This window comes from Notothenia rossii (assembly GCF_949606895.1).
Source record: "Notothenia rossii genome assembly, chromosome: 10".
In the NCBI taxonomy this organism is placed as follows: domain Eukaryota; kingdom Metazoa; phylum Chordata; class Actinopteri; order Perciformes; family Nototheniidae; genus Notothenia; species Notothenia rossii.
This window is the reverse complement of record NC_136908.1, coordinates 10,015,341-10,159,519: the sequence shown is the minus strand read 5'-3', so window position 1 is coordinate 10,159,519 and position 144,179 is coordinate 10,015,341. Positions and strand designations below refer to the sequence as shown.

Sequence of the window (144,179 nt, the reverse complement as noted above, 5' to 3'; positions counted from 1 at the left end):
TTGGGAGAAGGTGACGTGGTCAGATGAGACCAAAATGTGGATCTTTGGCATCAACTCGACACGCCGTGTTTGGAGGAAGAGAGATGCTGACTATAACCTCAGAACACAATCTCCCCGTCAGGCATGGAGGTGGAAACATTAGGCTTAGGGGGGGGTTCTCTGCTAAGGGGACAGGACGACTTACTGCATTGAGGAGAGGATGGACGGGGCCATGTACCGTAAGATTTTGGCCGATAGCCTCCTTCCCTCAGCCAGGACACTGAAAATGGGTCCTGGATGGGTCTTCCAGCCCGACAATGACCCTGAACATACGGCCAAGGCAACACAGGAGAGGCTAAAGAAGAAGAGCAGTTAGGTGATGGAGGGCCTAGCCAGTCTCCAGACCTTAATCCCATAGAAAATCTGTGGAGGGAGCTGAAGCTTCGAGAGGCCCAGCATCAGCCTCAAAAGCTTCATGATTTGGAGAGGACCTTCAGAGAGGAGTGGACCAACATCCTTCCTGAGATGTTCACAGACCTGGAGACCAACTACAAGAAGAGTCTGACCTCTGCTGTCCAACAAGGGTTTCTCCACCAAGTACTAAGACGTGTGTTGCAAAGGGATCAAATACTTATTTCTCACAGTTAAATGCAAATACATTTTTATATGTTATATAATGTCAATTTATGGATTTTCTTTTAGATTTTCTTACTCTCACTGTTAAAATAAACTTACCATTACAATTATAGACTGTTAATTTATTTGTAAGTGGGCAAACCTGCAAGGGATCAAATATGTGTTTCCTTCACTGTAGATACTTACTTACTTTCTGTATCGACTGTACATATAGATGAAGCATAATAAGCAAACACTTTTCCATTCTTACATCTGCTGTATTAAATATGAGTTATCCACTCATTTCAGTATGTATGGAAACACATGCTTCTCTTTCTGCCTTTAACATTTCATTTGCATCAAACAAAGATCTTCCAGTGCACTCGGGTTTCGCTGCGCCCACACACTGTAGATGTTTAATGTTTCTATGTTGTTGTTGTTGACGACCAGTTTGTTACATCTGACAGAGAGTGTTTGTTGTTTTTCAAGGTGACGTGCAGGGAGATTTTTGCAATGCAAAAGATGCCTGCAAAGAGATGGGTCAATCTAAATAGAAGAGGAGACAGCGAAAACATGAGCGTTGTCAGGGAATAATTTTCCCTAGTGTCCTCCTTCGCCCTCTGACACAGATGCTCCAACCTTGAGAAGACGTTATCTCCCTTAAGGAGGGGCTGCCTTAGCATTTTGTTGTTGTTACCAGTTTATGACCGGGCAACTCTCGGTCAGAGATAGTCATTGTTGTGGGACACCTGGAACACATCTTTCTCGGGGTGTAGATGACCCCGAGACATAACCGACAACTAAAGTTGATTCAGCTTCCTCCGCTGTTTAGTCTAACTAAGGAAAGAATGTTGATTACCCTTAGCGAAACTAGTTAAAACACCATACGAGAGGAAGGTTTCTTCAGAATTGAGTTGGCATCTCTACCCTGTCGTCAACTCGTGGCCCGTGACATATCTTGTGAATTCTCCGGCCGAAGCTCCAAATAAACCGTCAGTGTTTGCCATCAAAGCTCCAGCTCTCCTCGTGTCTCTCTGAGTCCTGTTTTCAATTGCTTCAGAGGTTTCCCCCACAAGCGTCAACTAGGGCCCTCTCTCCGAAGCTTTCGTGATAAAATCTGGTAAAATAGATTAAGATCAGATGCGGAACAGAGGCATCAACTGAGGCCCACTGAGCTGAAAAACGTGTTGTGTAATACACCAATGTCGATTACAAGACATCAGAAATACTGTTGCAGTGGTCAAACATCATTCATTAAAATAACAAACTTTATTTTTTGCTTGGCCCTTTAAAACAAATAATGTGCCCTCTCTTCGAAGATTTGCAGATAGAATCAGGAACAAAAAGATTTCCTAAAGCCAAACTTTTTCATAGTGATCCAGCCGAAAGAATTTAACATAAACGGAGTTCATTTAAATTAAATGTGGCTCATAAGCCCTCATAAAAACATGTGAAAAAGTGAACGTCATTCTAAATTTCACGAGTTCACACAACAAACTTGGACTTTTTGATAATACTTACAGAGCTGACTGTGCACAAGCTCTACTGTTAAACCAAAGATAGAAAAGTCTGAATATATCTCCAAACATTTTTGTCTCATCATTTTTATTTATGTTTTTATCTTGATTTACCTCTGGTTTCCATGTTCACCATTCTGTAACACAGTCAGCTTAACCAGCAGATATGTTTACGACTTCCTCCTGAATATACCTTTAATGAGCAAATACTAAATTAAAATGAGAAAGTATGGTTTTGCTATAACCAAAACAAAACGTGACTAAACTTTGACTATAGTATTAATGATCAGGATTGAAGTTTCCTAATTCTTATTTGCAATGTGATAATGATAAGTGTGCTTATAACTTTTAGTCACTAACCTGTCAAAATTTGTGATAACAATAAAGTCATGTTTCATATAAAGTGGAAAAGTGTCAATTTTTGCTAAAACAGTATCTCATTTGTGTAAAACCCTTTAAAGCACATGTGTCTAACTCAAACTTATTTTTGCCTGACCCCAAACATTGATGAACTTGCACCCTAGATGAGATGCCAAGTATCTGGCTTGAACTAGCATCACAGAGCAGCACACTGAGTTTACATGGATGTTTCCTTCTGCACTTTTTTTCTTGAGACAACAGGGCATGTTTGGTTTTTTCTTTGAGGGAAATAGTTTTTTATAAGCTGTTGTTGGCCTGTGGAAAAATGTAATCATAAGAAATTACTCCAGAAAAGCTGCTTATAGAGCCATAAGAAATGAATACAATTGATTATTTAATATTTAATGTTGTTTTTATAGGCAATAATTTAAGCTTTGTTAGTTCCAGGTTTAATATGTGCAATAACTTCATTCAATACGTTTTGCAATAAACATTTGACCAGTTCGGCCCTCGACTAGTACCCATTTTTTAATTTTGGCCCACCGTGTATTTGAGTTTGACACCCCTGCTTTAAAGTATAATCCCATAAACATATTGGATCTAATGACTATGTGTACTATATGTACTGCTCATGAATCTACAGAGAAATATCGATAACTTTGAGTTATTCTCCTCAGCAGAAAAAAGCCTCACAAGAGTTTTGAATGAGATTTTAAAGATTGGTTTTACTAGGATGCAATTGATGTGTTTCTCTGGATTCAAACACAATAACTTCAGATATACCTTTTAAGGTAATAAGATTGTCTATGCTAAATCGGAGGACTGTCCTTTAATAGTTGATCAAACTGCATACTTGCACTAAGCATGTTTCCGTCGTTTTACCCCAAAATGAAACAGATAATGTTGTCAAAGTATATTTTGAACCTTTAGTGGAGAAACATGTTTCAGGATGACAATTGATGATCTCTACTTTTTCGGTAATCATAGGAAAAACTCAAAGTAAACCCAATGAACTGTTTTGAGAATCAAATCATTGCTTTCTTCTGTCCCACATTAAAAATGTTCCTTCAATTATTTGGAAACTGTCCAGGCATGCAACCAGTGAAAAGGGGAAGTTAAGGGCTAGCAACATTTTCATAGTTTGAGACTGGCAAGCTGAACACATTTGAAAAATTATGGATAAGCTTCACCTGAGAATCTCAAGTCTTGAGATATCTTCAAATATGTTGTCAATGACTTTAAGAGCCAATGCATGGTCAGTTAATGGGTTTAAAAAACAAACAAAAAAAGGTCTGTTTACAACTTTATGTCTAGTATTATTTTGATTTTCACCATAGATAACAATAAGGATGAGATGATATTGGAGTACTAATTATAGCAAAGAATCACTTGAAGTGGCAGGAGAAAAAAACAAAGCAATGTATGAAACTAAGTTTACGTTATTAGAATGTATTGTTAACAACATGATCAATACATCATTGCCTGCATGCTTCATTCAGACAGTTGACAAACATTTGCATTTATATATTCACTGTTACACATAACAAGTAGCAAAGATAAAGCATGACATATTGATTGAGGAACAGGAATTTCATAAGAGGATTAAAATTAGATAGTTTGTTTGAAGGTTAAGTATTTGTGAATAATATCACAAGATATCTGTCATTTCACTAAATATTAAAAGACCATGCTAATTAGACTTATCAATATTTAATGTCCAATATTTCCCCCTTCATTTTCGCTGAGGGGATGTAGAAGTGAAAATCACATGGGAATTGATATTCTTTCAGCAAATTCCTGAGATCATCCCTGACACTTTTCTCCGCCTTATCCCTGTTTTCAGTTGTGAACTTCTCAGATGTTGGTCGTGCTTGCTTCCGAACTCCTTCATTCTTTTTAAACATTTTGCTCACACTTTCAACCTCAGCACAGTTGCCATGGGGATACACATTCTCATTATCTCCTCCCAAACCAAACAACGCGCTACATGATTTGCAAGGAAGTACTAATGCTCCTCCCTCGTGGAGGCTATATGCCTGGCACGTTACATGCTCAGGCAGTTTGATGGTTCCATCAAAATATGACTTCTTGCCCTTGTTTGGATTGAATGTCATCACTGCACCAGCAACATAACTGTCCCAGCTACCAGGAAGACAAGACGCAGCAACCATGATTCGCCCAGGATCCCTGCCAGAAGTGCACATGGAGACCCCGTAGTACTTTTCTGAGTTTGAGTTCTTCTGAGAGACACAGATGGTGGAGGAGACCAGAGGACCCCCCTTATCAAGGCCGAGTTCACTGATGATCTTTTGAAGCTTCTTTTTTATTTCCTTTTCGTTCTCTTGTCCTTCCAGCAAAACAATCTGAAAATAATTTAGAAATGTTATCAAGCTGCTGTAATCCCTACAAGTAATTAACTATCATCATGGGCGTAATTTCCACTGGGGACAGGGGGGACATGTCCCCCCCACTTTTCAAAATCCCATTTGTGTCCCCCCCCCACTTTTTAAATGTGTTTATTATTTATTTTTTACGCAAGCGGTCATCTTCACGGAGGAGCGTCTGTGTGTGTGTGGAACAAGCTTATCTTGTGAGAGAGAGATAGAAAGAGAAAGAGACAGAGAGAGAGAGACCAGGGCCCTGTCTCATTTCATCAAATCCCCCTCCTCGACTCCTCGGTCCTCCGGTAGTGACCCGGAAATGAATTTCAGCGCGCCATGTTGAAGGACATCTCATTTCTCTAAATGCACTTCGAGGACCGAGGATCGAGCGTCGAGGAGGCTCTCTGGAGGAGCTATAACCGAGGATACACTGATGGGTCCTCCACGGCTCCTTTGTGGATGCATTTCCGGGAACAGAGATGTTTCAAAGAGTCGTGACGCACGGCCGGACTTATCTCAGCCAATGACAGCTCTGCATGCATCCCCTGGATATTATTTTATTAACTGCTCTCATCGCGACGCGATGTTCACAGTGAGAACAGCTGTGAGGTCCGTGCAGAAAGCAGAGCAGTGTGTAAAATATATATCACTCAGTATAATAGGCATACTCTCTTTATTTGCTTTAGTTTAGTAGATATCTACAAACAAAGAGTCGATATTTTTTAAAACCATTTAGTGCTTCACATAATAAAATACACAACGGCTGTAGCCTGATAATATGCTGTAGGTGCTGTAGGTGTGTGTGTGTGTGTGCGTGTGTGCGTGTGTGTGTGTGTGTGTGCGTGCGTGCGTGCGTGTGTGTGTGTGTGTGTGTGTGTGTGTGTTCGCATCTGTAGCCTGTTATTGTCTCATTATACCGCACTGTGAATGAATCAATGTAAATATATAAGTGGTCATGAACACATCTGTCCATCAGACAGAGGGCTGCTGTGCCTCCTGTCATCATTAATGTACGTCTCTTTAAAATGACCGCTCAGAGGAGAGGAGTTCTCATTTCTCTAACCGCCTGCTGCTTCCCCTCCTCCCTCCTCGGCTCCCCTCCTCGGCTCCTCCGCTCGCATCTCCTGTGGGCGGGACTAAGTCTCGAGGATAGGAGTCGAGGAGGGGAGTTAGAGAAATGAGAAAGGGCCATAGAGAGTTACGGGGGTTGTTGTTAGCATTTGGTGCTAGCTCGGAGCTAACTGAGATTAGTAGCTGTTTCAACAATAAGGAGAGGGAGAGCTCTTTCCTGTCGTACTTTGAGAGACTGAGAGAGAGAGAGAGAGAGAGAGAGAGAGAGAGAGAGAGAGAGAGTTACGGGGGTTGTTGTTAGCATTTGGTGCTAGCTCGGAGCTAACGGAGATTAGAAGCTGTTTCAACAATAAGGAGAGGGAGAGTCCTCTCCTGTCGGACTGAGAGAGGTAACGTCAGCTCAGTGAGGTAAAGGACTCCGAGTGATTAGATTGTAAACTTTAGTCTAAGTTATCTCAGTGGGTCTCAAACGGTTTTGTCATATATGTAAACAAATATTTCCATCTATGTAATATTAGTTGTACATAAAATAAGTTAAGAAATCCTTCCAATGTGTACTATAGGTCAGTACAAACATTTAAAAAACACGGTTTGAAAGGGGAGTGAGTCAAATATGCATAAATAAAAAGAAAGAATGCAGACTATAGGCAAGATAAATATAGGAGAGAGGAGTGTATCAATGATTTGTTATTGGTTGAGCATATTCAAATGTTTTTTTGATTATTGAAATATATACAGTTCTGTTTCATATGAGTGTTGAGAACTGTATTCATAAATCTCTTAATGTTGCCCTCAAAGTGCACCAGATTGTTGCATTTAACTTCAGTTGGATTTGTTAACACATATAGTCCCTAATATATTTGTAGAAAGGAAGGAAATGGAATTCAATTGAGAAAATGTTTCATTGCGGAGGACCCCCTGTTTTGTGTCCCCCCCACTTCTCAAACCAAAGTTACACCCTTGATTATCATACTTCATGTTTGAATATGCGCATACAACTCTTATATCTCAGGATGATGTTAGGGGGAAAAGCAACTTTATAAATAGAAGAATTGACAAACTGTAATCTTACCATGTCTAGCAGACATGAGAATGGACACCGCCGGGGTAGTTCAGAGAGATAAAGTTTAAAAGGCTCAGGGTGCCAGAGCTGGAAATCTTGAAAGTCCGTTTTCAAAATGTCTTCCGGAGAAAATGATGGTTTGTTGATCCTTCCAAAAAAGAAGATGCTGTGAAGAATCTGTCAAAAAAGAGATGCCATTTTCAATGTGTGTAACTCGAAAAACTCATGAAAGATGCAATATGTCCAAAAAACACATAATTTCAAAAGTTGATAAAAGCCACATCATACATACCTCATCTACTAACTGATCATTTGGATTTTCACTGGAGTCGTTCAGGTCTTTCATTTTTTTGATAATCACAAAAGCATTTCTTCTGAAAGGTTCGTCCTCGTGATATTCTTTTGCGCTATAATAATATATAGTCAGTGTTAAGTTGTTTTCAGTAATTTTAAATGACAAGTCAGTATTAGTGTATAGTTCAGGTAATCAGCGGACTCACCTCTGCTCTCTATCAGCCTCAGACACAGCCTTATTACCCGAGTGAGAAATAACACACAACACATTAAACCATGATTATAACACTTATACATTTCACTGACAACAGAAAGTAAATTAGCAATGTACCATTTGATCACAAATACTTCAAATATTAGCAAAGGAAAGCAGTTGAAAGCAGCCACTTACCATTGTAGGTCAGGAGTAAATGAATGGAAATAAATGAATGAAGTCCTGCCTCATGTTTTGAACTACCACGCCTTATAGGGTTGCATTATGTAAAGCAGTCGGTATGACGGTCAGGATGAGGTATGAACGCTACCTTCTCATTTATTCATCCATTATTTTGATCAAATGTCATATTTCTGGTTTGATCACTATTGAGAAGAGCAAGCCGAACTGTATGTCCCAAGTGCATACACAAAGTGTGCCAATCGGCGCATTACCTTTGACAACATCGGACTTGAATATGCAATGTGAACGGCATATAACAATTTTCGTCAGAAAAGAGCCCACAGCAGATGTGTCACAATGCCTACTTAATTCATCTTACTTCATTATATTATAGAAAATATCTTTACTTTTGAACTAAGAACTCAACTTTGTCATATATTCATATTAATCCGTTTAGGTGTCTAGTCTACTTGACTAGACTCACATCTGCATCCTGTCCAAATATGTGGGGAATTTATGAGTATGTATCAGATGTAGCACTCCAGATAGGACTCACATGGGTGTGTCCCAGTCAAAAGCCCAGCGGATCCCAGTGGCTGGGGGTGTTTTCCAAATTGCTAGAGGGCGTTGCCAAATTTCCCCATCTGTTAAATTACAGGATTTAACCATGAGATGGTGCTTCATTCACAAATACACAAAGACAACTGGGTGTTGTAGAACTTAGTCTGTTTGCAATGTTTGCAGCTCTGCAGTTGTGTTTGCTGAATACTGTAGCATTTAATCACTTATTTGTTATGGTTTTCACAGGCTACTATAATGAAAAAACATCAATATTTTAGATCAAATAAAGTATATAGTTTGCTTTATGCAGTATATTTTTTGTAATATTGTTGGGCTGTTTTCACACAGTACAGTAGATTGAAGTAAATCAATGTATACATTAAGATAAGATAAGATGGACCTTTATTAATCCCCGTGGGGAAATTCAGTAGTTCAAACAGCAACAGGGTAAGAGTGAAAAACAGGATAGCACAGATTCACACAGATTAATAAAATCAAAAATAAGATGAGAGATAAAAATAATAATAATGAGAAACTATGAAATAAGAAATGAATAAAACTAAAACATAATTATCATATATTATAATGTATTGTATTATTGAGTAATATCATACATTAACCCCATTATAGCAGATGTCACATTGAATGGATGAACACATTTATGCATCAATAATTACAACAGAGTATTTCTAAATACAAGTTGTAAAAATACAATATATATTTAATATGAATAACATAATGATTAATTTCAGATGAAAATACTTTTCAGGGTTAGGTCCGGTCTGACAGCGCTTAGCTCTCTGCTGAAGATCACTGCTCTAAACAAAGTCAAAAATCCTACATCCAAACGGAATAAATATAATTAATTATTATTAATACGTTAAGTCTTGTTCATTGTTTTTCAATTTTATTTAATGTTTGATATTTCCGGCACAGACCCTTTCATACCGGCAATGCATAATAGAAACAACAGAAAGTGCGACAGTTTAAAGAGCCTGTGACAGCATCCCAGCAACTGTTGTGCAATGAAATAGTGGGCTACTAGTTATCTCGAACCGTCAGTTTAAAAAAGAAGGTGCGATACCGTTCCGATAAATATCAATAATTTCGAACATCGCGGGGAAATTCCTTCGACTCATTTTGAAGTTTTGGGGGAAGCCGGAAGTGACGTCAATGCGGGAACGCTTCACTGTGCGGCGAGAGAGAACCAAACACGGACAAAGTGTGTTGTCATGCGTAGAAATTGTGAATTACTGAGTTTAGGCACGTTAATAACGTTTGAATGAAGTTGACTACAATATATTCATATTTGTCAGTGCTTTCATGTCAATTCGGCGAACATAAACATAAATGATCGTGGTGAAGATGATGATTAAATTAGGATTAAAAATCGTTAGTGAGAGCTGCTGAATTTCCTCCCGTAGGATGTGATATAAAAACAAATCGATTATTTTTGTAAACTCAAGTGGATGAAACTACATTTATTAGTGCTTTCATGTCAATTCGGCGAACATATGATACAATAAATGATCGTGAGGATGATGATTTAAAAATCGTTTGTTTGAGCCGGTGTCGGTACCAGATGTGTTCGGGGTACCATATGTGTTCGGGGTCCGTCTCTTACCAGTGACGTCACAACGTCACGACGTAATGACGTCACGCATTGTGATTGGCTGTACGGTAATTTACCCACGCTGTCTAGAGTATAGAGGGGTTTTCTGATCATTACATTACATTGTATTTAGCTGACGCTTAAGTGCATTCGACCAACAAGATAAAAACTTGAAGAAATACAATAAAACTTGAAGAAAAACAAAGACGAATGAGGAGAAGAACAAGAGAAATCGAAGGTAAGAAGTATAAAACGTAATATGGTAGGTAATATGTAATATGTTCAGTGCCGTTGGTACGTTAGTTCAAACAGTAACAACGGACTATTTTTCTTAGCGTATGCATGTCAATTTAAATCAATACATACAACTATTTCACATGTACAATATTTTCTTAGCCCTAATACTTAATACTACTTATTTCGTTTTGATTGTTATATTTGATTATATTATATATTATCGATAAATTATATATTATATAGCAATATTATATACTTTTCTATATAATAGATTATCAAAAAAAGTATTTATTAAGTAAGGGATAATGTGCAGCAATCACAATCAAGTGCACAATCGAATCCATAAAGACAAAGTAAATCTGTTTACAGTTGTTTCATATGTATGTTGAGAGGTATCCATATATCTCTTCATTTTGCTCTCAAAGTGCACCAGATTGATGCATTTAACTTCAATATTTAAAAAAGATCACTCCAAAGGGAGTGCTTGTTCTTCCTTCTGTCTGTCTGAATCTGTGTATTCTCATGTTCCGATTAACCCAGCCAAATGTTTCTTCTTTTGTGTCTTGATGTGATCTTGAGTCGAGGCTGATCCTCTTGCTATGGTCCCGCATCCTGGATCCTCTATCCTGAGTTCTGGATTAAGTCGTGGACTTCGGGTCGTGGCTGAACCTGTCTGCGGTCCTGCCTGGGTCTCGTCGTGCTGCCTCCCTGAAGGCTCCCACAGGATTGTTGACATCTTCGTGGATTCATCCTATCATTATAGACGCACGCATTTCCTAACATTCGGTCTACCTATGTTGCAAATGTATTATCTCCTCGATTTACACACGGCATCTATTGCACGTCTGTCCGTCCTGAGAGAGGGATCCCTCCTCTGTTGCTCTCCCCGAGGTTTCTCCCATTTTTCCCTTTAAACTGTGGGTTTTCTCTTGAAGTGTTTCCTTGTACGATGTGAGGGTCTAAGGACAGAGGGTGTCGTTTTCTTCTCATACTGATATTCTGAACAAACTGCTGTTGTATTAGCTGTAAAATGTCTTTACTGTAGGGTATTTTTTATTATTTGTACAGCACTTTGGCTCGACCAAAAATCATTTATAAATGTGCTATATAAATAAAACTTGATTTGATTGATTTGATTTGAAAGGGTGTGCGCCAAGGTTCCATATTAGGACCAATAATTTCACCATATACTGTATGTAAATAATCTCGAATAATCTTTCAAATGCTGCTTTCCATTTTTATGCAGATGATACTGTTATGTATTGTTCATCCTCTTCTATAGAGCAAGTCTTGATTTCCTCCAGTCTGCCTTTGATGTTATTCCATCCCATTTATCTCAACTCAAGTTAGTATTAAATGCAGACAACTCCAAACTCATGATATTCTCAAATCGCAAAAAGTTAACTTATTTTCTCCCCAACATTTGTACTGTTCAAGGGACTGACATTGACATTGAAAGGGTCACTACATACACATATCTAGGTTTTATTATTGATCAGAACTTATCTTTCAAGTCACACACTGAAAATGTTGTTTTAAAATTAGGTTTCTCCTTTCAGACAAGGAAACATTTGATCTCTGCAACGTTTTTACCAGTATTGGATTCTGGTGATCTGCTTTACATGAATGCCTCTCACCAGTGCCTAAAGAGTTTGGATACTGTGTACCATTGTGCATTATTTTTTATTATATATATATATATATATTGTGAGTTTGGAATAAATATGCACTTCATGAAAATTATTAGTTGGTTACTGTTAGTAAAAAAACAGTAAGGTTAATACTGGATGTTTGTTACACTTGGGTATGTTTTCTGTAACACTTGTAACATAATTATTCTCCAGTTTATGCATTTGAGTGACTTGCAGTTAATGCTCGACATTCAATTCAAAACCTTTATTTATCCAGGTAAAATCCCATTGAGATCAATGATCTATTTTTCAAGGGAGAACTGCAGCAGTAGGTTCCACATGAAGAAATAAAAACAAACAACAGAACAACAAAAGGACATCATACAGCAAAAAATACAGGGATTACAATTTACATATCTATCCACATGTACAGGTACCAACAGCATCTGACTGTGGAGCATCCAACCGAGCTTTAAAAACATGTAGTGGTACCAGCTTGGTAATTTTACATTCTTTTTGCAGACTGTTCCAAGTTAGTGGAGCTGCACATCTAAAAGCTTTCTTCCCTAAGACAGTCCTAGCACTTGGCACATTTAATAAAACCACAGCATGAGATCTCAGGCAATAAGTACTTCCAATTTGCCGAGAGATCAGGGAGCAGATATAAGATGGTACTTTATCCAACATGGCTTTTCTAAATGAAAAAGTACCAGTGACTGAGCCTCAGTACAGTAAGTGATGGCAAAACCGCCTTGGTTTACAGTGTACAGTGATGCGTAAGTGCTTTACAGTTTGTCACAAATCTCAGTGCACTGTGATAGTAAAACCTTATTGTGGTGTAATTATATATCCAAAGCAGTCAGAAGTCAGAAAATCTTTAGTGATGTTTAACCACTCAGAAGACAGCCCATCAAAATGAACACATTGGGACCTTTCAGAGAGGTAGTTCATTTTCTACATATAATAACGGACAAAGTAAAGAATGAAGTGTAGGCTATGTTTAAATGTTCGGAATTTGACCGTGTATGATGGTCCTCTTGAGTTGCCGTACAGCCAATGGCGTACAGCCATTGCTCCGTTTTCATGTTTTTTTAACATGTTTTTCACAAACATGTTCACACGCTACGAGCATAGGAATAATTCAATTCGGTTCGTCATGATCTGTAGATGTGATTTGCCCCCGAGCACCCCTGGGTAAATTACCGTACAGCCAATCACAAGGCGTACAATGCGTGACGTCATTGGTAAGAGACGGCCCCCGAACACATATGGTACCCCGAACACATCTGGTACCGACACCGGTCTGCATTTCCTGATGAGAAAAAAAACCGATGCTTTTTGTAGTTGTAGTACACCAACATGGATTAAACGTGTGGTTTTTTTCCCGCAATGTTGGGGAAATTAATGGATAAAATGCACGGATTATTATTATTCCCACTCCGATCGGGACACTAGGTCCACCGCTGGATTTACTTTTATGTGGCTGACTGTTACTGTGACATATCAGCATAGCCACGGAAGATAGTTTGTGTGTTTCATTCCCATGCATCAAGGTTATTTTCATGTATGTAATTGTTTTTCGGTTCAAAGCCTCAATCAGGTTCATGTTCTGATGTGGCTAGAGTAGGTAACCTGTGATTTTGGATTTAAAAAAAACCAGCTAGCTGACGTTTTGCAACAGATTCGTGATAATAGTGACAACCATGACAACATTAGCTCACATCAACTGGTAGCTAGTTATGTGTGTGTAGCATGAAGGGGCTACAGAGTTATTTTCGTTTTGTAACCCTGTCGTGTAAAATGATAACTACATTAGCTAAACCCAAACTTAGCTTTCATCAAAGATTCTTAATGAGAGGTTGAAAACGTTCTCTGCTTTCATGGAAACCCCAGAAACTGGTTGTGACGGCTGCTGTTCTTTACTGAATGGTTAGTATAATCCATGTAGGGTTCAATTATTTGTGTTGGCCAGTGTTAGGTAAGTGCTGGTTTTGTACCCTACATCTATGTTAAGCTGTTCAACGTTCTACTGACACTATTTTATGTAGTTATAATATAATAAGATAATAAATTGAGACAGCTGAGAGAGCTTATCTGTTTGAATGTCCTTAAATTACAGTATTCCAAACAGCAGAACTTCTGTGTATGTCATGTGACTGATAACCTGACATGGTTGAGCCTTTTCCCACACCTACTACTTGCCTGATCAGCCTGCTCTCAGCTTTCTCATTTGTCTGTGTTGTATTGAAGCAGTGTCCTAAAGGCAAAATGGCTGACATTTTGTTTTACTGTGTCGATTGTCTTAGAGAACTGCTCACCTGTGGAGATCGCAGTGGTAAAGTGTTCCTGTGTAGCTGGAACAGCACTCTGCAACCACAATGTTGCACTGCTGTTCCAGACCGCACACTACTCCAAACTCAACCTGGCTGTTGTACCCCCTGTCCTCAGCTGCACTGAAACAGAGCAGTGATGGCACAAGCCAAGAACCATGGTAAGTACAGTATGTGTTCACAACCAATCCACGGTTTAATGAGTATTTCCTTTGTGCCAAGAGCTGATTTAGTATGTTGCATCAACGACCTTTTCAATTAATTTGACAATTCTTTTGTGTAATTAATAGGGTGTGAAACCAGGCAGAGTGAGTGACATGGTGTTCATTTCCACTAAGCCAAAGCAGTTTACAGTTACTGACGGTGTAAGGTAATATATATTGTCCTAAGTAATTGTATGTAGCCTGCTACAACTTTGTGATTGTTGTCTGAGTGTAAAATTGTTGTTAAAGTCCTAATTATCATATAAACATGTTCAAAGGAGTACACGTTACAAGGCCGTGCGGGGGGCGCTGCCAGACCCAGATGTCCTCAAAGTCAGCGAGGCATACAAGGACTTCTCAGCAGGCATCGCACCACGAAAAAAAACCGAATGCCTCACGACTAACAATCTTTCAGAGGATATGTTGGAAATGCACACATTATATATATTTTTTGCATCTACTTTCTGTATCTTCTACATCTGTTCATCTTTTATATAAACTAGCATTACTTAAATATGCAGAGACTAATTGAAATGTTTAAATATGTATTTTTCCCCCCGATATAACATCAACCTGTGTTTTGTAAAAGTTTATTAAATTAATCAGTAAAATGTTATCATATTGTGGATTTATTAAATTATGTATTTTCCTTTGTTATTTATGTGTGCGTTTGTTTTGAGGATATAATTCATTAGTACCTAAACATAGTATGGTATAACTGCTTTTTGTAATGAAATCCACAATTATTTTTATTTATTTATTTTTCATCCAAAAAAAACAAAAAAATATAATTCATACACACAAAGATGAACAAAATTAGTAGAAGCGGGAGGGCTGAAGCATAGCATATGGAAAGTAGCCCTCCCGTGCATCATCCTAATCCTAAACATCGGCATTATTGCGTCAAAATCGTATAGAAATTAAGGAGTACAAATAAATAAAGAAAACAGGAGAAAACATTAAATAAAAGTTAGGGCAGGAGAACAATAAATGCATACTGTATATATACGAAAACTAGATATAGGGTCATTTTCTGCACATGTCAATAGCAGTTTCAACTATCTTTTTTTGGAAATGAAAATACTATATATAAATATATACATATGTACACATGTACTTGGCAAATGAATAATAATAATAATAATAATAATATATGCATAATTGCATATAAACATTGTGAACACTTATTTTCAAGTGACTTTTTTAACATTCATATGTTCACGCTGTGGTTTGGAACTGCTTTTGAATATTATTAGGCATTTTGTTATGGAAAATGTGCATAACCGGTACTGTTTTAAGCTGTACTATGTCAAGACATTTTAATAGATTGAGTTTTTTTTTAAATATGGGAGTTGTGTGTTCATATTTACCAACACCACAGACTACTCGTAATACTTTTTTTTGGGATGTTATTATTTTTTGTAGATTTGTTGAGTACGTGTTTCCCCATATTTCAGAGCAGTAGGAAAGGTAAGGGAGAAATAGACTGTTATAAAGAGTATTTTTTCCTCAAGAATGTTCTTGGTTTGATACAAAATACCTGTTGTTTTTGAAAGTTTAGTCTACATAATTTATATGGTGCTTCCAATTGAGTTTTTCGTCAACAAGCAGTCCTAAAAATGTACATGCACCAACTTTTTCTATCTCCGTATTGCAAACCCATATACAGTAATGCAGTCATTTCTACTCTCAGACTTTGCATTGAATAACATATTTTGTTTTGGCCACATTAAGGGATAATTTATTAACTGCAAACCAGTTACATAGTATTTCTAATTCTGCATTCACAATTTTAACAAGATCGCCAAGATTATGATGGGAGCAGAGAATTCAAAGTTCAGGTTCAGCCTCAATATATTTGGGGAGAATTAAAATGAGCCGTCTTTATTTGTAGACAGCCAAGCCCCTCCTGTGTTCGGTGAAGCATTATATGTTTACAAATCCAATGTAGGATATAAACACAACTAAACTGCAATGATAGCAAAGCTGTGGCTTGTGTTTTTGGGGTAATAAAGTCCAAATCATCGTTGGGTTGTCAGCCAATGAGTGACGTCTGAGGAAGATGAGAAATCTAAATTAAACATTGTTGAGAAAATGCTGCATCTCTTGCATTTATTGACATAGATTAGCCTTATTGTTTACCTTTTTAATATCATTTTTTGTAATTTGCAATTACTTGGTTTTTGTGAAATTAGCCTGTTTTCTTATTAAAGTGTAACAGATTGATGCAAGGCTTCGGAATCCCCCCCATTGTAGTTAAAAAACTGTAAAAACTAGGGCCCCCAAACAGCATCTTGCCCCAAAAAAGCTAGAAACGGCCCTGCCCACAGTACAGTACATAACCACAGAAACAGAATATAAAAGAAAACTAAATCAAATAAGAAGAATAGTATTTTTGGGCACAAGTAACGTCACCCAAGGACACAAGGACCTGGGGACCTGAGAACTTCTGGGAGGGGCATTCTGTGAGAAAGAAAGAGGAAGCGAGAGAGAGAGAGAAGCAAAGGAGCAAATGAGATCACTCAATACAGAAGAAACATGACAGTGACACTAAATGCATGACCTTCATATTTGCCCTGAAGCAGAGAAAAAGATACTCACCTTTTATTGCGAGGGTGGCTTTGACATATCGCAGATTTGTCCTTGTATTCCAGCACTAGTTTAAGATGTTCTTGATCCAGCTTCCTCCCCATAGGGCTGTTCCGCACTTTTCGCCAGTCCTCATTGGTCTACAAACAAAAGACAATATCAATAAACAGTTGTCAGTGCCCGCAGGTGATCAACTATTATGTTCAGCAAACACAAAGCTGTTTGTTCCCAGCTATTTTACTATAACTTCTCACCATGTCTTTGAAGGCCTCCCCTTTGTAGTATCTCTTGGATCCTGGATAGCTTATTCCCTCTTCATCTAGCTGCTTCATGCTTGAAGCAGCTAAATGTAGCTCCTCTCCATCGTAGGCATACAGCTTTTCATCCTCACAGATCATTAGAACGAGCTGGTCCCATGGGCAGGAGGTCCCCTTCACTACACCTACAACCTGCATGCTTACTTTCTTAGGAAGATAGAATTTCCCCCATCCATTCACTACCTTAGGCTCCTTACTGTAAATGGTGTCTTCCAGGGGTCCTATCTTCCATCTGGCACCAGCTGGTTTTTTTAATTTAAATATCTCGTGTCTCTCATTGGACACAAAATCTAAAACCTCTTTCAGGTAATCTGGACCTGCAACACATGCCGAACAAAAGTTACATCACGTTTTTTATGATACGTGAGGCAAAAGGAGTGTAGTCTAATGAACTACACAACCATTTCTCTTTAGTTCTCCCTTAGCTTACCTGTTTTTTCGTTTTTCTGTGGGAATAGCAGACATGCTGGCCTGAATGGAAGAGAAGACAAAATACATTTCCCAATGAATGACTGCAAGTTAATCAGAGAGCTCCAGTCCATTTCTCCCACATGTCTTTACATGGTTGTGATCCTAGGAGACTCTTGATTCAGCGACAGCTTCGGTACATGTTCAACAGCCATGAGGCTCAATGCCAGTTTGTCCTGAATTCCCAGAACCGCAGATATACAATGTGATCTATAAGGATGAGCCATACACCCTAAAGAGGGAACTCATTTTCGCCACTTGATTCCTCTGTTATCAAAATTAGAAAATGACGAACATTGATGACAAGCCACTTAGTCATCATGGTGTGAATCAACTACCTGCAGTCCTTCTAGTTTTATTACTTTTATAATCCATGATACGCCTGAATGTGGCTGCTACCAGAAACCACACAAGCAGAATTTATATTATTATTTATAACACAGCTTTGTATCCTCTAAATGACTCAGTCAATGAATGTTGATCCTGTTGCTCTTCCTGTTATCCACAGTTCCCATCTTTATCCTACTTCTTCTTGTCTCTCGTCAGTGTTCAATCCAGTGCCTCTTGTCTCTCCTCTCGAAGGAGTTCATGATGCAGTTAGTTTTGTGGTTCAGGTCTTATATGTGCATAGCAAAATTGCAAATCTTCTTTCAACCACATTCTTCACTCCAAACTCTCAAAGACACTTGAGGGTCTCTTAATAAAAAGGTGTAGAAGTCATTTTAAATTAAGGTTGTAAATAGGTTCTGGCATTTTCTTTTATAGATACATTTTGCTTTTAATTGTGAAGTTGGAAGCATGTTGAAGTTGCTTTACATGTGACGTAATGTAAATCTTGTAACTATTCCAAGATTGACTGAAACAAGATAACAGGAAAGACTGCGTACCACAGTAAGGTGTTGTCTGCCATTGTTGTTTTGACCCCCACCCCCCTTAACAGAAAATAAAACTTCTTACTTGCTCTCCGGACTGTCCTCCAATCTAGCTTTCTGTTACAAGGAAAAGAAAATGCATTGTTAACAGTAATAAATAAAATATAATAAACAAAACCTCTACTCGTTATAACAATATGACAGAATTTGGACCTTTTTGAAAACACTATGAAATACACTGTATCAACTAAGAGCATCTAATAATAAAAAAATATATATATATATAATAATAATAATAGCAATATTTAAACGTGCTCGTATTATGAAGGTTAAATAGCATGACAAAATATTGGCTATGAACTAATTGGTAGAATACATAGCTTATATAATATTGCATTTAAATGTTGCAATACAAATGTGCAATTTTACCATTTTAAGAGTACGGTTAATTTTACAACATTTAACTAATTAATAAATGCTCTCTTTTTTCCATCAAGTAGTGGTACTTACTTTAAAGAGAACTGGACTATCTGTCATCGTGCGACAAACAGCCACAAATCTGTGTACAGAAACGTAGTTAAATTCAAATGTGGAAGAAACAATTATTTGAAAATAAACACATCAAATCTGAGTTGTGAGATGAAGATTAAACAAAAAACTATTTTTAAATAAATAAGAAACAGCACTTTTTTATGAAATAAGGACAATTGAAATTTCCCCAATTATTTTTATGAAAATATTTTTTGCATAATTTCAATGTTAATATTGACACATTTTAGCAATATTTCAATGCTAACATGTGTGTTTTTAAATATAACTTTGAAGATATTGTTTCATAAAAACAAAAGTTGATCCCTCATATTTTGTATTGAATGTATTGAACAACAATTTCACAGATATTGGAAAGTATTCCAAAATGTTTGAGTAACACAGACAGACAGACAGATGTTTCAATAAATAAAACACATAAGTCGAATCGTTTGGATTTTTAAGAGAAATACTCGGTATGTATTGGTCCATATACGCATTATATACACCAGCAACCAGCAGGAAAACCTTCACCTTTCCTTTAAAGATAGACCCAGACTACACCCTTTTCTCTTTATTCACAGATCCTTTTATTATTTGTGAAAATATTTTTGCGTATTTGCAGATCCGTTTTACATTTGCACATTCTTTTGTGAGTTTTCAAGTCTTTTGAATGCATTTGTGGAAGATGTTTTATTTTTTCAAATCACACGTTTACAAACAACTTCTTTTTATGTTAACACAAATATTATTGAGACAAATCTAACCCCATAATGCTCCTCCCAAACCTATTAACACATTTGGCGCGGTTCTATCTGAATATAATGTTAAGCAGCCTAAACATATGCGTAACACGCAAAAATAAAATAACACAGTAACTCTTGTTGAACATATTCTACGTTAATGTTGGCCTACCTGTTTTACAAAGACACCTCAAACTGAAGTAAACTCAAACCGTGAGATAAATAATACAAACGAAAATAATAGTTACCCAAACCCAAAGTTGTTGAGGTTTAGGAAACAGCTGTGATCCGCTACCCGTTAGACAAGGGAAGAGAAGCGTCCCGATCCCTCGTCCGGTGTTGTTATATATCCTCTACTGGCTCCTCCCCGCCAGCCGGCTCGCCTCGTCTCCAATGTCCGTTGTTGCATTTAAACAGAGGATAAGTTCTTTTCACATTCAATATATGCTTAACACGCCTTTTCTCCTCATATTCTCTTTCATCACTTTTCATGCAACACATTCTAAAGGCTGTAATCAATACTCTAAAAAATACTTACTTACTCGGCTGGTTTGGTTTCCGGTCATTCCGGATGTTGTCACATGCTACTCTAGTCTGTAAACAATAATGTATTCAAATAAACTGTACCTTCATTTAATATTCAGCATGGTAGTATCTCGACATCTATAGTTGTAGTGTTAAATCAGTAGGCTTCGGTTTGCACCACTCCATATCATTTCGCTACTAAATTCACCTCTTTAGGAAATTGTAAATTTACCACATGCTAACTGCCAACCGGAGATGAAAGAGTTTCAGAATAAAGCTTAACAGCTGGTTGTGCACAAGAATTTCTGGTTTTTCAGTGTAAAACTGCATTAAAACTGACGGCATGTTTAAACTACATTTCCCCATTAAAACATTGATTTTAATTTCTAACACAGTACAGAATAGACACAATCTCTCTATACATAAAATAACTGAGGACACATTGCCCTTAACAGAAGTCGTCTGTGTCTTGGAAATATATTCAGAATTGTCGCATTCACATTTATAGCGACTTTAAACCTTTAAACACTCCCTGTTCCTGGTTTGAACAGGTTGCCACACCTTTGTTATGACACAGTGTTTTGGCTAGACATCAAAAGTTCATATATGTGGAGAGTAATGCTGCCGAGAACACTTCTTCCGAGGAAAAATAATATTTACATATTTAGCATAGATGCCACTTGCGAAGGTATCAAGGTATCCTTAGTTATAAATATCTTATTATACATCCATGGTAAAAAGTAGTTTAACTTTTGGAAGCAGCAGTGTGCACCGCCTGTCAGGTGACGAGAACAACCAATCACAATCCCTCCAGTCTTCCCTAATAACCTGTCTTTGGTATAATAAGAGTGTATTTATTTTACTGCAGGGGTCGACGTTAGCCAAACTTCAAGAACTTTACAGTGTTTCGACTTTATAGGACATTTTATGAGCTATGATCTGTCATACGATCAAAATATCTCCTCAATCCGTGAATCTACGGACCATTTGTTTTTCTTTATTAAAGAAGTAGCCTAAATGGAAGAGCGTCTGAGAGGAACGGTGATAATATTATAAACAAGGAGAATTTAGCGAATTCTATATGCTGCAGGTCTCCCTTGAAAAAGAGATCTATGATCTCAATGGGACCAATCTGATTAAATAAAGGTTTGAAATGAAATGAAATGAAGCGATCACAATGAAAATGGCCAAGACACACATTGAGTCCAGAAACTAATGTTATAAGGGCTGTAAATATAATAAGCCTATGTCTAAAATGGACAAAATTGTTAGGAGATTTAAACTATACAGCGATTCTGGACTGCGGTCAATTTAGCCGCCTCTCGCGTTTGTTTTTTCAAATCAGCCCTCTTTTTTTTACTGCTATATTTGATGAGTGATAAAAATACAATTTGACCATTAGTTCTTAATACATTTGATACTGTTTGACTTTGTATTATTAACCTATATAAACAATACATTGAAGTACTTTTACTGTGTATTTGTTGAGAAAGTCCCCTGCTGAGAACAAAATCAAGCTACTTCTGCTCAGTTTGATGAAGGAATTCTTTTTTGTTGCCAATAGTTCTTCGTGAGATTGATCCAGTTGGACTCAGTTCTACTGAAACTACCCCCACAACTGTGAAGTACTTTTACTGTGTACTTTTCCAGTAAACCTCTGTCAATGTCCCCTCCTGAGTACAAGAATGCATGTATTTTGTTTTGTTTGCACAGTATTACATTAATGCTCTGGGGGAAATGTTTTAATTATAAGCTATAAAGGTGTATACCCCTATAGCGCTCCTATTCTTCCCTTTGGGAAATGATTCTGCGGACCACAGCACGCCTTCTGTCGTTGTTTGCTTTGAAAGAAACAGTCTGGCCTGTCAGAGGTAAAGGTGGTAAAAGACTTTGACACAAACATTAATTAACAACATTTTTTATTTAAGATGCCCTATTATGCTATTTGGGGTTTTTGCTTTCCTGTATGTGTGATATAGGTTTTTGTGCATGCAAATGGTCTGCAAAGGCTGAAATCCCTGTGTTCCCTCCAGACGGAGTTTCTCTCCCACACACTCTGCATGAAACACCTCCGTTGGACTCATAATAACATAACATAATGACATCAGGATGTAACACTCACGCTTCTATTGGCTTGCGCTCCAACATCTTAGATTTGATAGACTAAGGGGCATCAGAGCCGACCAGCTAACCAATCAGAGCAGACTGGGCTCTGGTTTCAGACAGAGGGTGAAAAGAGGTGCTGCAGCACAGGCAGTATGAGAGAAATAAAGAGCTTTTTGAACATTAAAGCATGGAGACATGTCACAGTAGAGACACTAACTACAAATATGAAGCCTGGAAGTGATAAGAATAGGACCCTTTAAAGACTGGTCGCTGATTTTAACTGAACATGGTGGTGCTGCCATCTAGTGATGCTTCTTTGCCACTGAAACAAATACTTTCAGGGAAAAAGTAAATCTGAGTTTGAATGTAAATCATTGGGTTATGTTTGACATAAAGCAGATAGGTACACTTGTTGATAAGTTTATAGAAAAGTTGACATTGTTGTTGCTGTCTCTAGATGTTTTTGGGTTTGTATATGCAGCTTAAGATACTGGTTTGATTCACACCGTACTCTAATAGACCTTTAATGACTTTTTCAGTTGCAGGATATGTGAAGTCAGCAAACACTTGAAAGGGCTTGTTGCCTGATCAGTCTGATGAAAGCCCATTTGATCCAAATTCTCTATGTTCTGTGTTTCTGAATTTCATCTCTGCTCGTGCACTCTTTTTGAATCATAGTCACATATTTCAGTGCACTCAGCGGTGAAATGTAACAAAGTGCATTTACTCAAGTACTCATGTAATTAATTGAAGTACTTGTAACAAATAAAATCCTGATTCATACTTTTGCAGGAAAATGATGTTCTTTTTACTCCACTATATTTATTTTACAGATTCAGTCTGTGACAAAGTTATGCAGAAAAGGAACTGAATTAATCTCCTTTCACGACAAGTGGCCAACGACTTCTCACTGTAGCTCTTTTCACGACACAGACACAGGTTGGTTCTTTGAAACGGGCGTTTATTTCTTGGGAGTTTTCATCCTGTAGCCTCCCCTCTTCCGTTACGCCGTGAGAACTACAACACCGAAATGACACGTATACATAGCCAAACATATTAGCATATTGTGCTACACATATGAATGAAAATAAGAAAATGAAAACATAAAACAAATACCTCGTTGGTCGCTTGTCGTGAAAGGAGATTCATTTAGTTCCTTTTCTGCATAACTTTGTCACAGACTTCTTGTCACATTAAAACTTTATCACAGACTTCAGCAGAGCTTCAAAAAAGACGTCAACCCACGTTGAGTTGTACAATGTAACAGCAAAACACGCAGTACCAGCACATGAACAAACATTAGTTCCTAGGCACAAGAAACACATACGCATATCGGTTTAACATGTATAACAAACTGTATTAAATCATGCCATATTTAACGATTATAAAATCACATGAAATAAAGTATTTATCCATCTAATTCCACTATGAAATTAATTGCGTTATTCATTTTAATTAAGGCAACTTCGTTACGTCATTTACAGCTTCTTTAAACATTTAGCTTATAAATGAACAATTTCAATCAATTTATAAATATATTATATATTAATTAAGCTATCCAGTAGTTTATAAGGTGATTCAAATAAACCACACCTTTACCAAGTGCAACATTCAAGTGATGATCAGATATTACAGTACAGTACAATATTGAATGCAGTACTTTTACTAAGGAATGTTTACAGACTTTGTTTCTGCTTTTACTGAATAATCTGAGTACTTCTTCCACCTCTGAGTGCACTGAGGCTTTGTTTGATGTTGTGTTGGAGATTTGGAGGATGTTGCAAACCAACCTCGTCTCCGCGTGTCGTTTGACAAGCTAGGTGAGTTCGGGAAAATAAAGGGATTAAGAAACACCAGAATACAAGTTAAACAATAATCCTGCTTTAATGATATACAGTAACGATACAAATACAAAGAAATCACGAAGCACTCTGCAGAGTACTCCGGGCTCAGGTTCTACCACCCGTGTGAGACAGGTCTCAGGAACGGCCGGTGAAAAACAAGAGCGCGAACCAAAGGAAAACACAGGCTTTCATACTAAAACACAGGAGGAGGTGTGTACGTGCTTTCCCCCAGAGGTCATCTTATTGGCAGAGACCAACACATGGCCTGTCGCACCCAATCAGTGCGACACAGCAGAAGAAACCCGGAAACAAAAAGTCTCATTCAGTTTGACGAAGACCAGTTTCCTTATCTTATTTCACATCTTGCAGCCAGCACACACACATCCCCTTTATGGCCCTTGGTCCCTGAGTCCATCTCCCCCCCTCAGGTTACCACACACAAGTTAAAAGTATGTTTTAAGATATAGTTGTTATAGTTGGCTAAATATACGTAATACATGTTAATTACTTTCATATCAATAATAACGAGGAACACATTACCTATGCTCTCAAGCAGTAAAAAGTACCGCACACTCATTTAGCCTGCAGCTCTTTCAGACACTTGAGCTATTGTTCTTTAAGAATATTCCCTGCAGAATCTTTATTTCAAATAAAAGGTTTCACATTGCATATTTCCAGCTTCCTTTACCCATACTGCTATTATTAATACAAAGCAATCAACCACACACATATATTTAAAACAAGTAGATTTCCCTGATCATTTGACATGCTGCTTCCATTTCCCCTAGAGTAATAAAACATGTTTAAGCTAATTTCTCCACGATGTTTGTAGCCCTCCAGTACCCACATATGAAAGAATAAGAACAGAGGTATAGTTGACCAGTAATCATGTAGCTCTTATATTTACTTCAATGAAAACACATACACATCTGCTACAAGATTGTGTCACGCACACCCTTTTTTTACGAGGGAAGCATTCCAGCGTCTGGCACTATTCCCAAATATGGTGTCCCCTTCTCACCTCTCTCTCCATACACAAGGACTTCACCTCAATATATTGGGGGAGGGAAAAGATACGTTGTCCTTTCTAATTTAACACACATGAATATAAATAAGGTGGCATTAAAAGGAATATACCAGATTTAACTTTCCTGTCATACCACGTTACTTTAATACTTCAAATAATTCAAATAATCCTTCAATTCCCCCTTTTTGGTCTCGCATTAACGAGACCAACACACATAAGACATTTGAAACAAAACTACTGTCCTTCTTTAATACTGTGTCTGTCCCCCTTCATTAAACCTTTGAGAACAGAAAACAACCTCCAATGACAGTGAAGAAACTATCAGAGTGAGAGCCTGAGTGCCAGACGGCAGCATCCTTGCGTGTTGTTGAATCATCAGGGCCCCCCCCCTCAGCGGAATACGCCAACAAGGGCAGCTGATAGGGAGGGGGAGATGCGGCCTTTCCTTCAAAGGTGGAACTGATGAATCTGATCAGAGAGAAGTAGACTCCTCTGCTGCCTCGAGAAGTCCCCCAGCCCGCTGACGCCTCCTTCCAAGTCGTCTGCTGTCGGGATGTCCGCGAGGTCCTTCTCCTCCAGTCCGCTGATGCCTGCTTCCAAGTCGTCTGCTGTAGGGATGTCCGCGTTGACGATAGCCAGGTCCATCCTGATGTCCTCCAAGGTCCTAGCCGGAGTGTTCCTCGCCGCACACTGGCTCCAGTAGTACCAGATGTCCCCCTTTGCTCCTCGGCGGACGGCATGAGATGTCCTCTGGGTCACTCTGTAGAGGCCGGAGAACCTGGGGTTGAGTCACGTAGGCCTGACGACCTTCAGCCAGACGAACTCCGCTGTGTCGGCCTCCTGCTCCTCGGGTCCCCTTTTTGGCGTCAGCAACCTGTGTGGAGAAATCTGATACCCACCCCTCAAGTCTACGCTCAGTGCTTCTGGGCCCTCAGGTGTTTGACCCACCGCTGGTAGGCCGCTTCAGAATTCTAATACTTGGCCTGTGTCAACAAAATAAACCCCAACATCTTCAGGTGAACTAAATAACATATCTCAATAGCTCTGAATTCCTGACAAGCATCTGTGTTATTATAAATGAAATCCTTGAGATCCCATTTAAAATCTAAATATAATATGAACTGCTAATGTTTCTGGTAATGGAACAAACTAATGTTATGGATTAAAAACAACTAAAATCATGATACTGACAAAGTGAATAATTTCCAGGCGAGACTGCTTCTACCTGTCACTGCTTGGATATTATCAAGCTGAAAAATGAATACAGAAATTCAACATACTGTCATCAAATGTCTTTCTATTATGACTTTAAATTAAATGTACATCCCCATAATGATCTAAACAGTCTATGGCTTTTACTTCTTTACCAGGCTAGTTACAAGATGTTGTCTAAATTAAATTCTATCTCATTACATTACTATGTTTTAACTTAGCTGTAATATGTTCTTTCTACATTTCAAACCTCAGTTACTTTAATACCTGTTGAAATATTACCAAATTGTTTTCATTATCACAGTTCACCTTCTCATTCTCATTCTGGAATTACCTCTCTCAGTAGCCCCTTGGCCACTGATTCTGCATCTGTGTTACCTGTTATAACTCAATCAATATTAGAAACATGTCAACATTCATCAAACAGTATCTTATCCCCAGATATGGAGCAGGTTAAATCTAAAACTGTCAATCAATGGTCAGATTGAACATCTGAGTTGGGGCGGCAGGTTTCTTCCAGTCCCTAAATGAAAATATCCCACACTCCCCCTTTTTACACATGTAAACATGTGTAATAAAATCCTGTATGGGAAGAAAACCTTCAGGTAACCAGTGGTTATAAGAAAATACCAAACATCATTCACAAAAGTACATCCATCATTTTTCACAGTAAACACTCCAGGGAAAATAAGTGTTCATTTCCAGCTGGCAGTCCTAAAAGAAACAGAATCTTTAGATTTTAGTTTGAGTTTTACATTTGCAAACCGCCAACTCCTGTGGGAATTAGAAACGGGTCACATGTGCATTTTTCCAAATGCGTGGAATTGTAGGAAACCTGTGTTTCCCATGGAGCTCCAAAGTAATGTATTAGTCCAAAGACATGCTCGGTTAGTTATTGTTTTAGAATCATGCCGTTACACTGATCACATGCAGAAATTCCTCCACACTCACACTGTCAGGTTGTAAAGTCAAGTTTGGTCAGCCCCAGAGTCAGTCATTGATAGTGTTGTTCTCAAGTCACACTGTCAGTCAGGGTCAAAGGTCATTTGGTCTCAGTTTCATTGGCCATGTGTCGTGCTCTGCAGAGACTTTGATATTTCAGCAAAGGCCAGTATCCTTTGTCTACAAAAATCAGTCATATATGGAGCGCCATCATTTATCAATTCACGATTACCACCTTAAGTCAGATATCTCTAACTTGTCATCGGGACGGCTGCTTCCCACATTTCCTGCAACTTGGTACAAAACTCACTTCATAATAGTACTACTACTACTGCAATTTATTTACAACTAAGTAGTATTAAAATGTCTAAGAAATCTAATTCAGAAACTTGTGTACATAACTATTATCTTAAGTCAAAACATTACTAGGATCTGTGTAGCTCTGCATTTCATAGCTCATTATACTCATTTATCTTCAATTCTGGTCTACTTAAAAACAATGTTAAACTCTTTAGCAGTGTGTGGAACCTTGGGTGTCCGAACATGCAACCATCACCCTTTACTTTACCAAGGATTAAAAACAGTTTCCATCCTAAAGCCCTCCTATGGTAATAACTATGCCACAATGGTGAAATCAATATTGTAACAAATGAAATCACTGCTTTATTCACACATGAATAAAAATCTCTTGAAGAATAATTCATTAATATGATGGAAAGATTGAAGAATATTGTTCTACACTGTGCTACTCCAAAACACCCCCTGCTTAAAGTGTAGTGCATATTTCCCTCATGTCTCCCCCTTTAACCCTCAGTGTGTCTTTAGGATGATTTTCTCATTTTACATTAATAGTTTCCTCTTTACTGCTATTTTGAATTTACCAATCGATTAATTCATGGTTAATACCTCTTTTTATCTTTACTTATTTATCAAGTCAATTCAAGTTCTTTAAATGTGGTGTCTTCTATGTGCGTTTTGTGAATAAGTGTGTTTATGTGTAAACTCACTCATTCCCGTTTTCCTTTTCTCCTCCCCTGGTTGTCTCAAGCCGTGACCCCGACCTCCTCACTTCAAATCGACTATGCCAACTCCTCTGATTCTGTCTTCTCTTCAGTCCATCAGCTCTTGAATCCATCCGCTGTAACTCTTTTAGGCAGCCTTTGGCCCAGTCACATCTCCAGCCCACATCATGCCACTGTTCTTTGCACTGCTTTGCATTTCATCTCCCCTTTACAGTCTCTCTGCTGCTTCATGGAGGGCGGATTCTGCTCTCATGTCCCCCACTCTGCTCCTGTGCCAAATCTCGTGGCTCAGCTTCATGCCCTGTCTGAGGGACTGATGAGAGTATTTCTGTATGTCAGCAAGCGGTTTGGTTCTGGATGCCTCAGGTGGAGACGGTTCAGCTCCGGTTCTCTGTCTGTTTGATGGAGAAGGAGGAGCCTCCTTTTGGGTTGGGTCTTTTGTCTGCTTGGAGGGACGGGGTCGTAGCCTTTCTAACTCAGAGGGGGAGTCCAGGTCCCGGGACGCATTATCCATAAGAAATCTAGCACACTGAGATTGAATCAATCCAACCCTTTCCACTCTGTCTCTTTCTAATCATACTATATGTCTTAGTTGCTAAATGCCATCTAAACAACACCATTAATGTCTACTAATGATATTACAAAAACTCCCTCTATAAATTGTTTCATCCATTGTTACATATCTACCCAACCTGAGTCTTTCAGGAAACCATTTTCTTCCATAAATTGAAATACCTGTTTCAAGCATTACATATTTCACACACTACGAAAGAACATCTCCATACTTTCTCCAATATTTTAAATCCCACTGTTACTTAGAACAATAGTAGACCTGCAGAGCACACTGATCAGATCACAGTAATATACTTTGACTCAAGTGTAGGCCTATGTCTACTTTCCATTTTACTTATTACTTTTGGTGAATATTTATTTATATTGTCTGAATTCCTTGTCTATGATGTGCAAAAAGTTAGAGTATAAAAATGTGTTCTTCTCAATGTATTTACACTCCACGGATTCTTGAGTTTACTCATCTCCTGGTGTTGTCGTTCCTAAAAATGTTAGCAAACACAAAACTCCCACTACAACATTTATAGATAAATTGATCTAGCAAAATGAACTCTTCTAATTCAAAATGTGACAAAAGAACAATGATTTGTCTTTCACAAGATGGTGGTCTAACAGAATGACTCTTGACCTCATGGGGTCAAATAGATCTAGCCATGAGGCGGCTGACTTTAAAATGAACTGGGACAAAGAAACCACATGCATGTGGGTACATTATAGTTAAGACAAATACCATGAAATTCACAACGCAATGGAACGGTATCAATCAGTTCTCAAAGACTATATTTAAATAACAGCAAATCATTGTTTATTTATTTCAATATATCTACCACTTCAAATCACACCTTGATCTGTTAATTTTCTATGTATTTCCTTCCAACTTCAGATCACTAGAGAAAAAAGCAAGCAGACACACTCCGGGCTGCTGCTGCTGCTCTCGAGAGGAAAAAGGGTGGGGGGAACTCTCACAGACAAATACTGACACCCCCTTCTCTTTCCCCTGCTGTAGCTCTCAGCCTCCTTTGGAAAAGGGGGGCTTCTTTCAACAATTAACACTTCTGCTATCCTTTTATTCAATTTTTCTGCTTGAACCCACTGTCCTCGTAAGCTCTTAACTCACGCTCCTCTCGTTAAAATTCTCCATTCATTATGACTTCGTATCTATTCATCTGACTTAGGCTGTTTCTGTTACCAGTAAATATTCACAGACTTCATATCTATTGATCTGACTTACTGTCTTTGGTACCAGTAAATATTCACAGAAAATGTTTTCCCCGTACAGTCTATTCAGCTTTTATTGTCCGATGTTTATTCCAACAAGTTTAGCAAGCCTCTCAGCGCGCTTCAACACCGTCTTTCAACGATGTGACGCTGACGTAACCCAGGCTTACAGAACTCTTTATCGTGACGTTTGGCTTTATAGATTCAACCCCCACAGAACAAAGGTTTAATGAGGTCCGGTCACTTCAAAATTGCTTTTTGAAGGTTGCGTTACTCTCCTTTGGATTTTACTTATAACTCAACTTCAATTCCTATGAACCTAAGAATTGTTATTCAGATTAGTCTCCTGGATGCCGTCTGAAAACGGTCACTGGACGTCCCCCAACGAGTCTTCAGCCGTCTCCTTTCTGAAAAAAGTACGGGGCCTTTCACCTTCGTCTTACATACCTCATTGATTCACTTTTATGTTATATAACTTTCCTACCTATCTAAAATATGTATTTGTATATTCTACCGCAACAACTATGACACCGGAATATGTCTCTGACAACTCTAAAATTTAGTTCAGCCAATTACAGACCTTCGATAGAAACAGGCTTGTCTGCTCACCTTTCAATTGAAGGATCCTCGTTTTAGTTGTCAGAGATTATTCTAGGCCTCTTCTCCGGACCATTCGTCCGCTTGCCGCTGGTGGTCTCTTCCCCGAAAACACCCCACTCAGAAACGTCGGGGTCACCACTTGTTGGAGATTTGGAGGATGTTTAAAACCAACCTCGTCTCCGCGTGTCGTTTGATAAGCTGGGTAAATTCGTAAAAAGGAAGGGATTAAGAAACACCAGAATACAAGTTAAACAATAATCTTGCTTTAATGATACAAGGTAACAATACAAATACAAAGGAATCACGAAGCACTCTGCAGAGTACTCCGGGCTCAGGTTCTACCACGTGTGAGACAGGTCTCAGGAACGGCCGGTCAAAAACAAGAGCGCGAACCAAAGGAAAACACAGGCTTTCATACTAAAACACAGGAGGAGGTGTGTGCGTGCTTTCCCCCAGAGGTCATTTTATTGGGAGAGACCAACACATGGCCTGTCGCACCCAATCAGTGCGACACAGCAGAAGAAACCCGGAAACAAAAAGTCTCTTTCAGTTTGACGAAAACCAGACACCTTTTGGTGTCTGGTACGAACCTGCTCTCAACAACAAGTTTCCGTATCTTATTTCACATCTTGCAGCCAGCACACACACATCCCCTTTATGGCTCTTTGTCCCTGTGTCCATCTTCCCGCCTCAGGCTGCCACACACAAGTTAAAAGTATGTTTTAAGATATAGTTGTTATAGTTGGCTAAATATACGTAATACATGTAAATCACTTTCATATCAATAATAACGAGGAACACATTACCTATGCTCTTAAGCAGTATTAGAGATGCTTTTCAAATAGTCAAACTTCACACAGGCCAAATATAGAGAACACACTCATTTGTCCTACAGCCCCTCCCGCCATTTGAGCTATTGTTCACATCTTTACTTCAAATAAAAGGTTTCACATTGCATATTTCCAGCTTCCTTTACACATACTGTTATTATTAATACAAAGTAACTAACCACACACATCTATTGAAAACAAGTAGATTTCCCTGATAATTGACATGCTGAAAATGCTCTCTCGTCCCTATCATAAAAAACTGCTTCCATTTCATATAGAGTAATAAAAGATGTTTAAGCTAATTTCTCCACAATGTTTGTAGCCATTTAGTACCCACACATGAAAGAATAAGAACAGAGGTATAGTTGAACAGTAATCATGTAGCACATATATTTACTGCAATGAAAACACACATATTTGCCCCAAGCATGTGTAACGCACCCCCTTCTTTTACGAGGGAAACATTCCAGAGTCTTGGAGCTATCCCCAAATTAGGATGTCCCCTGCTCACATCCTTCTCTAAACACAAAGACTTCACCTCAATATATTGGGGAGGGAAAATATACTTTGTCCCTTCAACTTTAACACACATGAATATATATAAGGTGACATTAAAATGAATATACCAGATTTAACTTTCCTGCCATAACACGTTACTTTAATCCTTCAAATAATTCAAATAATCCTTCAGCCATTATCTCATTGTTTCCTAAACCGGGCAAAGATCCTTCTCTGATGGGTAACCACCGCCCTTTAAGCCTTCTAAACTGTGACTACAAGATTCTAGCCAAGATACTGGCACTCCGTTTGGAGAAGGTGGTTCCATCTATAGTGCATCTAGACCAAGTAGGTTTCATTCCAGGCCGCCAGTCCTCAAATAACATGAGGAGGGTTTTTCAGATTATCCTAGAAGCAAGCTCCAGCAATTTGCCAATGATTGCAGCATCACTAGATGCTGAGAAAGCTTTTGACCAAATAGAATGGAAATATCTGTTTTACACGCTCAAAAAATGTGGCTTTGGGCCCAAGTTGATTAGCTGGGTAAAGGCTTTGTATAGCGCTCCCTTCTCTTCTGTTAGAACTAATGGGTTAATCTCCAAACCTTTCCCCTTACACCGTGGTGTGAGGCAAGGGTGTCCTGTTAGTCCCCTACTTTTTATTATGGCTCTAGAACCATTAGCCTGTGCAATTCGCGCTAATGGTGACATATATGGTGTGAACATTCATGGACACGATTTCAAATTAAATATGTACGCTGACGATATACTTCTTACTTTGAGCAAGCCAGCACTCTCTATACCCGCAGTTCTTGATATGATACATTTATTTGGCAGCTTCTCTGGATATAAGATAAATTGGAACAAGAGTGAAGCAATCCCACTTAACTCATATATATATATAAACACAACCTAATGAGCACCCCCTTTATTTGGAAAACAAATGGAATGAGGTATTTGGGAATTAACATCGTCTCTCCTATCTCTAAAATCTTTAGCCTTAACGGCCCTGCTATTTTCCAGTCCATTAAGGAGGACATCAACAGGTGGATGGCCATACCACTCTCTCTATGGGGCAGAGCAGAAACCTTGAAAATGAATGTTCTCCCAAGGCTTTCTCATATTATCTCCTCTATCCCTCTTGAATTCCCACTAAAATGGTTTAAAGATATCAAATCCCTATTCACTCAGTTCCTTTGGAATAATAAGAAACCCAGAATCGCACATAATAAGTTGATCATTCCAAGATCAATGGGAGGTTTGGGAGTCCCAGATGTACTCCAGTATTATCTGTCCTTCAATGCAAAGTATCCATTATCGTGGGCGTACAAAAGTGCCTCTTCGGTAGGCAGTTGGCAATGGCTGGAGCAATCCATCATGTCTGTAAACCAAAACATATCTCTGGCATCAATGTGGTACTGCCCAAAACCACCACCCTCAATGGATAATACCATCATCCGCTTTTCATGCTCTATTGTAAAGCAACTGCACAGGAGACTCAACATAGAGGGGCTCTCTTTACCATCTTGCCCCATTTGGAGTAACCCCTGTATTTCTGCAGGACGAGGCACTTTAAGTAATAATATCTGGCAGAAGGCTGGTATTACTACAATTGGACAGATATATAGAGACCAAACCCTTCCATTTCAACAACTCAAAAATCAGTATGGTCTCTCAGGCTCATCTTTTCTATCATATGCACAACTAGCATCTATTATTAGTACAAAATGTAAGGAGGTAGCCATGCCTGCTTCATGTATGGAAGAGGACCAGCGCCTCAAAAAAGCAATCATATCATCAGGTGTGGTCCTAACATTTATAAATTATTATCTAGGGCTGCCCCGAATACCTATTCTCCTGTTCAACTGTCCTGGGAGCATACCTTGAATATCTCTCTGTCTGCTTTGCAATGGAACTCCATTTGGCAGTCAGCTATGTTCTCTTCTAAATGTGTAAGATTCAGGATCATACAGTTCAAAATTCTAAATAGAGCTTACATCACCCCTGTTACAAAATCCAAGATGGACAATAAACACAGAGATTTATGCTGGCATGAATGTGGCAAGCGAGGTACATTGTTGCACCTACTCTGGGAATGCCCAGCGGTAAAAACCTTTGGTCAGAAGTAATATCCTTATTGTCTGAATCTTTAAAAGTTAATTTCCCTACATGTCCCATTGCATGTCTACTGGGTCTCAAGCCAGATGGCAATCCTGCAACGACCGCCGATCGGCTCTGGACATTGGGCTGTTTAGCCACAAAAAGACTCATCCTACTAAACTGGAAGGAACGCAAACCAGCCTGCTTTACTAGGGACTCATGGCTGAGGGAGTATCTGGACCTACTGAACATGGAGCGGGCAGCTTCTCTGCTGGGGGATTTTGAGGGGAGACAGGAGGATTGCGGTTCACTGTCCGCAGCTCTCCTATCTAACCCTGTCAATATGGCATCTCCTGTGTAATGTATAATGTATTGTGTATGTAATGTCCTGTGTATGTCACAATCAGCTGTCTTAGGAAGTCATCCTTGCATCCACCCCCCCCCGTTACGTTTTGTTTAGTTGTTTGTTGTTACATGTTTTGATGTACGGTTTGTTATCTGGAGCAATGTCTGTTAAAACATTTTTAAAAAAAAAATAAAAAAAAAAATAAGTGAGGCAGACTTACGGAATCTTACTATTACACTACATTTTCTGTAATATTTTCTAATGTATTTATTTCTGTGCATTTAATTAAAAAAAATTTAAAAAGTCCCTTCTCAAGTCCCCTCTCCGTTGGTGGTCCCGCCGACTCATTTCCCTTCTTCATCGGAGGTGAATAATAAATAATAAAAGACCATGCTAATCAGACTTATCAATATTTATATCTGAGGGTTGTAGAATTGATAATTAGATGGGAAATTAAATGTTTTCAGCCAATTCCCTAGACCTGTCTTGACACTTTTCTCCGCCTTATCCTTGTACTTCTCAGATGTTGGTCTTGCTTGCTCCCTAACTCCTTTGTCCTTTTTTAACATTTTGCTCAGACTTTCAACCTCAGCACAGTTGCCATAGGGATATATCCCCTTGCAATTTCCTCTCAAACCAAACAAATTCACACATGATTTACAAGGATCTATTAGTTCTCCTCCCCCGTGGAGGCTATACGCATTGCAACTTACATGCGGAGGCAGTTTGAACGTGCCTTTAAAACATTTATGGTTGTGCTTATTTGGAGTGAAACTCATCACTGCACCAGCAACCAAAGGGTCCCAGTAAAAAAGACAAGATGCAGCAACCAGGATTTGCCCAGGAACCTTGTCAAAAGTGGACATGGAGACCCCGTAGTACTTTTCTGAGTTTGGGTTCTCCGTGTTCTGAGAGATGCAGATGGTGGAGGAGACAAAAGGATCCCCCTTATTAAGGCCGAGTTCAATGATGATCTCTTGAAGGTACTGTTTTATTTCATTTTCGTTCTCTTGTCCTATCACGAAAACAACCTGAAAATAATTTTGAAATGTTATCAAGCTGCTGTAATCCCCGCAAGTAATTTACTGTCATACTTCGTGTAAAACTTTTATATTTCAGGATGATTTTTGGGGGAAAAGCAACTAGAAGAATTGAAAAATGTTAATCTTACCATGTCTAGCAGACATGAGAATGGACTCCTCATGGGTAGTTGAGAGGAATAAAGTTCAAAAGGCCGAGGGTAGCAGTCCTTCAACGCACCTAAATACTCATCATCATTCACAATCATTTCCGGTGAAAATGGTGGTGTGCTGATCATTCCGAAAAAGAAGATGCTGTGAAGAAACTGTCAAAAAAAAGATGGAATTTTTAAAGCTGTGTGTAACTGTGAAGCTCTATGAAAGAAACGCATCATGTCAAAAGTTCATAAAAGCCACACCACACCATACAGTACCTCATCTACTAAATGTTTAGCTTCATCTTGACAGGAGTTATTCAGCTCCAACATTTTTGAGATCATCCCTTCAGCATTGTGTCGGAAACACCTCATGTTCCCCAGAACTTTTTTCATGCTATAAAAATATAAAAGTAATAAATTGTCTTTAGAAAATAAAAAAGCAGAAGTCATTATTAGTGTATGGTTCAGGTAATCAGCTGACTCACCTCTTCTTTTTAGGAGCCTAGAGAGAAATAATACATGACACATTATAACCATAATTATAACACTTACACATTTCACTGACAATAGAAAGTAAATTAACAATGTAGAATTTGATCAGTAATACTTCAAATATTAGCAAAGGAAAGCAGTTTAAAGCAGCTACTCACCATTGTAGGTCAGGAGTAAATTAATGTAAATAAATGAATTAAGCCCTGCCTCATGTTTTGAACTACCACGCCTTATGTAAAGCAGTCGTTGTGACGGTCAGAATAAGGTATGAACGCTACCTTCTCATTTATTCATCCATTGTTTTGATGAAATGTCATATTTCTGGTTGGTTCACTATTGAAAAGAGAAAGATACCAGTCTAATGTACCAAGTGCATACACAAAGAGCACAAACACATATGTCAGATGCTAAACCCCTTTAAATCCCAAACTGTTTATTCTTTGGGACTGTCAGAAACAGCATTTAGATCTCCATGCCAGTATCACATAGACTGAGAAATTGACAATAAAGTTGACTTTAAAATATATTTATTTACTGAACTAACATTGGGCAGATGCTATTTACACCCGGGTGTCTATAGTCAACAATGCTTTTTACACAGAGGGAAGCCAAACTGCTCTACTTTACCAACATAGATGTATAAAGAGAGCACCCACTACAAAACCTTCCTATCAATAACATTTGACTTGGCGAAAATATCTACCTCAACTTGGCTAAGCTAGTTACTGGTGGAAATAAGTATTTGATCCCTTGCAGATTTTGTAAGTTTGCCCACCCCGCTGACACTTTACCTCAGCCACAACGCAGACTCTATATGCATTACATTTATAGACACAATGTTTAAATATTGCTTAATGCACATATTTTATATTTTATAATTCACTGCATTCTATTTCGTTGTAAATTACTGCTTTATTGTATTGCTATCTTACTATATTTTTATTACAGTGTTCTTAATGTAGTTCGCTATCTGTGTACTTTAAAAAAAACGTGTTTTAAATGTTATGTATGCACCATGACATCAAGTCAAATTCCTCGTACGTGTGAACCTACCTGGCAATCAACACGTTTCTGATTCCGATTCAAGTGAGCATTGTTTGGCCCAGGTGATGTCCCAGACTGACCTGAGGGCTTGCCACAGGATTCTGGGAGGGACAGGAATTGAGAAAGTAAGAGGAAGTGAGAGAGAGAGGCTGCAGTCGAATAGTCCATTTAGCTTAGGAGCCTTCCTAACCCAGTGAAATGACCCGGAAGTCCCTCAGTGGCAGCCATGATAAGTGCCGTTCGAATTCTCTAGATCAGGGGTTTTCAAAGTGTGGGTAGGTGAGCCTCCCCTCAGAGAACATAAGAACAGCCGCGCCCCCCCTCCCAATTATTATTGCTGTTATTATTATTATTGTTGTTGTTGCTATAATGCAGGGGTATTCAATTGCATTTCAAAGAGGTCCAGTAAGAGAAAATGTAATTAAATGCTCTGTTTTCGCTGTCTACCTTCCGCCATTTGAAATTATTCCGACTGTTTCTCTCCTCTTGTCGTGTCTCTGTGTGTGTTTGAATCTATCGTGCTGACTGCACCGATTTGATTGGCTGAGTAGCGTCACCTCCTTAAAACATTAAACAACACGTTTTTAAACATTTTTATTTATGTTTTAAACATATTGTATAAAACTCCCCCACTACTTGGACTATTCCTTACAACCCTCTAGAATAAGCCCGAATGGTCTCAACCATATTGCATCAGAAACGTGCACTTGTTATCATAACAAGATGGCAAGGACGCTGGTAGCGATCGAAATCGTGCGATCGTGTGTTGTGGAACATGCGTGTCCGTTCATGAAAATATACCACACACCCAATTACAATTGCATGTTCAATTCACTACCCTGGAAGTTAATACAGTTGTTAAAGTTGGAACAGCCTGTGGACAGCCGTTCTTCCTTGCATGTCAGTCATCGACACCTTCTTACAGAGGACAGGCACATCTAGCTGCCGCACGACCCGTATATTTACGCACGCCGTGTTCTCAAGACATATTTTTTTTAACATTTTCAACATTTTCAACATGGTGGATAAATCCTTATATAATCCCGGCAACACACTGAACGTTAACTTTGTCTCCTTATTACACTCACCCCTACTTTAGTGGGAACAATGAGTCTGCGTCTTTGATGCACAGAGGAATAAACGCAGATCATCCTCTGGCTGCAGCCTTTAACGGTACTTGCTTTTGATCAAAGTCAATGCGGAAAACCTGCACTCACACAGGTAGGTGGAGGTGAAGGGAATGAGCACTTTTACAGCCTTTTTGGGGAGGTGGGGGAACTCAACTAATTGATTGATTGTTTTATGGGTATTCTGTGTTGAGATGGTGCAAATATTTTTAATACATATCTAATATCTTTCTAATACATTTCTCTTGTGTTGTTCTTTCACATAACAAAGACTATAGAAGTGTAAAAAATAGGCTGCGTCAGATTATTCCAAGGGACATACATGTCAAGTCAAGTTCATTTTTATTTATATAGCCCAAAATCACAAATCAGAATGAGGGGGTCCTTGGTGTATTCTCTATCTTGTAAGGGGTCCTTGGCTGCAAAACAATTGAGAAACTCTGCTCTAAAGTACCGCAGTCTCTTCTCTTAAATCCTTTTGAATTCTCCTATCCACTATCCCTTAACCCCATGACGTTTCACTCAGGGGTCAAGGAATAGACGATAGGGTTAGAACTTAGGAGCTGATTTTTGGACTATTCGACTGCAGCCAGAAGAGGTTTCTCAATACTCAAATTTCCCTTCCTCGACTCCTCGACTCCTCGGTCCTCCGGAAGTGACCCGGAAATGGATTTCAGCGCGCCATGTTGAAGGATATCTAATTTCTCTAAATGCACATCGAGGACCGAGCATCGAGCATGGAGGAGGCTCTCTGGAGGAGCTCTAACCGAGGAGACACTGATGGGTCCTCCACGGCTCCTCAACGGATGCATTTCCGGGAACGGTGGAGGCGTTACGCACGGCCGGACTTATCTCAGCCAATGACAGCTCTACATGCATCCCCTGGATATTATTTTACTAACTGCTTTCATCGCGACACGATGTTTACAGTGAGAACAGCTGTGAGGTCCGTGCAGAAAGCAGAGCAGCTGTGTAAAATACATATCACTCAGTATAACAGGCCTACATTACTCTCTGTATTTGTATGCTGTAGTTTAGTAGATATCTACAAACAAAGAGTCGATATTTTTCTAAGACCATTTAGTGCTTCACATAGCATAATAATATACACAACGGCTGTAGCCTGATTATGCTTTAGGAGCAGTAGGTGTGTGTGGTACAGTGTGTAGATGTGTGTGTTGTACAGTGCGTAGATGCGGTGGACAGACGGGTCTCGGTTGGTTTGGTGTCCTATGCTTACTTTTAATACTTGTAAATACAACTTTTGGCCCGTAATTTCAATTCCCCATTTCAGCGACCAGAGAGAGGGGGGGATATATCCAGTCTCTGATTGTGTTACGTTATTATGAGAGTGCTCTCATACTTTTTTGATTCTGAAATTGTATATATTTATATAAATATGTGTGTATATATGTCCGCATCTGTAGCCTGTTATTGTCTCATTATACCGCACTGTGAATGAATCAAAGTAAATATATAAGTCGTCATGAACACATCTCTCCATCAGACAGAGGGCTGCTGTGCCTCCTGTCATCATTAATGGACGTCTCTTTAAAATGACCGCTCAGAGGAGAGGAGTTCTCATTTCTCTAACTGCTGCTTCCCCGCCTCTCTCCTCGGTTCCCCTCCTCAATCCTCCGCTCGCTTCTCCTGTGGGCGGCACTACGTCTCGAGGATAGGAGTCGAGGATAGGAGTCGAGGAGGGGAAATTAGAGTATTGAGAAACCTCTTGTGAAACATCTCTGTTCCCGGAAATGCATCCACGAAGGAGCCGTGGAGGACCGTGGAGGACCCATCAGTGTATCCTCGGTTATAGCCAGGGGTGCACATAAGTGGTAAGCAGGTCTGAAATACGTACCGTCACTTGTGTCACAAAGCGCATTTGCGTACCGACGTACTTGTGAAGCTTTTCCAGAAGGCGGTTAGATCACCGGACGACAGAGTCGGTCTCCGTGTGCACAGACATAACGTCGGTCTGTACAGCAGCACTGCGCTAAAATAGCTGATCACAACGTTCACACGCTCTGTGGTCATGAAGCTCTGCACTCCACTGCCACCCCCCCCGTTGAGCATCATGGGAACTTTGAGGGGAGACAGAAGTTGGAGTACCAAACGCTGACTCCAGGTACTCATCTGAGTACCTCACTGAGAAAGTTGTGTGCACCCCTGGTTATAGCTCCTCCAGAGAGCCTCCTCGACACTCGATCCTCGGTCGTCGAAGTGCATTTAGTGAAATGAGATGTCCTTCAACATGGCGCGCTGAAATTCATTTCCGGGTCACTACCGGAGGACCGAGGATTCGAGGAGTCGAGGAGGGGGAATTAGTGAAATGAGAAAGGGCCCTGGTTGACCAGTTTTCGTGGCTTTATTTTGTTTCCCGTAGATTTTGTTAGACTTCTGGTTAGGGGAGGGAAGCTCTGGGTCCTACGGCCCGTGGTGTGGCTGGCTCAGGCCCCCTCCTTCTTTTTGTTTCTTTTAGCCAGTCCTCCAGACCTCGATCGTTTGCCGGTTGGCCTATGTGAGTAACGGCTGTACATTTAAATAAATGATCGCTGTTAAGTACTGGACGTTTTCTTTTATGTTGCGGGTCTCCCCACGAGCCACTACCACTGAGTAGGGGGCGGGCCATAACAGAGAGAAACAAATTAGCAAATGAGGTGACTCAATACAGAAGAAACATGATAGTGACACTAAAGCACAAATGTAATCTTTGCCCTGAAGCAGAGAAAAATATACTTGCCTTGTATTGTAGCTGTTGCTTTGAGATATTCCATAGATTTGGTCTTGTGTTCCAGCACCCGTTTACAATGTTTTCGTTCCAGCGCCCTCCCTGTACGGCTCTGCCACACTATTTCCCAGTCTTTCACGGTCTACACGCAAAAGACAATATCAATAAACAGTTGTCAGTGCCCGCAGGTAATCAACTATCAGGTTCAGAAAACACAAAGCTGTTTGTTCCCAGCAATTATACTATAACTTCTCACCATGTCTTTGAAGGCCTCCCCTTCGTAGTATCTCTTGGATCCTGGATACTCTATTCCCTCTTCAAGTAACTGCTCCATGCTTGAAGGCACCAAATGTAGCTCCTCTCCATCGTAGGCATACAGCTTTCCGTCCTCACAGATCATTAGAACGAGCTGGTCCGATGGGCAAGAGGTCCCCTCCACTACACCTACGACCCGCATGGTTACTATCTCAGGAAGATATAAATCTCCCCACTCATTCCCTACGTCAGGCTCCCCACTGTAAATGGTGTCTTCCAGGGGTCCTATCTTCAATGTGGCGCCAGCTGGTTTTTTTAATTTAAATATCTTGTGCCTTTTCTCTTTGGACACAAAATCTAAAACCCCTTTCAGGTAATCTGGACCTGCAACACATGCCGAACAAAAGTTACATCACGGTTTTTATGATACGTGAGGCAAAAGGAGTGTAGTCTAATCAACTACACAACCATTTCTCTTTAGTTCTCCCTTAGCTTACCTGTGTTCTTGTTTTTCTGTGGGAACAGCAGATCTAATGACCTGAATGGAAGAGAAGACAAAAAATGTCCCAATGAATGGCTGCAAGTTAATCAGAGAGCTCCAGTCCATATCTCCCACATTTCTTTACATGATTGTGATCCTAAGAGACTCTTGATTCAGCTTCATTTTCAGTACATGTTCAACAGCCACGAGGCTCAATGCCTGTGTGTCCTGAATTCAGTTTTTCAGTACCGATGTACACAAACCATCAGCCATCTTGAGACCTTGTCCGTCTCTTTTTCCCCAGGACTTTGAGTTGGTTAAAGTCATGGCTCATATATCCCTCCACACATCTCTGATTCATTCTCCAGGAGACACACAGCTAATGTTTGCTCCGCCTTTGTTCCTCTTTGTTTAGAAGATGTTGGGACGTCTGTGGCTCAGTGGTCTTTTATCAATCGAAGGGTTGGTGGTTTAATCTCCGCCCCCTCTGGTCAACATGTTGAATTCGTACCTATAGGCAAGATACTGAACCCCAAATTGCTCCTGGTGTCAAGGGTAATGGTGACTGTTTGAATGGGCGAGTGCTGACGTGTTTAAACCGTGATTTGAGTGGTCGCAAAGACTAGAACATATTAAATCAGTCCATTTGTTACCTGCTCTGTGTAGTCTTCCATCTTTCCAGGTATTCATGACACAGGGGAGGTTTTGTGGTCCAGGTGATTGGCAACATCTGGAAATGGACTTTCTTTGAACGACATTCTCATTTGAACAACTCTTTTAGACGCTGTCACAATATTCTTGTTTCGCTCGATACAAAGGAGCAGATATACTACGTGATCTATAAGGGTGAGCCATCCACCCTAAAGGGGAAACTCATTTTGGCCACTTGATTTCTGTTATCAAAATTATAAAATAACAAACATGACAAGCCACTTAGTCATCATGGTGTGAATCAACTCTGCAGTCCTTCTAGTTTTACTACTTTGTAATCCATGATAGGCCTGATTGTGGCTGCTACCAGAAACCACACGAGCAGAAATTATGAGATGCTGTGATTCCTACAAATAATCAGATTGACCATGCCATACTATTGACAATGTACAATTAATGGCATCATTATGAAGAGTAAACAAGCAGGTTGTTCTTACTTAATTCAAAAATATGTAAAAAAATCCAGTAATGAAGTTACATTTAAAGAAAAAAGCTTTGTATCCTCCAAATGACTCAGCCAATGTTGATCCTGTTGCTCTTCCTGTTATCCACAGTTCCCATCTTTATCCTACTTCTTGTCTCTCGTCAGTGTTCAATCCAGTGCCTCTTGTCTCTCCTCTTGAAGGAGTTCATGACGCAGTTAGTTTTGTGGTTCAGGTCTTATATGTGCATAGCAAAATTGCAAATCTTCTTTGAACCACATTCTTCACTCCAAACTCTCAAAGACACTTGAGGGTCTCTTAATAAAAGTTGTAGAATTCATTTTAAATTGAGGTTGTAAATAGGTTCTGCCATTTTCTTTTATAGACGCATTTTGCTTTTAATCGTGAAGTTGGAAGCATGTTGAAGTTGCTTTACATGTGACGTAGTTAATATTCAACATAGTTACAAGATTGACTGAAACAAGAGAACAGGAAAGACTGCGTACCAAAGTAAGATGTTGTCTGACATTGTTGTTTTAACCCACCCCCCTTAACAGAACATAAAACATCTTACTTGCTCTCCGGACTGTCCTCCACCCCAGCTTTCTGTTACAAGGAAAACAAAACAATTGTTAACAGTGGTAAAAAAATATCTAAATCAAAACCTTTACTCATTATAACACTATTACAGAATTTGGGTCTTTTCAGAAACACTATGATACACTATATCAACGGAGAGCATCGAATCTAATCAATAAAAATATTAATAAAAAAACAATAGTAAACAATATAATAATAGTTATATTTAAATTTGTATTTATTATAAAGGATAAATAGCATTAAAAAATGTTGGCTGAGCTGATAAGGTATAGCTTATCTAATATTACATTTAATGTTGCAATATAAATGTTCAAATTTACAATTGTAATAGTCTGTTTCATTTAACAACATCTAACTAATTAATAAATGCATAGTTCTTTTTCCATCAACATGTGGTACTCACTTCAACAACACAAACTGCCATTGTCGCTGGGGAGAATGTTTTGGAGTACGGTAAATCTGTGCACAGAAAGGTTGTTAAAATAAATACATGAAATCTGAGTTCTGAGATGAAGATTAAAACAAAAAACTATTTTTAAATATATAACAATGAGCACTTTTTATGAAATAAGGACAATTGAAATTTCCCCAATTATTTTAATGAAACTATTTTTGGTTTATTTATTTCAATGTTAATATTCTAAAATGTGTGTTTTAAATGTAACTTTAAAGATATTGTTTCCTAAAAACATTAATATTCAAAAGTTGATCCCTCACATTTCTTTATTAAATGTATTGAACAACAATTTCACAGATATTGGAAAGTATCCGAAAATGCTTGAGTTACACAGACAGACAGACGTTTCAATAAATAAAACACATGATCATTTTATTAATTCGAATGGTGTGGATTTTATGAGAAATACTCGGTATGTATTTGTCCCTATACGCTATACACCAGAAACCAGCAGGAAAACCTTTGCATTTCCTTTTAAAGACATTCCCAGACAACACCCTTTTCTCTTTGAGTGCTCCTCCTAAACCTATTAACACAATTGGCAAGGTTCTATCTGAATATAATGTTAAGCAGCCTAAACCTGCAGGGCCAACGTTAGCCAGACTTTAAGATCTGTACAGTGTTTCGACATTATTGGACATTTTATGAGCTATGATCTGTCATACGATCGAAATATCTTCTGGAAACATTTCGGCTAAGTTAGAAAGACATTGATCAATACCTCAAACAAAACATTCCCAAGACACACACGTTGTTTCTTAACCACCATAATAAGGTAGTAAAGGAGCTTCAACCGTATTTCTATCAAAATAATCCGATACACACCGAGATGCGCAACTTCTATCTGCAGGGACCGTCTACAAATGTTAACACTTCCCTGTCGAGATCTACCAAAACCATTTATCTTCTAACACTTCCCCTACTGGTTATACTAACTACATTAATACAATTAAAGAATACAACATTTTTTGAAGGTATACATGCATTTGCTTTAAGGTTTATGAGATCACTCAATGCAGAAGAAACATTATAGTGACACTAAATGCATGACCTTAATCTTTGCCCTGAAGCAGAGAAAAAGATACTTGCCTTTTATTGCGGCTGTGGCTTTGAGATATTCCATAATTTTGGACAGTTTAAGATGTTCTAGGTCCTGTCTCTTCCACATAGGACTGTTCCGCCCTTTTTCCCAGTCCTCCTTGGTCTAGAAACGAAAGAAAATATAAAAAAACAGTTGTCAGTGCCCACAGGTTATCGACTATCAGGTACACAAAGCTGTTTGTTCCCAGCTATTTTAGTATAACTTCTCACCATGTCTTTGAAGGCCTGCCCTTCGTAGTATGTCTTGGATCCTGGATAGCTTATTCCATTTTGACGTAGCTTCTTCATGTTTGAAGCCACCAAATGTAGCTCCTCTCCATCGTAGGCATACAGCTTTTCATCCTCACAGATCATTAGAACGAGCTGGTCCCATGGGCAAGAGGTCCCCTCCACTACACCTACAACCTGCATGCTTACTATCTCAGGAATATAGAATTTCCCCCACCCATTCACTACCTTAGGCTCCTCACTGTAAATGGTGTCTTCCAGGGGTTCTATCTTCCATCTGGCACCAGCTGGTTTTTTTAAGTCAAATATCTCATGTCTCTCTTTGGACACAAAATCTAAAACCCCTTTCAGGTAATCTGGACCTGCAACACATGCCGAACAAAAGTTTTATGATATGAGGCAAAAAGAGTGTAGCCTAATCAACTACACAACCATTTCTCTTTAGTTCTATCTTATCTCACCTTTTCTTCCTTTTTTCCCGAACAGCAGACCTGCTGGCCTGAATGGAAGAGAAGACAAAAAATGTCCCAATGAATGGCTGCAAGTTAATCAGAGAGCTCCAGTCCATCTATCCCGCATTTCCTTACATGATTTTGATCCTAGGAGACTCTTGATTCAGCTACAGCTTCAGTTTAGTCATATAACAATATGATATTTTTGAAAACACTATGAAATACATTGTATCAACAAAGAGTATCTAATCTAATCAATACAAATGTAAATATAAAAAATAATAATAATATAATAGCAATATTTAAACTTGTACTTATTATGAAGGTTAAATAACGCATTACAAAAATATTGGCTACTGAGCCAATTGGTAGAATACATAGCTTATCTTATATTTTATTTAAATGTCTCAATACAAATGTGCAATTTTACAATTTTAAGAGCAAGGTTAATGTTAAAACTTTTAACTAATTAATAAATGCACCCTTTTTTCCATAAAGTAGTGGTACTTACTTTATGGACAACTGGAAACAATCTTCCATTGTGACTGGGGAGAACGTTTTGGAGTACGGCAAATCTGTGTACAGAAACGTAGTTAAATTAAAATTGAAAGAAATAATTATTTAGAAACTAAATACATCAAATCTGAGTTGTGAGATGAAAAAACTATTTTTAAATAAACACATGCTGAACAAAAGTTACATCACGGTTTTTATGATACGTGAGACAAAAAGAGTGTAGTCTAATCAACTACACAACCATTTCTCTTTAGTTCTATCTTATCTCACCTTTTTCCCCGTTTCTCTGTGGGAACAGCAGATCTAATGACCTGAATGGAAGAAAAGACAAAAAAATGTCCCAATGAATGGCTGCAAGTTAATCAGAGAGCTCCAGTCCATATCTCCCACATTTCTTTACATGATTGTGATCCTAAGAGACTCTGGATTCAGCTACAGCTTCAGTACATGTTCAACAGCCATGAGGCTCAATACCTGTGTGTCCTGAATTCAGTTTTCAGTACCGATGTACACAAACCATCAGCCATCTTGAGACCTTGTCCGTCTCTTTTTCCCCACGACTTTGAGTTGGTTAAAGTCATGGCTCATATATCCCTCCACACATCTCTGATTCATTCTCCAGGAGACACACAGCCAATGTTTGCTCCGCCTTTGTTCCTCTTTGTTTAGAAGATGTTGGGACGTCTGTGGCTCAGTGGTCTTTTATCAATCGAAGGGTTGGTGGTTTAATCTCCGCCCCCTCTGGTCAACATGTTGAATTTTTTCCTCAGGCAAGATACTGAACCCCAAATTGCTCCTGGTGTCAAGGGTAATGGTGACTGTGTTTGAATGGGCGAGTGCTGACGTGTTTAAACCGTGATTTGAGTGGTCGCAAAGACTAGAAAATATAAAATCAGTCCATGTGTAACCTGTTCTTATGTGGTAGTGTAGTCTTCCATCTTTCCAGGTCTTTATGACACAGGGGAGGTTTTGTGGTCCAGGTGATTGGCAACATCTGGAAATGGACTTTCTTTGAACGACATTCTTTACTCAAAACTCTTCTAGACGCTGTCACAATATTCTTGTTTCGCTCGATACAAAGGAGCAGATATAATACGTGATCTATAAGGGTGAGCCATCCACCCTAAAGGGGAAACTCATTTTGGCCACTTGATTTCTCTGTTATTAACATTAGAAAATTACGAACATGACAAGCCACTTAATTTTCATGGTGTGAATCAACTCTGCAGTCCTTCTAGTTGTACTACTTTATAATCCATGATACGCCTGAATGTGGCTGCTACCAAAAACCACACGAGCAGAAATTATGAGATGCTGTGATTCCTACAAATAAATCAGATTGACCATGCCATACTATTGTCAATGTACAATTAATGGCATCATTATGAAGAGTAAACAAGCAGGTTGTTCATACTTAATTCCAAAATATGTAAAAAAATCCAGTAATGAAGTTACATTTAAAGAAAAAAGCTTTGTATCCTCCAAATGACTCAGCCAATGTTGATCCTGTTGCTCTTCCTGTTATCCACAGTTCCCATCTTTATCCTGCTTCTTCTTGTCTCTCGTCAGTGTTCAATCCAGTGCATCTTGTCTCTCCTCTTGAAGGAGTTCATGACGCAGTTAGTTTTGTGGTTCAGGTCTTATATGTGCATAGCAAAATTGCAAATCTTCTTTGAACCACATTCTTCACTCCAAACTCTCAAAGACACTTGAGGGTCTCTTAATAAAAGTTGTAGAAGTCATTTTAAATTAAGGTTGTAAATAGGTTCTGGCATTTTCTTTTATAGACGCATTTTGCTTTTAATCGTGAAGTTGGAAGCATGTTGAAGTTGCTTTACATGTGACGTAGTTAATATTCAACATCGTTACAAGATTGACTGAAACAAGAGAACAGGAAAGACTGTGTACCAAAGTAAGATGTTGTCTGACATTGTTGTTTTAACCCACCCCCCTTAACAGAACATAAAACGTCTTACTTGCTCTCCGGACTGTACTCCACCCCAGCTTTCTGTTACAAGGAAAACAAAACAATTGTTAACAGTGGTAAAAAAATATCTAAATCAATCAATCAATCAATGTTTATTTATATAGCCCAATATCACAAATGTTACATTTGTCTCAGTGGACTTCACAGTTTGTACAGAATATCAGTATGACAATACTGATAAATCAAAACCTTTACTCATTATAACACTATTACAGAATTTGGGTCTTTTCGGAAACACTATGATACACTATATCAACGGAGAGCATCGAATCTAATCAATAAAAATGTTAATAAAAAAACAATAGTAAACAATATAATAATAGTTATATTTAAACTTGTATTTATTATAAAGGATAAATAGCATTAAAGAATGTTGGCTGAGCTGATAAGGTATAGCTTATCTAATATTACATTTAATGTTGCAATATAAAGGTTCAAATTTACAATTGTAATAGTCTGTTTCATTTAACAACATCTAACTAATTAATAAATGCATAGTTATTTTTCCATCAACATGTGGTACTCACTTCAACAACACAAACTGCCATTGTCGCTGGGGAGAATGTTTTGGAGTACGGTAAATCTGTGCACAGAAATGTTGTTAAAATAAATACATGAAATCTGAGTTCTGAGATGAAGATTAAAACAAAAAACTATTTTTAAATATATAACAATGAGCACTTTTTATGAAATAAGGACAATTGAAATTTCCCCAATTATTTTAATGAAACTATTTTTGGTTTATTTATTTCAATGTTAATATTCTAAAATGTGTGTTTTAAATGTAACTTTAAAGACATTGTTTCCTAAAAACATTAATATTCAAAAGTTGATCCCTCACATTTCTTTATTAAATGTATTGAACAACAATTTCACAGATATTGGAAAGTATCCGAAAATGCTTGAGTTACACAGACAGACAGACGTTTCAATAAATAAAACACATGATCATTTTATTAATTCGAATGGTGTGGATTTTATGAGAAATACTCGGTATGTATTTGTCCCTATACGCTATACACCAGAAACCAGCAGGAAAACCTTTGCATTTCCTTTTAAAGACATTCCCAGACAACACCCTTTTCTCTTTGAGTGCTCCTCCTAAACCTATTAACACAATTGGCAAGGTTCTATCTGAATATAATGTTAAGCAGCCTAAACCTGCAGGGCCAACGTTAGCCAGACTTTAAGATCTGTACAGTGTTTCGACATTATTGGACATTTTATGAGCTATGATCTGTCATACGATCGAAATATTTTCTGGAAACATTTCGGCTAAGTTAGAAAGACATTGATCAATACCTCAAACAAAACATTCCCAAGACACACACGTTGTTTCTTAACCACCATAATAAGGTAGTAAAGGAGCTTCAACTGTATTTCTATCAAAATAATCCGATACACACCGAGATGCACAACTTCTATCTACAGGGACCGTCTACAAATGTTAACACTTCCCTGTCGAGATCTACCAAAACCATTTATCTTCTAACACTTCCCCTACTGGTTATACTAACTACATTAATACAATTAAAGAATACAACATTTTTTGAAGGTATACATGCATTTGCTTTAAGGTTTATGAGATCACTCAATGCAGAAGAAACATTATAGTGACACTAAATGCATGACCTTAATCTTTGCCCTGAAGCAGAGAAAAAGATACTTGCCTTTTATTGCGGCTGTGGCTTTGAGATATTCCATAATTTTGGACAGTTTAAGATGTTCTTGTTCCTGTCTCTTCCACATAGGTCTGTTCCGCACTTTTTCCCAGTCCTCCTTGGTCTAAAAACGAAAGAAAATATCGACTATCAGGTACACAAAGCTGTTTGTTCCCAGCTATTTTAGTATAACTTCTCACCTTGTCTTTGAAGGCCTCCCCTTTGTAGTATCTCTTGGATCCTGGATAGCTTATTCCATTTTGACGTAGCTTCTTCATGTTTGAAGCCACCAAATGTAGCTCCGCTCCATCGTAGGCATACAGCTTTTCATCCTCCCAGATCATTAGAACGAGCTGGTCCCATGGGCAGGAGGTCCCCTCCACTACACCTACAACCTGCATTCTTACTATCTCAGGAAGATAGAATTTCCCCCACTCATTCTCTACGTCAGGCTCCTCAATGTAAATGGTGTCTTCCAGGGGTCCTATCTTCAATGTGGAACCAACTGGTTTTTTTAATGGAATTATCTCGTGTCTATTCTCTTTGGACACATTATCTAAAACCTTTTTCAGGTAATATGGACCTGCAAAACATGCCGAACAAAAGTTACATCACCGCTTTAAAAAAAAAGAGTGTAGTCTAATCAACAACACAACCATTTCTCTTTAGTTCTCCCTTAGCTTACCTGTGTACCCGTTTTTCTGTGGGAACAGCAGATCTAATGACCTGAATGGAAGAGAAGACAAAAGAATGTTCCCAATGAATGGCTGCAAGTTAATCAGATATACTACATGATCTAAAAGGATGAGTTACATTTAAAACAATTTTATTTATAACACAGCTTTGTATCCTCCAAATGACTCAGTCAATGTTGATCCTGTTGCTCTTCCTGTTATCCACAGTTCCCATCTTTATCCAGCTTCTTCTTGTCTCTCGTCAGTGTTCAATCCTGTGCCTCTTGTCTCTCCTCTTGAAGGAGTTCATGATGCAGTTAGTTTTGTGGTTCAGGTCTTATATGTGCATAGCAAAATTGCAAATCTTCTTTGAACCACATTCTTCACTCCAAACTCTCAAAGACACTTGAGGGTCTCTTAATAAAAGTTGTAGAATTCATTTTAAATTAAGGTTGTAAATAGGTTCTGGCATTTTCTTTCATAGACGCATTTTGCTTTTAATTGTGAAGTTGGAAGCATGTTGAAGTTGCTTTACATGTGACGTAGTTAATATTCAACATAGTTACAAGATTGACTGAAACAAGATAACAGGAAAGACTGCGTACCACAGTAAGGTGTTGTCTGCCATTGTTGTTTTAACCCCCACCCCCCTTCACAGAAAATATAACGTCTTACATGCTCTTGGAACTGCAATCCACCCAAGGTTTCTGTTACAAGGAACATAAAAATGCATTGTTAACAGTAATAAATAAAATAAAATAAAAAAACCTCTACTCGTTATAACAATATGACAGAATTTGGACCTTTTTGAAAACACTATGAAATACACTGTATCAACTAAGAGCATCTAATCAATAAAAAAAAAAAAATAATAGCAATATTTAAACTTGTTCTTATTATAAAGGTTAAAAGCATTACAAAATATTGGCTACTGAGCTAATGGTAGAATACAGCTTATCTAATATTGCATGTAAATGTTGCAATACAAATGTGCAATTTTACCATTTTAAGAGTAAGGTTAATTTTACAACATTTAACTAATTAATAAATGCTCTCTTTTTTCCATCAAGTAGTGGTACTTACTTTAAAGAGAACTGGACCAACTGCCATCGGGCCACAAACTGCCATCGTGCCACAAACAGCCACAAATCTGTGTACAGAAATGTAGTTAAATTCAAATGTGGAAGAAACAATTATTTGAAAATAAACACATCAAATCTGAGTTGTGAGATGAAGATTAAACAAAAAACTATTTTTAAATAAATAAGAAACAGCACTTTTTTATGAAATAAGGACAATTGAAATTTCCCCAATTATTTTAATGAAAATATTTTTTGCATAATTTCAATGTTAATATTGACATATTTTAGCAATATTTCAATGCTAACATGTGTGTTTTTAAATATAACTTTGAAGATATTGTTTCATAAAAACAAAAGTTGATCCCTCATATTTTGTATTGAATGTATTGAACAACAATTTCACAGATATTGGAAAGTATCCCAAAATGTTTGAGTAAGACAGACAGACGGACAGACAGATGTTTCAATAAATAAAAACACATGTCGAATCGTTTGGATTTTTACGAGAAATACTCGGTATGTATTGGTCCATATACGCATTATATACACCAGCAACCAGCAGGAAAACCTTCACCTTTCCTTTAAAGACAGACCCAGACTACACCCTTTTCTCTTTATTCACAGATCCTTTTATTATTTGTGAAAATATTTTTGCGTATTAGCAGATCCGTTTTACATTTGCACATTCTTTTGTGAGTTTTCAAGTCTTTTGAATGCATTTGTGGAAGATGTTTTATTTTTTCAAATCACACGTTTACAAACAACTTCTTTTTATGTTAACACAAATATTATTGAGACAAATCTAACCCCATAATGCTCCTCCCAAACCTATTAACACATTTGGCGCGGTTCTATCTGAATATAATGTTAAGCAGCCTAAACATGCGCAACACGCAAAAATAAAATAACACAGTAACTCTTGATGAAAATATTCTACGTTAATGTTAGCCTACCTGTTTTACAAAGACACCTCAAACTGAAGTAAACTCAAACTGTGAGATAAATAATACAAACGAAAATAATAGTTACCCAAACAGTCGACGTAAGTTGTTGAGGTTTAGGATGGCAGCTTCTTCATACGCTGCACTCGGAGAGGAATAGTGGAGACAGAGACGATGAACTGTTTAGTCCTTGAGCCTGATTTATTCCTCTACCTCACAGGTGATTCTACCATAGGCGATTGTAAACTGTGTTCGTTATTCTCCCGTCCAGGAGAGAAGCTTTAAAAGGAGACTAAATGGAGTCTCTGTGAAAGTTCAATTGGGTACTTTAATTAAAAAAGGCTCGGGTTGGTCACAAGCATGATATTGTTCAGCCAGACAAACAGCTGTGATCCGCTCGCCGTTAGGGAAGGGAAGAGAAGAGTCCCGATCCCTTGTCCGGTGTTGTTATATATCCTCTACTGGCTCCTCCCCGCCAGCCGGCTCGCCTCGTCTCCAATGTCCGTTGTTGCATTTAAACAGAGGATAAGTTCTTTTCACATTCAATATATGCTGAACACGCCTTTTCTCCTCATATTCTCTTTCATCACTTTTCATGTAACACATTCTAAACGCTGTAATCAATACTCTAAAAAATACTTCTCGGCTGGTTTGGTTTCCGGTCATTCCGGATTTTGTCACATGCTACTCTCGTCTGTAAACAATAATGTATTCAAATAAACTTTACCTTCATTTAATATTAAGCATGTTAGTATCTCGACATCTATAGTTGTAGTGTTAAATCAGTAGGCTTCGGTTCGCACCACTCCATATCATTTCGCTACTAAATTCACCTCTTTAGGAAATTGTAAATTTACCACATGCTAACTGCCAACCGGAGATGAAAGAGTTTCAGAATAAAGCTTAACAGCTGGTTTTGCACAAGAATTTCTGGTTTTTCAGTGTAAAACTGCATTAAAACTGACGACATGTTTAAACTACATTTCCCCATTAAAACATTGATTTTAATTTCTAACACAGTACAGAATAGACACAATCTCTCTATACATAAAATAACTGAGGACACATTGCCCTTAACAGAAGTCGTCTGTGTCTTGGAAATATATTCAGAATTGTCGCATTCACATTTATAGCGACTTTAAACCTTTAAACACTCCCTGTTCCTGGTTTGAACAGGTTGCCACACCTTTGTTATGACACAGTGTTTTGGCTAGACATCAAAAGTTCATATATGTGGAGAGTAATGCTGCCGAGAGCACTTCTTCCGAGGAAAAATAATATTTACATATTTAGCATAGATGCCACTTGCGAAGGTATCGAGGTATCCTTAGTTATAAATATCTTATTATACATCCATGGTAAAAAGTAGTTTAACTTTTGGAAGCAGCAGTGTGCACCGCCTGTCAGGTGACGAGAACAACCAATCACAATCCCCCAGTCTTCCCTAATAACCTGTCTTTGGTATAATAAGAGTGTATTTATTTTACTGCAGAGTCGACGTTAGCCAAACTTCAAGAACTTTACAGTGTTTCGACTTTATAGGACATTTTATGAGCTATGATCTGTCATACGATCAAAATATCTCCTCAATCCGTGAATCTACGGACCATTTGTTTTTCTTTATTAAAGAAGTAGCCTAAATGGAAGAGCGTCTGAGAGGAACGGTGATAATATTATAAACAAGGAGAATTTAGCGAATTCTATATGCTGCAGGTCTCCCTTGAAAAAGAGATCTATGATCTCAATGGGACCAATCTGATTAAATAAAGGTTTGAAATGAAATGAAATGAAGCGATCACAATGAAAATGGCCAAGACACACATTGAGTCCAGAAACTAATGTTATAAGGGCTGTAAATATAATAAGTCTATGTCTAAAATGGACAACATTGTTAGGAGATTTAAACTATACAGCGATTCTGGACTGCGGTCAACTTAGCCGCCTCGCGCGTTTGTTTTTTCAAATCAGCCCTCATTTTTTTCCTGCTATATTTGATGAGTGATAAAAATACAATTTGACCATTAGTTCTTAATACATTTGATACTGTTTGACTTTGTATTATTAACCTATACAAACAATACATTGAAGTACTTTTACTGTGTATTTGTTGAGAAAGTCCCCTGCTGAGAACAAAATCAAGCTACTTCTGCTCAGTTTGATGAAGGAATTCTTTTTTGTTGCCAATAGTTCTTCGTGAGATTGATCCTGTTGGACTCAGTTCTACTGAAACTACCCCCACAACTGTGAAGTACTTTTACTGTGTACTTTTCCAGTAATCCTCTGTCAATGTCCCCTCCTGAGTACAAGAATGCATGTATTTTGTTTTGTTTGCACAGTATTACATTAATGCTCTGGGGGAAATGTTTTAATTATAAGCTATAAAGGTGTATACCCCTATAGCGCTCCTATTCTTCCCTTTAAAATATGGGAAATGATTCTGCGGACCACAGCACGCCTTCTGTCGTTGTTTGCTGTGAAAGAAACAGTCTGGCCTGTCAGAGGTAAAGGTGGTAAAAGACTTTGACACAAACATTAATTAACAACATTTTTTATTTAAGATGCCCTATTATGCTATTTGGGGTTTTTGCTTTCCTGTATGTGTGATATAGGTTTTTGTGCATGTAAATGGTCTGCATAGGCTAAAATCCCTGTGTTCCCTCCAGACGGAGTTTCTCTCCCACACACTCTGCATGAAACACCTGTTGGACTCCTTTGTTAACTACCATAACATAATGACATCAGAATGTAACACTCACGCTTCTATTGGCTTGCGCTCCAACATTTTAGATTTGATAGACTAAGGGGCATCAGAGCCGACCAGCTAACCAATGAGAGCAGACTGGGCTCTGGTTTCAGACAGAGGGTGAAAAGAGGTGCTGCAGCACAGGCAGTATGAGAACAATAAAGAGCTTTTTGAACATTAAAGCATGGAGACATGTCACAGAAGAGACACTAACTACAAATATGAAGCCTGGAAGTGATAAGAATAGGACCCTTTAAAGACTGGTCGCTGATTTTAACTGAACATGGTGGTGCTGCCATCTAGTGATGCTTCTTTGCCACTGAAACAAATACTTTCAGGGAAAAAGTAAGTCTGAGTTTGAATGTAAATCATTGGGTTATGTTTAACATAAAGCAGATGTGTACACTTGTTGATAAGTTTATAGAAAAGTTGACATTGTTGTTGCTGTCTCTAGATGTTTTTGGGTTTGTATATGCAGCTTAAGATACTGGTTTGATTCACACCGTACTCTAATAGACCTTTAATGACTTTTTCAGTTGCAGGATATGTGAAGTCAGCAAACACTTGAAAGGGCTTGTTGCCTGATCAGTCTGATGAAAGCCCATTTGATCCAAATTCTCTATGTTCTGTGTTTCTGAATTTCATCTCTGCTCGTGCACTCTTTTTGAATCATACTCACATATTTCAGTGCACTCAGCGGTGAAATGTAACAAAGTGCATTTACTCAAGTACTCGTAATTAATTGAAGTACTTGTAACAAATAAAATCCTGCTTCATACTTTTGCAGGAAAATGATGTTCTTATTACTCCACTATATTTATTTTACAGATTCAGTCTGTGACAAAGTTATGCAGAAAAGGAACTGAATTAATCTCCTTTCACGACAAGTGGCCAACGACTTCTCACTGTAGCTCTTTTCACGACACAGACACAGGTTGGTTCTTTGAAACGGGCCTTTATTTCTTGGGAGTTTTCATCCTGTAGCCTCCCCTCTTCCGTTACGCCGTGAGAACTACAACACCGAAATGACACGTATACATAGCCAAACATATTAGCATATTGTGCTACACATATGAATGAAAATAAGAAAATGAAAACATAAAACAAATACCTCGTTGGTCGCTTGTCGTGAAAGGAGATTAATTTAGTTCCTTTTCTGCATAACTTTGTCACAGACTTCTTGTCACATTAAAACTTTATCACAGACTTCAGCAGAGCTTCAAAAAAGACGTCAACCCACGTTGAGTTGTACAATGTAACAGCAAAACACGCAGTACCAGCACATGAACAAACATTGGTTCCTAGGCACAAGAAACACATACGCATATCGGTTTAACATGTATAACAAACTGTATTAAATCATGCCATATTTAACGATTATAAAATAACATGAAATAAAGTATTTATCCATCTAATTCCACTATGAAATTAATTGCGTTATTCCTTTTAATTAAGGCAACTTCGTTACGTCATTTACAGCTTCTTTAAACATTTAGCTTATAAATGAACAATTTCAATCAATTTATAAATATATTATATATTAATTAAGCTATCCAGTAGTTTATAAGGTGATTCAAATAAACCACACCTTTACCAAGTGCAACATTCAAGTGATTATCAGATATTACAGTACAGTACAATATTGAATTTAGTACTTTTACTAAAGAATGTTTACAGACTTTGTTTCTGCTTTTACTGAATAATCTGAGTACTTCTTCCACCTCTGAGTGCACTGAGGCTTTGTTTGATGTTGTCACATGATAATGAATGTCACACTACCAGTTTGCTCACTTCTGACAGGTCGTTTTAGTTTGTTTAGTCACCAGGGGTTCAGTTTTAATCATGAGCTTAAGTTGAATAGAGAGAAGAAGTGTTTGATATTATGAAAGTGAGTGTCACATCCAGTAAATGCATGGAACATTGGTAAGGCTATGCATCGATCTGGACCTAGTGATCTCGCCATCTCATGAGCTGCTAAATGCCGAAAACTGTTCCCAGCTCCGAATGCAACCCACAGCAGTGATGTTGAGGGATTGGGCTGCTGTGACTGCCAGTTCTACCACATCCGTGTCAACTGTGCGTATTGACACCTTGCTATAGCCTTCCTTCACACATCTCCTAGGTGCAGTAGGATGCAGTTATCAGCCTCCTCATGTGTGCATAGTGCAAATACGGATTATTTATTTGCCAGTGTTGAGGGCAGTCACACTGGTTGCCAGGAAGGAGAAGTGATTTGTTTGTCACTTCTTGCGAATAGAGATACTTGCTTACTTTCAATATCGACTGTACGATGAAGCATAATAAGCAAACCCTTTTTCCATCCTTACATCTGCTGTATCAGCTGTATTAAATAAGAGTTATCCAATCTTTTCTTTATCCTGTATATGGAAAGATGTGCTTCTCTTTCTGCATTTTACACTTCATTTGCATCAGACAAAGATCTTCCAGTGCACTCGGGTTTCACCGCGCCCACACACAGTAGATGTTTAATGTTTCTATGTTGTTGTTTAAGACCAGTTTGTTACTTCTGACAGGAAGTGTTTGTTGTTTTTCAAGGTGACATGCAGGGAGACATCGTGAATGCAAAAGATGCATTCAAAAAGATGTGTCAATGCAAAAAGAGGAGGAAACAGAACTATCAGATGCAAAACTGAGGCGTCAACTAGGGACCAATCAGAGCAGACTGGGCTCTGGTTTCAGACAGAGGGTGAAAAGAGGTGCTACAGCACAGACAGTATGAGAACAATAAAGAGCTTTTTGAACATTAAAGCATGGAGACATGTCACAGTAGAGATACTAACTACAAATATGATCCCTGGAAGTTATTAGAATAGGACCCTTTAAAGACTGGTAGCTGATTTTAACTGAACATGGTGGTGCTGCCATCTAGTGATGCTTCTTTGCCACTGAAACAAATACTTTCAGAGAAAAAGTACATTTGAGTTTGAATGTAAATCTTTGGGTTATGTTTAACATAAAGCAGATGTGTAAACTTTTTGATACGTTTATAGGAAACTTTACATTCTTGTTGCTGTTTTTTGTGTTTGTATAAGGGGCGCCGCCAGGGATTTTGGGCCCCATGAAAAGATAATCACATTGGTTATTTAAACATTTTTTTCTTAATGTTCTCAAATAGTTTGGGCCCCTGTCAGTCCCTTAGAATCGTCCTAACTTTTCACCCCCTTACGGCGCGCCTGTATGCCCCTTAAGATATTGGTTTGATTCACACCGTACTCTAATAGGGCCTCTTAAAGGCTTTTTCAGTTGCAGGATATATGGGAAGTCAGCAAACACTTGAAAGGGCTTATTGCCTGATCAGTCTGATAAAAGAAGGGTTCAGTTTTAATCATGAACTCATGTTGAATATAGAGAAGAAGTGTTTGATATGATGAAATGCTTTGAGTATTCTCTCTTTGATTTGTTTGTCACTTCTTGCGAATATATATGTAGTGGAAGAAATAAGTAAAGCTTAAATTAATGCCTATAAAAACAACATTAAACATTAAATAATCAGTTGCATTCGTTTCTTAGGATTACATTTGTCCAACAGCCTCAAAGAAAAAAAAAGAACATGCCTTGTTGTCGCAAGAAAAAAGTGCAGAAGAAAATATCCATTGAAACTCATTTTGCTGCTCTGTGATGCTAGTTTACTCTCATCTTGGGTGCAAGTTCATCAATGTTTGGGTTCAGGCTCTGAGCTGAGGAAATCCTCAGGATTGTGTGAAGGTGTGCGTGCAATATACCGGCGGGCCAGATCTAATAGTAATTAGAAATGATCCTGCGGGCCGAAATTAAATCCATCACTGGGCTGATTTGGCCCCCGGGCCTTGAGTTTGACACATGTGCACCACACCATAATGGATCAAATGCTGCAGCACCTGAAGGTTTCCCTGCTGAAGAAGGACATAAACGAACCGTCTGAAACATAACAATGAACATCTGAATGATTCAGAGAAGGCTTGGGAGAAGGTGACGTGGTCAGATGAGACCAAAATGTGGATCTTTGGCATCAACTCGACACGCCGTGTTTGGAGGAAGAGGATGCTGACTATAACCCCAGAACACAATCTCCCCGTCAGGCATGGAGGTGGAAACATTAGGCTTTGGGGGTGTTTCTCTGCTAAGGGGACAGGACCACTTCCCTGCATCGAGGAGAGGATGGACGGGGCCATGTACCATAACATTTTGCCGATAGCCTCCTTCCCTCAGCCAGGACTCTGAAAATGGGTCCTGGATGGGTCTTCCAGCCCGACAATGACCCTGAACATAGGCAACACAGGAGAGGCTAAAGAAGAAGAGCAGTTAGGTGATGGAGGGGCCTAGCCAGTCTCCAGACCTTAATCCCATAGAAAATCTGTGGAGGGAGCTGAAGCTTCGAGAGGCCCAGCATCAGCCTCAAAACCTGAAGGATTTGGAGAGGACCTTCAGAGAGGAGTGGACCAACATTCTTCCTGAGATTAGCACACACCTGGAGACCAACTACAAGAAGAGTCTGACCTCTGCTGTCCAACAAGGGTTTCTCCACCAAGTACTAAGACGTGTGTTGCAAAGGGATCAAATACTTATTTCCCACAGTTAAATGCAAATACATTTTTATATTTTATATAATGTCAATTTATTGATTTTCTTTTAGATTTTCTTACTCTCACTGTTAAAATAAACGTACCATTATAATTATAGACTGTTAATTTATTTGTAAGTGGGCAAATCTGCAAGGGATCAAATATGTGTTTCCTTCACTGTAGATACTTACTTACTTTCAGTATCGACTGTACATATAGATGAAGCATAATAAGCAAACACTTTTTCCATTCTTACATCTGCTGTATTAAATATGATTTATCCACTCATTTCAGTATGTATGGAAACACATGCTTCTCTTTCTGCCTTTTACAATTCATTTGCATTGCGTTGCTGTTCACGACCAGTTTGTTACATCTGACAGGGAGTGTTGTTGTTTCTCAAGGTGACGTGCAGGGAGATTTTATGAATGCAAAAGATGCATGGAAAAAGATGTGTCAATGCAAATAGAAGAGGAAACAGCGAAAACATGAGCGTCAACTAGGGCCCTCTCTCCGAAGCTTTCGAGATAAAATCCGCAGAATGGTGGAGGAGTCCAGAGGTTCATCTTTTTTAATTACATTACATGTCACTTGCTAGACGCTTTTATCCAAAGCGACTTACATACTCAATACTGTGGGCAATCCCCACAGGAGCAATTTGGGGTGAAGTGTCTCAGGGACACAACGACATGCTGACTGCAGTGGGGTTTGACCCCCTGATCCGAACACCAACGCTCAACCCACTGCACCACACGCCTCTTTTAAGATGGTATTCACTGATGATCTCTTGAAGCTTCTGTTTTATTTCATTTTCGTTCTCTCGTCCTTCCAGGAAAACAATCTGAAAATAATTTAGAAATTGTATCAAGCTGCTGTAATCCCTACAAGTAATTAACTCTGTCATACTTCATGTTTGAATATGTGCATACAACTCTTATATTTCAGGATGATTTTAGGGGGAAAAGCAACTATATAAATAGGAGAATTGACAAACTGTAATCTTACCATGTCTAGCACACATGAGAATGGACTCCGTCTGGGTAGTTGGGTAGAGGAATTCAGTTGAAAAGGCAGAGGGCAGCAGTAGCTCAACGCATCGTACATCTTCTCATCAGTCACAATCTCTTGCGGTGAAAATGGTGGTTTGTTGATCCTTCCCAAAAAAAAGATGCTGTGAAGAATCTGTCAAAAAAGAGATGCCATTTTCAATGTGTTTAACTCGAAAGCTCTAGGAACTACCACGCCTTATACGGTTACATTATGTTATGACTGCCATAATAAGGTATCGTTATGGAAATGATGAAGCTTAATACAGTGTAATCATAATGAAATGTAACAGCTGTATCCTGGGGATGTCATGTAAATGTATGTGTGGTAAACAGATGTCTTTGGGAGGGGGTTTTATGACACTACAGGAAGAGAGATATGGTTATCTGTATATGCCATGGTTCTTTGTAGGGTGTGAGTTTTTGTGCCACGAGGCGATAATATGAGAGGCCGTCTAGCTCACAACTCATACTTGGTCTTACAAACAATATCATTACACCACCAGAATCTTTCACACACAGTATCATTCCGTCTTTAACGCACTGTCATTCCTTCCTTCATTTACTATCATACTGTCATACATAAATAACTCATTTCAGTATGTATGGAAACACATGCTTCTCTTTCTGCCTTTTACATTTCATTTGCATCAAACAAAGATCTTCCAGTGCACTCGGGTTTCGCTGCGCCCACACACTGTAGATGTTTAATGTTTCTATGTTGTTGTTGTTGACGACCAGTTTGTTACATCTGACAGAGAGTGTTTGTTGTTTCTCAAGGTGACATGCAGGGAGATTTTTGCAATGCAAAAGATGCCTGCAAAGAGATGGGTCAATCTAAATAGAAGAGGAGACAGCGAAAACATGAGCGGTGTCAGGGAATAATTTGCCCTAGTGTCCTCCTTCGCCCTCTGACACAGATGCTCCAACCTTGAGAAGACGTTATCTCCCTGAAGGAGGGGCTGCCTTAGCATTTTGTTGTTGTTACCAGTTTATGACCGGGCAACTCTCGGTCAGAGATAGTCATTGTTGTGGGACACCTGGAACACATCTTTCTCGGGGTGTAGATGACCCCGAGACATAACCGACAACTAGAGTTGATTCAGCTTCCTCCGCTGTTTAGTCTAACTAAGGAAAGAATGTTGATTACCCTTAGCGAAACTAGTTAAAACATCATACGAGAGGAAGGTTTCTTCAGAATTGATTTGGCATCTCTACCCTGTCGTCAACTCGTGGCTTGTGACATGTCTTTTGAATTCTCCGGCCGAAGCTCCAAATAAACCGTCAGTGTTTGCCAACAAAGCTCCAGCTCTCCTCGTGTCTCTCTGAGTCCTGTTTTCAATTGCTTCAGAGGTTTCCCCCACAAGCGTCAACTAGGGCCCGCTCTCCGAAGCTTTCGAGATAAAATCCGGTAAAAATAGATTAAGATCAGATGCGGAACAGAGGCATCAACTGAGGCCCACTGAATTGAAGAACTTGTTGTGTAATACACCAATGTCGATTACAAGACATCAGAAATACTGTTGCAGTGGTCAAACATCATTCATTAAAATAACACACTTTATTTTTTGCTTGGCCCTTTGAAACAAATAAAGTGCCCTCTTTCCGAAGATTTGCAGATAGAATCAGGAACAAAAAGATTTCCTAAAGCCAAACTTCTTCACAGTGATCCAGCCGAAATAATTTAACAGTTCATTTAAATTAAATGTGGCTCATAAGTCCTCATAAAAACATGTGAAAAAGTGAACGTCATTCTAAATTTCACCGAGTTCACACAACAAACAGGAAATAAGTATTTGATCCCAAGTTTACCCAGTTACAAAGAAATGAACAGTCTATCATTTCAATGGTAGCTTTATTTTACTAATGAGAGACAGAAATCAAAAAGAATATTGAGAAATGTGCATCATATAAGAGATCCCCCTTGCAACCAACACGAATAAAGGCTCCCACAGATCGGTCACATAAGTCCTCTTCCTTTAGGAAAGTACTCATAATGTAAACTAGTTACCTGTATAAAAGACACCTGTCCACAGAATCAATCAATCAGATTCCAACCTTTCCACCATGGGCAAGAACAAAGAGCGGTCTAAGGACCTCAAGGACAAGATTTCCCCTGAGGTCCTTAGACCCTCTGATGAATTCACATGGCTGGAATTGGCTACAAGACCATCAGAAAGCAGCTTGGTGAGAAGGAGACAACTGTTGGTGCGATTGATCGGAAATAGAAGAAACACAAAAATAGCATCAGTCGCCCTCGGTCTGGGGCTCCACACAATATCTGGCCCTGTGGGGTATTGATGATCATGAGAAAGGTGAGGGATCAGCCAAGAACTACACGGGAGGAACTTGTAAATGATTTCGAGGCAGCTGGGACCACAGTCACCAAGAAAACTATTGGTTACACACTACACCATAATGGATCAAGTCCTGCAGCGCCTGAAGCCCCCCCCCCCTGCTGGAGAAGGCTCATGAAAGGCCCGTCCGAAATTTGACAATGAACATCTGAATAATAATGTCAATTTCTGGATTTCCGAAGATTTGCAGATAGAATCAGGTACAAAAAGATTCTCTAAAGCCAAACTGTTTCATAGTGATCCAGCCGAAAGAATTCGAAAAATGTGATAAAGTGAACGTCCTTTAAATTTCACCGAGTTCACACAACAATCAAAGTCTGGCCTCCTCCAAAGGAGCATTACATGTGCTGCTCTCTTGGACTTTTTGATAATACTTACAGAGCTGACTGTGCACAAGCTCTACTGTTAAACCAAAGATCGAGACATCGGAATATATCTCCAAACATTTTTGTCTAATCATTTTTATTTATGTTTTATCTTGATTTACCTCTGGTTTCCATTTTCGCCATTCTGTAACACAGTCAGCTTAACCAGCAGATATGTTTACGACTTCCTACTGAATACCTTTAATGAGCAAATACTAAATTAAAAAGAGAAAGTATGGTTTAGCTATCACTAAAACAAAACGTGACTAAACTTTGACTATAGTATTAATGATTAGGGTTGAAGTTTCCTAATTCTTATTTGCAATGTGATAATGTGCTTATAACTTTTAGTCAATAACTTTGTGATAACAATAAGTTCATGTTTCATAACACAGAGGATTAAAGTGAGATCATTTGTAAGTTTAAGTTCTAGCGACTAATATCAAAAGAGATCTGTCTGATCACTTAATGAAAAAGGAGCATAACAATTATACCTATCAATATATTCAATATCTTTTATTTTTTATCATCAACTCAATCAAATCAATTCTACAACTGTGGGTCGGGCAAACATTCCATGAGATCTGCCCTGACCCTCTCTACAGCCTCTGTTGTCATCTGTGAACTTCTCAGGATTTGGTCGTGCTTGCTCCCTAACTTCTGTATCATTTTTAAACAAGTTGCTCACACTTTCAACCTCAGCACAGTCGCCATAGGGAAACGGTTTAGGTTTCAAACCAAACAAATTCTGACATGATTTGCAAGGAGGCATGGTCACTTTTCCCCCCGTGAAAAGTTTAAACGTCTGGCAACGGCAAAGTGTAATGGTTCCATCAAAATCTGGATGTTCCGCATCATTCAGATGGTAGGTCATCACTGCACCAGCAACATAACTGTCCCAGTATTCAAGACAGGACGCAGAAATCATGATACGGCAGAAATCAGGCGACATTCTGGACATGGAGACCCCGTAGTGCCTACAGACTGAGTTTTGGTTGTTCTTGATCTTAGAGACACAGATGGCACCGGAGACCAGATGCTTTTGGTTTAGCGGTCTGATGATCAGATTTGTTTTCACTCACTTTGTAACGCACTGTGCTTTTTTCATTCTTACATCTGCTATACCAGCGTGTTTTAACCACTTATCTTACTCTTTATTTATAAAGCACGTTTCAACACAATTGCTTTACAATTAATGAAAACATTACGGCTCCGTTGTGTATATGTGTAACAGTTGTAAATATGCAGTGGGGTTTATTTGTAAATCATTTAGTATAATAACACACATTCTGTGTTTTATATGTAGTAATTTTGTGTTCTTCATTTATTGAATGTTCAATACCTTGCCTGACAAGGTCGGAGATCAGTGTACCTCTGAAGTGTGGTCGCTCGGTTGTGGGGACTTCCCCTTTATATTGTGTCCCTCACGTTTCCTCTTCCCTTTCTGTAAACATTCCATGTGAGAGGAGTCACTGTGAGGGATACCTAATATAATACTGATTTGTTATATCTGTTGTCAGGTACGTTTTAATCTTCCCTTTTTGTAAATGTTCCACGTGAGAGGACAAAACCTGTTCACAGACAGATGTGCAAATGCTCGAAACCACTTCTGTGATAGTTCCTTGTAGCATGTGAATAGTATGTTCCATGAAGCACACTTTGTTATGATGACACGCACAGCCTCACAAACTGAAAACAATACCTTAACTTTGACTAGAATTGATGATTTGGGTTGAAATGTCCTAATTCTTATTTTCAATGTGATAGTGATAAGTGTGCTTATAACTTTTAGTCAACAACCTGTCAAAACGTTGTGATAACAATAAGGTCATGTTTCATATAAAGTGGAAAAGTATCTAATTTGTGTAAAAATCTTTAAAGTATAATCCCATAAACATATTGGATCAAATGACTTTGTGTAATTCTCATGAATCTACAGAGAAATATCGATCACTTTGAGTTTTTCTCCTCAGCAGAAAAAAGCCTCACAAGAGTTTGAATGTACGGAGCCCCTAAAGGGACATGGAAAAAAAAAAAATGGAGAGATTAAAAAAATAAAGTCAGGAAAACGGATTCAAAAACAAATCCGTTTTCCTTACTTTATTTTTTTTGAAAAAGTTACCGATGCAGCAAGGAGGCAGTGGAACACACATTAGACAACCATTTCAGTGCAGACTGTTATGTTTACGTGGGGAAATGACAGAGAATGCATTATTTGAGATAGACTATATTTTGAAGTCAGACTTAATTTTATGGACATTTCGGCCAGGGGTGTAGAGCTATTGGTTTAAGCACCGGATTGGCAAAACAGGAGAGTTTGTATGAATTAATGTCCGTGACTCGCAGAGTACCTGCTTCCCCCGCAGCTTTTTTATAGGGAAAGAAACACTCAGAACACACACACAGAGCCAGTGGCGGACTGCCCCCCCCCCCCCGTTGACAGTTTACGTCGGCTGGGCAGGGTGAGATTCCCGGGCTGATTTTTAGTCCCAGTCCGCCCATCATGCGTCCTGATGACCGGCGATCTCCTCCATAAAACTAATAAAAGGGGGAGTAATCGGGCAGTTCGGTGTGTGTGTAGAGGTGTGTGTGGTTAAGACGGCCTGTGGTCACTCTTTATAGCTGTTCAATGAAGGTAAACACAGAAGGCGGTGCGTAAAAGCTCTTTGAGCGCTGGTGCTGCTCTTCTCTGAGTTACACGTCCCGCTGCCTCCTGGAATGACCACACACCCCTGGCCGAAATGTCCTGAAAGTGAAGTCTGAGTACGAAATATATCTCAAATAATGCACTGTCATTTCCCCACGTAAACATAACAGTCTGCAATGAAATGGTTGTGTCCTGTGCGCTTCACTTCCTCCTTGGCGCACCGGTAACTTTCTCCCCAAAATAAAGTCAGGATAACGGGTTAGTAGCCTATCTCGTGCGCACGAGATACTAACCCGTTATCCTGACTTTTTTTTTTCTCTCTCTCTCTGTTTTTTTTTTTTTTTTTTCATGTCCCTTTAGGGGCTCCGTATAAATGAGATTTTGAAGATTGGTTTTGATGTGTTTGTCTGGATTCAAACACAATAACTTCAGATATACCTTTTAAGGTAATAAGATTGTCTAGGCTAAATCGGAGGACTGTCCTTTAATAGTTGGTCAAACTGCATACTTGCACTAAGCAGGTTTCCGTCGTTTTACCCCAAAATTAATCAGATATTGTTATCAAAGTATATTTTGAACCTTTAATGAAGAAACATGTATCAGGATGACAATTGATGGTCTTTACTTTTGAACTGTATTAGATTAGCTTTCTTCTGTCCCACATTAGAAATGTCCCTTCAGTTATTTGGAAACTGTCCAGGCATGCAACCAGTTAAAAGAGGAAGTTTAGGGCTTGCAACATTTGTGTTGTTTGAGACTGGCAAGCTGAACACATTTTTTACATAATGAGAATCTCAAGTCTTGAGATATCTTCAAATATGTTGTCAATGACTTTAAGAGCCAATGCATGGTCAGACTTTTAAAAAACAACAAAAAAAACTCTGTGTTTCCAACTTTATGTCTAGTAGGATTTTGACCTTGACCATAGATAACAATAAGGATAGATGAGATGATGTTGGATAACTTATTATTCTCTAGCAAAGAATCACTTGAAGTGGCAGGAGAAAAAAACAAAACAATGTATGAAACTTAGTTTACGTTATTAGAATTTATTGTTAACAACATGATCAATACATCATTGCCTGCATGCTTCATTCAGACAGTTGACAAACATTTGCATTTATATATTTACTGTTACACATAACAAGTAGCAAAGATAAAACAATGATATATTTGATTTGAAGAACAGCAATTTCATAAGAGGATTAAAATGAGATGATTTGTTTGAAGGTTAAGTATTTGTGAATAATATCACAAGATATCTGTCATTTCACTAAATATTATAAGACCATGCTAAATAGACTTATCAATCTTTAATGTCCAATATTTCCCCCCTTCATTTACTCTGAGGGGATGTAGAAGTGAAAATCGTCACATGGGAATTTAAATGGTTTCAGCAAATTCCTGAGATCATCCCTGACACTTTCCTCCGCCCTTCTCCTGTTTTCAGGTGTGCACAGCTCAGATGTTGGTCGTGCTTGCTCCTTAACTCCTGTATCATTTTTAAACAAGTTGCTCACACTTTCAACCTCAGCACAGTTGCCATAGGGAAACCTCTTTGTGTCGTCTCCTCCCAAACCAAACAACTCCACACATGATTTGCAAGGATCCATTTGTGCTCCTTCCCCGTGGAGGCTATATGCCTGGCACGTTACATGCTGAGGCAGTTTGATGGTTCCATCAAAATATGGCTTCTTGCTCGTATTTTGATTGAATGTCATCACTGCACCAGCAACATAACTGTCCAAGCTACCAGGAAGACAAGACGCAGCAACCATGATTTTCTTAGGAACCTTGCTAGAAGTGGACATGGAGACCCCGTAGTACCTGGCTGAGTTTGGGTTCTTCTGAGAGACGCAGATGGTGGAGGAGACCAGAGGATCCCTCTTATCAAGGTCGAGTTCTCTGATGATCTCTTGAAGCTCCTGTTTTATTTCATTTTCGTTCTCTGGTCCTTTCAGGAAAACAATCTGAAAATAATTTAGAAATGTTATCAAGCTGGTAATTAACTATGTCATACTTCATGTTTGAATATGTGCATACAACTCTTATATTTCAGTATGATTTTAGGGGGAAAAGCAACTATATAAATAGAAGAATTGACAAACTGTAATCTTACCATGTCGAGCACACATGAGAATGGACTCCTCCTGGGTAGTTGAGAGGAACAAAGTTCAAAAGGCAGAGGGTAGCAGAGCTTCAACGCACCGTAGATCTCCTCTTCATTCACAATCCTGTTCGGTGAAATTGGTGGTGTGCTGATCCTTCCCAAAAAAAAGATGCTGTGAAGAATCTGTCGAAAAAGAGATGCCATTTTCAATGTGTGTAACTGTAAAGCTCTATGAAAGATGCATTATGTCCAAAAAACACATAATTTCAAAAGTTCATAAAAGCCACATCATACATACCTCATCTACTAACTGTGTAGTTGGATTTGCACTGGAGCCATTCAGCTCTATCATTTTTTTGATAATCAGCCAAGCATTTGTTCTGAAATCCTTTTTCCCCTCCAAAAAACGGTCTTCTCTATAATAATATATAGTCAGTATTAAATTGTTATCACACATTTTAAATGAGATGTCAGTATTCGTGTATGGTTCAGGTAATCAGCTGACTCACTTATTCTGCGCTCTATACGCCTAGGGAGAAATAACACACAACACATTAAACCATGATTATAACATTTACAAATTTCACTGACAACAGAAAGTAAATTAGCAATGTAGAATTTAATCTGAAGTATTTCAAATATTAGCAAAGGAAAGCAGTTAAAAGCAGCTACTTACCATTGTAGGTCAGGAGTGAATGAATGGAAATAAATGAATGAAGCCCTGCCTCGTGTTTTGAACTACTTACTAAACGGTTGCATTATGTAAAGGCGGGGCAAGGCAAGGGAAGGCAAGTTTATTTATATAGCACCTTGCAACACAAGGCAATTCTAAGTGCTTTACAAAAATGAAAGCCATTAAGAGCATTAAGAAACATATTATAAAAAGGCATTTAAAAACACTCATTTAAAAGCAAAGATAATAAAACATGAATAACAAAGGTACATTAATTAAAGTTACAGTGCAGTGTGAGATACACACATCTGAAATGTTTCTGACTCTCAATCATTGCTAACTTTTTAGCAGAAATAATTTTCTATGACCTCACTTTCTTTCTACTTTCTTTTTTAACTTGTCCTTTAGTTATTTCAAGTGTTTATTTATTTATTTAATCGTTCATTTGGCAGGGACAATGCACAATAATGAACACTTTAAACATTCAAATGTGTCGAGCGTAACAGTGCCAGATTTAGCTTTTTTAGTGTTTTTTGTGGATGAATTCCCTAAGGGAGGGGAAGGGGGGGGGGGGGGGGGCAGTCCATGGAAACATTTATAAAAAAACACATACTTTTAAAAGACTTAAAATTGTCAAAACTCAAGAAATTGTGTTTTTCAAGGATGGTACAGTGGTGGTATGAATTTGGCTTTCTGTCAAACACCTTGATAGCTCTCTTTGCTGTTCTATGGGTTTCAGGTTTGTGGCACAAGCAAACAACCAGTTTGTAAAACAGTATTCAATGTGGGATAGAATCATACAGTGGAGGTATGACTTTGCAGCACTGACACATTTTGCAAGTTGAATTTAACGGTATTGGATACTTTCTTAATATGTTTCTTAAAAGTTAAGTTCGAGTCCAGTATGACTCCAAGATACTTGAACTGAGACTAGTTCTATTTCTGCTCCGTTTAAAAACACATTGGATCCTTCGATTTTGACTGGTCATTTACTGATCATCATGCATACTGTTTTTTTTGCATTTAACTGTAAGCAAATGTTGTTCAGCCAGTGTTGAACCTTGACCAAATGATTTGAGGGATGTGATTATTTCAGTCTTTTTCCCCGTGTATAAAGATGACCGCATCATCGGCATACATTTGCACATTCAACTCAGGACATACATTAGGCAAGTCATTAATGTACAGAGAAAACAGTAATGGTCCAAGAATGGAACCTTGTGGAACCCCAATAGGGTTCACAAGGTAGGGGGATTTGGCACCGTTGACCAAAACACACTGTTTTCTGTTTGATAAGTAAGATTTAACCCACTGTATTGAATCTGCTGAAAAATTTAAATGAGTCAGCTTTGTAAGGAACATTTGGTGGTCAACAGAGTCAAAAGCCTTCCTGAGATTAAGGAAGACAGCACCTACATATGGGCTCGGGTCCAACATATATTTAACCTTTTCCACAAAGACACAGTTAGCTGTGAGCATGAAAACCAAACTGCATTGGGTGGAGTGGAGCGAAACCTTTGTCTGAATGTTTGGTAATTAGTTTTGACATGCATTTCTCAGCTATCTTAGAGACACAGGGGAGGATGCTGATTGGTCTGTAGTTGGACATTATTGTCACCGTGGCCACCTTCCAGGATGATGGCACTTCCCTCGTGCTGATAGATTGATTCACTAGCATAGTAATTGGTTTCATTAGACCGTCGATATGTGTCTTTATGAAGTTGGTGTCTAAATCATCTGCATCCCTAGCCTTATAACCTCTTAACCCTGAGGTTATATTTTTGACCTCAACCTCTGTGATTTCCTCCAGGTCAAAAACGAGGTTTGTATCCACAGTCGGGCTAGGGGAGACCTCAGATGGCGGGAAGAGCTTTGTGATGTCCAAAGCACTATTTATAAAATACTAATTTAGAGAGCTGGCCAACACTGCAGGGTCTTTTATCGGGGCATCATTGATTTTTTATTCTAGAGCATTATTTTCCTGTTTGGTATGTTTACCTAATAGTTTATCTAAGATTTGCCAAACATTTTTACTGTTACCTTTCGCACCTTCAATTATATTGATGAAAAAGTTTGCTTTGGCCTGTCTTAATGTTTGAGTACTTTATTACGAGCATGAGTGAATAATTTCTGTCTATCAGTGGATCGTCCGGATTTCAAGCTCTGCTTTAATAGTTGGTCTCTAGATTTTATTAAATTCCTGCATTGTAGATTTAGCCAGGGAAGATGATGTTCCTTCCTGTCCCTAAGGCACCCTCTCCTTGAGAAGGAAGTCATTAATTTGAGATATAAACAGATTACTGTTTTCACCAATGTCTGCAGAGGACAGAGTGTCCCCCAAATTAATAATTCTCACTGCCTCCATAAAACGAGTCATGCTAAACAAACCCCCTTTTCGTTTAGCATGAAAAGGGGGTTTCATGAAAATTATAATCTGGCCCCATGGTACATTTTAGAATCAAGATTTTCCCTTTCACATCAATTGTATTATGCAGATCTCAGGCTGTTAGAAATGCATGCTTCCCAAGGTCCTATACTTTTTATTAATTAACTACTGTGATGGAAACTTCTGAAGCAATGGAGAAAGGACTCAGAGAGACACAGGGAGAGCAGGAACTTTGATGGCAAACACTGATGGTTTATTTGGAAATTCGGCCGGAGATTTCACAAGACATGCCGTGTGCCACGAGGTGACACAGCGGTTGCCAAACCAACTCTGAAGATCTCTACCCCAAACCCATTTATTTAGCTGGCTCTGAGAGAATAATCAACATTGTGCATAACAAGATAAAACAGGAGGAGCACTCCATCAGCTTATGCCAACAGGCAGGAATAATGAGACAAAACACTGAGAGCAAAGCAGCCCAAGGTTGCAGGCCTGTGCTCAGCGAGGGCAGTACAAACTGATAAACTGGGTCAAAGTTATAGGCACAGGAAAATATTTCCCCAACAACTACAAGCAGACAATGTAGGAGCACATCCAAAATATGTCCACCCTGTCATGGACAGATTTAAAGTAGAATATATACATTATCATTGCACAGTCATTAAAACATTGACATTTTCAGAAAGACATGTTATCCCTTTCCTAATAACACACACACAAGTATTTTTGGGCACAAGTGACGTCACCGACTGACAAGGACCTAGGGGCTTGTCACGGGCTTCTGGGAGGGACGGGCTGTGAGAAAAAAAGAGGAAGGGAGAGAGAGAGAGAGAAACAAATGAGCACATGAGATCACTCAATACAGAACAAACATGATAGTGACACTAAATGCATGACCTTCATCTTTGCCCTGAAGCCGAGAAATATATACTCACCCTTTATTGCAGCTGTGGCTTTGAGACATTTCATAAATGTGTCCTTGTCTTCTGTCACCAGTTTAAGATGTTCTTGATCCAGCCTCTTCCCCGTAGGTCCTTTCCACACTTTTTCCCAGTCCTTCTCGGTCTACACACAAAAGAAAATATAAAAAAAACTGTTGTCAGTGCCCACAGGTTATCGACTATCAGGTACACAAAGCTGTTTGTTCCCAGCTATTTTACCATAACTTCTCACCATGTCTTTGAAGGCCTCCCCTTCGTAGTATGTCTTGGATCCTGGATAGCTTATTCCCTCTTTATTTAGCTGCTTCATGCTTGAAGCCACCAAATGTAGCTCCTCTCCATCGTAGGCATACAGCTTTCCGTCCTCACAGATCATTAGAACGAGCTGGTCCGATGGGCAGGAGGTCCCCTCCACTACACCTACAACCTGCATGCTTACTTTCTTAGGAAGATAGAATTCCCCCCACCCATTCACTACCTTAGGCTCCCCACTGTAAATGGTTTCTTCCAGGGGTCCCATCTTCCATCTTGCGCCAGCTTGTTTCTTTAATTCAAATGTCTTGTGCCTTTTATCTTCGGACACACAATCTAAAACCCCTTTCAGGTAATCTGGACCTGCAACACATGCCGAACAAAAGTTCACAGTTTTTATTAAATGTGAGGCAAAAATAGTGTAGTCTAATCAACTACACAACCATTTCTCTTTAGTTCTATCTTATCTCACCTTTTCTTCCTTTTTCCCCGAACAGCAGACCTGCTGGCCTGAATGGAAGAGAAGACAAAAAATGTTTCCCAATTAGTGGCTGCAAGTTAATCAGAGAACTCCAGTCCATTTCTTCCACATTTCTTTACATGATTGTGATCCTAAGTGACTCTTGATTCAGCTGCAGCTTCGGTACATGTTCAACAGCCATGAGGCTCAATGCCTGTGTGTCCTGAATTCTGTTTTTCAGTACCGATGTACACGAACCATCAGCCATCTTGACACCTTGTCCGTCTTTTTTTTCACCAGGACTTTGAGTTGGTTAAAGTCATGGCTCATATATCCCTCCACACATCTCTGATTCATTCTCCCGGAGACACGAGATACTGAACCCCAAATGGCTCCTGGTGTCAAGGGTAATGGTGACTGTGTTTGAATGGGCGAGTGCTGACATGTGTTTCAAAACGCACTTTGAGTGGTCGCAAAGACTAGAAAATATAAAATCCGTCCATTTGTTACATGCTCTTAAGTAGGAGTGTAGTCTTCCATCTTTCCAGGTCTTCATGACACAGGGGAGGTTTTGTGTTCAAGGTGATTGGCAACACCTGGAAATTGACTTTCTATGATCGACATACTTTACTCAAAACTCAAATTCTTGTTTCGATTCGATACAAAGGAACCGCAGATATACTACATGATCTATAAAGGGGAAACTCATTTTGGCCACTTGATTTCTCTGTTATCAAAATTATAAAATGACCGAATGTGGCTGCTACCAAAACCACACAAGCAGAAATTACGAGATGCTGTGATTCCTAAAAAATAAATCAGATTGACCATACCACTGACAATGTACAATTAATGACATCATTATAAAGAGTAAACAAGCAAGCTGTTCTTACTTAATTCAAAAATATGTTAAAAAAAATCCAGTAATGAAGTTACATTTTCCATTTCTGTATTTATAACACAGCTATTTATCCTCCAAATGACTCAGCCAATGTTGATCCTGTTGCGCTTCCTGTTATCCACAGTTCCCATCTTTATCCTACTTCTTCTTGTCTCTCGTCAGTGTTCAATCCAGTGCATCTTGTCTCTCCTCTTGAAGGTGTTCATGACGCAGTTAAAGTTTTGTGGTTCAGGTCTTATATGTGCACAGCAAACCTCTAAACTCTCAAAGACACTTGAGGGTCTCTTAATGAAAAGGTGTAGAAGTAATTTTAAATTAAGTTTATAAATAGGTTCTGGCATTTTCTTTTATAGAAACATTTTGCTTTTAATTGTGAAATTGGAAGCATGTTGAAGTTGCTTTACATGTGACGTAGTTAATATTCAACATAGTTACAAGATTGACTGAAACAAGATAACAGGAAAGACTGCGTACCAAAGTAAGGTGTTGTCTGCCATTATTGTTTTAACCCCCCCTTAACAGAAAATAAAAGTTATTACCTGCTCTCCGGACTGTAGTCCACCGTAGCTTTCTGTTACAAGGAAAACAAAAAAATGCATTGTTAACAGTAATAAAATTAAAATAAATAAAAAACTCTACTTATTATAACAATATGACAGAATTTTTTTCCATCAAGTTGTGGTACTTACTGGACAAACTGCCATCGTGCCACAAACAGACACAAATCTGTGCACAGAAACATAGGTAAATTCAGACGTGGAAGAAACAATTATTTTGAAAATAAATACATCAAATCTGAGTTGTGAGATGAAGATTAAACAAAAAACTATTTTTTAAATAAATAAGAAACAGCACATTTTTATGAAATAAGGACAATTGAAATTTCCCCAATTATTTTAATGAAAATATTTTTTGCATAATTTCAATGTTAATATTCTAAAATGTGTGTTTTAAAATGTAACTTTGAAGTTATTGTTTCATAAAAACAAAAGTTGATCCCTCATATTTTGTATTGAACAACAATTTCACAGATATTGGAAAGTATCCCAAAATGTTTGAGTAACACAGACAGACAGATATTTCAATAAATAAAACACACATAAGTCGAATCGTTTGGATTTTTACGAGAAGTACTCGGTATGTATTGGTCCATATACGCATTATATATACACCAGCAACCAGCAGGAAAACCTTCGCCGTTCCTTTAAAGAAAGACACCCTTTTCTCTTTAATCACAGATCTTTATTTGCGAAAATATCTTTGCGTATTTGCAGATCCGTTTGACATTTGCACATTTTCTGTGAGTTTGCAAGTCTTTTGAATGCATTTGTGGAAGGTGTTTTACATTTACAAATCACACATTTACATTATTTTTATGTTAACACAAACATTATTAAGACAAATCTAACCCCACAGTGCTCCTCCCAAACCTATTAACACATTTGGCACGGTTCTATCTGAATATAATGTTAAGCAGCCTAAACCTATACGAGTAAAACGCAAAAATAAAATAACACAGTAACTCTTGATGTACATATTCCACGTTAATGTTAGCCTACACAATTGTTTTACAAAGACAACTCAAACTGAAGTAAATAAACAGAAAGTGTGAGATAAATCATACAAACGGTAATAATAGTTACCCAAATAGTAGATTGAAGTCCTTGGTGTCTTCGATTTACATTCAGAATTGTCGCATTCACATTTATAGAGACTTTAAACACTCCCTGTTCCTGGTTTGAACACCCGATCTGCACTACGCATGTGCGAAATGGTCCGCCATATTTGACAACTCCATACGGCAACTCTAATAGCACCCTTGACACACTGGCGTTTGGCAAAGCAGAAAAAGAACAACAACAAAAAACGACAATATTAATTTGAACGACAGAGATGAGTTATTGTTATTACAACGTAAGTTCACTATTATTTAACAACTCCTTTTATTGGGTCATTTTATTGGGTAAAGTACATTGTCAGAATAAGTGAGAAATGGATTTAACTTCTGTTAGACAGCTATCATACATACTGAAGAAATATTGACTGTGAATGTGCAATATGTATGGCATTCATAATTTATATCTAATTACATTAACTGTCAATATCCTTCATTTTATTTCAAATAAAATAAAATAACAAAATATTTTTGTATAGATATCATAGACTGTATATATAAAGATAGATATTTGATAAGTTTATGACTCGTGCATGCACGATGCAAATCGGGCAGCCGTCTAGAGGTCAAATGTCCTATTTGAGTTGCCGTATGGAGTTAATATTGCGGACCATCTCGCACATGCACAGTGCAGATCAAGCAGGGGGGTATATCGGGTAGTGACTATAGTTATATTTTTATTTAAATATAGGCTACATTTTACACCAAAACGGAACACAATAGCAGGACCAACCATCAGTAATCCTCTGTCAAAGTCCCCTCCATAGTAGGCTACATAATGCATGTTTTTCTGCTATCTTTGATGAATGATACAAATACAATTTTACCATTTGTTCTTAATAAAATGCATGGCTACTGTTTGATTTTGTATTAGTTAACCTACTAGTAACAATACATTGAAGTACTTTTACTGTGTATTTTTTGAGAAAGTCCCCTGCTGAGAACAAAATCAATCATCATCATCAAGTTAGATGAGGGGAATTCTTTTTTGTTGCCATTAGTTCTTTGTGAGATTGATCCTGTTGGACTCAGTACTACTGAAACTACCCCCACAAGTAGGCTACTGTGAAGTACTTTTACTGTGTACTTTTCCAGTAAGCCTCTGTCAATGTCCCCTCCTGAGTACAAGAATGCATGTATTTTGTTTTGTTTGCACAGTATTACATTAATGCACTGGGGGAAATATTTAAATTATAAGCTATAAAGGTGTATAGCCTACCCCTATAGCGCTCAATAAGCCCATCTGATGACAGGTGGTTGTGAACCTGCAGCACTTTTCCTATTCTTCCCTTTAAAATATGGGAAATGATTCTGCGGACCACAGCACGCCTTCTGTCGTTGTTTGCTGTGAAAGAAACAGTCTGGCCTGTCAGAGGTAAAGGTGTTAAAAGACTGACACAAAAATTAATTGACAATTTTTTTTATTTAAGAGGCCCTATTATGCTATTTGGGGTTTTCGCTTTCGTGTAGTGTCTTATATAGGTTTTTGTGCATGTAAATGGTCTACAAAGGCTAAAATCCCTGTGTTCCCCAGACGGAGTTCTCATTCATAACACTCCGTTCGATGTCTCACTATGGGATGCGCCTCATCCGCGAGCAAACAGAAGCATCAATCTCATTATGCCAATCCTGATTGGCCGGTGATCTTTGACGTCAGCGTCAGGGGAATCCATCCCCTATAAATAGCTTGCGCTACTCCGCATGCGTCATTCAAACACCTCTTCTCGAGTACTTCTCTTCGGTCTGGTTTCAGTCCAAGAGGGTTTGTACGATGTACGGAAGCCGCGATAACCCCGTTAAGACAACAGGGTATTTGCCTGGCAACCTGCCTGTACGACTGGTTGCTGCTCGCACAGTCGAAACAGGGAGTTGTTACACGGACGAATGTCCCCGTATTACATCTGCTCGAGTTTCATCATAAACACAAAGGAGAGCATGTTGTCCCCAGCCCAGACTGTACTTCCCCTGGGGGAGTTTCAGCACTGGACAGCTGCCCTCAGACTAGTAGTGGTCACTATGAGATGCGTATATGGCACTGCGCCACCAGCTGCACCCGACTTTAACTAGTACAGGGCATGCCTATGGGTGCTGTCTTATCGCAAAGGGCGATCACCACGGACGCATGTCTGACGGGCTGGAGAAGTATTTACAAGGGTCGACCTGTGAGGGGGTTTCTGAAAAACAGGAGCCGCCAACGGTTGCACGTAAACTAAGGTTTTAGCGGTGTTCCCCACCCTAAAAAGCCTTATGCCTTCTCTCAGAGGAAACCATGTCCTTGTGAGGATGGATAATACGACAATATCGTATGAAAACCACTAAGGAGGTTTTGCGTTCTCCCCAGTTACATGCTGGCACGCAAACTGATCTTGTGGTGCTGCGGTTGCCTCCTCTCCTCGAGAGCGGGGCACGCACCAGTTGTGACGAACTTCGGGACAGTTCTGCTGTCCAGAGGCGTATTATGCAGACTGAACTTACATCCAATGGTTGTGAGTCAGCTGTGGGTGTGTTGCGGCCGAGCCGCGATAGATCTGTTCGCATTAAAAAGATGATGCTCATTGTCAGCTGTTCTTTCAATGCGCGGTCTAAAACGCACCGTTGGGCGTGGGCGTGCTCGCGCACGTTTGACCTCCGGTCCCCCCGTGTGCGTTCCCACCCCTGGCTCTGAGAACCCATCTCTGACCAGAGTGAGAGAACAGCACCACGCATTGGTCCTGATAGTTCCGCACTGACCTGTAATGTACTGACAGGCGGGATTTATCAGTGGCTGTATGGTCAGCCGTGACACCCCCCTTCTAACCCTCAGAAGGGCAAGCCTGTTACTAAGCAATGGCTCTCTCACTGGATTGTGGAGGCAATTGCTTTGGCTTATACGAGTCAGGATCTGCAGGCACCTTCGGGTTTGCGTGCTCATTCGACTCGTGGTCTGGCTACATCCTGGGCTTTGTTCAAGGGTGTTTCCATCCATGACATTTGTGCAGCGGCGAACTGGTCCTCGCCGCTCACTTTTGTCCGCTTTTACAGGCCAGACGTCTCTGCTCCCAGTGTGGCCCGAGCAGTGCTGGGCAACCTGTTAAGTTCTGGTTAGTTTGGTGATTTTCGAGATAAGATCGTCTGGCAATACGGGAGCCACAATATCCCATAGTGAGACATCGAACGGAGTGTTATGAATGAGAACTATAGGTTACTTACGTAACCCCAGTTCTCAGAGTAACATGTAGTGAGATGTCTCACCAGACGGCCCTCCTTGCTATGGTGAAGCGAGAAGAGGTGCTTATTTTGAATGACATATGCGGAGTAGCGCAAGCTATTAATAGGGGGTGGATTCCCCTGACGCTGACGTCAAAGATCACCGGCCAATCAGGATTGGCGTAATGAGATTGAGGCTTCTGTTTGCTCGCGGATGAGGCGCATCCCATAGTGAGACATCTCACTTCATGTTACTCTGAAAACTGGGGTTACGTAAGTAACCTATAGTTTCTCTCCCACACACTCTGCACTCCTTTGTTAACTACCATAACATAATGATATCACGATGTAACACTCGCACTTCTATTGGCTTGCGCTCCGACACATTAGATTTGATAGACTAAGGGGCATCAGAGCCGACCAGCTGACCAATCAGAGCAGACTGGGCTCTGGTTTCAGACAGAGGGTGAAAAGAGGTGCTGCAGCACAGGCAGTATGAGAAAAATACCTTTTTGAACATTAAAGCATGGAGACATGTCACAGTAGAGACACAAAATACAAATATGATCCCTGGAAGTTATTAGAATAGAACCCTTTTTAGACTGGTAGCTTTTAACTGAACATGGTGGTGCTGCCATCTAGTGATGCTTCTTTGCCACTGAAACAAATACTTTCAGGGAAAAAGTAAATCTGAGTTTGAATGCAAATCATTGGGTTATGTTTAATATAAAGCAGATGTGTAAACTTGTTGATAAGTTTATAGAAAACTTGACATTGTTGTTGCTGTCTCTAGATGGTTTTTGTGTTTGTGTGAGGCTGAGGCTCAGTGGATTAGTGCGCTGATCTTTGAATCAGGGGATAGCAAGTTCGAGTCCCACTGCAGTCAGCATGTCGTTGTGTCCCTGGGCAAGACACTTCACCCCAAATTGCTCCTGTGGAGATTGCCCGTACTGAATGTATGTAAGTCACTTTGGATAAAAGCGTCTAACAAGTGACATGTAATGCACCTTAAGATACTTGATTCACACCATACTCTAATAGACCTTTAAAGGCTTTTTCAGTTGCAGGATATATGTGAAGTCAGCAAACATTTGAAAGGGCTTATTGCCTGATCAGTCTGATGAAAGAAGGGTTCAGTTTTAATCATGAGCTCATGTTGAATATAGAGAAGAAGTGTTTGATATGAGGAAATGCTTTGAGTATTCTGTCTCTGATTTGTTTGTCACTTCTTGTGAATATACATGTAGTGGAAGAAATAAGAATTTGATCCCTTGCTGATTTTGCAAGTTTACCTACAAAGAAAAGAAAAGTCTATAATTTCAATGGTAGATTTATTTTACTAATGAGACAGAATATCAAAAAGAATATCCAGAAATGTACATCATATAAGAGATATACATTAATTTGCATTTAATTGTGTGAAATAAGAATTTGATCCCCCTTGCAACCAACAAGAACTCTGGCTCCCACAGACCGGTTACATAAGTCCTCTGTCACGGTTTGTGAAACAAGCAGGACCCAAATGCAGATTTAAACTGAAACTTCCTTTATTTCAAGGCTATGATATTTCTATACAATGACAAACAGAACACTCACCGCAGAACTAGTCAGGGAACAAGACAAACCGACCAAGACAGACAGACAACCCAGAACTTAAATACACACAAGACTCAATCACACAACAAGACACAGGTGAGGAGGGAGGAGAAAACACAGGGGCCCAGGTGAACATAATCAGACAATTAGACACACCAGGGAAACTAATGACAAGAGGAAAACACAGGGGAAAAGGACCCGACAATAACCCAATGGAAAACATGACATGGAAAATAGCAAAAACACCCAAACCTACAAAACTATAAACGTGACATAACATGAGAATCGTGACATAACCCCCCCCTCAAGGGACGGATTCCAGACGTCCCAAAAAAACAAAAATCCAGCAGGGTGGGTGGAGGGGGTCTGGAGGACGGGTCTCGGGCGAACGGCCCGGGGGCAAGGCAGAGTTCAAAAAAGGGGAATTCGGGCGGACGGCCCGGGGGCAAGGCAGAGTTCAAAAAGGGGAATTCGGGCGGACGGCCCGGGGGCAAGGCAGAATCCATTGAGGGAATCTCGGGCGGACGGCCAGGGGGCAAGGCAGAGTCCGAGGAGGGGTGAAGACCCGACAGCTCCGGAGGCCGGTCAGGAGCCGGTGTCGGCAAGATCCCCCATGGAAGAGGACACAGGACCGGCAGGACCCCCGGCAGGAGAGCAGTCGGCGGAATCCCAAACGCGACAGGACATGGAGTTGGCAGGACCCCCAGCGGAAAAGCAGTCGGCGGGACCTCCAACGTGGCAAGACATGGAGTTGGCAGGACCCCCGGCAGAAGAGCAGTCTGCGGGACCTTCAACGGCTCAGGACATGGGGTTGGCAGGACCCCCGGCAGAAGAGTAGTCTGCGGGACCTCCAACGGGACCAGACATGGAGTTGGCAGGACCCCCGGCAGAAGAGTAGTCTGCGGGACCTCCAACGTGACAAGACATGGAGTTGGCAGGACCCCCGGCAGAAGAGTAGTCTGCGGGACCTCCAACAGCACAGGACATGGGGTTGGCAGGACCCCCGGCAGAAGAGTAGTCTGCGGGACCTCCAACGGCACAGGACATGGGGTTGGCAGGACCCTCGGCAGAAGAGCAGTCTGCGGGACCTCCAACGGCTCAGGACATGGGGTTGGCAGGACCCCCGGCAGAAGAGTAGTCTGCGGGACCTCCAACGGCTCAGGACATGGGGTTGGCAGGACCCCCGGCAGAAGACTAGTCTGCGGGACCTCCAACGTGACAAGACATGGAGTTGGCGTCGGGCGGACAGCCATCAGGACACGGGGAGCTGGCGTCGGACGGACAGCCATCAGGACACGGGGAGCTGGAGTCGGACGAGCAGCCATCAGGACACGGGGAGCTGGCGTCGGACGGACAGCCAACCGGAGACGAGGTGCTGGAGTCGGCCGGTATGCTGACAGGACATGGGGAGCTGGCGTCGGACGGACAGCCAACAGGAGACGAGGTGCTGGAGTCGGCCGGTACGCCGACAGGACTCGGGGAGCTGGCGTCGGACAGACAGCCAACCGGAGACGAGGTGCTGGAGTCGGCCGGTACGCCGACAGGACTCGAGGAGCTGGCGTCGGCCGATGAGTCAGCAGGTGACGAGGAGCCGGAGTCGGGACCATGGTTACTGGAGCCGGCACTGAAGCCGGAACCATGGCTGTAAGGTCCGGTTCTAGAGCCGGAAACATGGCTGTAAAGTCCGGTTCTGGAGCCGGAAACATGGCTGTAAGGTCCGGTTCTGGAGCCGGAAACATGGCTGTAAGGTCCGGTTCTAGAGCCGGAACCATGGCTCTTGGGGCTTGAGCTGCTAGCTTGGCCTTGCGACTCCTCCTCTTAGCAGCCGCCTGAATACTCCGTGGACCTCCATAAGCCAGACGAGTTCCAGAATATGACCCCTGGGCAGGAGCAGGAACTGGGGCAGAAGCACGGGCTGACTGCAGACGGAACCCACCGAGGCGTATGGTGCCAGGTTGGGAATTGGGAGGCCGGGAGCTAGCATGCCTGGGGCTGACAGGCCGGGAATCACACACAGGGAGGATCTTTGAAATCCAGCCAGGTAAGAACTTCACCATACCTGGTTTCTCTCTAGCCATCTGGCGCGCCTCCGACAATACAGCCTCCCGCTGCTGAACTCCGGGTGCTCTCTTCCATCGATCCGAGCAGTTAGCCAAAAAAAAGGAAACATTTAATAATTCCGACTCGAACGGATCAGCTGGGCCCATTTTTCGGGTCGGTTCGTACTGTCACGGTTTGTGAAACAAGCAGGACCCAAATGCAGATTTTTTTTTTTATTTTTTTTTGAACTTATTCTTTATAATTATTGTACAACATTGTATAAGAATGCAAACATTAAGATCTGTTCTGTTTAAATTGATTATAGTCTATTATCAATTCAGGTTAAGACACTAGTGTGGCTTGCATCCTATTTTTTTTTTTTTTTTTTTTGTTTTTTTTTTTGAACAATGTTTTTTATTAATTTTTCAATAAAAACATACAAAAACATTAAAAAAAAACAACACAATAACACATGTCACACTATTTACACAATGAAAAACAGTCAAACCTCACTGCATACACAAATACAAAATCAGTAAAAATATACATATTGAAAACAATAATCACAAATAGGTAAATACAAATAATAAATACAATTGTCACACTGTCTCAATGATGAATCAAATCTACTGTTGCCTGAGAAAGTCCATTAAGGCTGTCCACACCTCTTCGAATTTCTGCAATTTACCCCTAATTACATAGGTTAGTTTTTCTAATGTAACACACATAGCCATTTCTCTAATCCAAGATTGTGTAGAGGATACTTCAGTCTCTTTCCAAGATAAAGCAATCATCCTCCTGGCCTGCAGGAGGCCAAAGGTGATCAGAGTCTTACACTTGGAGTTAATAGAAAGGCAATCCGGGTATATCCCTAAAATGCAAAGTTTTGGTATGCAAGGTACCTGAATACCTGTGATTCTACTTAGAATGTGGGTTACTCTTTTCCAAAAATCTACCAGCTTAGGACATTCCCATACACAATGGATCAAAGTACCTTTCTCAGTCAAACATTTCACACATGTATCTGGAATGTCAGGGGACCATTTATTGAGTTTCTCAGGGGTTATGTATGTTCTCATTAGCCATTTGTGTTGTAGCAGTTTAATTCGCGTATTAATGGTTTGTGATTGAGCTTTCAAACAGGCTGACGTCCACTCAGCTTCTCCGATATCTTCCTCAATATCTAAACTCCATGCTCTCCTTCTATCATGACTAGACTCCTCGTCGTGCGAGACAAGTGCTGTGTATAGAATAGAGATTTGACGTTTCCCATTCATGTGTTTCAACACAATGTCCTCAAGGCAGGACAGAGGTGGTTCATGTATAGTCTGGTGCTGCTTTGATGAAATGAAATGCTTCAATTGTAAGTATTTAAAGAAGTGTTTTTTTGGAATTGAGTATTTTAAACAAAGGTCATTAAATGTTAGTAAAATGTTGTCAACATATAAATCTCCAATTTTTTGCACCCCCCTGTCAGCCCAGACCTGAAAACCACCATCTGCCCTGCCAGGGGCAAACTGCGCATTATGCCAAATAGGTGAAAATTGAGAGATGGGGGGAGTGTCGCCAAAATGTCTATGAGCCTTAAACCATATATCCACCGAGTTTTTTAAGAATGGGTTTGTTGTTTTTTTCTTTAAAGTTTTAACATCTGCTGAATATAAATATAGACTTAATGGAAGCTTAGGTACTGATGCTTGTTCAATATAAACCCATGTTGGAGGAGAGTTTGTGACAAAATAAAACATAGCACTACGCAGCTGAGCGGCCCAGTAATACCACTGTAAACTGGGCATCTGTAATCCACCCCTATCATAAGGCAAGTACAATAATCTGAGTTTCAGTCTGGGTTTTCTATTGTTCCAGATAAATCTACTAAATGCAGTATTCATTTCTTTAAAAAACGATTTTGGTAGTGGCATTGGGAGTGACTGAAAAAGATATAAGAACTTTGGTAATATAGTCATCTTAATTATGTTGATCCGACCAATCATTGATATTGGCATTGTTGTCCATTTTTCAAGTAGGTCTTGTACCTCTCTTATCAACGGGTCGTAGTTTGCATTAACAACTGTATTAATTTGGGGGGTAATCTTAATTCCAAGGTAGGTAAAGCCCTCCCTCGCATTAAGAAAGGGTGTACTTATCACTGGATTGGCTCTTTCTTCTTTATTCAGGAAAAGTATAGAAGACTTCTCATTATTAATATTGTATCCAGAAAACTGACCGAATGTATTAATTAAATGTAATAATGTCTGGACACTGTTTGATAAATCAGACAAAAAAAGAATCACATCGTCTGCATATAACGATATCCTGTGTTCATGTTCTCCAATTGTTATACCTGACAAATTGGTTTCTGCTCTAATGGACATGGCCAAAGGTTCGATGGCCAAAACGAACAATAGTGGAGAGAGAGGACAGCCCTGGCGGGTTGACCTCTCTAGTGTAAACAAGCTTGATAAATTGTTATTTGTCATTACACGTGCTGTGGGGTTAGTGTATAATAGTTTTATCCATTTTATAAATTTCCCCCCAAGTCCATATCTTGGTAACAAATTAAACAAGTAAGGCCACTCGATTCTATCGAACGCTTGTCTAGCATCTAGAGATAAAAGCGCTGTATCCCTGTTGTTATTTTTGAAGTGGATTATGTTGAGGACCCTTCTGATATTATGAAATCCCTGACGACCCTGTACGAACCCATTCTGGTCATTATGTACCAAAAGAGAGACGTATGGGTCTAACCTTTTAGCAAGGACTTTACACAATATTTTTGTGTCTACTCCCATAAGACTGATGGGCCTGTAAGAAGAGCAGGTGGTCGGTATTTTTCCAGGTTTCAAAATAAGAATTATTGTAGCAAGTCTTAAAGTTGGTGGCAATATACCATCATTTAATGACTCTTTGAACATATTCAAAAGAGGGATCAACAACTGCATTTGGAAAGTTTTATAAAACTCTATTGGAAGGCCATCAGGCCCTGGAGCTTTGCCTGAGTTAATACTTTTTATGGCTTGCAAAAGCTCTTCCACCGTTATGTCCTCATCCAGGTCCTCCTTAACCTCCTCTGTGAGAGTTTTAAATTGGAGCTGATTAAGAAAGGTATCTCTGTGAGTAGGTGTGGGGGAGCATTCTGACCTGTACAGTGACTGATAAAATTCTTTAAATGTATTATTAATATCTAGGGGATCGTTTGATATCTGTCCTGATTGGGTAGTTATGCCATTAATGGCTCTTTCAGATTGTATTTTTTTGATTCTCCAAGCTAACAGTTTGCCGGCCTTTTCTCCCTGATCATAAAAGGCCTGATTCAACCACAGTAAGCTTTTTGCTGCTCTATCAGATGTTAGTTTATTGTATTCCGTTCTTAAAATTAGTAACTGTTTTTCTTTTTCAAGGTCCTCATTATTATTTATATCTATTTCCAAAGATTTTATTTGTTTCTCCAATTCATTAATTTCTGCTTTTTGTTTTTTGTTTGTAGTGCTTGTGAAGCTAATAATGTGCCCTCTAATATATGCCTTGAAGGCTTCCCATCTAATACATGCATTAGTTTGATTAGTATTAATCTGAAAATAGTCGTCAATCTTATCTTTAACATATTTGATAAATTTTGGATGTTTAAGCCACTTCACTTGTAAACGCCAATAAGTGGGAGACTGCTGAAGCTTTTCAATTTGTACAGACATAGAAATGGGGGAGTGATCACTAATAACTATACAATCATACCAACACTTCTTAATACTGGATACCAGTTCTTGTGAAACCAAAAAATAATCAATTCGAGACCTGGACTTATGTAATCCGGAGTAGCATGAATATTCCAATTTATCTAGGTTGAGTTTTCTCCAGATTTCAGATAAATTTAAGTCTGTGATGTATTGTAAAATTGTTTTTCTAGACTGTTTTTTATAGGGATCACATTTTGTAGATCGGTCTATCGATGGGTTCAAAGTGCAATTGAAATCTCCACCGATAATATTCAGGCCATATAATGAAGACAAGGTCAAAAAGAAATCTTCAAAAAATCGTGGGTTATCCTCGTTAGGACCATATATGCTGACTAAATTCAGTGCCCGAGAAAGGATCCTACCCTGAGCAATTACAAATCGTCCTTGGGGGTCCCGGATAGTATTAATAAGTTGAAAGGGAATTGTTTTATGAATAAGAATAAGTACACCTCGAGCGGAGTTATTATATGTGGCCTGTATAACTTGGCCAGGCCATCTTCGCTGTACTTGTTTAATTTCGGTGACTGTGATATGAGTTTCCTGAAGAAAGATTATTTTAGATTGTAGGTTTTTAAGTCTATTCATTACCTGTTTCAGTTTGGTTAGCTTATTGAGTCCCCTAACATTCCAGCTTGTAAATCTTAAATCAGACAGTTTTGTACTTTCCATGTTGGTTTATGTACAGTGAGATATATGACTGTGTTAAGTGTGACAAAGTAAAAACAAAAAACAGTAAACAAAAACAAAGAATAGATAAAGACAACCCAAACCAAACCCCACATATAACCTTTTGAACCCCCTCCCCCCTTCCCTTACTTAAACTAGGCATGTAGGGCAAGTACCAATCCACAAACAATGAGGAGTGGTTATACTGTAGGCACTTCTCTCAGGCAGCCCCTCCCCCGGTCCCCCCCAACCCCTTATCATGAACTAAAAGTTCAAACAATTAACGTCCTTAAAATGAAGGATAACATTAATAACACTTCTTGGTTTAGCTGCCTCAGAATACTGTTAAATAACACAACAAATGTATCGGCAGATAGAAGGTGCATAAAATAAAGTGTCCACCAAATAATGTTATAGCAGCTCTGTTAATACTTAGAACGATTTAGAGAATACAGAATATACACAAATCCAACTTTGCATAACTTATATTAAACGACTGTGCACGTATATTGCCCATATCAGTCCCTTTGCAATACCGTATTCATCGGCGTCCTGAAGTTTGTGAGTCTGGGATGAAGTTTTCAGCTTCTTCTGGTGTAGAAAAAAGAACTATATTCCCGTTGTGCAGAGCTCTCATCTTGCAAGGACGAAGGGTGAATCCCCGAAAAGTTCCAGCATCAATGAATTTCTTTTTCACTGCATTAAACGTGCTCCGCACCTTCATGGTCTCCGCTGCTAGGTCTTGAGCAAAGAAGAGTTTGTGACCATCATGAGTGGGAGAGCGTTGTTTGGATGCTTTGAAAACAAATTCACGGTCTTGAAACTGCTGGAATCGGATGATAACAGCTCTGCTCCTCTGGTCCGGTCTTGGTCGAGCCCATATGCGGTGCGCCCTTTCTAGGGGGAGAGATTTAGCGGCATCGGCCCCCAGCCAGACCGGCAGCATACGCTGGATGTAGTCAGTCATAGGCTGGGTACCCTCAGCATTCTCCGGGAGCCCCACCAGTCGTAGGTTCTTTCTCCGGGCACGATTTTCTAGATCTTCCGTTTTGGATTCTAGGTAGGTGATGCGTTTAACGGCGTCAGTCAGCTCCGTGTGTACAGTCTGCAGGCTATCCTCGTTATCTCCGATGCGCCCCTCTGCCTCCGTTAGCCGCGTAGCATTAGCACTGATGTCCTGTTGAAGGTCCGCAAAGCTCTTCTGTACAGCATCAACAGAGTTATTCATCTCGACTATGCGTCTCTCCACGTTGTCGAGTTTAGCCCCAAAGCCATCAAGAGCACTTATCTTGTTGTTCATTGCTGTGACGGTCATACCGAGTGACTTTAGTTCACCAAGCACCACAGCTAAGTCACTCCGTGGGTTAGCTGCCTCGATAGCAACCTCGGCTACCTCCGCCGAAGTAGTAGTTTTAAGTCTCTGAGAGCCTCGGGGCTTGGAGCCGCTTTCACAGTCTTTCAACGTCGTTTGTTTAGACATCGTGTAGAACCAGTTAGAAGTGTTAATAGTAATTATAAAATAGGACTTTTAGCGGAGTTGCGGGGAGCACTCACTTTATGCTGCCATCTTGGTCCGTGGCTCTACAGCGCCCCCCAAATGCAGATTTAAACTGAAACTTCCTTTATTTCAAGGCTATGATATTTCTATACAATGACAAACAGAACACTCACCGCAGAACTAGTCAGGGAACAAGACAAACCGACCAAGACAGACAGACAACCCAGAACTTAAATACACACAAGACTCAATCACACAACAAGACACAGGTGAGGAGGGAGGAGAAAACACAGGGGCCCAGGTGAACATAATCAGACAATTAGACACACCAGGGAAACTAATGACAAGAGGAAAACACAGGGGAAAAGGACCCGACAATAACCCAATGGAAAACATGACATGGAAAATAGCAAAAACACCCAAACCTACAAAACTATAAACGTGACATAACATGATAATCGTGACATCCTCTTCTTTTAGGAAAGTACTCTTGATATCAACTTGTTAAAAGAAACCTGTCCACAGAATCAATCAATCAGATTCCAACCTCAAGACTAAAGAGCTGTCTAAGGACCTCAGGGACAAGATTGTAGACCTGCAGAAGGCTGGGATTGGCTACAAGACCACCAGAAAGCAGCTTGGTGAGAAGGAGACAACTGTTGGTGCCAATATTCGGAAATAGAAGAAACACAAAAATAGCATCAGTCGCCCTCGGTCTGGGGCTCCACACAAGATCTCGCCCCGTGGGGTATTGATGATCATGAGAAAGGTGAGGGATCAGCCAAGAACTACACGGGAGGAACTTGTTAATGATCTCGAGGCAGCTGGGACCACAGTGACCAAGAAAACTATTGGTTACACACTACACAAGGGGTGTCAAACTCAAATACACAGTGGGCCAAAATTGAAAAATTGCTACTAGTCGAGGGCCGGACTGGTTCAATATTTATTGAACGAACTTATTGCACATATTAAACCTGGAACTAACAAAGCTTAAATTATTGCCTATAAAAACAACATTAAACATGAAATAATCAGTTGCATTCATTTCTTATGGCTCTATCTGCAGCTTTTCCGGAGTCATTTCTTATGATTACATTTGTCCAACAGCCTCAAAGAAAAAAACAATCATGCCCTGTTGTCGCAAGAAAAAAAGTGCAGAAGGAAATATCCATTGAAACTCATTTTGCTGCTCTGTGATGCTAGTTTACTCTCATCTTGGGTGCAAGTTCATCAATGTTTGGGCTCAGGCTCTAAGCGGAGGAAATCCTCAGGATTGAGTGAAAGTGTTCGTGCAATATGCCGGCGGGCCAGATTGAGTAGTAATTAGAAATTATCCTGCGGGCCGAAATTAATTTGGCCCCCGGGCCTTGAGTTTGACACATGTGCACCACACCATAATGGATCAAATCCTGCAGCGCCCCCAAGGCCCCCTGCTGAAGGAGGGACATAAACGAACCGTCTGAAATATAACAATGAACATCTGAATGATTCAGAGAAGGCTTGGGAGAAGGTGACGTGGTCAGATGAGACCAAAATGTGGATTTTTGGCATCAACTCCACACGCCGTGTTTGGAGGAAGAGAGATGCTGACTATAACCCAAGAACACCCTCCCCTCCGTCAGGCATGGAGGTGGAAACATTAGGCTTTGGGGGTGTTTCTCTGCTAAGGGGACAGGACCACTTCCCTGCATCGAGGAGAGGATGGACGGGGCCATGTACCATGCCATTTTGGCCCATAGCTTCCATCCCTCAGCCAGGACTCTGAAAATGGGTCCTGGATGGGTCTTCCAGCCCGACAATGACCCTGAACATAGGCAACACAGGAGAGGCTAAAGAAGAAGAGCAGTTAGGTGATGGAGGGCCTAGCCAGTCTCCAGACCTTAATCCCATAGAAAATCTGTGGAGGGAGCTGAAGCTTCGAGAGGCCCAGCATCAGCCTCAAAAGCTTCATGATTTGGAGAGGACCTTCAGAGAGGAGTGGACCAACATTCTTCCTGAGATTAGCACACACCTGGAGACCAACTACAAGAAGAGTCTGACCTCTGCTGTCCAACAAGGGTTTCTCCACCAAGTACTAAGACATGTGTTGCAAGGGGATCAAATACTTATTTCCCACAGTTAAATGCAAATACATTTTTATATTTTATATAATGTCAATTTATTGATTTTCTTTTAGATTTTCTTACTCTCACTGTTAAAATAAACTTACCATTATAGACTGTTAATTTATTTGTAAGTGGGCAAACCTTCAAGGGGTCAAATATGTGTTTCCTTCACTGTAGATACTTACTTACTTTCAGTATCGACTGTACATACAGATGAAGCATAATAAGCAAACACTTTTTCCATTCTTACATCTGCTGTATTAAATATGATTTATCCACTCATTTCAGTATGGAAACACATATGCCTCTCTTTCTGCCTTTTACAATTCATTTGCATTGCGTTGCTGTTCACGACCAGTTTGTTACATCCGACAGGGAGTGTTGTTGTTTCTCAAGCTGACGTGCAGGGAGATTTTATGAATGCAAAAGATGCATGAAAAAAGATGTGTCAATGCAAATAGAAGAGGAAACAGCGAAAACATGAGCGTCAACTAGGGCCCTCTCTCCGAAGCTTTCGAGATAAAATCAGATAAAAATTGATTCAGATCAGATGCGGAACAGAAGCATCAACTGAGGCCCTGTCTCCAAAGCTTTCGTGATAAAATCCGCAGAATGGTGGAGGAGACCAGAGGTTCATCTTTTTTAATTACATTACATGTCACTTGTTAGACGCTTTTATCCAAAGCAACTTACATACTCAATACTGTGGGCAATCCCCACAGGAGCAATTTGGGGTGAAGTGTCTCAGGGACACAACGACATGCTGACTGCAGTGGGGTTTGACCCCCTGATCCGAACACCAACGCTCAACCCACTGCACCACACGCCTCTTTTAAGATGGAGTTCACTGATGATGTCTTGAAGCTTCTGTTTTATTTCATTTTCGTTCTCTCGCCCTTCCAGGAAAACAATCTGAAAATAATTTAGAAATTGTATCAAGCTGCTGTAATCCCTACAAGTAATTCACTGTGTCATACTTCATGTTTGAATATGTGAATAAAACTCTTATATTTCAGGATGATTTTAGGGGAAAAAGCAACTATATAAATAGAAGGATTGACAAACTGTAATCTTACCATGTCTAGCACACATGAGAATGGACTCCGTCTGGGTAGTTGGGTAGAGGACTTCAGTTGAAAAGGCAGAGGGCAGCAGTAGCTCAACGCATCGTACATCTTCTCATCAGTCACAATCTCTTCCGGTGAAAATGGTGGTTTGTTGATCCTTCCCAAAAAAAAGATGCTGTGAAGAATCTGTCAAAAAAGAGATGCCATTTTCAATGTGTGTAACTCGTAAGCTCTAGGAACTACCACGCCTTATACGGTTACATTATGTTATCACTGCCATAATAAGGTATTGTTATGGAAATGATGAAGCTTAATACAGTGTAATCATAATGAAATGTAACAGCTGTATCCTGGGGATGTCATGTAAATGTATGTGTGGTAAACAGATGTCTTTGGGAGGGGTTTTTATGACACTACAGGAAGAGAGATATGGTTATCTGTATATCCCATGGTTCTTTGTAGGGTGTGAGTTTTTGTGCCATGAGGCGCTAATATGAGAGGCCGTCTAGCTCACAACTCATACTTGGTCTTACAAACAATATCATTACACCACCAGAATCTTTCACACACAGTATCATTCCGTCTTTAACGCACTGTCATTCCTTCCTTCATTTACTATCATACTATCATACATAAATAACTATTCTCTCTCACACACAAAAACTAAATCTCTTAAACGCACCATCATACTCTCGTACACACACCAATATGGTCTTTCACAAACAACTATAATCTAATAGCACATTATAATAGTGTATGTGAAAGAGGATAGTAGTATGTGTAATCGGTAAACAATGTATGTAAGAGAATAATAACCTATGTAAGAGGGAATAGTATTTCATGTTAATAACAATAGTCATATATGTAAAACAGAATAGCAGTGAATAGCTTATAAAAGAGGTAATAATAGTTAATGTGAATGACTATATAGGCAGGGGTTAAATTGGGCCGAGGCTGTCCGGGACTAAGCCGCGGCACATAGGACGATGCTCTGACGTCATCACCCTCGCACATTTGTCATATGTTTATAAAAACGATATATATGTTAAAACTTTTTAGGGTTCATATGTGTTGACTTCACTTTAAAATAGCAGATCTCTGTGACCGACCGGATATAGTTTTTACGGCTTAGTGACCGTCTCTTCCTTGGAGGAGCAGCATCGCCCGGACTCCGCTGAGCGCCGAGCTCCCCCCCCCCCCCCCTCGCACCATTAAAACAGAGCCCCCCCACATATCAAATCCCAATTCAACCCCTGTATGTATGTGTATAAAACAGAATGATAGAGTGTGTGCATAAGAATCGTTATGTGTGTGAGAGAGTATGATTGAAAAGGAAGTGAGTTGGAGTAAATTCTCAGTTCCTGATTGGCTCTACGTTTTTTGTTTGACGGACACTGCCCACAATGGCAGTAAGACTACTAGCCTACTAATTTTCACTATGCAACTTGAAGAGTAAAAGGGTCAAGTCCGACCAAGTCCATCAGATGCGGAACAGAGGCATCAACTGAGGCCCACTGAATTGAAAAACTTGTTGTGTAATACACCATTGTTGGTTACAAGACATCAGAAATACTGTTGCAGTGGTCAAACATCATTCATTAAAATAACACACTTTATTTTTTGCTTGGGCCTTTTAAAACAAATAATTTGCCCTCTCTCTGGACGTTTGCAGATAGAATCAGGAACAAAAAGATTTCCTATTTCATAGTGATCCAGCCAAACAGAGTTCATTTAAATTAAAAGAAGCTCATAAGTCCTCATAAAAACATTCGAAAAATGTGATAAAGTGAACGTCATTCTAAATTTCACAGAGTTCACACAACAATAAAAAGTCTGGCCTCCTCCAAAGGAGCATTGCATGTGCTGCTCTCTTGGACTTTTTGATAATACTTACAGAGCTGACTGTGCACAAGCTCTACTGTTAAACCAAAGATAGAGACATCAGAATATATCTCCCAAATGTTTGTCTAAACATTTGTATTTATGTTTTATTTTGATTTACTACGGAGCCCTAAAGGTTCATGGAGGGGAAAAAAAGTATCTTGTGCGCACGAAATGCTATTTCGTGCGCGCAAGATAGTATTTTGTGCGAACGAGGAAGTATTTTGTTAGTTTCTCGTTCGCACAAGAAAGTTACCGGTGCGCCAAGTAGGAAGTGGAGCACAGAGGAGACAACCGTTTCTTTGCAGACTGTTATGTTTATGTGGAGAAATGGCATAGCATACGGTTTCCATTTTCACAGCATCATTCTGTAACACAGTCAGCTTAAACAGCAGATATGTTTACGACTTCAACGTGACTAAACTTTGACATAGTATTAATGATTTGAATTGAAGTTTCCTAATTCTTATTTTCAATGTGATAGTGATAAGTGTGCTTATAACTTTTAGTCAACTTTTTTCTGGATTCAAACATAATAACTTCAGATACCTTTTAAGGTAATAAGAGTGTCTATGCTAAATCGGAGGACTGTCCTTTAATAGTTGATTCAACTCTTTACTTTTTCGGTATTCATGGGAAAAAGTCAAACTAAACCCAATGAACTGTTTTGAGAATCAAATAAATGATTCTTCTGTCCCACATTAGAAATGTCCCTTCAATTAGTTGGAAACTGTCCAGTTAAAAGAGGAAGTTTAGGGCTAGCAACATTTGTATTGTTTGAGACTGGCAAGCTGAACAAATTTTTTACATAATGAGAATCTCAAGTCTTGAGATATTTTCAAATATTTTGCATGGTCAGACTTTTAAAAAACAAAAAAACGGTGTGTTTACAACTTGATGTCTAGTATGATTTTGACCTTGACCATAGATAACAATAAGGATAGATGAGATGATATTGGATAACTTATTATTCTCTAGCAAATAATCACTTGAAGTGGCAGGAGAAAAAAACAAAACAATGTATGAAGCTTAGCGTACGTTATTAGAATTCATTGTTAACGACATGATCAATACATCATTGCCTGCATGCTTCATTCAGACAGTTGACACACATTTGCATTTATATATTTACTGTTACACATAACAAGTAGCAAAGATAAAGCATGACATATTGATTTCCACATAAATAAATTCACAACACAGGATTAAAGTGAGATAATTTGTTTGAAGTTTAAGTTCTTGTGACTAATATCCAAAAAGATCTGTCTGGTCACTTTAAGGTAGGTAATTTTGGAGAAACCAGCTCGAGTGCGCTAGAATTGGAAAATACACAACCGGAAAAAATCTGCCACTTCCTTACAGAGCCCCTCCTCCAACACACACATGACCAATGAGGGCACGAGATAAGTTTGTGTTGTCCACAGATACAACTGTGTTATATTGAATATCCTGTGTAAATCCATCGGGCAACTTTTCCATGAGATCTGCCCTGACCCTCTCTGCAGCCGTCTCTCTGTTGCCATCTGTGAACTTCTCAGGATTTGGTCATACTTGCTCCCTAACTTTTGAATCATTTTTAAACAAGTTGCTCACACTTAGTTTCAACCTCAGCAAAGTTGCCATAGGGAAATGGTTTAGGTCTCAAACCAAACAAATTCTGACATGATTTGCAAGGAGGCATGGTCACTTTCCCCCCCCGTGAAAAGTTTAAACGTCTGGCAACGGCAAAGTGTAATGGTTCCATCAAAATCCGGATGTTTCGTAACATTTGGATAGGTCATCACTGCACCAGCAACATAACTGTCCCAGTATTCAAGACAGGACGCAGAAATCATGATACGGCAGAAATCAGGCGACATTATGGACATGGAGACCCCGTAGTACCTACAGACTGAGTTTTGGTTGTTCTTGATCTGAGAGAAGGGTTAGAGAAGTCTTCTCATCAGGGCTCTATAAAAAGAGAACTACGGCAGATATGTAATATTTAATGCAGCCGAACCGTGTATTACAATGCCGTTATGTGATGACTTTCAAAGAGAAAAGCAAGCACACTCGGAATAAAGTATTATTATATATTTTTTAAATGTTTTTGGATTTCACATCGCATAAACACCATATCCCAACGTGCATTGCGGCTAAACCATTGAATCACCGAGCTGAGGATCTTGCCTACGTCTGTTTCCCGTATTGTTTATGACGGATGTATTTTGTAATACACACATTCCTTCACATTTACATTTGAATTTAAATTAAAGTATTTCGTGAGGCCTTCTAAAATGTTTTTAAATATAGCTACGGTTCTAGTTGAAGAGTTTGTAAATTAACATGAACCGAAGCTGTTGCCTGGCAACGCAATCGCACAACGTCACGTCCGTTAATTCCACATCCAGTACATGGATTAACATCGATTTAATACATTAATGTAGCCTTTGTTTCTGCTAAAAGAGGTGTCGACCAGCTGGGGCAACAAGAAAATCGGCGAAATCGAGTGTGACTAAAAAATAAATCATTATTATATTAATATTGACAATAACAACCGACCGTCGGGCAGTGGCGGAGCCAGGACATTTTCAGTGGGGTGGCCAGGATGGAACCAGTGATCATGTTGGGGTGGCATTGAAATCACTATTATATGAACATAAAAATACATCTCACTAGAACATAAGGGTTTATTTAAGGCACCTACAACAAACCTCTACATTATTTGGGATTAAGTGGTAGAATAGATCAAATAATATTCAGTATATCTAACTGTTTTTTTTAAATTCCTACAGGTAAAGCATCAACGAAGCTTACATTATACAAATGTAATGCAATATACAGACTGTTTAGCTTATGGTGATCAGCAGCCCTATGAGCTCATTCTCTCAGTGTATCATCAGGAATACAGAGACACACACACATCATTTAAATAAAAGTTTTTAAATTCAATGATAGGTTAAGAATAAACATCTTAAATTAAATAACAATAAACAATAGCCCTTAACCCTGTAAGGCCCCCGGTTGTAATTTTACTTTAATTGTACATTACTTGAAGCTATCCTAAAAGAGTCAGTAAATATTTTTTTAAAAGACAACATTTACTTAGTCAAAAGGTCCTTTTGCTCAGCCTCACAATGCTATTGGTAAATGTGTTATAGGTCCTGCCCTCTGGCCATACACGCCAGGGATTTTGGGCCCCATGGAAATATATCACATTGGGCCCCACCACCAGGCCCAGGCCACGCCAACCAAGCACAATTGCTGTAACCACACCTCCAGAACCCAACCGACTCAGTTATGCTTTAAATAACTCTACCTGTACAGGCTTGCATCTATCTTGTAGTCCAATACTAACTGCACAACATTTACTGCCACTGAGCTGTGAAAATATAACACTCATGGGGAGACAGGGCTGCAAAGTCTAGAGATGGATCTGTTGGTCCTGGCTCCAGGGGGAGGGACAACTGATTTAGCATGAATAGCTGCTAAAAATTTACCTGCATTTACTAAATGTCAGCTAAAAGAGGAGTGAAATTAAAAACCTGTATAGATATTAACATTACTTAATGTCAGCTTAGTAAAAAAAAACATGACAATTAGGGATGTCCCGATCACCTTTTTTTGCTCCCGATCCGATTCCGATCATTTGATTTTGACAATTTGCCGATACCGATTTTTCCCGATCCGATCTTTATGCAATGCATTAAGAGAAAAAAATGAAAAAAAGCATTCAAGTTGTCCCTTAAGGTTATTTTTTTTATAATTGAAATTTGATATTCTATCCAACATGGATATAGCTTCTTATTTTCACAGCAGCATTGGATCAGTTCAGTTGTGCAGCATTGGATCAAAACAAAATCAAGCTTGTCAGTACTCGTTAGCTTACTGCTACAATTAGACACTGCGCCCTGCCCACTCTGTTGCCAAATTTGAGAGAAATAAGCAACCAGGTCTATGAAAACAAGCCCCAAAGAAGCAACACATGATGTTGTGTAATTTGAAACCAAAACTAAGGCCTCAGGATGACTTTAAGACTTGAACATGGTCATTTTTGTTTTGTAACATTGAATAAAAAAAATAAAAAAAGTATTTATTAAAAAATAAAAAATAAATTAAAAAATCCCGATCCCCGATTTTTTTCTCCCGATTCCGATCTTTTGAAAATCACGTGATCGGCTCCGATCCCCGATCACGTGATCTCGGGACTTCTGCAATGACAATTATTATTTACAATGGACTACGCGTAGCTAACAGACACATTTCCACCACTCATAGACCACACCCACCTTTTCTTTGAAAAACTGGGTGACATACTGTCGCCCTTTAGTCCCTCTCTCTTGTCTTTCTCTCCTTTCTTTTCTCTTTTGAAAACATGACTTTGTTAGTCGTTGAGACATGGCACACACGTAAGTACTAGCATCCCTGCTCCTAACATGCTCTCACTCTCTGCTAGAAAGTGCCGGCGGTGCTGCACCGCGTTTGGAGGCAGGACCAAACCATTACATGTAAATAGAAGGGGGTGGACAGAGGCTTTGGATAATTAACTTTTGGAAGAAAATAAGTTAAATGAATTGTAAGTTTAGTGAGTACATTATCAACATAACGTTCTATTAATGTTAATTATTGATGAATGATGAAAGGTTACTTAAACATGTTCTAAAATTGTTTGGGCCCCCGTGGTGAGGGTGTTGGCGGTGGCCAATAGGGTGTATACCTATAGTATCCAATGTATACTATAGGACAGTAAACCAAAACTATCGTTTAAAGTTGGAGAGATACAAAAATATGCATGAATAAATAAATGTTAACTAGGAAAAATAAGATATGAATGAACAACAAAAATAAAATAAGTTACATTTATTTGTTATTGGCTATTCCCAGTAGAGACTTTATTGATCCCAAGTTGGAAACATTTGCATTACATCAGCACGTGTAACAGTGGTAGCAGTGCAGTGGTGTTTATTTGTAAATCATTTAGTATAATCACACAAATTCTGTCTTTTATATTTAATAATTCTGTGTTCTCAAATATAAAAGTCAGCCAAATTAGTGTTGATACTGCGAGGAGACGTATTGTGTGAAAAGAAATGTAAGAAGATTGTTTAATTGCTGATATATTTATGATCCACGTCACGTTTTCAGTTTTGGCGGCAGTTCCTGATGTTTGTCTAGAAGTCTTCTCAGCAGGGCTCTATAAATAGAGAACTACGGCAGATATGTAATATGTAATGCAGCCGAACCGTGTATTACAATGTCGTTATGTGATGACTTTCAAAGAGAAAAGCAAGCACACTCGGAATAAAGTATTATTTTATTTTTAAAAAAAAGAATTCGGTCTGTTTCCGGTATTTGTTTATGACGATGTGATGTAAGATGTGAGACTGGGTTGGAGAATTGCATAGGGGAAAATAACGTACTGTATCTATGCCACAATTTTAGATGCGGATTTTGTTAAACTAATACGTTTGCGCTGTGTACCAACACTATAAATTGACGGGAAGGGGGTAGCAATAAAGATAACACCATTAAACAGTTACACAACATAACAGAAATAATATCGACAGCAGCGTCCCTAGCAACCACCTTGGTAACAACGAAAACGTTGAATGGACCCAATTTCCTGAAGTAATCTTCGTAATAACTAGCAAACTAAAGATCATGTACATCCACTGCACACATAATCTGAAATAACAACTCATATTTCTTGCATCAAATGACATTAAAACGCATTTTAATGGCCAAACTAACTTTAAAATAGGCATTTTCCACCGAGAATAAAACGAATGTCTGCCATGTTTTTTTTTTCTGCAGGGAGAAATTTGAAGATCACGTGACATAGATGCCAGCCATTGGAAATGAATGGTGAAAAAAGACGTAGGGATCCTACAATTTCAGAGGCGTTTTTGTAGAAATACTACGTCCCAAGTTGTGGACCAACGTAGTTATTACACGTTATACGGTTGCATTATGTTATGACTGCCATAATAAGGTATTGTTATGGAAATTATGGTATTAAAGCTTAATATAATGCAATCCTAATGAAATGTAACAGCTGTATCCTTGGGATATCATGGAAATATGTGATAAAGAGATGTCTTTGGAAGGGGGTTTTATGACAATAGGAAGAGAGAATGATGGAAGGAATTTACGATAGGGGTTATCTATGACGGCCACTCAAACTTGTGTTATAACAAACTGTCCTTCACTGCAAACATCGCTGCTACAACCCGCTGCTGCAGATACACTCTTTACAACATCAGGAGGATACGTCCCCAGCTGACCCAGAAAGCGAAGCAGGTTCTAGTCCAGGCTTTCGTTATCTCACGCCAAGACTACTGCAACTCCCTCCTGGCTGGTCTACCTGCATGTGCCATCCGACCTCTGCAGCTCATCCAGAATGCAGCGGCTCGTCTGGTCTTCCACCTTCCTAAATTCTCCCACACCACTCCGCTCCTCCGCTCCCTTCACTGGCTTCCGGTAACTGCTAGAATCCACTTCAAGACAATGGTACTTGCGTACCATGCTGCGAATGGATCTGGCCCTTCCTACATCCAGGACATGGTTAAACTGTACACCCCAGCACGTGCACTCCGCTCTGCATCAGCCAAACGGCTCGCTGCACCCGCACTGCGAGGGGGACCCAAGTTCCCATCAGCAAAAACACGTGGGTTTGCTATCCTGGCTCCAAAATGGTGGAATTAGCTCCCCATTGAAATCAGGACAGCAGATAGCTTACACATCTTCCGGGGGAGACTGAAAGCTCATCTCTTTCGACTCCACTTCGATCAATACAATTACTAACAAAGAATTGCTAACAAAGCACGTACAGTATAAAGGGCTGGCTTATCTAAAGCCAGTTGAGTAGCACTTGAAATGTTTTAGCTCTATGAAACCTGATGTACTTATATGATTCTGTTTTCTTCAAGTTTGTATCTTGTTGGTCGAACGCACTTATTGTAAGTCACTTTGGATAAAAGCGTAAGCTAAATGCAATGTAATGTAATGTTTGTGGGGTAATAAATTCCAAATCATCGTTGGGCTGTCACCCAATGAGTGACGTCTGAGGAAGATGAAAAATGTAAATGATACAATGTTGAGAAAATACTGCATCTCTTGCATTTATTGACGTAGAGGAGCCTGATTGTTTACCTTTTTTAATATAATGGTGAAATTAACCTGTTTTCCTCTTAAAGTGTAACAGATTGATGCATCTCTCCACAGATCATCTTAAAGGCTTCGGAATCCCCCCATTGTAGTTAAGAAACTGTAAAAACTAGGCCCCCAAAAAGCATCTTGCATAGGGCCCCCAAAAAGGTCAGGAGTGAATGAATGGAAATAAATGAATTAAGCCCTGCCTCATGTTTTGAACTACCACACCTTATGTAAAGGAGTCATTATGACGGTCAGAATAAGGTATGAACGCTACCTTCTCATTGATGCATCCATTGTTTTTGATGAAATGTCATATTTCCGGTTTTGATCACTATTGAAAAGAGCAAGATACCAGTTTAGTATGTACCAAATGCATACACAAAGAGCACAAACACACATGTCTGATGCTTAATCCCGTTAAGCCCGAGAGACCCTGGTATCGGGCCCTCCTGCAATATCTTGCAGGAAACAGTGTCTGAGGGCATGTTCATTTAATAAACTATGAATGTTTTATATCCATGTAACGGGAAGAAACTCATCTAACTGATCTTTTTTTTTTTTAAACCCCACAATGCTAACGCTGAGCCTCTGATGCACAGATGACTGCACCGAAATTCACTCACAAAACCTTATTATTTATATTTGCACATCCAACAACACATCGTTTCACATCGTGAGGAGACACAGAATCGAGGACTACCCTTCATTATCATTATACGAACTCTCGTAGATAATAACAAGAACAGACATCAAAACATATGGCGCTAGGTAGCTAAAAACGCTAACATGGCTCACCTGTGTGGTAGTCAGTGTTGGGCAAGTTAATTCCAAAATGTAATATATTACATATTACTTATTACTCTCTTTTGAAAGTAATAAGTTACATTACAATATTACTGTCTCTGAAATGTAATGAGTTACACTACTTTAGTTACTTTTTAGTTACTTTCACCAAAATAACCGCAAAAGAATAGCTAGGTATTTTAAATGCTAAAATGTAGTTTAGTGCAGCTCATTATGCATCCAGTGAAGGGCAATGTGGTATAGCATAACAACTGTGTAGGCCCTTAAGGCTTTTAACAACTTGTATTACACGGCTTAGTTGAATACTCCATTCTGATTGTAAATTCTTAACATGTGACACGTTGTTAATACAGCAGTACAGACCGCTGTCAAGGACTATAATGAATGTTAACATATTGTAAATCAAGGCAAATATTATTTAAACCATGCTCATGATTTGAAATGGCAAACATTGAAAGGCAAAAGTATTATTAAAACCATGTAGCCTACTACATCATCACCTTGGTCCCATCATATACGCTGGGAAGAGACTGTGCTTGAAAACTGGTATCACATCATCATGTGAGGTTGACTTTGTGACCTGGCGAACATTTCAGCTGCAACATTAGCTCGTTGATAATAAGCTTGGGATATGAGATATTTTTGTAGCCATTCGTGGTGAAGGCATCTGTGTTATGCATTATTTTTGACCCAACATTTCTACAGGCATGTCAGAATATGGTACTATTTTCACATGAATATTCTAGCCATTGTCTATTTTTATACCACAAGCTGCAAAATGACCGCCTTACCCCAATGTACAGGCGGGTAGTTGTTTAGATATACCTGGCACCTGCGGGCCGCAGAGGGGCGGCGTAGTTTCGGGCGACGAAGACTGCTGCTCCGGGGCTGCGAGTCAGGCGGGAGTAAGCTAGTGTCCACAACGGAGGGTAACGTGATGTCCGCATCTGACCTGTTGCTACTGTCTGCAGTAGATGCAGTGTTGCTGGCGTTTAGTGATGGTTGCTTTAACCATTTTCGTATAAATGATTATCCACAGATCACTGTGTCACTGCTGTGGAAGCACTTTGGAAATGATGCACGCGCAGCGGAGCAGGTCACGCGCACCTGACACAATTTGTTGTTTGTATTTTTCGCTACGTTCTCTTTTTTGAATGGTTGCATAACGTTCAACTTCCCCGAAGATCTCGACGCGAAGCCTGAAGGGTAAACACCAGGTTTACTAATCTACCCGCACAATTTGTCCGGTGTCGGAATGTCTCGCTATGTTAGTACATTCTTAAAAAACAAAACACCATTTAATTTCGGGTTAAAATGTGTTGTAACTGCGTTACTGAGCATTGTAACGGGTAATATATTACCCACATTTCATTAGTAATGCGTTACATTACTACGTTACAGCAAAAAGTTATATATTACTGTAACTCCGTTACTTTGTAACGCGTTACACCCAATACTGGTGGTAGTCTGGTCAAAAGTGGTCTTCAATGGCATTAAAACGATAAAAACGCTGCTGAAGTTAATCCATAGGTTAATCCAATGTGTCTGTGTCCCCTTGAAATGATTTCTGATAATCCATGAGCAATAAACCTGCTTTTCGGTTTTGAGATGTCAGACCTAGAGACAGCTTCACTCTGGTGCAAAACTGCGCGCGCGAAGCCCCCACCTTTTTGTTTGACCATGTGTGTGTTTGGGGAGATTTCCCTTCTATTCTATTGGCTCTAACGGTCAGAAAGAGATGTCAATCACCAAAATCGACCCAGAGAAACGGTAAAACCCCCATTTGCACACAAATCACCTCAGAGGTGGAGTTTTTTTTGCTAAACCTCTCTAAAAAGGTCACATGTCACTTGTTTTGCATCAATCTTGATACAGGGTATATTTGTACTTTGGATTCCTAAAGCTTTTAGTCTACCTTACCATCATCCAAGGGTAGTTTTCATATATGTAAAAATGAATTTTTGGACGGACACTATCATTTACAGTTTTTTACTATGTTCAATCTGAATTTTCTTTAAAATGAAAAACATTTATATTGATTCTGACTTTTCTACATCCAACTCACAGGTTTATCATTACTTTGAGAAAAAATATTATTAATGTAACCCTTTTAGAAGGGAAGATATGGTCATTTGTTCTGGGAATGTCATTTTCGAGCCTGAGACCTGAAAAACAGGCTCAGGGCTAAACTTGTTAAATCAAAAGCTGTTTACACCTTGAACTAATACATTTCTATAACATAATGCTAATATGAATGCAAACTATTGTAACACATAATGTAGGACTTCTCTGACAGGATACTTGCTAGTCTCTCTATTCTGAACTTAACTGAAAGCAGAAATGGAGAATCCTGCTAATGCAGTTACAGCACGGATGAACTGGAACTGAAAAACTGCTCGGCCCACAACAATTGGTACCAGAGAACCCCTGAGACAAATGTTATTTATCCACTGTTAGTGAACATAGTCCAGCCTAGATTGGCTCAGCAGAAATTTGTAAACTGTTCTGCTTTTTGATTGTTTTACTGAACTAACATTAGGCAGATGCTATTTACACCCGGGTGTCTATAGTCAACAATGTATTTACACAGAGGGAGGCCGAACTGCAACAAGGACAAGGTTGTGTGTAACCCTTGTTTTTAGCACATAATTGATTATGTGGACAGGTGTCTTCAGGATAAGGTCCTCGCAAAGAGACGACGAACCCACAACTGACGACGACGAACCCACAACTGACTCTTCATACAGTAAAGGCCCACCAGTCCTGTTGGGGTCGGAAGCTGACTCAAACACAGGAAAATATGGTGAATAGACTGTTTGAATCTAGAACACACCATGGAGATTTTAAAAATAATTTTCTAAATGTGTCTATCTGTCAGCTTTCACAGGTATTGGACAGCAGAGGAAGCCCAGATGAACGCCTTGCCTATGTAAACAACCAGATCCTTACACGCACTGACTTTTGGACTTTGGGACGACCACAGGATGTTGAAGGGATGGTAAGTATGGAAATAATGCATAGACAAAGTGTTGTTATTTTATCAGTACAAATGTAGCCAATGTTGCCATTTTCCTCTTCTTTTACAGATCCTAAACAGCTGCCTCAAGGTCATAGAGAAGCTGGCAAATGACCAGGTAGTGAAGTTGCATACCTTTTCCAATATAAATGTATCCCCTTCTGTTTATAATCTTTTCTGGACTGAAATAACAACTGTCTTACAGGGCATCAAAGTGTTCTCGGCAAACAGCTATGTCGTTCACACTTGGTTTATACCTATGTTGCAGAATCCTGAACAGCATCTCCCGTTACTTATGCGTATTAACATTATTATATTTTCTGGAATCATATGAGAATCACTGAATGTAAACTATTCATTTTACCATCTCTCACAAGGATAAAGCAGACGATTTCTGGTGGATTCTGGTTCCTGTGTGGCGCCCAGGGCATTGGACAATATGTGTCACTGATATGAATTTACTTATCTGTATTTCAAGCCAAACACAAAATATTACTAATTTCATCAATAAAGTATAACATCTTCTTATACTGTTACTGTAATTTCAAAATTAAGATAAGTATTTCAGCTCAAATGTTGTAATTGTGTGTTCTATTTGCTGTGGTAACTATTTTGTAGATAATGAAGCCACAAGAAAGGGAGATCTTTTTTTTAGATTCCCTAAATGGCACTGGCTTCCGTGATGAAAGCCAAATGGAAACATTGAGGTTTTTAAGCACAGAAATTATGTTCAGTTTTAAGGTTCTGTTCTTATATTTGTATTACATTTTTCTATAGCTCTGTGTTCAGTTTTACATTTAAAAGATGACCTCAAGCATAAATTGACATTTTATTGAACAAAAAAATGGGAATGTTCTGTTACCACCCATTTATAAGCTTTCTTTTCTGTTTGTTTCCTTAAAATCAAGCTCTTGGCCAACCTTTTCGGCATTATTCCACTGTTGGTGGTTTTGCAGTTCTGCACTGTTCAAAAGTTGGTGGTTCCACCAGTTTGACAATATTCAACCAGTTATTCCGGTTCCAGTTTTCAATTTTCTTGAATGTCCTTGTCTAAACAGCTGTGTGTTATCCCCCATTAGACAAGTTGCTCTGCTTGTGTCACCTGGACCCTGGAGAAAATTCTGTGCAAAGGACATTCAAGTTAGTAATTATGATGCACACTAATTTAATTTGATTCCTGGATTTCTACACTGTGTGTGTGTATTTGTGTATATAATGTATATAATCTCACCTTCTTCATGAAATAGGGCATACCAAGACAACGGGCCTCCAACAACTGTGGGGTGTTTGTGCTCATGGTATGGCTCATCTGATGAATTTATCAATCTTTTCTTTACAGTTTTGCAATTAGTGTGTAATGTTTTTTTTACTCTTGAACAGTATGCCCTCTACTTTGTGATGGAGTCAGCTTTTGATTTCAGTGAGGTAGGCCACAGAGATACACTTTTGATCAGTCCTTGTGGTGTTCCCTTTTCATTTTAATATGCATCTGTTTTTGCACAGTTGGACATGGAGCATTTAAGGAGATGGTGGTGCATGCTACTCATTGACAACTTCCCCGTGACGTAAGTATTCTTACCGTGACACATTTTGTGCATATGTCATCTTGAATCTTTTATTGTATTGTTTTTATGTCTTATGAGGGCAAAAAAATAAATTAAATTAAATTAAACAATAAACCAGTTATGTTTGTTAACAATTCCCATATCACTTGTTGTCACTGATAGATTCGAATGCAGAAGATCAACCAAAAGATTGCGAAGACAGTCCCAGGGTAAGTAATCATGATGACCCACCCGAAAGAAGTAAAGTCGTAAAGGAAATGGCATTCTGCAGCGACTTTGGATGGGTATCTAGACTGTAATTTAATACTTAAAATCTCCATGGATGTGCTCCACAGCCATACAGTTTGTTGCTTCCACCTCTTATTCAAGGGGGCAATCTGTCATGATGCAAGTACAACTGTTTTACCATGCAGTAGTAATTCCTTTTATCTGGTGTCTTCCAGAAAAAGGACCCACTGGCAAAGACGGCTGCAGAATAAATTCTTGTCAGCTCTGAAGAGGAGGATGGAGTATGTGATATGCTATCTGTTATACCTTACATGAAATTCACAGCACTTCCTTCTGTTCTTCTGCAGCGACTGGTAGAAAATGGCTGAAAATATTTTGTACCACTGATTTAGATAGTGTTGCATGTGCAAGTTTGTGTGCGTCATAATTACACATTCAAAGCATCTTGTTGCAAATCAGCAGCAGCACTATAAGAATAGTAAATGTACAGTGTAGTAGCAATGCATAAACTATTTCTCTTCTTCCTGTAGGAGAAGCACCCCTTTATAAGTAATGCTATGGCGGCATCTCAGTGGTGCTCTGCAAAGAAAATGGGAGATAAAGTCATCCTGCCACAAATTCTTTCCATGGCCCCACTGGACAGAGAAGCAGCTCTCCATAACCTTGGTGAAGCCAGCAACCTGAGGGACGAAGACAGCTGGGAAGACAGGATGGATCCATTTATGTTCAGGTTCAAATTAGGGTCTGACTATTTAATGTTTTTTGAGCAGTGCACTGATAAAGAAAACCTTAAGGTTCATGCCTGTTTTGAAGAGCGCGGTTGAATGTTTGCATCAGCAAAGCCTTTCACTGATGTATAGATTTTTTTTTTATATATATACTTGGTTTGGTTTTTATATTTACTGTATTTGCTTTTTCGGTTCTGTTATCTTAATGATTGTTCTGTTATATGATAAATGTTGTAAATAATAAATGCTTTTTCTATCATTCTATGAAATGCAGTGCAATGTATCATTTGAAATATATGGACTAGATATGACTATGCACAGAACTGACAAAATGAATAATCAATTAAAACAAATATTAAATAATGAACTTAAATACACTAATATAGAAAATATGACTTTTTATACCACATTGCACATGTGGTATAAAAAGGTATATTTAAATACATTCATGCATTTAAATAGTATGAAGTTTTTATATTTAGTTTTTAAATTATATTTAGTCGAGTGCAGATTTGTATTTGTACTTCTTGTAGTTGTCCAGCAGATGATGCTGTTTGTCTAATTCCCCGCCCACACCTGACCACGCCCCATTCCGCGTGCTGCAGTCAGGCGTGTCTTAGAAGTTGATATTAGGAGTACTTTTTTAAAGGAAGAGGACTTATGTAACCGGTCTGTGGGAGCCAGAATTATTGGGGATCAAATACTTATATCACACAATTAAATGCAAATTAATTTCTATCTCTTATATTATCTGCATTTCTGGATATCATTTTTGATATTCTGTCTCTCATTCGTAAAACAAATCTACTATTGAAATAAAAAAATGTGTATTTCTTTGTAAGTGGGTAAACTTACAAAATCGGCAAGAGATCAAATACTTACTTCCTCCACTGTACATGTATGAATGAAGTGACAACCAAATCAGAGAGAGAATACTCAAAGCATTTCATCATATAAAACACTTCTCTCTATTCAACATAAGCTCATCATTAAAACTGAACCCTTCCTGACTAAAAACACTGAAATGACCTGTCAGAAGTGAGCAAACTGGGAGCGTTCATTCATAGTCCGACAACAACAGGGAGTGTTTAAAAGTCGCTATAAATGTGAATGCAATTCTGAATATAAATCTAAGACACCAACGACCTCAATCTACTATTTGGGTAACTATTATTTCCATTTGTATGATTTATCTCACACTTTCTGTTTACTTACTTCAGTTTGAGGTGTCTTTGTAAAACAACTGTGTAGGCTAACATTGACGTAGAATATGTGCATCAAGAGTTACTGTGTTATTTTATTTTTGGTTTTTACGCATAGATTTAGGCTGCTTAACATTATATTCGCCCCCTACACCCTGCCCCTACACCCTACCCCTCCGTTTGCGCGTTCGCGCGGAGGGTCCGCCACATTAAGTGCTGTGTGAGTGAGTGGGCTATCGAGCCCTCAAACAGCGAGTCTGCAGCGGTGCTGACTGGAGACCGGTCTCTACCAATGTATAATAAGAGGTCTCTACCTGACCAGTATCAACGCTGTGTGTGTCCGTCAGGAAACACGCTGTTTACAAGTAGTTCCAGCAAACATCCACTGATAAATTGCGATTTTAACAACCTCATGATAACCTCATATTTTTTTAACTTAGGATCATACCTGTGTTTAGTCTAGAAAAAGGTAAATGTGTGCATTTTATTATAAAGTCGTGTATATTTACAGACTGTTGCAAAAACTAATAAGCTTATAAACATCAGGTTTAAAACTAAAAGAGCTTCACAAAAAAGAAACACAGTTAAAGAAGTTTGGAGTTTTATTTGAGTTAATAATTTACATTTTTTGTCCAAGAGATGCTGATTTGAAACCGTTGTTACATACAGTTACTGTACGGCATTTCCTGTTTTGCCGGTGAGAGGGGAGTTTGTCCCAAAGCTTGCCGCTGTATTTACTCCCTCTATCTGACAGGAGGGAGCCTCATGTGTCACTCCACGGAGTTCACTCCGTCACGGAGGGGGAGTGTGTAGGGGTAGAGTGTAGGGCGTGGTTTGGGCCGATATTTAACGAGGCATTGAGGTTTACAGAGAGCACAGAGCAGACAACAGACAATATGGCGCACCGAGTACAGGTAATTAAGGTCTTGTGGTTTTAGATATAATTACATACTATTTAGGTTCTCGGTTGTCTGTCGATGTGGCTGTTTAGCGCAGTGTAATTGTCTTTATTTTGCTAATTTGTATTTTAAATATTACATTTAAAGGAATGGAATTCATAAATAATATATATGTGTATGTTTAAGCTAACTGAGCGGGCATGTCCAGTTAGCATATATGCTAACTGAACAAACATGTCAAGCTAAGAGCTAAAATGTATCTTAGCTTGACAGATGGAACAATGCATGTACTCTAATTTTTACAAGAATCTGATTTTGTGTATGTTTTAAATATTAATTGAAGGAGTCTTTCACATTTTAATGTTTATTTATTTAAAACATGTATTAGCTGCTATACTGTAGACATGTACATAATGTATAATTATTTTAAGTGTGTTTAAAAGTAAATTATAGTTATTGGGTAGAGCCAAATAACCCAGGCGGATGCAATCAGGTAATTAGGACAGAGCCTCTGTTTTTAGATGGGGTTTGTGGCCATGTTGTAAAATAAATTATCAAATCATTTATGAGTTTTGATTCTTAGTTTCTCTTTAAACCTTCTGAAAGTGAGGAAGTATGACCAGCTTCGTCCCATATTTATACAGACCAGTCCATTGCTGCTTGTTTAAGGAGTTGACTATTTCCAATATTAAACTCACTCACAATTGTATTCTATTTATTCACCTATAGACTAACAAAACAGCACTCCGAGATGGAGCACACCCAAAGCTAAACAAATTGGACTCGGACACTTTCCAGTGTCCATTTTGTGAATGGACCGGGTCATACCCTGCCCTGATGGCTCATTTGCAGAGCCACCAGAGGTCAATTGTAAAATATGGAGGTAAGTCCATCTATAATTCTATATGATCATTGTATACTTCATCATTTGAATTTTGATATTTCTGTGCCAAGGGACATCCTTGGTGTAAATGAGTTTTTAATTACAAATTGAACTTTAAAAATTAGATTTATATTCAGGTTATGAAGTGTTAATAATGCTGGAATAGTATCCTTATTTGGGGTACGCACAATATGAGCATAATCACACATTCAATCTGCAAAAATTCTGTTTATAGTAGGGATGTAACGATACCAAAAACTCACGGTACGATAATATCGCGATAAAAAGTCCACGGTACGATATTTATCGCGATATTGAAAAATAAAGAAAATAAATGTGATATTCTTTCTTTTTTTTTGTGCTTGAATTTTTTTTTCTTTTAGTAAATAATATATCTGATTTGTACAGCATTTTAGTAGGATAGTAGTATTTTTTAAAGTGTCAACAATATAATAATCAGACCCTGCAATAGATTAAATCAAGCTTCATGTCAACAATATAATAATCAGACCCTGCAATAGATTAAATCAAGCTTCACTTTAGTTTTTCAAGTAACTCAACTCCAACTCACTAACTCACTCACTCAGCATCATCAAGGTTATCTTTTAGGAATATGAGCATGATTCTAGAAATATAAGTATCATCACTGAGCGATCAGAACTCGCGACAGGCGAAGCAAATAAAGACATCACACGACGTAGCTTTAGGTAGCAAAACACGGAGATATGCTAACCTTTTGCTGTTATTCTGATCAAAAACGAGAAAAACGCGGCTGAAGGTTAATCCATAGGTTAATCCAATGTGTGTCACTTTGAAAAAAGTATTGATAATCCATAATTCCATTTTTATGTCAAAAACAGAGTTTTCATTAGCTGCTAATGATAGCTTGCAGAGTGTATGACAGCTTCCTGTTTTGTCTCCTTGGATACGAGTCCAAACAACTCACAAACTGCACCGGGCGCTGACGTAGGTGCCCTGTGACCATCAGATTTGACGACGCTGATTGGCTGAAAAGATAGCAACAGTTGGCTTCTCCTGCACTTGCTGAGGGTAATGATACACGGGCAAGGCCAGGCAGGAAACATGTGACTTATCAGTAACTTTAGACATCGTAACACAATTTTAAACGATATTTTATTGTAGATTATACATTTGACTGATACCAATTATATAATATTTACCTTGTTTATTAAAAATAAAAATATAAATAAAAGACACATTTTTTAAATATATATTTTTTTAAATGTATTTTTATTTTTAATGTGTGGAGAGGGGGGGTGGCGGCCGCCACTGCTGTTGGTACTTGTCAATGTCTCTAGGTATGTACATGTGGCCCTGTAAATATGATGTCCTTTTTAGTGTTTCCCCGAGGATGGAGTCATAGCAGCGGTGCTAAGGCACGTGGGCCCAGCATAATGTGAGCGCGGAGCACGTGGAATATTTTAGTGTGTGCACGTGCGAAGGGCGCCCCGCCAATTTGTTTCTATGTGTCTTCAAGCACAAGAAAGGCTCTTGAGGCCTAGTACCAGGGCCGGTTCTAGACAAGTTGCTGCCCTAGAAGAGATTTTATATATAAAGAATAAATGAAAAATCTCTACAAAAGACAAATACACTACAAAAACAGAAACTTATTGACATAGGCATATACGTCAAAATGCATTCAAATGTATTCAGTATTGTATGAACATGTTTGAATTGGGGGGTGGACGTCACATCCTCTAGGGTGGTCCGGGGGTATGTCCCCCCGGGATACTTTTGAACATTTTAAAGTAAAATGCTTCAATCTGGTACACTTTGAGCTCACAATTACTAGCAGTGGCGGCGCTAGAGTATTTTTGTTGGGTAATCTATGGTAGGGCTAACCTATACAGTGGTGGGGCACAAGTCAGTATTTGCAATGTAATTACATACACGCTCCCCTTGACAGTGAAACGCCACGCATGAGGTTTAGATTATTTCCCTGTCTCAATCCAAATTGAACAATGAAATAGAAAGGCACATTTGTCTTGTAGTAAATAAAAAGGGCGACCTGGCGCTAATCCTGGAATTTCCCCACAAGTGAAAGAGTTGACATGCTGAAAACCCAACCCCTGCAGGGGGGCCTGGGGGGATTATCCCCCAGGAGATTTTTTGAAATACTAACATAAAATACACATTCTGGTACTCTCTTGAAAAGAAACTACATATTTAAAAAAATTAAAACCAATAACCTACCATAGCCAATAACAAATAAATGTAACTTATTTTATTTTTGTTGTTCATTCATATCTTCATTTTCCTAGTTAACCTCTTAAGCCCGAGGGTCCCCCCAGTGGAACCCCCCCCCCCACCTTTTTTTTACGAGACTATGTCTCAGGGCTTCTTAACATTTATGAAACTATTAATGTTCCATACCCTTTTAAAGATAAGAAACTCAGCTAACTAACAATATGAACCATTTTTAGCTAAAAGAAACACAAGAGTAATACTAAGCCTTTGAATTAGCATGGAGCGAAAAAATGCTAACTAATGCTAACGGACTTTTGCACAGCACTCACGGTAGCAGTGCGCTTATTACTTATCGTCACTGCACAATCAAGATATCCGATTAAAGCTGAGACTCCACAGATTCCACACATGTAATGTCATCACTGTAGGACCCCGAATTGTGGAGCTATCAGCCAGAAAAGAGAAAGTAAACAACATCCGGTTTCAAAAATATTACAATAATTACGTCTTACCTTTTTTGATTTGTGATCAAAAGTTGTGTTCACTGGAATAAAAACGCAGCTCAAGGTTAATCCAATGTCTTTGTGTCACGTATAATTTTTTACTGATAATCCACCATCATATTTATGGCAATATACTGGGTATAACGTTTTGCCGTCCAGGCTTGTACTTTCAGATGTGCTTTGTTTTCTTCTCTATTATATGATTCTATGGTAATGTTTACGTGGATTTGGGAACTGCCCCTCGATTCTATTGGATATTTTGGTTAAGAAAAAGGTGTAAATCACCCAAATCGACCAATGGGTTCCAGAGATATGGTCCTGCGTAAAGTATGAAGAATGCCAGCCAGCGTAAGAACATTACGCAGCCGACTTCATTTATTGTTTACTACCGTAAGGAAGCAGGAATTGCAGGACCCAGAGTGCACGGAGCACAGAGCGGACAGCAGGTAACGGAATCGCAGTTGTATTGCTTATAGATTATCAGAACATTTCAAAGGGGACACAGCCACATTGGATATTAACCTATGGATTAACTACATCATCGTTGTTATCGTTTTAATGCCATCGAAGACCAGTTTAGACCAGACAAAGACAAAGGTAAGCCACGTTAGCATTGTGTAGCTACCTAGCGCCACTTCTTTTGATTTACGTTTTTGTTGATAACGTTGCAAGTGTGTATCTTTCAGTGTTGAGGTGGGCACCGTTAGATTCTGTGTCTTTACGATCATAAACGATGTGTTGGATGTGCAGCTGGGATAAGTAATAAGGGAGCTAGGAGTGATTTCCGGTGAAGTAATAGGTTAGCATTTTTCGCTCGGGGCTAATCCAGAGGCTCACTTTTAGCATTGTGGGGCCTAAGAGGATAACAGAGTATGTTTTTAAAAAAATTAAATTTAAATTGTTTTCACAACAGTTGTATTTGGATGGAATGAATACCTATAGTGATAATTCAAAGTAATAAAATGATTTTTACAGTGAAAAAGGTCAAATGGAACCGATGGTTCCCAAATTATCCAGAAGTGAGTCCGCCTGGACTTTATTTTTCTAAACCTCTCTAAAAGCGTCAAATTTCACTTGTTTTGCATCAATCTTGATACAGGGTACTTATTATATGTTATAAGCTTTTAGTCTACTAACCCATCATTCAAGGGTGGTTTTCACTATAAGTAATGTTTTTCTTTTAGGCGGACATTATAATTTACATGTTTTTACTATGTTCCATCTGAATTTACTTTAAAATAAAAACATCTAGATTGATTCTGACACTCCTACATCCAACTCACAGATGTAACCTTGCTTTGAGAGAAAAGATTATTAATTTACCTCTTTTAGAAGTGAAGATATAGTCTTTGCTGTGTTAGTGGCATTTTGGAGCCTGAAACCTGAAAAACAGGCTCAGGGCTTAAGAGGTTAACATTTATTTATTCATGCATATTTTTGTATCTCTCCAACTTTAAACGATATTTTTGGTTTACTGTCCTATAGTATACATTGGAATGGTTTCAAACCTGTTTTTATTTATCCTAATAATTATAAAGGAGTGCCTTCGAAATATATGTTTACATAATTTGTGGTCAAAACATTTGAGACCCACTGAGATAACTTAGACTAAAATTAACTTATCTAAACACTCAGACAGTCCTTTACCTCACTGAGCCTCTCAGTCTGACAGGAGAGCTCTCCTCCACCCTGGTTGTAGAAACATCTACTTCTTATATCCGTTAGCGCAGCTAGCACCAGATTCTAATAACAGCAGCGCCGGTACTGGTGCGCCCTCTCTCTCTCTCTTTCGCTCGCTCTCTCGCTTCCACACTCGCACTTTGGCTGAGAGCTGCGGGTGCCTGATAAGCCAACATCCCCCACTTTCATCACTTACAGCGCCCATCGTACAGGGCAAATGAAAAGTGTAACCGGGGTGAAAAGGGTGTTACATTTACTTAATTATGAATGTTGCGCCCCCCAGATCTGGCGCCCCAGGCCTAATACAGTGGCAATGTCTCAAGATTTAGCAAAAATACATCTTTATTGAACATACGGTAACACAATACTACAAATCCACATAACAAACAATCAAAAATGAAAAAGGGTCGCCACTTATTATTATTTTAATTACAAAAATAAAAAGTAAAACAAATATATATATTTATTTATTTTGTGGGTACCTGGTTAGCGCCCCCTAGCAGCGGCGCACATACAGATGTAGCACTCCAGATAGGACTCACATGGGTGTGTCCCAGTCAAAAGCCCAGCGGATCCCAGTGGCTGGGGGTGTTGCCAAATTGCTAGAGGGCGTTGCCAAATTTCCCCATTTGTTCAATTACAGGATTTAACCATGAGATGGCGCTTCATTCACAAATACACAAAGACAACTGGGTGTTGTAGAACTTAGTCTGTTTGCAATGTTTGCAGCTCTGCAGTTGTGTTTGCTGAATACTGTAGCATTTAATCACTTATTTGTTATGGTTTTCACAGGCTACTATAATGAAAAAACATCAATATTTTAGATCAAATAAAGTATATAGTTTGCTTTATGCAGTATATTTTTTGTAATATTGTTGGGCTGTTTTCACACAGTACAGTAGATTGAAGTAAATCAATTTATACATTAAGATAAGATAAGATGGACCTTTATTAATCCCCGTGGGGAAATTCAGTAGTTCAAACAGCAACAGGGTAACAGTGAAAAACAGGATAGCACAGATTCACACAGATTAATAAAATCAAAAATAAGATGAGTGATAACAATTAAATAATAATAATGAGAAACTATGAAATAAGAAATGAATAAAACTAAAACATAATTATCATATCATATATTATAATGTATTGTATTATTAAGTAATATCATACATTAACCCCATTATAGCAGATGCCACATTGAATGGATGAACACATTTATGCATCAATAATTACAACAGAGTATTTCTAAATACAAGTTGTAAAAATACAATATGTATTTAATATGAATAACATAATGATTAATTTCAGATGATAATACTTTTCAGCGTTAGGTCCGGTCTGACATCGCTTAGCTCTCTGCTGAAGATCACTGCTCTAAACAAAGTCAAAAATCCTACATCCAAACAGAATAAATATAATTAATTATTATTAATACGTTAAGTCTTGTTCATTGTTTTTCACTTTTATTAAATGTTTGATATTTCCGGTACAGACCCTTTCATACCGGCAATGCATAATAGAAACAACAGAAAGTGCGACAGTTTAAAGAGTCTGTGACAGCATCCCAGCAACTGTTGTGCAATGAAATATTGGGCTACTAGTCATCTCGAATCGTCAGTTTAAAAAAGAAGGTGCGATACCGTTCCGATAAATATCAATAATTTCGAACATCGCGGGAAAATTCCTTCGACTCATTTTGAAGTTTTGGGGGAAGCCGGAAGTGACGTCAACGCGGGAACGCTTCACTGTGCCGCAAGAGAACCTAACACGGACTAAGTGTGTTGTCATGGGTAGAAATGGTGAATTACTGAGATTAGGCACGTTAATAATGTTTTAATGAAGTTGACTACAGTATATTCATATTTGTCAGTGCTTTCATGTCAATTCGGCGAACATAAACATAAATACTCGTGGTGAAGATGATGATTAAATTAGGATTAAAAATCGGTAGTGAGAGCTGCTGAATTTCCTCCCGTCGGATGTGATATAAAAACAAATCGATTATTTTTGTAAACTCAAGTGGATGAAACTACATTTATTAGTGCTTTCATGTCAATTCGGCGAACATATGATACATTAAATGATCGTGAGGATGATGATTTAAAAAGTGTTTGTTTGAGCCGGTCTGCATTTCCTGATGAGAAAAAAAAACGATGCTTTTTGTAGTTGGACATTTTACAGACCAGACATGTCGTTGATGTCACTGTTTACCAAACTACCACTTTTTCTGAAAAATGCATAAAATGATGCGATATATGTTAAATACATGGTTTATATATGTAATTACTGGGGTTCCATTTCTTCTGATTACCTAATTTGGGCGTGCACATTTGCCATGCGCAAACCTACCTCTTTTGGATTTGGAAAGGTTGGCATGTATGCTATACTTGCACTGCTTACCGTTTTCATACTTTATATATCTTAGCATATTCATACACACTGTTAATACTGCTCACAGGCTGCTGTGTATATCTAGTGTATTCATACCCCTCACTGTTTATTCAAAATTCAATTAATTCTATATTTTATTCTGTAGATCAGGGGTCCCCAAACTTTTTCCTGTGAGGGCCACATACGTTTTCCCTTCTCTGATGGGGGCCGGGGTCAGTTTGTAACAGAAAAAGTGTGACGATCGCAGGGGTGCCTAAACGTAAACATTTATTGTTTTCTAGAAAGCCACACATTACCAAATATTAATAACCCTTTCCGGGATCTTCACAGAAAAAAAAGTCAGGAAATAAATCATAACACTATAATGAAATAAATAACACTATTTATGAAATAAATAATAACCAAATAACCCTCTCTGGGATCTTCACAGAAAAAGTTAGGAAATAAATACCACTATTTGTGAAATAAATAATAACCAAATAACCCTCTGGGTTCTTCACAGAAAAAAAGTCCATTGAACATTAACTTTCTGTTGTGCCGTGCACAATCTTAACAGGTAAAAGTTTAGCTTAATTGTCAGAGCAGAATCTCTTACTCAAATGACTCATATGAGCAGTCTCTCAAAGTTCTTGTGTTCCTTCCTTATAATCCTTTTGTAGGTTCCAGTAGGCTTGTAGACACCGCTGTTTGCAGCTCTCTCTCATCAACTTCCCTGTGAAAACCACAAAGCAAGCAGGCTAAGAAACCAAACTAAGCGATACAGCACCTACACAGCACAATACATTTCACTACCAGTATGGTTGTGGAGATGGATTTTATCGCAGTAGATTTTATTATGATTACATTTGTTTATACTCAGAATGACTCATTCAAGTCAGAAAAGTGAGCTTACCTATGTATGTTCATCAGTGTGAACCGTGGGCCTGCATCTGGCTGGTGAGAAGTTGAATGTCAGTTTCCATTCTAGTCACAGCCAGTCTCAAACACTGATGCAGATGTTCATCTGTCAATCTTGATCTCATCTGAGTTTTCAGGTGTTTCATGTGTGAAAAGGTTTGCTCGCAGATATACGTGCTGCCAAAAAGTGTAAACATCTTCATTGCGTGTTTTTTTATGTTAGGGTATGTGTCGTTTGGGAGGGCGGCATAGAAGTCAATGAGACTGTTGGGCTTGAATGCGTCTTTCAGAACATCACAGTTCTGTAACTCGGCCAACTCAAACTGATAAGAAGGCTGGGCTTCATCGATGTCGGCAAGAAAGGGGTTCTGGAAAAGACGGATTTCTTTTGCATTAACATGTAGTATCCGGAATCGCACACCGAACTCCGCCTTCAGCATTTCCAGTGCTTCCACACACTTTTCAGCTGGGAACTGGACCGCTGGGTTCTCTGCAGAGAGGTTTTGGGTAGCAGGGAGATGGATGAAGTTGTGCTTTTTCACTTGTTCCAAAAGCAGCTCAAGTTTCACCTCAAATGCTTTTATGTGAGAATACATGTCGCAAATTAGTTTCCCCTGGCCTTGTAGCTGCAAGTTAAGGCTGTTCAGCATTTCTGTCACGTCTGTTAAAAATGCGAGGTGCCCTTTCCATTCTGGGTCGATCAGCTCTGGGACCGTTTTGTCTTTTGAATGAAGAAATGCGTTAATTTCGGGAAGCAACTCGTAAAAACGCCTCAAAACTCTGTCCCCCATCGGAACCATCGGACCTCTGTGTAGTACAGCACATCGCCGTGCGCAGACTCCAGTTCAGACAGGAATTGTTGGAACTGCCTGTGTTTAAGTCCCTTTGCTCTGATGAAGTTTATGCATGACACCACAACCTTCATAACAGAATCCCACTTCAACACTTTGCAGCATAGTGCTTGCTGGTGAATTAGGCAGTGGACTTGTAGCGGGGCGTTGAGACCCCGTTCTTCCATCTCCCGGTTCATGCGTCCTATTAGACCCAGAGACGCGCCCACCATATTAGGGGCCCCGTCAGTCGTGATGCTGGCAAGCTTTGACAAGTCTAGGTCCAACTCTTCCATGGTTTGGCATACTTTGCCGAAAATGTCCTCCCCCGTTGTAGTCCCTTTGAGACTTTGGAGGGCTGCCAGCTCCTCGCACATCTCAAAGTTTGCGCTAACTCCACGAATAAAAATGAGCAGCTGCGCTGTGTCTTGCACGTCCGTGCTCTCATCAAGTGCTAATGAAAAAAAGTCAAATTCTTTCGTCTTCTGCTGCAACTGGGCATATACATTATCGCCGATTTCTTCAATGCGTCTGGTGATTGTACTTGCGGTGTTAAAGACATCTTTCTTCTCGTCACACACCTCTTCCACGACAGCATTCAAACATTTCTTGACAAACTCTCCATCAGTGAAAGATTTACCGCTGCTTGCTATCAGTTGAGCAACCCGAAAGCTGGCCCGAACAGATGACTGGTTCAGCTGAGCTTGGCGTACAAATGTATTCTGCTGATCTAACAGTCCACTTTTTAGCTTTTAGAGTTTGTCTGCTCGCATTTGGCCTTGCAAGTTATCATACTTGTCTTTGTGACGGGATTCATAGTGTCGGCGCAGATTGTATTCTTTAAATACCGCCACCGCCTCTTGACAGATGAGACAAACCGCCTTTTGTTTGCATTGAACAAAAAAATAATTGTTTGACCACTGCAGGTTAAATACCCTGCATTCTGAATCAATTTTTCTCTTACCTAACCTTTTCGCCATTATTCTGTTCTATTTGACAGGGGCTAGTCTAGGATTCGCATGGCCTGACTGAAAAAAAATCATAATGCGTCTCTGGTATTGTTCAGGGGGCCGGGCCAAATGTGGAGGCGGGCCGTATCCGGCCCGCGGGCCTTAGTTTGGGGACCACTGCTGTAGATTGTGTACATTACTTTTCACTTTACTGCTTGTTGCACCGTTAGAAGCTAAACTGCATTTCATTGTCTCAGTACCTGTAATCTGTGCAATAACAATAAAGCAGGCATCTTTATTGTGGCCTCAACAATCAAGTTCTAAGTAGTGCAATATGAAATAAAAACAACTACACTCTTTTGGCAGTGTTGTGGTGCCGAGAGATGGGAGTCGGAGGCGGGGTATCAAAGGTACAAGCTAGACTTTTATTTAGCATCTGAAAACCATTGTAAACAACTTCATGCCCGGGAAGCGAAGACCGGCGGAAACAAGAAGTCCGGTTCACTAAAATGTCCGTGCAGAACAATACCCCAACCCATAGATCCGTGGGTGAATAATGTCAATCACCACAGTGTACACATTAACAACAACTACACTATTTTGGCAGTGTAACAATTAAACAAGAACTACACTCTTTTGGCAGTAACAATTAGATAAATAATAAACGGTCAGACTGACACTGAAGACAAACAAACTATTTTCAGCAATCAATCTGTTTAGTTGACTCTGGGTGACATGTGGCGATTTAAAAAAATCTGGGTCACTGCCGGTGGTTGAGACGGTGGGATCTTTGGCGACTTCAGGAAATCGGCATTGCTGTTATTCGATGTGGACAATGCTTTCTGTCCTGCACACAGTTTACATTTGACCATAATATTTTTTGCGTCCTTTATCCCCACAAATTGAAAATAGTGGTTATATCTCCAAGTCGTGAATGCGCTGCTGCTCTCGCTGATACTTGCATCTGCCATAGTGTGTGTGCTGGTGGTGGGCGTTGCCCGTGTATGTGTGTGTGTTAGCCTTCAATTCAATTCAAGGTTTATTCAGGTGAAAACCCATTGAGATCATCGACCTCTTTTTCAATGGTGACCTGCTGAAGTGTTAGCAAGTGTTTGTGTGTCTGTGTATTTTCCCCATAAGGCAAGACCCGCCCAACTAGGGCTGAACGATTACTCGATTTTAAATCAAAATCGCGATTTTAAATGATGCGATTATGAAATCGCTAAGTCTGCGATTTTTTTCCAATTTTTTTTTTCTTTTTTTCTTTCTTGTGTGTCAGTCATCCACACCAATCAGAAGTGCTGTGCTCCACATGTACCAGTCATTGTCAACCAATCAGAAGTGGCCCATGATAGAAGGTGATAGACAGATTGTGACAGATTTTTGAAAGTGCCTGCCCTTTCCAAATGGCTTCCAATGGAGCTTTCCTAGATGGTTTGGTGAAACAAACCATCTGAGTCAGGTTAGTAATGCTCCATCACATGTGCTACATCTCTTACAGGGTGAATCTTAAACTGAAGCTTGACTTTAAAGCAACCCAACGGAAGTTTCATGTAAGTTTAGTTCTTTCACTCGTAGCTCGGGCTGCGGGGGTGCTAGAGACGGGAGCATGTTGATACGACCTTCCTAGCCGGAGTTATGGCCGCATTTTACAATAAACTTACGTTGGGTCGCTTAAAAACAAATATCGCAAATCGCAATATTTGTCAGAAAAATCGCAATTTCATTTTTTCCCAAAATCGTGCAGCCCTACGCCCAACTCTGTCTCTGATTGTCTTACCCTGAAATGTTACCCCGCGTTAACCAATCATCACTCCTCTCTGGTCACTTTCACTTTTCCATGGTACTGTGAGAGGACATCGCTGTATTCGCCTGTAAATTACATCCGAAGGGAGATTCGGTTCAGTTGGATCACATAATGTAATGCAGTAACGCACCCATTTAAATCACAGTAACTATAACGGCGTTACTGAATGGGAATAGTTAACTAGTAACGTTATTAGTTACCGCAAAAGGTAGTTGTGTGCGTTAGTTTGTAACGCGTTATTCCCAACACTGGTAAACACACACCTGATCACCTGAGAGCTGCCGTTTCAGTCAGACTGTTTAAAAAAAAACAACGGTCTGATTTGAACAACTCAATGTGGGATTGTTATAGCAGTAATATTAGACACTAATAATACAGTAAACTATTAACACTGTACATATTATTGTTTGCCCGTGGGATTAGGATTATCGGTAGTGAGAGCCGTGCTGCATTTTCCTCCGGTCGGATGTGATATAAAAACAAAGCGATTATTTTTGTTGTTGTAAACTCACGTGGACTAAACTACATGTATTAGTGCATTCATTTCAATTCGCGAACATATGATACATTAAATGATCGTGAGGAAGATGATTGAAAATCGTTTGTTTGAGCCGGGATGAAAAAACATAGTGATGGTTTTGTACTTACGCCAACGTGAATTAAACAACATTATTTTGTTAAATAAAAACATGGTGATGTTTTGTAAATGATTACATGTCTCTTATTTAGCACAGAATATGATCCTATCCGTGACATTATGGATCTTAACAAAGATCCGCTATATCAGATACCTGTAGATCTATCAGCTGTTTATTTCACATGAGTTCCAGTGTGGCAGCTTTTCACGGCTCCCCCAGGTGGATCCATGATCCATTGCAGCTGGTTTCATTAAAATTACATTTATTTATCAAGGGGGCGTATCAAGTCCTGCGGGGGGGTTTTCCTTTTCAGCAGGGGCCCACCCCGTGAAGATCACGGACCCACACGAGTAGGCGTCTGAAATGAAGCGCTACATCTGTATTTCAGCAGCGGCGCCGCGCCGCCACTATTTTTATATAGGGGAAACACTGAGTAACACAATACTACAAATCCACATAACAAACAATCAAAAATGAAAAAGGGTCGCCACTTATTATTATTTTAATTAAAAAAAATATATATATTTTTTTTGTTTTTGTTGGGTACCTGGTTGGCGCCCCCTAGCAGCGGCGCACATATTTCAGCTGCGACGCCGCGCCGCCACTATTTGTATATAGGGGAAACACTGCTTTTGTGTTATCTGTTGTTTTATGTTCATGTTGTAACCTTGCTGCCATGTTGGACAGGTCTCCCTTGAAAAAGAGATCGATGATCTCGATGGGAACATGTTTTTTAAATGTTTGTAAAATCGCGGTAGATTTTGTCAGTCTCACGACGGTATTGAGACATTTATTTACCGCGATATTCGATATATCGTTACATCCCTAGTTTATAGGCAAAAATATTATTGTTGGTGACATGATTATTTATTGCTCTTGCACAAACACCTTGTTTCACATTGCATATTTACAAGAAATTCATTTTGGTTTGTTTCTAGAATCCTCGAAACCACTTTCTGTCTCTTTTTTAGGTTATAATGTCTATAAATGCCATCTCCAATGTGTGGCCAGCCGCCATTATCACTGTGGCTTTTGCCCAAGAATCATTGGGAGAAAGAAGATGTTTATTAGTCACTTTAAAAAGTGCTGCTCTGAACATCCAACTACGTTGCCGGTGGCCCCAGCAACCACAACGACTCTTCCAGGGATGGCCCCGACGACAGCTCCAGGGATGACCCCGACGACAGCTCCAGGGATGGCTCCGACTGCTGCAGGTCAATCCTGGCTGTTATGTTTACATTTAGATTTTAAATCATGTTGACTTTGCTGTTGGGATACATTTAAAAGGTTATTTTTAGTTTCGTTTTTTTTGAGGACCGCAAGGATTATTTTTTAAGCAGATCAGCTTGGACAGCCTCACTAGGTTGTTATGATGAGGCTGAGTCATAAGCCTCATCCCAATACCCCTCCTCGACTCCTCTCTTCCCCTCCTCCGGGACTTGACCCGGAAATGGATCAAGACACGCCATTTTGAAGGACGTCCCAATAGCTGAAATGCACACGGCGGAGTCAAGGAGGGGTGAGCGAGGAGGGGTGCGGGAGGAGACGAAAGAGAGGATACACGCGAGCAGACTACGCGGAAGTGTTTTCACTACTCCGCGTATAAAAGCCCCGCCCCCACCTTCACAGCTGGTCGATTTCAACAGAGGAAAACCAACAACTGGAAGATGAGTGGAAAAGCGTCACATAAATGTATAAGTGCTCACAGCTCCGTTGGAATTATTATGTGCAATCGGAACACAAAAGCAGGATCAACCATCATACATTAAATTCCTTGACTAACAAGAGAAAGATTCCTTCATTTAAATAAATATTTAACCAGAAATGGGCCGGTGCTAAGGGGTTATTCAGTTAAAACCGATGAGAGGGGATACAGCTGTGCACATGTCATCATTAACAGACTTCGTTTAAAAGTGACGTTTGAGTGAACGAGGACATCCCAATTAATACCTGAGGACTCCTCTGTCCTCACGTCACCTCCTCGTGTCTCTCGCTCGCATCTTACGGGAGCTAAGATGCAAGGAAGGGGCGCGAGTGAGGGAAAGCAGGAGTCGAGGAGGGGTATTGGGATGAGGCTATAGAGTCTCTGACAGGGTTGACCAACAATCTTTGAGCAAATTTTTAACAGTTGGAGCAGTTTTGATTTTAAAGCTGCTGACAAACATTTGTACCAGGTAGTGTTGCAGTACTGCAGAATAGACATGATCACAGACGTAAAGAACAAAAGAAGAATTTCTCTGCTCGCCCCAAAAGACCTAAGACGGCGAAGAATATACATTCTTTGTTTTGTCCTTTTGCACAGATATTCAATGTGATCCTTCCATGACAGCAGATCGTCAATCATTACACCCAAGTATTTGTATGAAACTCCCTGCTTGATTTCATCTGTATGGATGACAATGGGGACTTTATGGGAGTCAGATGGTGAGCCAAAAATGATTTCCTCAGTTTTCTTGGTGTTGATCTCAAGAGCATTGTTATGAGTCCACTCAACCACCTGATTTACAGCCTGTTGGTGCAGCTCAGGGTTGTCTGTGTTACTGAGCAGAGATATTATTGCAGTATCATCAGAGATGATGACTTGATTTGTTGTGTTGGTACGACAATCATCAGAGTAAAGAGCCCAGCTGAACTCACGCAGCCCTGGGGGGCTCCTACATTGGTTGTGATGGCAGATGACAGGGTTTTGTTAACCTTCACAAGTTGCTCTCTACTAGTGAGGAAAGCAGCATAGCAGTAAATCAGGTATGGATTTACTTCCATTTTGGCCATTTTTGACACCAAGATGTCTGCTTGTATTGTGTTGAATGCTGATGAGAAGTCTAGGAAGAGGGCTCTTGCATAGGTGTTACGTTTATCTAAATGTTTAGTGATGATGTGAACCAAAGTGGCCACAGCATCTTCCGTACCGCACCCTTGTTTATAGGCAAATTGGAATGGATCAAGTTTGTCCTGTGTTGTACTGATAAGAAATTGGAGCAGAATTCTTTCTAGTGATTTCATAATCACTGATGTGAGGGCTATTGGTCTGTAGTCCTTATTTTCTTTTGGGCATGGAATTTTGGGCCATCATTATCATGCCATGTACTGTATCAATCGCGAGTACACATACTGCAGAGCAACTATTTCAAGTATATACGTCATAGAGTGGCGCAGAATGCTGGGCATTTAACATTCATTTAAACAGTCCTTCAGCGCCACTCGATGACGTAGTATACTTAAAATAGTTGCTCTGCAGCAGTTTTACTCGCGATTGAGAAACGGACAATGTCTCTCAGCCACCATGTGTTAGGTGAGCGTGTCGTGTAGGGGGCATGTCGTGTACTTGCTGCGGCTGCAGCTAGCTAGACCATATAGAGAGGCGAAGTCCCGCCCATCTACTTCCGACCCATGGGACCTTATTTAAAAAAAAAAATGTATTGAAGTCGATGGGGAGAGAAAGATTATCTTTCGATCCCGTTTGATTTGTGCCACGAATTACACATATGATGTTTGTCAATCTTAAAAGATCCTTTCCATGTCAAAAAATGCACAGTTTGTCGTAAAACTGTTGAAATATAAGACCATGAAAAATACTCAACTAGAAAGACTACAAATCCCAGAATCCCAGCCCCGCATGCTGGCTCTTACGGAACCGACTAACTCCCCTGTTGTGTATGTACAGCTCTCAACATGCCCAGACTTAGTGATTTTCACCTCTTTTAATACTTTTCGCCTCATTCTGAAAGAAAGAAGGGAAATGTGCTAACGTGACGGCCGTCTTGGTGTGTGGTGCGAGACGGGAGATGTAGTTCATTGAGTGGTTTCACACAAAAAAATGTGTTACTTCACAGTTTTACGACACATTTTTTTTTTTTTTGACTTGCAAAATTATCTTTTAAATTGACAAACATCATACGTGTAATTCGTAATTCACAATTCAAACGGGATCGAAAGATAATCTTTCTCTCTCCATTGACTTCAATACATACTTTTTCCGAAATAAGGTCCCATGGAGGTCCCCCGGAAAGGGAGGGACTTCTACTTCCGCCCCCCACCTTATTTCAGAAAAATTATGTATTGAAGTCAATGGAGAAGTAATTTGAGCCAAAATTAAATAAATACATAAATAATTAAATAAATAGTGACCGTTGGCTACCCGAAAAATATGGCAGGCACATTTCAGCCAATCAGTATCCTCAGATCTGTTAAGATCTGGTTTGCTATCCTGGCTCCAAAATGGTGGAATGAGCTCCCCATTGAAATCAGGACAGCAGATAGCTTGCACATCTTCCGGGGGAGACTGAAAACTCATCTCTTTAGACTCCACTCCGAGCGATAGAATTGCTAACAAAGCACTTATACACTAATAAAGGGCTGGCTTATCTAAAGCCTGTTGAGTAGCACTTGAAATGTTTTAGCTCTATGAAACCTGATGCACTTTTATGATTCTGTTTTCTTCAAGTTTGTATTTTGTTGGTCGAACGCACTTATTGTAAGTCGCTTTGGATAAAAGCGTCAGCTAAATGCAATGTAATGTAATGTTAAATGAAAGGCGCTCTATAAATCCACTCTAAAGTTATTATTCAAAAATAAAAATACTGTTTTTTATCTAAAAAAGTGTTGCCCATTGGAAACAGTAATTAGTAAAAATATACTTATATTCTTCAGAAAGATTATATCAAAGGAACAGCCCTCCATGGAGTTCATTATCCTTCAGGTAGCGCTCAGTTTCAAAAAGGTTGCAGACCCTGGTATAAAATATGCAACCCATCCCCCCCATCTTCCACATCCCCACCTAAAATATTTTTCACCAGCTGCCACTAATATATAGTTTAACTCACCTGGCTACATAGGTATTATCAGCTAAGTATCATAAGTATACTCATAATGGGTGTAGCATGACCATATGTTATATTTTCCTATACAGAGTATCATTACCAACATATTGTCATGTAAGCAGAAAATGTGACTCACATACAAATGTTGATGTACCCTATATATATACAGGACTGTCTCAGAAAATTAGAATATTGTGATAAAGTTCTTTATTTTCTGTAATGCAATTAAAAAAACAAAAATGTCATACATTCTGGATTCATTACAAATCAACTGAAATATTGCAAGCCTTTTATTATTTTAATATTGCTGATTATGGCATACAGCTTAAGAAAACTCAAAAATCCTATCTCAAAAAATTAGAATAGTTCCTCAGACCAAGTAAAAAAAAAAGATTTATAACAGCAAAACACAATCAAACATTTGAAAATGTCCATTAATGCACTCAGTACTTGGTTGGGAATCCTTTTGCACGGATTACTGCATCAATGCGGCGTGGCATGGAGGCAATCAGCCTGTGGCATTGCTGAGGTGTTATGGATGCCCAGGATGCTTCAATAGCGGCCTTTAGCTCATTAGCATTGTTGGGTCTGGTGTCTTTCAGCTTCTTCTTCACAATACCCCACATATTCTCTATGGGGTTCAGGTCAGGGGAATTTGCAGGCCAATCGAGGACAGTAATGCCATGGTCAGTACACCAGTTACTGGTGGTTTTGGCACTGTGGGCAGGTGCCAGATCATGCTGGAAAATGAATTCCTCATCTCCATAGAGCTTTTCAGCAGACGGAAGCATGTAGTGCTCTAAAATCTCTTGGTACACAGCTGCATTTACTCTGGGCTTGATGAAACACAGTGGACCAACACCAGCAGCTGACATGGCTCCCCAAACCATCGCTGACTGTGGGAACTTCATACTGGATTTCAAGCAACTTGGATTTTGCTCCTCTCCAGCCTTTCTCCAGACTCTGGCGCCTTGACTTCCAAATGAAATACAAAACTTGCTTTCGTCTGAAAAGAGGACTTTGGACCACTGTGCAACTGTCCAGTGCTTCTTTTCCTTAGCCCAAGTCAGACGCCTCTTCCGTTGTCTTGAGTTCAGAAGTGGCTTGACCATGGGAATACGGCTATTGTAGCCCATTTCCCGGACACGTCTGTGAACAGTGACTTTTGATACCTGGACTCCAGCTTCAGTCCACTGTCTTTGAAGCTCCCCCAAATTCTGGAAGCGACTCTTCTTCACAATGCTGTTAAGGCTGCGGTCATCTTTCTTGGTTGTGCAGCGTTTCCTGCCACATTTCCCCCTTCCAACAGACTTTTTGTGGATGTGCTTTGAAACTGCACTCTGTGAACAGCTTGCTCTTTGAGAAATTTCTTTTTGTGTCTTACCCTCCTGATGGAGGGTGTCAATGACGGTCCTCTGGACAGCAGTCAGATCAGCAGTCTTCCCCATACTTGTGATTTAGTTTACTGAACCAAGCTGAGTGTTTTTCAAGGCTCAGGAAACCCTTGCAGGTGTTTCGAGTTAATTAGACGATTCAAGTGATTCGTTGAACACCCTACTAGTATACTTTTTCATGATATTCTAATATTTAGAGATAGGATATTTGAGTTTTCTTAAGCTGTATGCCATAATCAGCAATATTAAAATAATAAAAGGCTTGCAATATTTCAGTTGATTTGTAATGAATCCAGAATGTATGACATTTTTGTTTTTTTAATTGCATTACAGAAAATAAAGAACTTTATCACAATATTCTAATTTTCTGAGACAGTCCTGTATATATAAATATGGATTGTACAACGTAATAGGCTGAATATCTTTGTTGCTTCCAATAGGTGACAAAGGTGCACTCCTCAAGATGAGGAACCGGCTGGTTGAAGGCAAAGAACCTTTTGAACAATCCGGGCCGATGGGAAAAGGCAAGAGGGCAAAGAAAAGGAGGCCTTTTCTGGAGGAGGACGACGACGTGGAACATATAGAGGTGAGTTATTCAAAATCAAAACAACACAACTTTATGAAGATACACACACAACAACAAATATTTATGTATGTTGTTGTCTGTTCTCAGGAGAGACCAAGCAAAAAATCAAGGCCGGAGTCATCGTCATCCACAGACATTATCAAAAAAAATAAGGATCTTCAGAAGGTATGTATCTGTTTTTATACTAAGTCCAAAGTGCAGTGACCTAAATTGACCTAAACTGTGCAAAACATACCTGGCTGCTAAATCCTCAAAACACAAGTACATGTATTTAGAACTAACTTTCCACCACTGGCTTTTAAACCTAACCTTTTTTTTGTAATGGTGTGCTTTTTGATAGGCCCAAGAGGTGAACAAAAAGAGTTACCCGAGGACGTTGGAGGAAAGGTTTGCTGCACTGGAGAGGGATAATTATTCCCTCAGGAATGCTTTGAGCATCATTGAAGGTATGTTGATTTAACAGTAATATCTTTTTTTTTAAGCCACAGTAGCAGCATGAAGCTGTTTTGCAATTTACAGAATGTTTGTCTCCCAGTCTGTCATAGCTAGTGCCCCACTTCAGTCTGGACTCAAATGTATCAACATTTTCACTTTTTCATTTAATCGTTTATTGGAATAGGGACAATGCACATTAATGAACACTTCAGACAAATAATGCTTCAAGTGTAAATATGCCGGATTTTAGCTTTGAGCTCATTTCCATCCGTAGTCCCTCACATACAACATATAAGAACATGACATTTATAAACATAGCAAAAAATAAATACATGATATGCAAAAATAGCAAGAGCAGCACACACAAGTATTTACCACATGGCAGTACACTATAGCAGCAACGACATATTAAGTGCAAGAGATGATACAAGAGATGCATAAAGTGCAAGAGGAGATACCCCTGTGCTAAAGTGCATTTAGCGGTGATTGCACGTCTGTTTGTTTCTCGACCATTCTTTGAGTTGGCCTTTAAAACTATTGAGAGTGGGACAATCCCGTATCTCAGTTGGGAGGCTATTCCAAGATATGAACAACTATTGGATAGATTGCCATGAACCTCTATGGTCGCCGGACGAATCCAATTTCCAATTGTTGAATCCCAGCTTTTTTTTCTGTTTTAAAGGTGACCTATCATGCAAAATGCACTTGTGTACATCTCTTATACATGAATATGTGTCCCCGGTGTTCCAGGGAACTCACCAAGTGTCAGAAAACACAACCCTCTCTATTTTCCTCCATACCCAAATCTCTTAAAAAGGGGCTGCAACGGATCTGATACAGACTGATCCAGATTTGAACACTTCTATGACGTCACAGAAGTGGCGCTACGGCTATTGGGCCAACTCCACCAATCAGGAGGAGACAGCCACGGACATTGCCGTTGGAAAGCGCTGGAGACGCTGTAGTACATATGCCAGGCCTGTAGATGGTGCTGTTCTCACAGAATCAGCCCATGCAAAGACTGTGTTAAATTGAGCGAAATGAGGAATGGCTAAAATGCATGATCTGTTTGGTATTTTGAAAAATAGAAAGTATAAATATGCCTTATATAGGTATGGTCCTACACTATATTATTCAAATATAGCATGATAGGTCCACTTTAAGTAAAATGTCTCTACAATTGCTGGCTGGGTTGTAATGCTTTTTTTTTACAGATATATCCCTCAAAGTAAATCGAAACCTGAAAATGTTGGTAGTTTTCCTTACGCACCCGCACCTGGCACCTTATGTAAAAATAACCAAAAACTTGTGACATTCCCATCAGCCCTACAGTACATACATATACTTTGTTTAGTGCTAGTTAGCTAATGTTAGCATGCCAATACACCAAACTGAGATGGTAAATTCTACCCCCTGTAATTTGGCTGTAGACTTCTTATCTTGATTCAATGAGAGAAATTGCTAATAATCACTGTATTTGTAGGTCTCCCTAGGATGATTTCCTCAATGCAGCAGCTCACTGAGCAACACTCAGACCGTGGTATGTTTTGTTACTTGTTTACATCTGCTATGTCTTTAAATCAGCTTTGTGTTGTCATTTTTTAAACTTTGTTAATTTCATGAACACACTCAATTAAAGAGAGAAAACCAGAAGAGGAAGGAACATCTACGGCGCACATCTCAACTGCTGGACCTAGTTTTCAGGTACATGATAGGTTGTTGTTTAATCACATGAATTACAGCTATTATATATTGTTATTAGTATTGTTCTTGGTTATAAATCAAGTAGATGATTATTGATGTAACTGATCACTAATTGATGGAAGTGCAATCATTACCTAAACATAATTGTTTAAACATCCAAATTAGAACTCATAACATTTCATTATATTTCCCCATATTTATATTTCTTTTTGCCATGGCATTGTTTCTTGTTAACCATTTTAGTCCACGTTAAGGCCTTAAGGCCATGTTGCTCCGGCTTCTCATTCTTTGCCTGATTTTCTGTCTGTGTGTACCTGTCTCTGTATGTCTGTGTATCTTCTCTATAGTTTCTTATTAGTAACAAAGATTATTGTGTGCTTTTTTAAATATGCAGTCTTCCACAACACATCTGCCTTTGGAGGATGGTGGGATTTCCACCGATGCTGTCTGTCTGGTAAGTTTCATGTTGTCTAATAAGTATACTATCAAGTATGTTGATTTGGATGATTTTAATTGTTGTTTTAGAAACACAATAGTGCTATTTCAAATCATGTCCTGATAATTTGACACGGTGTGTTACTTGTAACGGAAACTTCTGTGTAGCAATGTAGTGGGAGTCACCGACTCAGGAAGGAGTACTCAGGTCTTGTACTTGAGTAAAAGTAGAAGTACTCAGATCTTGTACTTTAGTAAAAGTAGAAGTACCAGAGTGTCAGAATACTCTGTTACAGTAAAAGTCCTGCATTCAAAATGTTCCTCAAGTAAAAGTAGAAAAGTATTATCATCAAAATATAGTGAAAGTAGCGACAGTAAAAGTAGTCATTGTGCAGATTGGTCCATTTCAGAATAATATATATGATATGTTTTATAATGATTGATCATGAAAGTGTTCTCAAAGCTGGTAAAGGTGCAGCTAGTTTGAATGACTTTGTATACTGCAGGGTAGCTTGTGGATTTACTCCAGGTGGAACTAAAGTCTGATTTAACACTTGATTATATTTCACATCATTCATCCACATCTGCAAAGTAACTAAAGGGATTAAATACATGTAGTGGAGTCAAAGTACACCATTTACCTCTGAATTGTAGAGGAGCAGAAGTACAAAGTAGCAAAACATTTACTTAAGTAAATTACAAGTATCTCAAAATTGTGCCCAAGTATAGTACTTGTTGAGTTTATGAACTTAGTTACTTTACACCAGTGGCTATAAAGATAGAAAGACTAAGCCTTGCACAGAGGCATGAAAATACATTTTCAAAATGTTCAACAGTGCTGCCAAAATTATAAACTGACACAATTAAAATAAATGCTTTTATATATTTATATTACATGTGACTCTTTAGCGTTTCTGTTATTATTACAACTGCTGCTTTAGTTGTTCTGACTGCTAAAATCATCTGTTATTCCTCATTTTAAAGCCGATATTCCGTGGGGTGGTCGGATCCTTGTCACCTTTTTCATACCTGATGAGTTTGCATCCCCGCTGTCTTTCTGTCTGTCTGTCTGTCTGTTTTTGTAATTTGTCTCTTCATCTGTTAATTCCCCTTTTCTTTATTTATTTCTCTCTTTAGGTGAAGTGAAATCTGTCTTCAAAGAGCAGACAGAGGCGGAGATCAAGGGCTACATACGCCAGAAACTCTCCAATTCGGCGAAGATCCTCAAAAGGAAAACATTTAAAAAAAAATCTATTTGTTCGGCCACGTTAGGCCATTATGTTTTTTCATGCAATATTGTATGTTCTGTAGTATAAATAATTTTTTTTAATACATGTTGAGTCCATGTATTATTTGCATTTGCCTCAGTTCATTCTTTTTATTTGATATAGCCTACCACTGTACATTCTACACAGCATCTACAGTTTAGTACAGGTATGACACAAATACAAGAACGTATGTATTTACCATGGTAATTGTTATGGTGCCAGGGTTAGTGGGTTATCAAGCCCTCCAACAGCCATATGAAATGTTACCATAGTACTCGTACCATGGTACCATGGTATATTTACCATGGTACATGTACCACAGTATTTTTTGACAGATAGTACCATGGCATATTTTATAGTACCATGGTATTTGTTCCATAGCACATATAGTAATGTACTATTTTACATACCTTTGTACCATGGTACATAAATCGAGAGCAAGAGACACAGCAGAGCCAATAGCCCAATATTCTCCTCTTTTCGTTTGAGTCCCTTTTGAGAGAGTCTGCCAGGAGTGCCAGATGTTTTACCAGGAGGCAATTGATGTGTTTCTCTGGATTCAAACACAATAACTTCAGATATACCTTTTAAGGTAATAAGATTGTCTAGGCTAAATCGGAGGACTGTCCTTTAATAGTTGGTCAAACTGCATACTTGCACTAAGCAGGTTTCCGTCGTTTTACCCCAAAATTAAACAGATAATGTTGTCAAAGTATATTTTGAACATTTAATGGAGAAACATGTATCAGGATGACAATTGATGATCTTTACTTGTTCGTTTTTCATGGGAAAAAGTCAAAGTAAACCCAATGAACTGTTTTGAGAATCAAATAAATGCTTTCTTCTGTCCCACATTAGAAATGTCCCTTCAGTTATTTGGAAACTGTCCAGGCATGCAACCAGTGAAAAGAGGAAGTTAAGGGCTAGCAACATTTGTATTGTTTGAAACTAGCAAGCTGAACACATTTGAAACATTATGGATAAGCTTCACCTGAGAATCTCAAGTCTTGAGATATCTTCAAATATTTTGTCAATGACTTCAAGAGCCAATGACCATAGATAACAATAAGGATAGATGAGATGATATTGGATAACTTATTATTCTCTAGCAAAGAATCACTTGAAGTGGCAGGAGAAAAAAACAAATCAATGTATGAAACTTAGTTTACGTTATTAGAATTTATTGTTAACAACATGATCAATACATCATTGCCTGCATGCTTCATTCAGACAGTTGACAAACATTTGCATTTATATATTTACTGTTACACATAACAAGTAGCAAAGATAAAGCATGACGTATTTGATTTCCATGTAAATTAATTCACAACACAGAGGATTAAAGTGAGATAATGTGTTTGAAGTTTAAGTTCTTGCGACTAATATCAAAAGAGATCTGTCTGGTCACTTAATGAAAAAGGAGCATAACAATTATACCTATCAATATATTCAATCTTTTCCCTTTTTCATCATCAACTCAATCAAATCAATTCTACAACTGTTGGTTGTAGAATTGAATATCCTGTGTAAATCCTTCGGGCAACTTTTCCATGAGCACATGTTGCCATAGGGAAACGGTGCAGGTTTATTATTTTCTTCTTTGAAACCAAACAAATTATTACATTTTTTGCAAGGAGGCATGTACACTTTCTCCACCGTGACCTGCTCTGGAAGTGTAATGGTTCCATCAAAACCCGGATGTTTCGTATCATTTGGATGGTAGGTCATCACTGCACCAGCAACATAACTGTGCCAGTATTCACTAAGACAGGACGCAGAAATCATGATACGGCATACATCAGGCGGCATTCTGGACATGGAGACCCGTAGTACCTACAGACTGAGTTTGGGTTATTCTTGATCTTAGAGACACAGATGGCAGCGGAGACCAGATAGTCTTGGTTTAGCGGACTTATGATCTCTTGAAGCCTCTTTATTATTTCCTCTTCGTTCTCTTGTCCTTCCAGGAAAACAATCTGAAAAATAATTTAGACATTTTATCATGCTGCTGTAATTTACTACGTCATACTTCGTGTTTGACTATGTGCATAATACTCAAATATTTCAGGATGATTTTAGAGGGAAAAGCAACTATATAAATAGAAGAATTGACAAACTGTAATCTTACCATGTCGAGCACACATGAGAATGGACTCCGCCTGGGTATTTGAGAGGAACAAAGATCAAAAGTCTGAGGGAACTGTTCCTTCAACTCCTTGAACCTCTTGTCATCAGTCACAATTTCTGAAAATGGTGGTGTGCTGATCTTTCCCAAAAAGAAGATGCTTTGAAGAATCTGTCAAAAAAGAGATTCCATTTTCAATGTGTGTAACTGTAATGCTCTATGAAAGATGCATTATGCCCAAAAAACACCTAATTTCAAGAGTTCATAAAAGCCACATCATACATACCTCATCTACTAACTGTGTAGTCTGATTTTCACTGGAGTGGTTCAGCTCTATCATATTTTTGATAATCGCTTGAGCATTGCTTCTGAAAGGGTTTTCGCTCTCGTTCAATTCTTCAGCGCTATAATAATATGTAGACAGTGTTAAGTTGTTTTCAGTAATTTTAAATGATAAGTCAGTATTAGTGTATGGTTCCTCTGTTGCGCTCCCTGAGGTTTCTCCCGTGTTCCCCTTTAAACAGTGGGTTATCTCTGGAGGTTTTTCCTTGCACGATGTGAGGGTCTAAGCCAGGGGTCTGCAACCTTTTTGACCAAAAGAGCCATTTTGCTCCTTTTTCCAAAACATTTTTTTGTCTGGAGCCGCAAAACATATTTCATAGCTTGATAGCTAATAAAGTTGTATTTATTGTTATATCAGACAAAAACTATATTTTTTTGTTGCATTTATTAGGCTATTTATTACATTATATAAAACTGTTAACCTCTAATAAGAAACAAAGAACTCCTATAAGGAGAATTAGAAATAATACACAGGCCTACTTTAAAATAAATTAAACACAGCACTTGAGGAGTCATCTGCACATTTGAAGGAAAAAAAAATATTATTAAAATGGGCCCACTTTGAAATAAATAAAACATATAGCTGCACCCTAAAAAGAGTTAAAGGTAGGGTAGGTAAGAATGGAGAAACCAGCTCGAGTGCGCTAGAATTTGAAAATACACAACCGGAACAAATATGCCTCTTCCTTCAGACTTTCTCACAGAGTCCCTCCTCCAACACACACGAACGCGCACATGACCAATAAGGGCACGAGATAAGTTTGTGATGGAAGGCTGACAGGCAGGTAGGCCATCCAATCATTTTAGCCCGGCCGGCTAAAATGATTGGTTGTGCTTTTTACAGCGCTACGGCTTCCACAGATTAATTTGTTTATGTATTTATTGTCAAAGCATTTAATATATTCATTGCTATCGGGACGTTAAGAGCATTCCATGGAATATAACAAAAACTGTTTTCTGAAATAAATGACATACCCCAATAAATTATGACTGAAGATCGTCAGCTGTCTTCCTCTCCCGTGTTGTTCCTCGATACGTAAAGGCTGCAGCACCTTTGACAACTTCTCTCCACATATCAAACATACCGGTAAACCAGCATCGTTTGCTGTGAAAGCATATAACTCTGTCCGCACAGAATTAAATCCTGTGTTCCTCCGGTACTTTTCTTTGATTTATCCATAGTTCGCTCATCGAGCCGGGGGTCAGGTTATTCGCCTCCAAGAAAAGGCGCTCGCGCGGGACCGTAGCAGGATGTGACGCATATTTTAGTTGACCTAATTAAAACCGTTTTGTTTTTTATTTATGTGTCACAGTATCACCTCAAAATACAAGATACGAAACATTTTCAACCATGCAACAAAATACAAATAGTCCTACAAATACTTTTATTTTATTTCCTTCTTATTTTTGTCTAAACTCAAGGGAGCCAGAGCAGAGGGCTTAAAGGGCCGCGGGTTGCCAACCCCTGGTCTAAGCGGACAAAGGGTGTCGTATTGTCATACTGATATTCTGTACAAACCGTGAAGTCCACTGAGACAAATGTAACATTTGTGATATTGGGCTATATAAATAAACATTGATTGATTGGTTGATTCATTCATTGATTCATTGATTGATTGATTGATTGATTGATTGATTGATTGATTGATTGATTGATTGATTGATTGATTGATTGGTTGATTGATGGTTCAGGTAATCGTACCAGTCTTCAGGGGTCCTATGAGATATACATTAATTTGCATTTAATTGTTGCAACCAACAAGAACTCTGGCTCCCACAGACCGGTTAGAGAAGTGTTTGTTATGATGAAATGCTTTGAGTATTCTGTCTCTGATTTGTTTGTCACTTCATGCGAATATACATGTACAGTTTAAGAAATAAGTATTTGATCCCTTGCCGATTTTGCCAGTTTACCCACTTACAAAGAAAAGAACAGTCTACAATTTCAATGGTAGGTTTATTTTACTAATGAGAGACAGAATATAAAAAAGAATATCCAGAAATGTACATCATATGAGAGATATACATTCATTTGCATTTAATTGTGTGAAATAAGTATTTGATCCCCCTTGCAACCAACAAGAACTCTGGCTCCCGCAGGCCGGTTACATAAGTCATCTTCTTTTAAGAAAGTATTCCTGATATCAACCTGTTACCTGTATAAAAGACACCTGTCCACAGACTCAATCAATCAGATTCCAACCTCAAAACTAAAGAGCTGTCTAAGGACCTCAGGGACGAGATTGTAGACCTGCAGAAGGCTGGGAGTGGCTACAAGACCATCAGAAAGCAGCTTGGTGAGAAGGAGACAACTGTTGGTGTGATTATTCAGAAATAGAAGAGAGACAAAATGAGCATCAGTCGCCCTCGGTCTGGGGCTCCACACAAGATCTCGCCCTGTGGGGTATTGATGATCATGAGAAAGGTGAGGGATCAGCCAAGAACTACACGGGAGAAACTTGTTAATGATCTCAAGGCAGCTGGGACCACAGTCACCAAGAAAACTATTGGTTACACACTACACCATAATGGATCAAATCCTGCAGCGCCTGAAGGTTTCCCTGCTGGAGAAGGCTCATGCAAGGCCCGTCTGAAATTTAACAATGAACATCTGAATAATAAGGTCAATTTCTGTATTTCCGAAGATTTGCAGATAAAATCAGGTACAAAAAGATTCCCTAAAGCCAAACTCTTTCATAGTGTACTTTTCCAGTAATCCTCTGTCAATGTCCCTCCTGAGTACAAGAATGCATGTATTTGGTTTTGTTTGCACAGTATTACATTAATGCTCTGGGGGAAATGTTTTAATTATAAGCTATAAAGGTGTATACCCCTATAGCGCTCAATAAGCCCATCTGATGACAGGTGGCTGTGAATATACCTGCTGCACTTTTCCTATTCTTCCCTTTAAAATATGGGAAATGATTCTGCGGACCACAGCACGCCTTCTGTCGTTGTTTGCTGTGAAAGAAACAGTCTGGCCTGTCACAGGTAAAGGTGGTAAAAGACTTTGACACAAACATTAATTAAAACATTTTTTTTAATTTAAAGGTCTATTAAAGTATGGTGTGAATCTAACCAGTATCTTAATATGCAAACACAAAAACCATCAAGAGACACCAACAAGAATGTAAAGGTTCCTATAAACTTATCAAAAAGTTTACACATCTGCTTTATGTTCAACATAACCCAATGATTTACATTCAAACTCAGATTTACTTTTTCTCTGAAATAATTTGTTTCAGTGGCAAAGAAGCATCACTAGATGGCAGCACCACCATGTTCAGTTAAAATCAGCTACCAGTCTTTAAAGGGTCCTATTCTAATAACTTCCAGGTTTCATATTTGTAGTTAGTGTCTCTACTGTGACATGTCTCCATGCTTTAATGTTCAAAAAGCTCTTTATTTCTCTCATACTGTCTGTGCTGCAGCACCTCTTTTCACCCTCTGTCTGAAACCAGAGCCCAGTCTGCTCTGATTGGTTAGCTGGCCGGCTCTGATGCCCCTTAGTCTGTCAAATCTAAAGTGTCGGAGCGCAAGCCAATAGAAGCGTGAGTGTTACATTGTGATGTCATTATGTTATGGTAGTTAACAAAGGAGTCCAACAGAGGTGTTTCAGACAGAGTGTGTGGGAGAGAAACTCCCTCTGGAGGGAACACAGGGATTTTAGCCTTTGCAGACCATTTACATGCACAAAAACCTATATCACACTCTACAGGAAAGCGAAAACCCCAAATAGCACAATAGGGCCTCTTAAAGACTTTTTCAGTTGCAGGATATATGTGAAGTCAGCAAACACTTGAGAAGGGTTCAGTTTTAATCATGAGCCTATAGAATATAAAGAAGAAGTGTTTGATATGAGGAAATGCTTTGAGTATTCTGTCTCTGATTTGTTTGTCACTTCATGCGAATATACATGTAGTGGAAGAAATAAGTATTTGATCCCTTGCCGATTTTGCAAGTTTACCTACAAAGAAATGAACAGTCTATAATTTCAATGGTAGGTTTATTTTACTAATGAGAGACAGAATATCAAAAAGAATATCCAGAAATGTACATCATATAAGAGATATACATTCATTAGTTTATTATTATTAATAAGTATTTGATCCCCCTTTCAACCAGCAAGAACTCTGGCTCCCACAGACCGGTTAAATAAGTAATTTTCCTTTAAGAAAGTACTCCTGATATCAACCTGTTACCTGTATAAAAGACACCTGTCCACAGACTCAATCAATCAGATTCCAACCTTAAAACTAAAGAACTGTCTAAGGACCTCAGGGACGAGATTGCAGAAGGCTGGGATTGGCTACAAGACCATCAGAAAGCAGCTTGATGAGAAGGAGACAACTGTTGGTGCGATTATTCTGAAATAGAAGAAACACAAAATGAGCATCAGTCGCCCTCGGTCTGGGGCTCCACACAAGATCTGGCCCCATGGGGTATTGATGATCATGAGAAAGGTGAGGGATCAGCCAAGAACTACACGGGAGGAACTTGTTAATGATCTCGAGGCAGCTGGGACCACAGTCACCAAGAAAACTGTTGGTTACACACTACACCATAATGGATCAAATCCTGCAGCGCCTGAAGCCCCCCCCCCCTGCTCAAGAAGAACATGAACGGCCCGTCTGAAATGTGCCGATGAACATCTGAATGATTCAGAGAAGGCTTGGGAGAAGGTGACGTGGTCAGATGAGACCAAAATGTGGATCTTTGGCATCAACTCGTCACGCCGTGTTTGGAGGAAGAGGATGCTGACTATAACCCCTGAACACAATCTCCCCGTCAGGCATGGAGGTGGAAACATTAGGCTTTGGGGGTGTTTCTCTGCTAAGGGGACAGGACCACTTCCCTGCATTGAGGAGAGGATGGACGGGGCCATGTTTGGCCGATAGCCTCCTTCCCTCAGCCAGGACACTGAAAATGGGTCATGGATGGGTCTTCCAGCCCGACAATGACCCTGAACATACGGCCAAGGCAACACAGGAGAGGCTAAAGAAGAAGAGCAGTTAGATGATGGAGGGCCTAGCCAGTCTCCAGACCTTAATCCCATAGAAAATCTGTGGAGGGAGCTGAAGCTTCGAGAGGCCCAGCATCAGCCTCAAAACCTGAAGGATTTGGAGAAGATCTTCAGAGAGGAGTGGACCAACATCCTTCCTGAGATGTTCACAGACCTGGAGACCAACTACAAGAAGAGTCTGACCTCTGCTGTCCAACAAGGGTTTCTCCACCAAGTACTAAGACATGTGTTGCAAAGGGATCAAATACTTATTTCCCACAGTTAAATGCAAATACATTTTTATATTTTATATAATGTCAATTTATGGATTTTCTTTTAGATTTTCTTACTCTCACTGTTAAAATAAACGTACCATTACAATTATAGACCGTTCATTTATTTGTAAGTGGGCAAATCTTCAAGGGATCAAATATGTGTTTCCTTCACTGTAGATACTTACTTACTTTCAGTATCGACTGTACATACAGATGAAGCATAATAAGCAAACACTTTTTCCATTCTTACATCTGCTGTATTAAATATGATTTATCCACTCATTTCAGTATGTATGGAAACACATGCTTCTCTTTCTGCCTTTTACAATTCATTTGCATTGCGTTGCTGTTCACGACCAGTTTGTTACATCTGACAGGGAGTGTTGTTGTTTCTCAAGGTGACGTGCAGGGAGATTTTATGAATGCAAAATATGCAATGCAAAGAGATAATGTAAATGGAGGAGTGGACATCAAATCAGATGCAAAACTGAGTTGTCAACTAGGGCCCTCTCTCCGAAGCTTTCGTGATAAAATCCGGTCAAAATAGATTCAGATCAGATGCGGAACAGAGGCATCAACTGAGGCCCACTGAATTGAAAAACGTGTTGTGTAATACACCATTGTTGATTAAAAGACATCAGAGTTACTGTTGCAGTGGTCAAACATCATTCATTAAAATAACACACTTTATTTTTTGCTTGGCCCTTAGGAAAAAAAAGTGCCCTTCTCCGAAGATTTGCAATGCAAAGAGGGTCAATGCAGATAGAAGAGGGGACAATGAAAACAGAGGCATCAACTAGGGCCCTGTCTCCAAAGCTTTGATTTAAAGCAGATGCGGAACAGTGGCATCAACTGAGGCCCACTGAATTGAAGAACGTGTTGTGTAATACACCATTGTCGATTACAAGACATCAGAAATACTGTTGCAGTGGTCAAACATCATTCCTTAAAATAACACACTTTATTTTTTGCTTGGCCCTTTGAAACAAATAAAGTGCCCTCTTTCCGAAGATTTGCAGATAGAATCAGGAACAAAAAGATTTCCTAAAGCCGAACTTCTTCACAGTGATCCAGCCGAAATAATTTAACAGTTCATTTAAATTAAATGTGGCTCATAAGTCCTCATAAAAACATGTGAAAAAGTGAACGTCATTCTAAATTTCACCGAGTTCACACAACAAACAGGAAATAAGTATTTGATCCCAAGTGTACCCAGTTACAAAGAAATGAACAGTCTATCATTTCACTGGTAGCTTTATTTTACTAATGAGAGACGGAAATCAAAAAGAATATAGAGAAATGTGCATCATAAGAGATCCCCCTTGCAACCAACAAGAATTCAGGCTCCCACGGATCGGTTACATAAGTCCTCTTCCTTTAGGAAAGTACTCATAATGTAAACTAGTTACCTGTATAAAAGACACCTGTCCACAGAATCAATCAATCAGAATCCAACCTTTCCACCATGGGCAAGAACAAAGAGCGGTCTAAGGACCTCAAGGACAAGATTTCCCCTGAGGTCCTTAGACCCTCTGATGAATGCACATGGCTGGAATTGGCTACAAGACCACCAGAAAGCAGCTTGGTGAGAAGGAGACAACTGTTGGTGCGATTGATCGGAAATAGAAGAAACACAAAAATAGCATCAGTCGCCCTCGGTCTGGGGCTCCACACAATATCTCGCCCTGTGGGGTATTGATGATCATGAGAAAGGTGAGGGATCAGCCAAGAACTACACGGGAGGAACTTGTAAATGATTTCGAGGCAGCTGGGACCACAGTCACCAAGAAAACTATTGGTTACACACTACACCATAATGGATCAAATCCTGCAGCGCCTGAAGCCCCCCCCCCCCTGCTGGAGAAGGCTCATGAAAGGCCCGTCTGAAATTTGACCATGAACATCTGAATAATAATGTCAATTTCTGGATTTCAGAAGATTTGCAGATAGAATCAGGTACAAAAAGATTCCCTAAAGCCAAACTTTTCATAGTGATCCAGCCGAAAGAATTCGAAAAATGTGATAAAGTGAACGTCCTTTAAATTTCACAGAGTTCACACAACAATCAAAGTCTGGCGTCCTCCAAAGGAGCATTACATGTGCTGCTCTCTTGGACTTTTTGATAATACTTACAGAGCTGACTGTGCACAAGCTCTACTGTTAAACCAAAGATAGAAAAGTCTGAATATATCTCCAAACATTTTTGTCTAATCATTTTTATTTATGTTGTATCTTGATTTACCTCTGGTTTCCATTTTCACCATTCTGTAACACAGTCAGCTTAACCAGCAGATATGTTTACGACTTCCTACTGAATACCTTTAATGAGCAAATACTAAATTAAAATGAGAAAGTATGGTTTAGCTATAACCAAAACAAAACGTGACTAAACGTTGACTATACTATTAATGATTAGGTTTGAAGTTTCCTAATTCTTATTTGCAATGTGATAATGTGCTTATAACTTTTAGTCAATAACTTTGTGATAACAATAAGTTCATGTTTCATAACACAGAGGATTAAAGTGAGATAATTTATAAGTTTAAGTTCTTGCGACTAATATCAAAAGAGATCTGTCTGATCACTTAATGAAAAAGGAGCATAATAATTATACCTATCAATATATTCAATATTTTTTCTTTTTTATCATCAACTCAATCAAATCAATTCTACAACTGTGGGTCGGGCAAACATTTCATGAGACCTGCCCTAACCCTCTCTACAGCCGTGTCTCTGTTGTCATCTGTGAACTTCTCAGGATTTGGTCGTGCTTGCTCCCTAACTTCTGTATCATTTTTAAACAAGTTGCTCACACTTTCAAACTCAGCAAAGTTGCCATAGGGAAACGGTTTAGGTTTCAAACCAAACAAATTCTGACATGATTTGCAAGGAGGCATGGTCACTTTCCCCCCCGTGAACATTTTAAACGTCTGGCAACGGCAAAGTGTAATGGTTCCATCAAAATCTGGATGTTCCTCATCATTCGGATAGTAGGTCATCACTGCACCAGCAACATAACTGTCCCAGTATTCAAGACAGGACGCAGAAATCGTGATACGGCAGAAATCATGCGACATTCTGGACATGGAGACCCCGTAGTGCCAACAGACTGAGTTTTGGTTGTTCATGTTCTGAGAGACACAGAAGGCGCGGGAGACCAGATGCTTTTGGTTTAGCGGTCTGTTGATCAGATTTGTTTTCACTCACTTTGTAACGCACTGTGCTTTTTTCATTCTTACATCTGCTATACCAGCGTGTTTTAACCACTTATCTTACTCTTTATTTATAAAGCACGTTTCAACACAATTGCTTTACAATTAATGAAAACATTACGGCTCCGTTGTGTATATATGTGTAACAGTTGTAAATATGCAGTGGGGTTTATTTGTAAATCATTTAGTATAATAACACACATTCTGTGTTTTATATGTAGTAATTTTGTTTCAATACCTTGCCTGACAAGGTCGGAGATCAGTGGGCGGAACCTCTGAAGTGTTGTCGCTCTGTAAACGTTCCATGTGAGAGGAGTCACTTTGAGGGATACCTAATATAATACTGATTTGTTATATCTGTTGTCAGGTAAACAACAAAGGTATCAAGAGGAGTAGTCACACAGACAAAAGCTGTTTTATAATTGCATAAAACCACGTCCCTTAGCTGTGATATAATGACCATACACCACGGCCTGTCGTGAGCTATTGCTTAAACATACAATTCATCAGTAGATAAAGAAGACGTCTACGGCAAGTGCCCATGACAAACAACTAAATAAATAATTATTTACATGATTGTTCTTTGTGTAACTCTCTATTTT

The 144,179-nt window shown here is 39.2% G+C and overlaps 6 protein-coding genes and 1 long non-coding RNA gene across 14 annotated transcripts in view; 2 read left to right on the top strand and 5 right to left on the bottom strand.

Moving 5' to 3' along the window:
• Positions 1-12,851, bottom strand: part of cfap90 (cilia and flagella associated protein 90) — a 200,638-nt gene extending 187,787 nt beyond the window's left edge. Inside the window, exon 1 of the mRNA XM_079656182.1 lies at positions 12,718-12,851. Within this exon, the coding sequence (XP_079512308.1) occupies positions 12,718-12,810 (93 nt within the window). The 5' untranslated portion in view covers positions 12,811-12,851. The remainder of the gene's footprint in view (positions 1-12,717) is intronic.
• Positions 12,852-15,084: 2,233 nt separating this feature from the next.
• Positions 15,085-21,783, bottom strand: LOC307022413 (uncharacterized protein). Its single transcript, XM_079655226.1, has 7 exons — positions 19,996-21,783; positions 18,987-19,035; positions 18,562-18,593; positions 17,567-17,607; positions 17,074-17,453; positions 16,832-16,959; positions 15,085-16,693 (listed from the first exon to the last, which is right to left on the bottom strand). Exons 2-7 carry the CDS (start codon positions 19,011-19,013, stop codon positions 16,642-16,644), a joined length of 660 nt encoding a protein of 219 aa, XP_079511352.1. The 5' UTR covers positions 19,014-19,035; positions 19,996-21,783; the 3' UTR covers positions 15,085-16,641.
• Positions 21,784-33,939: 12,156 nt separating this feature from the next.
• LOC307021777 (uncharacterized protein) lies at positions 33,940-75,946 on the bottom strand. 2 transcript variants are annotated; one of them, XM_079654203.1, is made up of 23 exons: positions 75,809-75,946; positions 74,855-74,891; positions 74,705-74,736; positions 73,277-73,314; positions 72,785-73,167; positions 50,035-50,149; positions 48,892-48,947; positions 48,354-48,385; positions 46,648-46,688; positions 46,373-46,436; positions 45,871-45,908; positions 45,392-45,771; positions 45,170-45,284; positions 44,027-44,082; positions 43,598-43,629; positions 41,907-41,947; positions 41,411-41,793; positions 41,167-41,296; positions 37,309-37,400; positions 36,249-36,265; positions 36,040-36,157; positions 35,758-35,931; positions 33,940-35,617 (listed from the first exon to the last, which is right to left on the bottom strand). In XM_079654203.1, exons 2-23 carry the CDS (start codon positions 74,867-74,869, stop codon positions 35,000-35,002), a joined length of 2,970 nt encoding a protein of 989 aa, XP_079510329.1. In that variant the 5' UTR covers positions 74,870-74,891; positions 75,809-75,946; the 3' UTR covers positions 33,940-34,999. The 2 variants fall into 2 exon arrangements, with proteins under 2 accessions (XP_079510329.1, XP_079510328.1); XM_079654202.1 differs by lacking the exons at positions 72,785-73,167; positions 73,277-73,314; positions 74,705-74,736; positions 74,855-74,891; positions 75,809-75,946 and adding exons at positions 50,226-50,608; positions 50,711-50,751; positions 51,375-51,406; positions 51,783-51,849; positions 52,811-53,254 and having other exon boundaries at positions 33,942-35,617.
• Positions 67,476-69,279, bottom strand: LOC307020955 (uncharacterized protein). Of its 3 annotated transcripts, XM_079652652.1 has the most exons (5): positions 69,229-69,262; positions 69,062-69,081; positions 68,851-68,968; positions 68,562-68,735; positions 67,476-68,412 (listed from the first exon to the last, which is right to left on the bottom strand). In XM_079652652.1, the coding sequence occupies exons 1-5, from the start codon at positions 69,229-69,231 to the stop codon at positions 67,783-67,785; spliced, it is 945 nt and encodes a 314-aa protein (XP_079508778.1). In that variant the 5' UTR covers positions 69,232-69,262; the 3' UTR covers positions 67,476-67,782. The 3 variants fall into 3 exon arrangements, with proteins under 3 accessions (XP_079508778.1, XP_079508777.1, XP_079508776.1); XM_079652651.1 differs by having other exon boundaries at positions 68,851-69,081; positions 69,229-69,279; XM_079652650.1 differs by lacking the exon at positions 69,229-69,262 and having other exon boundaries at positions 68,851-69,130.
• A 15,067-nt stretch (positions 75,947-91,013) lies between the features above and the next one.
• Positions 91,014-102,496, bottom strand: LOC307022865. Its single transcript, XR_013803495.1, has 3 exons — positions 102,380-102,496; positions 91,745-91,921; positions 91,014-91,580 (listed from the first exon to the last, which is right to left on the bottom strand). It is a non-coding gene; the product is annotated as an uncharacterized lncRNA (long non-coding RNA).
• Positions 102,497-102,646: 150 nt separating this feature from the next.
• LOC307022864 (uncharacterized protein) lies at positions 102,647-107,421 on the top strand. 2 transcript variants are annotated; one of them, XM_079655767.1, is made up of 11 exons: positions 102,647-102,760; positions 104,220-104,357; positions 104,433-104,552; positions 104,641-104,688; positions 105,650-105,710; positions 105,818-105,868; positions 105,951-105,995; positions 106,074-106,135; positions 106,374-106,419; positions 106,579-106,644; positions 106,894-107,421. In XM_079655767.1, the coding sequence occupies exons 4-10, from the start codon at positions 104,681-104,683 to the stop codon at positions 106,612-106,614; spliced, it is 309 nt and encodes a 102-aa protein (XP_079511893.1). In that variant the 5' UTR covers positions 102,647-102,760; positions 104,220-104,357; positions 104,433-104,552; positions 104,641-104,680; the 3' UTR covers positions 106,615-106,644; positions 106,894-107,421. The 2 variants fall into 2 exon arrangements, with proteins under 2 accessions (XP_079511893.1, XP_079511892.1); XM_079655766.1 differs by lacking the exon at positions 106,374-106,419 and adding an exon at positions 106,298-106,344.
• A 1,629-nt stretch (positions 107,422-109,050) lies between these two features.
• Positions 109,051-132,687, top strand: LOC307022112 (uncharacterized protein). 4 transcript variants are annotated; one of them, XM_079654695.1, is made up of 10 exons: positions 109,051-109,207; positions 109,922-110,075; positions 122,951-123,193; positions 128,634-128,779; positions 128,867-128,944; positions 129,120-129,225; positions 130,698-130,754; positions 130,854-130,918; positions 131,313-131,372; positions 132,491-132,687. In XM_079654695.1, the coding sequence occupies exons 1-10, from the start codon at positions 109,190-109,192 to the stop codon at positions 132,497-132,499; spliced, it is 936 nt and encodes a 311-aa protein (XP_079510821.1). In that variant the 5' UTR covers positions 109,051-109,189; the 3' UTR covers positions 132,500-132,687. The 4 variants fall into 4 exon arrangements, with proteins under 4 accessions (XP_079510821.1, XP_079510820.1, XP_079510822.1 ...); XM_079654694.1 differs by having other exon boundaries at positions 122,918-123,193; XM_079654696.1 differs by lacking the exon at positions 122,951-123,193 and having other exon boundaries at positions 109,052-109,207.
• Positions 132,688-144,179: the final 11,492 nt, after the last annotated feature.

What these genes read in the sequence shown, in the direction of transcription:
- LOC307022413 (XM_079655226.1), bottom strand. Translation starts at nt 19,013, where the DNA reads ATGACAGATAGTCCAGTTCTCTTTAAA. An exon ending in ATAGTCCAGTTCTCTTTAAA is followed by an intron (nt 18,594 to 18,986) that starts GTAAGTACCACT and finishes TCCTTGTAACAG; the next exon opens with AAAGCTAGATTGGAGGACAG. An exon ending in GAGGACAGTCCGGAGAGCAA is followed by an intron (nt 17,608 to 18,561) that starts GTAAGAAGTTTT and finishes TCTTCCATTCAG; the next exon opens with GCCAGCATGTCTGCTATTCC.
- LOC307021777 (XM_079654202.1), bottom strand. Translation starts at nt 51,827, where the DNA reads ATGGCAGTTTGTGGCCCGATGGCAGTTGGTCCAGTTCTCTTTAAA. An exon ending in TGGCAGTTTGTGTTGTTGAA is followed by an intron (nt 43,630 to 44,026) that starts GTGAGTACCACA and finishes TCCTTGTAACAG; the next exon opens with AAAGCTGGGGTGGAGGACAG. An exon ending in AGCAACAGCTACAATACAAG is followed by an intron (nt 37,401 to 41,166) that starts GCAAGTATATTT and finishes TGTCCCTCCCAG; the next exon opens with AATCCTGTGGCAAGCCCTCA.
- LOC307020955 (XM_079652651.1), bottom strand. Translation starts at nt 69,009, where the DNA reads ATGTGTGATAACAATTTAATACTGACTATATATTATTATAGAGAAGAC. An exon ending in CTACACAGTTAGTAGATGAG is followed by an intron (nt 68,736 to 68,850) that starts GTATGTATGATG and finishes CTTTTTCGACAG; the next exon opens with ATTCTTCACAGCATCTTTTT. An exon ending in TCTCATGTGTGCTCGACATG is followed by an intron (nt 68,413 to 68,561) that starts GTAAGATTACAG and finishes AATTATTTTCAG; the next exon opens with ATTGTTTTCCTGAAAGGACC.
- LOC307022864 (XM_079655766.1), top strand. An exon ending in GTGGGGTGTTTGTGCTCATG is followed by an intron (nt 105,869 to 105,950) that starts GTATGGCTCATC and finishes ACTCTTGAACAG; the next exon opens with TATGCCCTCTACTTTGTGAT. An exon ending in ATTGACAACTTCCCCGTGAC is followed by an intron (nt 106,136 to 106,297) that starts GTAAGTATTCTT and finishes TGTCACTGATAG; the next exon opens with ATTCGAATGCAGAAGATCAA.
- LOC307022112 (XM_079654694.1), top strand. An exon ending in TGAGCAACACTCAGACCGTG is followed by an intron (nt 130,755 to 130,853) that starts GTATGTTTTGTT and finishes ACTCAATTAAAG; the next exon opens with AGAGAAAACCAGAAGAGGAA. An exon ending in CTGCTGGACCTAGTTTTCAG is followed by an intron (nt 130,919 to 131,312) that starts GTACATGATAGG and finishes TTAAATATGCAG; the next exon opens with TCTTCCACAACACATCTGCC.